Source organism: Lacerta agilis, chromosome 14 (assembly GCF_009819535.1).
Source record: "Lacerta agilis isolate rLacAgi1 chromosome 14, rLacAgi1.pri, whole genome shotgun sequence".
In the NCBI taxonomy this organism is placed as follows: Eukaryota; Metazoa; Chordata; class Lepidosauria; order Squamata; family Lacertidae; genus Lacerta; species Lacerta agilis.
Genome location: NC_046325.1, coordinates 37,295,245 through 37,428,538, shown reverse-complemented (window position 1 = coordinate 37,428,538; position 133,294 = coordinate 37,295,245). Strand labels below are relative to the sequence as shown.

At 46.2% G+C, this 133,294-nt stretch overlaps 3 protein-coding genes across 4 annotated transcripts; 2 read left to right on the top strand and 1 right to left on the bottom strand.

Annotated features, from left to right (window-relative positions):
* The first annotated feature begins 19,050 nt into the window (after positions 1-19,050).
* LOC117059393 (la-related protein 6-like) lies at positions 19,051-26,399 on the top strand. The gene is made up of 4 exons (XM_033171099.1): positions 19,051-19,264; positions 21,518-21,688; positions 22,792-23,005; positions 25,269-26,399. The coding sequence occupies exons 2-4, from the start codon at positions 21,528-21,530 to the stop codon at positions 26,388-26,390; spliced, it is 1,497 nt and encodes a 498-aa protein (XP_033026990.1). The 5' UTR covers positions 19,051-19,264; positions 21,518-21,527; the 3' UTR covers positions 26,391-26,399.
* A 36,560-nt stretch (positions 26,400-62,959) lies between these two features.
* Positions 62,960-63,411, bottom strand: RPRML (reprimo like). Its single transcript, XM_033169914.1, has one exon. It carries the CDS (start codon positions 63,326-63,328, stop codon positions 62,993-62,995), a length of 336 nt encoding a protein of 111 aa, XP_033025805.1. The 5' UTR covers positions 63,329-63,411; the 3' UTR covers positions 62,960-62,992.
* Positions 63,412-68,821: 5,410 nt separating this feature from the next.
* Positions 68,822-131,609, top strand: ITGB3 (integrin subunit beta 3). 2 transcript variants are annotated; one of them, XM_033169717.1, is made up of 15 exons: positions 68,822-68,839; positions 92,563-92,651; positions 102,992-103,181; positions 104,680-104,932; positions 107,054-107,225; positions 107,988-108,149; positions 109,174-109,269; positions 109,823-109,912; positions 111,290-111,424; positions 112,679-113,108; positions 122,666-122,894; positions 125,064-125,164; positions 127,053-127,172; positions 129,636-129,802; positions 130,447-131,609. In XM_033169717.1, the coding sequence occupies exons 3-15, from the start codon at positions 102,995-102,997 to the stop codon at positions 130,513-130,515; spliced, it is 2,211 nt and encodes a 736-aa protein (XP_033025608.1). In that variant the 5' UTR covers positions 68,822-68,839; positions 92,563-92,651; positions 102,992-102,994; the 3' UTR covers positions 130,516-131,609. The 2 variants fall into 2 exon arrangements, with proteins under 2 accessions (XP_033025608.1, XP_033025607.1); XM_033169716.1 differs by lacking the exon at positions 68,822-68,839 and adding an exon at positions 74,297-74,628.
* Positions 131,610-133,294: the final 1,685 nt, after the last annotated feature.

Here is a 133,294-nt window from a genome sequence, read left to right as displayed (position 1 = left end):
GGTCGCTGCACAAATAATAGACTGTAGCAAGCACCCTGCACAACAGCAAAGGATATGAGATTCTCAGTTTTTAATTTTAAAAGTTTCTAGTCTTCATGGGTACTAGTGGAGGCTTACAGTGAGAGATTACAGTGGCAATGCCATAAATTCCGTTGAACACAATTGACTGACTCACAGGTAAAAGCGCATAGCGCTGCATTGTAACCTGCCCCCATAACCAAATATCTCATTTCATTTCAATTTTATTAAATTTACATACCGCCCTATACCCAGGGATCTCGGGGCAGTTCACAGAATAAAATGAAGATATAAAACCACAAAATACATAATAAAAACAACCCAATAGCCCCCCCCCCAAAAAAACACATTTTAAAAGGGCATAGGATGTAAATGAGATCAACCAAAGGCCTGGTTAAAAAGGAATGTTTCTCATGAATCCTTTTGTTTGTTTGTTTGCAACAGGAAAAGGCAAAAACCAGAAGCTGGGCAGTAGTACCCTGTCTGCTTATAGGTAGCTAGAAATAAACACGCAGAGATGTTAACCCTCCTTGTAGCCAGCAAAGCGGGCTCCGTAAACTGCAGGAGACCTGAGGAAGGCTGTGCCACGTGCTCAGGTTTGGGCAAGTCGCCAAACAGTTGGCACGTTCTCTTCTGGTTACAGATCCCCATACTTGCAGGCCGTGCTGCGCAGCCCCACTTTAATCGCTGTGTTATCAGGGGTTGCAGCGTGGAGCGTTTTCCACCCCTGCCCAAACGCATTAGCACAACAGCAGCTTTTTGCCTTGTGCTGAAATACACACCGTAGTGTCACGTAGGAGTCGCTATCTGGGCCCCGTTCCTTTATAATTCCGTATTTGATTCTCGCTCCATTCAAACTGATATCAACGGTGTTTGATTTGGTTCAAGCAGATTAAAAACGGCTCCAAAATAGCCAGGGTAAACATTCAACTTAGCTGCGGTTTCTTCACTCTACTCCCCCCCCCCCCGGCATTCCTTGCCTACCCTTTTCCTCTTCAAACTGAAGGGACATTCCTTCCCTCTTTGGAAAATCAGATGCTGTGTTTAAGAGGAGATCTATAGTTGAGCAGTTTTCTAGGCATCTGTGGATGTGCTGTTGTGTCATATTTTTTCTTTTTAAGGTAGAATTCCAAGAATGTGAGTTTGTGCATGGTATTTTTTTTTGTTTTGTTTTGTTTAAATAAGTATTTAACTCTTAAGGTTTCAGGGAAATGCAGGAGGAACATCATGAGAGCAAATGAGCAATTAGCACTAAATAATCAGAGCCCAGCAATCTGGCCTTCTCAGCTTGGATGCCAAACTTCCTAAACAAGAAAAGCAGAAGTCTGTTTTCTTGTTTAGAGGACGCGGGTGGCGCTGTGGGTTAAACCACAGAGCCTAGGGCTTGCCTATTAGAAGGTTGGCGGTTTGAATCCCCGCAACGGGGTGAGCTCCCGTTGTTTGGTCCCTGCTCCTGCCAACCTAGCAGTTTGAAAGCATGTCAGAGTGCAAGTAGATAAATAGGTACAGCTCCGGCGGAAAGGTAAATGGTGTTTCTGTGCGCTGCTCTGGTTTGCCAGAAGCAGCTTAGTCATGCTGGCCACATGACCCGGAAGCTGTACGCCGGCTCCCTCGGCCAGTAATGCGAGATGAGCGCTGCAACCCCAGAGTCGTCCGCAACTGGACCTAATGGTCAGGGGTCCCTTTACCTTTAATCAAAGTCCAGCAATTTGGCCTTCTCAGCTTGGCTGCCAAACTTCCTAAACAAGAAAAGCAGAACTCTCTTTTCTTTAGAAGCACCCACTTTCATTCATTCCTTCTTCCCCAACCCCTGGTTACATGCAGCTGAGTAAAAGTGGCTGTTACAGTGATGTTATAGAGCCATGGTTTCCAATTGGTGGTCCACAGACACCAGGGGGTTCGCATACCCCCTGCCCGGGGGGGAGGATCCATGGCACCATTCACATAACAAAAACTACCACAGAGACCAGCATTTTCAAAAGTAGGGGGTCCATGGCTTGGCTTTTGAAAAACGGAGGATCTCCAGAACTTGGGATAATTGGGAACCACTCTTATAATGTGTTCATGAACATTCACAGCGATTAGGGCTATAATCCAGAGTGACTTTGTGCAAGTGCATCAAAAGAACATGAGTGGAGCTGAAACCGAGTAATTTTACTTTAAAAAAAAAATCTTTTTAAAGCTTTAGGATGGGAAAGGAAGTGACTGAACTTCTAATCTGCACCCAGTGAAATTAATGTGTGCCTGGAGTGGGAAAGGGGTCCAGTGGCCACAAAGTCCAGCCCCACAACTCCCCCTTACCCACTCTTTGCTCTCCTGATCTGCTTAATACAATCCACGACTACGATGTTCCGTAGGCCCCCAAGGTAGAGGTGCTACAGACAGTATCACTGCAAAGCAAATGGTAACAGGTGGCTCAAGTGAGTGAGCCATTCCTTTCCACACTTCAGACGATGGCAACCATCCACCCAAGTTGGCTCGCTGGCACGTGGCCAATATGACAGTCTTTCTAGCCAGTTATCCCAAGGAACGTGCTGCAGAACATCTTTCTGTGGCAGCAACATGCCAAGGAGGGACGTGCGTGGAGAGTGGAGAGATGCCTCCCTTGAGCTGGCGGGACCAGAGTTCAGACGCCAGGTTTGGAATTCCAGCATATCCTTGGTGAATGTATCCGGTCCCAGCTTGCCGCTAATAATAATTCTATAGGTACTGCAGGGATTTCTGGGAGCAGAGAGAAGCGATCCATAGGGCAAGTGGTTAATTATTTCCCTGTTTGGCTCTGTGCCGTGGGCCTTCCACGCTGTTGACGCCATGGAACCAAAGTTTATCGTGTGTCGTTTTAGGTTCAAGGGATTGAGAGCACAAAAGCTGGGGACACCCTTCTCTTTATGCTGGCTAAACACACTTGTGTTGGAGATAAAACTTCCCCCTGTTATCTTGTTTCCTCTTCAATCAACTTGCTGTCGCCAGCCCTGAAATCTTTTTGTGAGCAAGGCTTGCCCTCTAGTGGCGGTAAATGCATTTTTCACCTTTTAAAAAATGTTCAGGTTTTGTCCTCACCACTTCCAAGGGAATTTTAAGCAAACCATGTAGCCCCTATTCCATGGGGAGGCAAACTAAGGCCCAGGGGCCGGATCCCGCCCAAGCGCCTTCTCAATCCAGCCTGCGGATGGTCTGGGAATCAGCGTGTTTTTACACAAGTAGAATGTATCCTTTTATTTAAAATACATCTCTGGGTTATTTGTGGGGCATAGGGATTCGTTCACCCCCCCCCCCAATATAGTCCCCCCCCCACAAGGTCTGAGGGACAGTGGACTGGTCCCCTGCTGAAAAAGTTCAGCAACCTTTTTCAGCTGTGGGTCTGTTCACTGGCCCTCAGACCATGTGGTGGGCTGGACTATATTTTGAATTTTTTTTTTTTAACGAATTCCTATGTCCCACAAATAACCCAGAGATGCATTTTAATCAAAAGCACACATTCTACTCATGTAAAAACACCTGGCAGGCCCCACAAATAACCCAGAAATGCATTTTAAATAAAAAGATACACTCTACTCATGTAAAAACAAGCTGACCATCTGCAGGCCAGATTTAGAAGGTAATTGGGCCAGATCCGGCCCCCGGGCAACCAAGCACTTTAGCTTTGCATTTTACGAAGCTAACCAGCGGAGGCTGGTCCGTTAGGGCAAATGGGGCACTTCCCCACCAACCTCTGCCAGCCCACAGCCAGCGTTGTCTGCTCCCTCTCCTTATTCTCAGTGTTGCCCTTGCAGAACTCAGCTGGGAAGAGGAAAGGGGCAAAGCTGGAATGAGTCCGCTCTGCCTGCCTGTGGCTCTAGCAACAACCTGCTGTTGGACTTCCTGGCTTCTCTGCACCCGAGACAACCTGCTGAGCACTGGGCAACAACTGTTCACTGCAGAATGCGGTGTGTTTTGAGTCACCAAAGTCTCCAACTGAAGGCAAAGGATTGGGGCAGATCAACCCCTTTTCGCCGTTGTGATTTGAGAGAGTTGCATCAAGGGTGACCTGGCAGGAGATCATTGGGTATAAAATGTATCTGCACCTGTAAGCAGAGTTACCACTCTCTCTTGGTGTTGCCTCATAGCTTGGGGCATCCCTGGGGCTGACAGTGTCAAAGAGCAGCTCTCCCTCCCTCCCCGTCCCCAGATTAAAGGAAATTGGCCCCACGTCTTTCTTCATTGGAAAGGCCTTGGGGTGGGTGGATTAAATCGTTCCAAACCGGGTGCGTTTTTAAAAATAAAATTAAAAAAGTTTATAGTAAAGATTTTCTTGTGCCACAAAACAAACACACGGGAAAGTGCATCTTTCGTCTCTGCTTTCAGTTTATAGAATCATTTTCCCCAGTTTGTTTTCATGGAGAAACACTTGTGTCATACACATCTTGTGATTGGGAGAAAAGAGCACTGGCTAGAAAGGGCGTGAGCAGCCTGCTGGTTTGCTAAACTGAATTACTGTGTCGTGAAATGATGCATGTCTTAAAAAGTGTGTCACCAACACAAAAAGTTTGGAAAGCTGTGCATTAGGGGGTCCAGAGCTTGGTTGGTTGCACTGTGGCTTGTTTGTATATGGAATGTGTATACAGTGGTACCTTGGTACTCAAACAGCTTGGCTCCTGAACAAATCGGATCCCGAACACCGCAAACATGGAAGTAAGTGTTCCAGTTTGCGAACGTTTTTCAGAAGCCAAATGTCTGACGTGGCTTCCTCAGCTTCCAATTGAGTGCAGGAAGTTCATGAAGCCAATCAGAAGCTGCGCCTTGGTTTTCAAACCTTTTTCGGGAGTTGAACGGACTCCTGGAGCAGATTTAAGTTCGAGAACCAAGGTATTAAAAGGACATGAGAGTGGCAATTTGGAAAGGGTCTGTCCCCCTTTTCTCAGATACTTCTGAGAAAAGCAGCCATGTGCCATTCAGGTAAACTCTACATGTGTATTTATATTTGACATCCATCCTGGAGCAAAGGGGCGGGGCAGAAAGGGAGCCTTATCTCTCTCCCGATCGCTTGCTGATCAGCTGTTCAGCAGCTTCCTGCCAACCCCCCCCCTTCTCTCTTTGTTTTTGTTTTTTTAAAGCACAATCTGCTTTTGGCCCCTGGGCGATTTGGCTCCAGGGACCACCATTCGCTCCATAAGACGCACAGGCATTTCCCCTTACTTTTTGGGAGAAAAAAGGGCGTCTTATGGAGTGAAAAATACGGTATTGTTGCCGGAAGCAGCTGTCTGTGGATATGAAGGTTCTGCATGGGTATTGATAAGCCAGGACAGTTGTCAGCATAAGCCTGCTTCCTGTGAATTTTATTTATTCGGTTCTGGCTTCATTTCCTTGACTTTCCTGAAGAGCCCAGGAGAGGGCAGTCATGTGCTAGCTGTGTTGGCCCATGTTTGCTGCAAGAATGTATTTAGCAGAGCTAATGAATCCTGCTGCTGCGTTGGCCTCTTTGAGCAAGATTTTGTCCAGGGGTGACTCGCAATTGTCATTCCTGGGATTAAGAAAAGACAGGTTTCTTTCTCTTTTTTTACAATTATCCCATGAGCCCAGCAGGAACGGCTCCCTTGAGAATGAAATAGAAAAAAGCCAAGTGATCAAACAATTGTCCTGAAATCAATAGTATGTGTGACTCTCCATATTCCCCTGCCTTATACTGATTGGCGGCCCATGTAGCCTTGTAGTGCACAATCTCGGGCACAAATCAATCCCAGCTCTTCACTCTTTAAAGGAAAATGTTTGGGGTTGAACCTGAGACTTTGTACAAGCGAGGGGCATATTTTATCACTGAGCTATGGCTCTTCCATTTCATAGAGTCATAGAGTTGGAAGGGACCCCAACGGTTATCTAGTCCAACCCCCTGCAAGGCAGGAATCTCAGCTAAAGCATCCATGACAGATGTCCACGCAACCTCTGCTTAAAAACCTCCGAGGAAGAAAAGTGCACAACCTCCATAGGGAGTCCGTTCCACTGTCAAACAGCACTTACTGTGACCACCAAGGCTTGTCTGAAACTTACATTTATCTTCAGGCTTGGGAGAAGGCCTCTGAAATTAAATGAGTGGAAAGTGGGGCCCTTTTCAGTGATGGCATCTTGCATCAGAGAAGCTTGCTTGGCACCAAGTTTGATGGTATGTCAGCACTGGGTGAAGACTTTTCTTCTTTTAATTCAGGCTTTCCAGCTTATTTCTTTCTTTCAGCTGAGTGTTCATACTTCCAGAGTTTTTAAGCTACATTTTTTTTTTAAGTATTCTTAGTTTTATTTTGTACTTCAGATGTGAACCATGCTGAGAATGTTAATGGAAGGGAAGGCACACATTCTCTCCCACCCCCCACCCCCCCCCCCAAAATAAGCAAGTTCTTTAGACTGAGTTTGTCTTGACCAGCTAAGGGAGCCTTACCAGTGTGATTCTGCTGTGAGCATCACCTCTCCTCTTCCTCAGTAGTGGCAGCCGACATTCCTCACACAAGACACAGCTTTCACTGCTGTGATACCAGAGTCAGAGCAGAGCCTTCAGAGCTGGCTGTGTCTCCCCCCTAGGAGGCATATTGCTTTTCTTCAGTGCAGTATATCTCTAAGGTTTGCCTACTGTCCTCTAGATCATTCAATGTTTTTTGGGTCTATGTGTAAAGTCCTGGTGTTCAGCTAGATTTGCTGGAGGTTCCCTTTTAGTGGGTATTGTGAGCACTCAGATCAAGGATGCTTGCAAAGATAGGGCCGTAGAGATCTAGAATGACAGGCAATTAATGTTTGAAATAAATATTGCAACTTGCCAGTGGCCTCTTTTCCTGTGCTAAGGTCCTTAAATATATATATATATTATCTTGGGGAGTCACAGCGGTAGAAGCAGCTTTTTAGAGTTGCTCCCAGGCCCTAGTGAAGCATGTTCCCCTGTCATGGAAAATGATGCGATGTGATTCTCGTTGAACAGACCTCAAAGCCATCTCGTCAGGAATCGTGTGCAGCATCACTGTCCTGCCATGGGTGCTGGGACTTTAAGTTCTAGTCCAATCCCTGGTGTGGAAAGATGGTCCATGAGGGCTGGCTAGCAGCACCCCTCCCTTCTCTCCGCCCCACAGAAAGTTTCTGGAAATCTGGGGTGGGTTGGGGCAGCAGGGCCTTTGTGACGATTTGCTAGGAACACAGTCAAAGGCTCAGACTCTTTTGGGGAGAGCAAGAGAGGACAAGTGGGGAGAATACATGCTTTGTTATGGAGAAAGTCAACTTCTCCCTCACATCTGGGGTGGGGGGGGTGTCCCCTGCTTAAGGTTGCTGGAGAATCTGCTGCCAGTCTGAGCAGGGCGGAATTGGGCTTGAAGAATCTGTGCCCTGACTCGCTATAAGGATGCTGGTTGTTTTCTGTCCCCAGCCCCAGTAAGCAAAGGGAAATATGGGGGACATGATTAGGGGGTTTAAAAGCCTCTTTTGGTCGATCAAGGGGTATATGACTAACGGCCAAAAAGGTAATTGGTTGTAGGCGGGATTTAGCTCACGGGCCACCAGTAGCCCTAAGCAAATGATGCAAAGCATTTGGGTGGGTATGAAAAAAAGGCCAATAAAGGGAAGCTTAACTAGCAATGCAAGGGAATGCGTGGATGGTTGATAATGAACCCTTTTGTCTTGCAAAGATGCCAAGGCAGCTGCTAGCTGGCTCCGATGCAAAACCCCAGACTGGAGGAAGAGCCTGCATCTGACTCATCTAGACAAACTGTAATTAGCAAAGTCCACGGTGGGCTTGGAGCAGCCCCTCCCACCCCTCTCTCTCCCAGAGCTGCGTGGGCTGCAATCCCGTTGAGAGCGAGGTGGAAGGTGTCACATTTCAGCACCTGGACAGCTCCCAATTCCCATCTGATGACGAGAGCCTGCCTCAGGGGGGACTGATGGAAATGCGCTTTCGGGATGGAGCTGGAAGCTTTTCCTTTTTAGGGAGAACCGGGGGGGGGGCAGAGCGGCAGCTGCCCCCCCATCAAGTAAAACAATAAAAATACTTAACTAGTTGACCAATCATGTCGGTTCTGCCCAACCCCCCCAACAAAGTCCTGCCCCTCCCCCCCAAAAATGCTGGCTACGCCCCTGGGAGCAGACAATATTTTGTCCTTTTCTTTTTTTAATTGGAGAGGCCTCCAGGATTTGAGAAGAAAACTTTCACCTGCTTCTTTCCTCAGTCCTGCCCCCCCTTTCTTTGTGCTGTCTTCCTGGGAGATGCTGGGTTGCTGCAGACGCCTTATCACAGCTCCCTCAATGAGAAGGGCAAGCATTCCTGAAAGACAAGACTAGCACGCTGCTTAGTTGAGTACACATCTTTCCCTGCGTTGCACAGACACTCTCAGGCAGCTGGCCGAAGGTGTTGCGAAAGGGTGGCAATCGGTTATTTAGGAACATAGGACCCTCCCTTGCTCCCTCTAGCTGCTGTCCAGGGTTTCAGACAGGAGACGTTCCCAGCCCTAACCTGGAGATGCCAGGGACTGAATCATAGAATCATGGAGTTGGAACGGACCCCCAAGGGTCATCTAGTCCAACCCTCTGCAATGCACCTGGGATCTTCTGCAAGCAAAGAAGACGCCCTACCACCGAACCACAGCCCTTCCCTCTGTTGAAAAGGATGTGGGGATTCTTCCACGAGAGGGAATGGCGTGCCTTTTGAAGCACCTGCAGCCCTCATCCATTTATAACTTACAGTGGGGGGCCACACCCATTGGCTCTGACCCCATGTCCTCTCTCAGCTGCTTGTCCATTCTTTGATAGCCCCTTGTCAGGGGCTGGGCAGAGGAGGGGGAGGAATGGTGGATACCGCCTCCTCAGCCTGAACCTGCCAGAGAAGAGAGACAGTATAGATTTAGAACAGGGGTTGGCAGATGGTCATAATTCAGAGGCTGCAGAAGGGAGAAGCTGGGAATTATTGGAAGATGAAGAAGCACCAAGGGAGAGACAGCTGACAGAATCACTGTCCTTAGAAAGCATGCCAGACCCCTCCTCTCACAGAACATGGTGGGCATTGAAAGTAGGAGAACAGAAAACTCAGAGGCAGAAGGCACAGATCAGCCACCGTAGGAATGACGTATAATAGGAGAGGGTGGGGCTTTACTTGGAGCATAACCATTACTGCAAGAGAGGCACTTTTCAAAGCCTCTCTCTGTGAATATTGAATAAAAGACTTGGTAAGAACTCTTCTTGTTTATTTAATTATTGGCTGCCCACTGTGGGAGGCATCAGATTCCCTGAAGCCTGACACCTCTCAACTCTTCCTTTCATATTTCCCATTTCAAGGAACAAAGACAGCTCCCTTAGACGGAGTAAGACCATCGGTCCACCAACCTTAGTATTGTCTACATTGACTGGCAGTAGCTCTCCAGTGTTTCAGACACGCATTTCTCCCAGCCATGCCGGGAGATGCCAGGAGTCGAACCTGGCTCCTTCTGCATGCAAAGGAGATGCTCAGCCACTGAGCTGTGACCCTTCCCTGCACTATTAACGGTTGTATTTATTTATTTATTTTACTCTCAGAAAGAGCCGTTTGTAGAATGGTCTGCCTCAGGTGCCAAAATAACTTGGCCAGGCTTGAGTTCTATGTACCTTGCCTTGTGTTCCAAGGATGTGGGTGGTGCTGTGGTCTAAACCACTGAGCCTCTTGGGCTTGCTGATCAGAAGGTCGGCGGTTCGAATCCCCGCGATGGGGCGAGCTCCCGTTGCTCTGTCCCAGCTCCTGCCAACCTAGCAGTTTGAAAGCATGTCAGAGTGCAAGTAGATAAATAGGTACTGCTGTGATGGGAAGGTAAACGGCGTTTCCATGAGCTCTGGTTTCCGTCATGGTGTCCCGTTGCACCAGAAGCAAGTTTAGTCATGCTGGCCATATGACCCGGAAAGCTGTCAATGGACAAACACTGGCTCTCTTGGCCTGAAAGCGAGATGGGCGCCACAACCCCATAGTTGCCTTTGACTGGACTTAACCATCCAGGGGTCCTTTACCTTTTTTTTTTTTTTTACCAAGCTAAATGTTATGGGCTATCCCTCCGCATTGCTGCTGAAGAGTAGCAGCTGCATCCTTGGTTCACAAAGCATATTCTAGATGCAGTGTGTGTGTGTTTGTTTGTGTGTGTGTGTGTTTGTGTGTTTTCCCGGACAATGTTTCCTAGAATTCTCTGCGGTGGCTTTGGTGGTAAACAAGTCCATACAAAGCCGGAATGTTTGGAAGCCACTTCCTACGGGTAAAAGCTTGTATTAAAGGGCTTTATCCGCCTAATTGCTCTGTGCAAGGGCTAATGGTGCTAGCTGCTTCATAAATAATCAAATGTTGGTTAAAAGTGATATGGATTGATTTATGAGCATATTGTGGTTACGCGTCTGATTCTTCCCTTTGTGGGCATGAGAGGTGCTTTCGTCTTGTGAGAACTTCCTCTGAGGCACCAGAAAGGCAACTATGGGAAAATAGGATGGTGGCATAAAGTTGATTCAAAGTCTCGCTGAGATAGCATCCGTTAAATCTCGGTGCCTATCTGATCATCGTATCTGAGGCGGGAAAGAACACTCTCCCCAATTGCACATGTCGGATTGGTTAGGGACAGTGGCGTGTGGCAAAATTTTTCATAGGTGAACAAGGCCAGAGGCACCAGCTTTCAAGGGGGATTGGGGGCCCGACATTGTGCGCATGATGTCATGCTTCACTCACTAAGCCGGGCAGAAGCCTGGGCTTTGGGAAGGAGGCTCCAGGCCTCTGACAGGATGCTTCCTTCCCGAAGCCTTTGATTCCCAGGCATCTCTTAAAGGCCTTTTACGCTTACAGAGCCAGTGTGGTGTAGTGGTTAAGAGCGGTAGACTCATAATCTGGTGAACCGGGTTCGCGTCTCCGCTCCTCCACATGCAGCTGCTGTGTGACCTTGGGCTAGTCACACTTCTCTGAAGTCTCTCAGCCCCACTCACCTCACAGAGTGTTCGTTGTGGGGGAGGAAGGGAAAGGAGAATGTTAGCCGCTTTGAGACTCCTTCGGGTAGTGAAAAGCGGGATATCAAATCCAAACTCCTCCTCCTCTTCTTCTTCTTCGCAGCTCTTCAAACGACTGACGCTTATTTGAATTATTTTTAATGGCTCTTCACTTTTCCCAGTTGTATGTTGCCCTGGCAGCTTGTAGTATGGAAAGAAGGAAGGGAAGAAAAGATGGCGGCCCGCATCTGTGAGGGAGGCGTAATAGCTTCAGGGTATCGAGGCTTTGTGCCTCCCTGTCTCCCTCGGAGTGGAGGGAGGTATTCTGCACAGTTACCTAGAAAATTAGCTCGACTGACATTATGCTGCGCATTGTCTCACTTAAAAAAACAACAACCCAGTAGCAGTAACAAGAGAAAGGTGGCAAAGTGCCCTTTCTGAAGGCCTGTTGGTGTCAGCAGGGTGCCTCAGAATCAGGGTGCCTCACCCTTGTTGCGGCTGTGCCTGTCTGCAGGTTTCCCTAATGAGGCCAGCCGTGTCTAGCAATCCTTTGAGACCTGCTGCCTTGGGTGGGGAGGCGCAAGATGGGGAGCTGCCTTCAGCACCGAGTTTGCAAACGGGAGAGCAGTCAGTCGCTGCCTACCTTTTGATTAGTGCCTTGCGGCAGCGGAGAACTCTGAAAAAGGAACCTGGGAAGGGATGGATCCTAGGCAGGCACATGCAGCTCCCTTGTTAGTTTCTCCTGGCAGGGGAGGGGGGAGGCTGACAGGCCTCATTTGTTTTATTCGGCTTTGAAACCCACATCCAGGCGCAAACAGCGGGGAGCAGCATGGGCCCACTTAATTTCCAAGTGGTAGGTGCTCATATTCTGTTTTGCTATCAGTTTTGCTTTGGAATGCCAAGAAAACAGCTGCAGCGCCAACAACAACAGACACATTGTTGAAACCAGTGGTTAAAATCAGCGTGGTTTTGCAAGGTTCTGTCTGCCATCTTGATTCAACACAAATTCTACGCAAACACAGGCAGAAACCTACTTCTCAATCTTGCGAGCCATTGTGCCGAATTTGGTTATGGTATCTTAAGAGTAAATAAAACAAGCATGTTTCCCAGCTATGTTGAAGAACACTGCCCAGAGATCTTAGTATTAATGGGCAGTTTATGCTGTAAATTAAAATATGAACCCAGCCCTGATGCTCGGGAGGTGTTGTCTGAGGCTCCCATTGTGCATTCATTGCTCCCCCACTAAAAAAAAACCCCTCAAAATAAAAACAAAATAATTCTGCAAGGCCAGCCCCCAGACCACTGGCACTTAGCCAGGCTCCTAACCATTAAAGGAGTGTGAACGCTGCCATCAAACAGTGGCGGTATGTTTTTGGTTGAAAGCGGAATGCCTCTCAAATGGCAGCAAGCACACTCACAAGTGTGTGTACTCAGCGGACAGCATCAACGACATTTTTTTCATGGGACAAAAACAGACCTAATAAAGTTTGGGAAAGCCACCTCCTTCTATCCCCCTTTGTGGTACAGTAGCGTTAGGCAGAAGAGAGGTGTGTGTGTGTGTGTGTGTGTGTGATGAGTGTCACAGCCTGGTAGCAGCTTGTGCCGTACTTATTTGCCGTTCTTCCTGTGAGCTGTCCAATTACTGCAGCTCTCGGAAGCAGAAGTCACATTTAAAATAACACCTGGTAGCCAAGGTGGAATTATAAGCACGACATGCTTGTTACGCAAAAAAGGTCTGTGTTTAACAGGAGCCCAGTATCACCCCAGCAAGGCGGTCAGATCAGAGCTACGAAAGGTCCGCTTGAACACTTTTTTGTGATCTGAACCTCTTTTCCTCATCTTCCCTGCACTTCCTCCCACCATTTTGGCATTCATTCTCTCTCTCCAAATAGTTTATTAAATTTGTGAGGTCCATGCCTTTACACAAAATACCGTATAACATTATTAAAAAGATAAACAATAAAATTATTAAAATAAGTTAAGATTCATGCCGCGCTGTCCCAGCGAAGGAGACAAAACCCAAACACCCCCCCCCCCCATACAGGAAAGAGGATACAACAACAGGTTAGGAGAGTGATGGAGGGGCCATCCATACATCACCCATGAACCCCACCCTAGTTTTCATAGCCCTCGCCACAAAGACCGCTACCACGTGGGAAATCCGTGGGTCAGCGTCCACCAACAGAAACTTTACTTGGTCCTCAGAGTTGACTATTGATTTGGGAATAGTTTGTAAGATCACATCCCTGAAGGCCGAGTAGATGGGACAGTGCAACAAATAATGTGTGAGATCCTCTTTGGTTCTCATGTGACAAGGACATATACGGTGCTCTACCAGGATTTTTGCGAATCTGCCTGACAGATAGGCCGTAGGGATTCTCTCTCTCTCTCTCTCTCTCTCTCTCTCTCTCTCTCTCTCTCTCACACACACACACACACACACACCCTCCCAGACATTAGGCTGCACTAGAGTTTCTTAGCAAAGTGAAGTATGACTCCTCACCCAGCTCGCCACTCTGCTCTAGGTATTGTGGGGTTGGAGTAGCAGAATGTCACTGTAGGAACGGACTCGTTTTCAGAATTTGGAATTGAAATGTGGGAGGGCCAGTCGCTACCAAGGTTAGGGGTGGGGCAGTGATTGGATTCAGTTTGCCTTTAAAGCTGACTCTTTCAAATCCACCCTTCCTGGAACAATGTGAGAACCAAAACACAGCCATCATTCAATGTTTGCGCTTATCCAAATTTAGAAATGCAGTTCTCCAACACCAAGCGATGTTTACAAAATTGCATATATTAGGTGAAAGTGTGCCCCAAAAATGAATGTAAGTGAAAATAACATGCGGAAATGCATTCAGTTAGGAGAAATTGCAAAAATACGTACAGTGGTGCCTTGGGTTACGAACTTAATTCGTTCCGGAGGTCCGTTCTTAACCTGAAACTGCTCTTAACCTGAAGCACCACTTTAGCTAATGGGACCTCCCGCTGCCGCTGCGCCGCCAGAGCAAAATTTCTATTCTTATCCTGAAGCAAAGTTCTTAACCTGAAGCGTTATTTCTGGGTTAGTGGAGTATGTAACCCGAGGTGTTTGTAACCCGAGGTACCACTGTACATTTAGAAACTGTGTACAAGAATGTGTCAATTAGGAGAAAGTCACGCACACTAAAATGCTAGTTTTTTTAAAAACAAAACAAAACACAAAATGCTAAAATGCTGCAGAAATGTGGAGAACAGAATTTAAGATTGGAAAAATGAGAAATGGGGAAAAAAAACCAAAAGTGGCAGATCTTTCCACCCCTAATCAAGATGGATCTCAGGAAGAATCATAGGGTTTTAGAATATTAGAGTTTCTTAGAGGAATCTCTACTAGATCATCCATGACAGATGGCCATCCAACCTCTGCTTAAAAACCTCCAAACCTCTCGTGGGAGTCTGTTCCACTGTCAAACAGCTGTCAGAACATTTTCCCTGATGTTGAGTCAGAATCTCCTTTCTTGCAACTTGAATCCTTTGGTTCGGTTCCTAGCCTCCAGAGCAGGAGAAATTGTGCTCACCTGTTTGTTTTCTTTCCAGAAACTTGAATGAAGTAAAATGCAGCCCAGCAGGTGCATTGCTTAGGAAACTGAAGCATGACAAAAGATTAATAAAGGATGTGAAAATACAAATTAGATCAATAAGCCCCTCTGCAGCCCTCTGTGTTTGAGCTGGATTTCCTGTACAATTGCCATGGCACAAATAGGTGATAAAAGGTTGCCAAGTTGCAAGGTAGACAGTGGATCGCACGAAGCTGGCAAGATGGTTTTTTTCCTGCTAACGCGACAGTCCACAAAACTCGAGGGCTAATCTGTTGGCAGAGCACTGGCAACTGGCAATCTCACGTTCCCCTTACTGAAGTCCAAATTTCTGTGAGATGGACCACTGTGAGAGCTTCAGGTGGAACTGGTCAGACTACAGGCTTGTAAGATCTCCTAAAACCAGAACCAAGTACAAAGCTCAGGTTTTATCCGACTGATTTAGAAGCAGGAGGGGGAAAGGCCACTGTTGGCCACTGTTGTTAAACCGTGGGAGCCAGAAACCCGTGCCGATCCACTGCAGATCACTTGGAGATCTACCTGTAAGATTCTGATCTGTTTTCTGCCCGCGCCATCGCTCCAAAATTCAAGACCCCAAAGAAGTACATCTAGTTCCCAGTGGCTGGATTAATTACCTCTTTTCTTGTCCAAGAACATTCACTTCTCTTTTTCCCGCTGCCATATTATTCCAACTCAGAGGGCAGGCTAAGGGCACTTTGGGCTGGCAACATGTAGTACTGCATTTGCCAGATGTGGTCTTTCCTTGCCTTTTTTGTTGTTCAGTCATTCAGTTGTGTCCGACTCTTTGTGACCCCATGGACCAGAGCACGCCAGGCATGCCTATCCTTCACTGCCTCTCGCAGTTTGGCCAAACTCATGTTAGTAGCTTCGAGAACACTGTCCAACCATCTCATCCTCTGTCGTCCCCTTCTCCTTGTGCCCTCCATCTTTCCCAACATCAGGGTCTTTTCCAGGGAGTCTTCTCTTCTCATGAGGTGGCCAAAGTACTGGAGCCTCAACTTCAGGATCTGACCTTCTGATGAGCACTCAGGGCTGATTTGTCGGCAAGGTGTCCTTGCCTTGGCGCAGCAATAAAAATGCTAGCACATTTGCAAAGCTAAGCAGGGCGTGGTATGGTTTTAAATTGGATGGGGGACCACGTGTTGTGATACTTGCATTGCCTGTTTCCATCATGAGGATTGTTGCTCATCACAAGGAAATACACCAGGGGTAGTATTTCAGGAACAATGAATGAATTTGCGAGGTATTCAAATCATAGAAGGGGTCATGAGAGTAATCTAATCCAGCCCCCTGCAAATGCAGTTATCTTTTTGCCCAGTGTGGGACTTGAACCCGCGACCCTGAGATTGAGAGTCTCACGCTCTGCCAACTTGAGTTCAAGGTCTGCGGCGCTGAACACATTTGCTCGGGTTATAGCCAGCCCGGTCTTGCTCAGAGCAAACCCACTGAAAGCCATCAACATAAATTGGTCACCATGAACAACTTAAGTCCGTCTGGTGTCAGTAGTCGTACTCTTAAGCAAGGCTTGGCCTACAACCTTTTGTGGTTTAGAATTGGCTTGTTGGAAATCCATGCCTCAAATCTGAATGTTTAGATCTGCAAAACAGATTTTAAAATGTTGCATTTTTGATCGATCTCTCTCTTTTGTTTCGAACTGAAAATCAAGGTACTTGAAAAAACCAGTCTGCGTAGCAGAGTCCAGCTTCCATTCTGGGTGGCATGAAAGTCAAAATTGGAAAGGTGGGGTAGAAATGTTTAAAAATAAATAATGAAACAAAAGACACCCAAGTTCTATTTCATTCCCCTCCAAGAGCTGGGTTTTTTGGGGGGGGCGGGGTTTGCCAAATAGCTGTTTCTTTCCATTTTATTCTGTCCAGCAGTAAGGATGCCCATCGACATCTGTCTCTCCTCTTCCTGTTCAATTTTCTTCTTCTGCTTTTGCATTTTGGCTCCTTCTCCACCACCCCACTCCCACCTTGTCTCTCCTAGACAAGAAAACAAGAACATCATTTCAGGGCCAGGTAGCGGCAGATGGGGCTGACAGAAGGAGAAACATATCTTTGCGCACAAGTGTATATTTATATTACACGAGCCGGCACACAACACCAAATAAGCCCAAACTTGGGACCATAATAACTCCAGCAACTGTATCTATGGTAACGCAAGCTCACATATAACTCTGGCGAGTCACAGTTAATGAAAACCTTTGGGATGTTGGCTGTTTAATTGTCTCCCTTTATGTTATTTCTTTTTGAGGGTGCTTTAAAAAAATCATCGGTATTTAAAGAAATGTAACGAGAGAAGCTATAATTGTACCTGCCAAAGCCCAACGTGAACCTCAAAGTCAAGGCGGGGGGAGTTGTGTGTGTGTGTGTGTGTGTGTGTGTAGGAGGGATGGCTTCATCGAGGGGGGGAATTATTAGAGGGGAGAAAAAGACAATTTTGCAAGTCACTAAACTGGTTGAGCAATGGCACAATTTCACACTTGATCAAACCGGCCCAACATGGACTCCTTTTATCCAGCACAAAACCTTTATCGTCTCATTTGCCATACATAAAGATTGAGGCTCCCGTCCAACACTGATTTGAGCCCATTGTGTGCGAGAGAGAAAGTGGCAGAAATTACGTTTGTCTGCGGTGCTCATTATGTATGGCATAAAAAGGACTGATCTGGGGGTAAATTATATGGGGGTCCCTGTTGATTTTATAGTTTTCCAGTCAACAAACTGGATTTGGAAAAGTCAGATGCATGCCCTGTTATTTCCACCTTTTTTTGGGGGGGGGTTCATTTGACATAGTTTCCCTTTATTTTGGTCCATAAAATATGGGCATTTTTTCTTTTTCTCCAAGAGTAAATGATATAGCCATGTTTTTGTTTAGTGAATAATCAAGTCAGGCATTCCTAAAAAGAAATCGCAACGGTTCCATGAATATGATCAGGCTTCAAATATATGTGCATAAATGGATATTCTTAAAATATGAGAGTTACGCTACATATAGCTATTAAAATGTTGAGGTTTAATTATTCGTAACTTATGTTCACCAAGCTGGTTCCTTCCGGACGTCTTGGATTGCAAGGTACATCTGCCCCAGCTGATTTATAGCATCGCCAGTTACTTTTCTTTCTATGGCAACAGCAATTAAGAATGCAGTCCCCGAAGGATCGTAAGATCAAACAGGCACAGTCTTAGGTTCTGGAAGCATTTGCTTAAAAGAAAAAGACACAATTTCATTTTCCATTAGATCAATTCACCAACTTGTGTTTTTTAATATATATATATATATTTATTAAAGATTTCTTAGTTTACAAGAATATGTGCGTTGTCTCTTTTTCCAAGTTGTGTTTTCTACAGATCAGTTTCATTTGTTGTGAGACATTAGTGTTGTATACATTGTTAGGTTAGGAAGAAAAGAGGGGGGAAGAGGGGGAATGGTGAGTGGGATGGGGTCTGGTGGCAATGTGTCTATTCTTCTGCTTAGTGTATGTGTAGGGATTTATGTCAGCGTCACTTGTGTGGCTTCTCTTACTATTCTCTTGTTATATTTCCTTGGTGGTGAGAGAGGTTGGGGGGTAGCCCAGGGTGTGGTTGGTTGTCTTTGGTTGGATGTAGTGAGATTTGTTTTTGTGTGAGAGTGGGGTATGCATGTGTGTGTTTTTGGATCTTCAAAGATAATAATGCCCACTCACAGCATAAAGAGCTCATAACCCACCTACCGCTACTCTCAGCAGCCAGAAGCATCATAGCCAGACACTGGAGAGACCTGTCAGGAGTAAGCATGGACCAATGGTCTCAAATAATATGGGAAACAGCATTAGAAAAACTAACCAATAAACTGAAACTGACATGGGGACAAATAGATGAAGATGCCTTCACCCCAATACAGTGGTACCTCTGGTTACGTACTTAATTCCACTGCCTCTAGAGACAGACAGATGCCAACAAAGATACCGCTTTAAGAAGCAGTGGCTTCCCCCAAAGAATTCTGGGAGCAGTAGTTTGTTAAGGGTGCTGAGACTTGTTAGGAGATTCCTTTCCTCTTCACAGAGCCACAATTTCCAGAGTTCCCTGTGAAGACGGACAGATTGTGAAACCGCTCTGGGAGAGCGGTAGCTCCGTGAGGGGAAAAGGGGCCGCCAAACAAAGTTCAGCACCCTGTTCTCCCAGAAATTGGGGGGGGGGGAGCCACGACTGTTTAAGCACGGTATCAGAGTGTTTCAAACGTATTGTTGTGAACGTGGCCAGAGTGTGAAAATGTTAGGGAAGCACGGCAGAATAAATTCACGACTTGTGCACTATTATTGAGTGCATCAGTGATATGCTGGCAACAAAAACCCCACATCGGTCTGGAGAAGACCCTGAGTAAACATGCACAGGAGAAAGCTGGTGTTGTGTCCTCTCACACAAAGCTCCCTGTTTCAGCTGTTAACTATTGAACCTAATGATGGAGATTGACTTCACCTGCAGATCTCTGTTTGGGCCATTCCTCCTTCTCCCCTCTGCTGCCTTAATTTTCAAGCACCATCACCTGATGTTTCCCTCTGTCCCTCATGGAGCTCCTTTCTCTCTTAAGAACCTGCTTCCTGGCAGCACAGAGGCTTTGCTCTTTGGTCCTTGTCTCCGTTTCCCCCCTTCCTTCCTTCCTTCCTTTTCCCTGAACCTCCATTTTGGAAAGTCGAAGAAGTCAAAAGGCTCCTGGAGTGACTCTCATCGGCAGGAGTTCTTCGAATCTAGGTAAAGCTTCTTTTGAACCCACCAAGGGTGGGTTAGGGTTGAAATGTATATTCCAGGGGGCCTGCCAGACACCAGAGTATATTGGCTCTGGGATGTTCGTGTTTCTTATTTCACTTTAAAAATAGTCTCCCAATTGGCAGCAGGAGGGTACCCTGGAAAGAGACTTAAGGACAACACTCATTCTTGACCTCCTATCTTGATTCAGTTAGGATAGGGAGACAAGCAGAAGGGTAAAATGGAAACATGGGTGTCTTCAGGCATATGCAGAGTGCCTTTTCTGAGAACTAGCAGCCAGTACTTGAGTATTGGGAAGTGGGGGATGTCATATAGAATAAGAGAACAAGAACATACATTTAAAGAAGATAGGAAAATGTTTATTGAATATATGGGGGGGATTGTGTATACTTGAAAACGTTGGCAGCATTAAGTTAAATTCAACAGTGTAAACATGTTTTGATGGATGTAATAATGGAATACTGAATTCTGTAGTTTCTGTAAAATATGCAGGGATTTATGCTGTGCAAAATGAACCATGGAAAGAGAAGAACGGAAGTCATTGGCATTTTAAGGTTGTTTAAATGAATATTCTAAATTGTAAAACAGAAAATTTAATAAAAATTATACATGAAAAAAGGAAGTGAGGGATGGGAGGCTTGGTGTGCAAGTTGAGGGGCCTGTGGGAAATGAAGGGGGGCAAAATAAGAGGCATAGACGAGAGGCCTTGACCGTTAAGGACTAGGAACTTGAAATTGTTGCAAAGAGTGGCAGAACAGCAATTAAAGGATGACTTTAGATAGAGAAATGAAATGGGTTAACTGTCACTGATTTATCACCTCTGTTGCCCAAGGTCCCTCACAATTGTAGCTTTGCACAGGTGCTGAAAGTACGGGTAGCTGCTGCTGCTGCTTTTTTTTGCAAGTTTTCACAATATGATAAAAGAAACAAACCAATCTACAGGAAGTAAAGAAACGAGATAAAGGAAGAAGGAACAGAAAAAGAAACTACAAGATCCTTCCCTCAAAATTGTAGCTTTGCACAGGTGCTGAAAGTAGCTGCTTATTCTTTTTTGCAATTTTTTTGAAGTTTTTGCAATACAATGAAAGAAAGAAACAAACCAATCTACGGGAAGTAAACAAACGAAATAAAGGAAGAAGGAACAAAAAGAAACTACAAGATCCTTCCTCATCTTAACTTTCATCCCCTATAGAGGAAGGTGTGCCCTCCCAGCTCTCACCTGGGCTATTGCCCCTCTTCTTACAGGCTCTCAAATGGGGGTCCAAACTGTCCTTTCCCTTCCTCTGTGTGCAGTTCTTACCAAAGTACAATGAGAGATAGATAGATAGATAGATAGATAGATAGATAGATAGATAGATGGAGCAATAATATAAGAATAATGATAAACTCCCAAGGGAGATAAAAGTAAAGAGAGAGAAATAAAGACCTCCAGTTATCCACCTGTCAGTTGTGTATACAATTATTTCTTCAAAATAGTCAAATGCTCAATCTACGTTATTCAATTATTCCTCCCTTTGCCGGACGTTATTTTCCCAGCCTTCCAGCCGGTGCTCTCAGTTTGTTTTCATTTCTCAGTGCGGAAAGTCTGAAGATTTTCCAGTTACTGCCTTCACGATTGTAAAACATCCCCTCTTTATTCTTTATCTCCTTCTCAAAAAAAAGAGGTTGGTTTTTTAAAGTTGGTTGTTTTTTTAAAGTCTGTATTTGTATATTAATGCATAGCAGTTTGGTTGCTTTAAAACCTTAATTCGCGTCCCAATCCAGTGCTGAAAGTAGCTTTTCGATGGTGTTGCTCTTTCTTGAAGCCGAGGAGTTGAATTGGCTTGAAACGGATATTGCCAATAGCAGGCATCCCCAAACTCGGCCCTCCAGCTGTTTTGGGACTACAACTCCCATCATCCCTAGCTAACAGGACCAGTGGTCAGGGATGGTGGGAATTGTAGTCCCCAAACAGCTGGAGGGCCTGGCCTCTAGCGTATGGTGGGAGCCTTGCAGGAAGCGTTTGATCATAGGACTGCAGAGCTAGAAGGGACCATGAGGGTCATGAACCAGGAATGTTTTGGCCAATGTGGGACTCGAACCCATGACCCTGAGATTAAGAGTCTCATGCTCTACCTGTTTGGTTGTTTTTCCAGGTGCTCCCCATGATCTTCTGGGCATGGGGAGTCTTGTTGGAGGGGTGTGCTGTTGTGTGAGAGTGACTCCTCACCCCACCCACCCTCTTCTCCATCTCAACAGATGAAGCGCGATGGCCTTGTGCAATCCTGAGATGGCCGTGGCCTCCCACCTGAAGCGCAGCAGTCCGGTTCCGGTCCAGGGCGGCCCGTACTCCACTCTCCACTTCTTCCCTCGCACCAACAGGTCTTTCCCTCTGCTGACCCAAGAGGAGCTGGCAGAGACTCTGGATGGGTAAGTAGAAAGGGAAAGGGAAAGGACCCCTGGATGGTTAAATCCAGTCAAAGGCGACTATGGGGTTGTGGCGCTCATCTCGCTTTCAGGCCGAGGGAGCCGGCGTTTGTCCACAGACAGCTTTCTGGGTCATGTGGCCAGCATGACTGAACTGCTTCTGGCGCAACAGGACAGAAACCAGAGCGCACAGAAATGCCGTTTACCTTCCCGCCACAGTGGTACCTATTTATCTACTTGCCTGGGGGGCTTTTGAACTGCTAGGTTGGCAGGAGCTGGGACCGAGCAACGGGAGCTCACTCCATCGCAGGGATTCAAACTGCCAACCGGGAATTATGTTCACATGTGGTGGGGGTGTAAATATGTACAATTTTTCTGGCAAAGGGTGTTTAAGGAGATAAACAGAAATCGCTGGGTTTAAGCTGACCAGAAGTCCGGTGGCAGCATGATTATCAATTTACGATGGGGTGGAAGGTTCGCAGGCTATGAAGGACTTGCTCGCAAATTTATTGACAGCTGCACAAAATATTATAGCTAGGAAGTGGAAGGGGCAAGCAGAATATAAAGTGGAATAATGGTATGAAGAGGTGTGGGATTATAGATATTAATGATAAATTAACACGTGCCATTAAGGTACGACAGGGAATACGCAGGAGGGACGATTTTTAGGAGATACGGAAGGTGTTTGTAGAATTTAAACTGAATGTACTGTTAAAACGGAAAGGGGTCAAACCATCAAACCACCGCAAGAGGCGTTGAAATTTGGGGGGGCTGGGTAGTTACAATGGAATGGTCTCGGGGGTGGCATGCACATTTTATTCTTATTTATTATTATTACTTTGTCAAAGTGAAATAATAATAATAATAATAATAATAATAATAATAATAATAATAATAATAATAATATAATGAAAAGAAATCAAATACCAACAACACCACACCACCCCGGACAAAGAATGCTGGACATAGGTCTGATCTGCCAGGTATCTTCTACTCTTATGACTGAAGCGATGTGAATCTGTTCACGCTTTTCACCTGCTGGCAGTAATTCTGTGTGTGGTGTCCCCCCGCCCGCCCCACACGCCCTTTCGCTCTCCTCCTGCTAGCAGCCCCTACGACCTGAGCGACCTCCTTGGCCTGGACCTGTTTGAGAGCAGCCACTGCCCCACGCCCGACTTGCAGCTGATCCGGAGGATCGTCTCGCAGGTGGAGTTCTACCTCTCTGACGAGAACCTGTCGAAGGATGCCTTCCTCCTGAAGCACGTGCAGAAGAACCGCCTGGGCTACGTCAGCATTAAGCTCCTGACGTCTTTCAAAAAGGTAGGGCAGCGGCACTTGGAAAGCGTTCGTGGTGGTGCCCGCCTCCCCTTCCCAAAGGAGGGCGGAGCGGCATGCATTTAAATATATATTGTTGTTGTTCAGTCGTTCAGTCGTGTCCGACTCTTCGTGACCCCATGGACCAGAGCACGCCAGGCACGCCTATCCTTCACTGCCTCTCGCAGTTTGGCCAAACTCATGTTAGTAGCTTCGAGAACACTGTCCAACCATCTCATCCTCTGTCGCCCCCTTCTCCTTGTGCCCTCCATCTTTCCCAACATCAGGGTCTTTTCCAGGGAGTCTTCTCTTCTCATGAGGTGGCCAAAGTACTGGAGCCTCAACTTCAGGATCTGTCCTTCTAGTATACACACACACACACACACACACACACACACACACACACAAATAATCTTTTTTATTAATTTCCCATTTTATAATATTTAAACACATCTTCATTATCCACTTTACTTCTTTTGCTCATATGAGCCTGTCGACTTCCCTCCCTCCCTCCCGCCTCATGGTTTTCAAAATTCATTTGTACAGTCATAATTTGGGTTATGGCTCCTTCAGGTTGCATGATTTCGGGTTGCGCACTGCGCCGAACCCGGAATTTCCGGAATGGGTTACTTCCGGGTTTTGGCGCTCGCGCATGTGCAGGAACACCGAATTGTGTCACACGCATGCGCAGACGCAGCGTCGCAGGTTGCGAACGCTGCGGGTTGCGAATGCACCTCCCGTACGGATCGCGTTCACTACCCAAGCGTCCACTGTATATCATTGTATTTATACATTTTCCATTTTATGTTTCACTCATTCAGAATATCACATTTTTTAAAATAACAGGGCAGTGACAATTATCATTGCAAGTCTTCTTACAACCCTGCTAGTTTTGTGAAATGCTTGCAATGGTCCTTCAAGTATTGTATAAATTTACTCCAGTCTTTTTGGAAAGTCTGATCGCCTTGGTTTCAGATTTTTTCCGGTCAGCTTCGCCAGTTCCGCAAAGTCCATCATCTTCACCTGCCACTCTACTTTCTTTAGTATTTCTTGCCGTTTCCATTTTTTGCATGTGTTTGGATCCCAAGGTCAAAACCGTGACCTCTGAAGTTTGGGGGAAGGGGGCTGTAGCTTAGTGGCCGAGCGACCGCTTTGCATGCCAGTGATCCAAGTTTCAATCCCTTGCATTTCCAAGGGGAAAGACTCTTGTTCTGAATCTCTGGAGAGCCATAGCAGCTCAGTACAGACAATGCTAAGCTAGAAGGACTAATGGTCTGACTCTGTGTCCGATGCATAGCTCTGTGGCAGTGATCACATGTTTAGCAAGTTGTGCCTGAGGAAGATGGAGCTGTGCAAATGATAATAATATTTGCACAGCTCCATCCCTCACTGTGAGAAATGAATCTGATATCAGGAAAATCTGATATCGGGAATCACAAGACAGAGAAACCAGTAGGAGAACACTTCAATCTCCCAGGACATTCTATAAAAGATCTCAAAGTAGCTGTCTTAATACAAAGGAATTTCAGAAATAGACTGGAAAGAGAAGTGGCTGAATTGCAACTAATCACCAAACTTAAAACCATGGAGAGACCTGGTCTGAACAAAGACATTGGATTCTTATCTCATTATACATGACAAAGCTATCTTTAGCCATCTCACCCCTTGCCTTTCCCTGTAAGACCAATTGCAGTTGTCAACAGGTTTTCCACACCTATCAGCTGATCACCCATTCCCACCACCCTTCTGAGTAATACCCCTCCCCACTCCCTCTCTATATTTAAGGGTCTGGTGACTTCCGTTTCAGTGTATCTGAAGAAGTGTGCATGCACACGAAAGCTCATACCAAGAACAAACTTAGTTGGTATCTAAGGTGCTACTGGAAGGAATTTTTTAATATTATTTTGTTGTGAGAAATGAAGTTACAGGGAACGTTGTCAGATTTCCTTATTCCACCCGGGGGTTGCCTGGGGTTTGGGGGGTCTCTGCCTGTCCGCGCAAATAAACACAGTAAGACATCAAACATTAAAAACTTTGCTATTTGAGGAAGGGGCATTATTGGGCAGTTCTTATTTTGATGATGCATTTTGTGGTTTTATATTTTGATTTCATTCTGTGAACTGACCCGAGACCTCTGGGTATAAAGCAGTACATAAATTCAAGCAGTCAATCAAATAAATAATAATAATTAATAAATTTATTATTTTAAAGAGAAGCATGCAAAACTGCCTCTCTCTTTCTCTTCTGCTTTCCCCTCTTTTATAACCAGGTGAAGTATTTAACCAGAGATTGGCGGGTGACCCTTTACGCACTGCAGTTTTCAGAGCTGCTGGAGGTCAACGAGGAAGGGACGAAGGTGCGCAGGAAGACCCCCGTCCCCGAACATCTGGTGAACATCCCTTCGAGCAAGATGCTCCTGGCCTGGAACGTCCTTCCGTACGAGCCGGCTACCCACAGCTCTCTCCAGTTCCAGATGAGCTTCCTCAACAACATCACCAAGCTGTTCAGCCCCTTTGGCGAAATCGCCTCCATCCGCATCCTCCGGCCGGGCAAGAAGCTCCCTTCGGATGTGAGCAAGTGCTCGTCGCGGTACCCGGAGCTCTTGACCAAGTGCTGCGCCGTGGTGGAGTACGACAGCTTGGAAAGCACCCGGAAGGCTTTCGAGGAGCTTGTTCGCAGCCAAGTCGCCGCCTCCTCCCCAGGTGGGGACGCCATCAAGGTGGTTAGCCTCTCGGGAAGGGGCTCCAAGAAGAAGAGCGTGACCAGTCAGGAAGACGGTGAGGAGGCCGAGGAGGCCGAGAAGCCTGCAAGGATGTGGACTGGCGCGTTGCCTGAAGGCCCTCAGCTTGCCTTTGAAGACTCCTTCTACAGCTCATCGGCCGAGTCCGACGGCACGCCGGTATCCACCCCCATCCTGCCTCCAAACTTCCTCTCTGCTCCAGCCTGGCCCACCGCTGGCTTCTGCGCCTCCGCTGGCCAGGCCTTCAAGCCGAATTTCTTCAGCATGCCCTGCGCTGGCCCTCGCCCGCTCCTGCACAAGCCGCTGTCGTGGCCGCTCTGCTTTCCTCCTCTCTCTGCGCCCAAGCAGAGCAACGGCCCTTGTGGGTTGCAGAAGCTGCCCAACTCCTGCTGGGAGGCGAGCAGGCTCGGCATGGGGATACTGTGGCCACAAAAGCAGCAAGGACCAGCCTGCAGGCAGCAGCAGCAGCAGCAGCAGCAGCAGCAGCTCCCCTCCCTGAAACCGGAGCCCCTGAGCTCAGCACCCGCTTCCAAAAGGGTGTCTGAATCGCTCCATGCCCGGCTAAAAGTGATCCGGCGTCCTCAAGGCCCTGATGGCACCAGGGGCTTCTACAACACGATTGGGCGGGGGAAATCTGTTTTGAGGCACTAAGCTTTACGAGCCTTTTTTGGGGGGGGTTTCAACTTAATATAGGCTAACTGGAGGGGGGAGCATGAAGCATTTCTGGGCTGGGGGGGGGGGTCAAAGGCGAGGGACCCGAGAATCTGTCTGCACTGTAGGGCTGTGGAGAACTGTCTGGCAGAGAGCGCTGAGAGGCTGCTTGTACAGACACCATGTAGACTTCTTCTTAATCTCCCCCAGCTTGGTTTTCCTCCTCCTTTTTCGGCCTTTTTGGACGCTCTCTCTCTCTCTCTCTCTCTCTCCCCCCCCATCCCCCGATGCCTCGTGTGGTTTTGGCGCTCTGTGGGGCTCTCAACTTGCACCTCTGCTTTCAAAACGTATCTCTCCGACTCGGGTGCCGTTGGTCTTCCATCCAACCCTCCCCTTCCCCGCGACGCCTTTGTTTCTGTGTGTGTTTTTGGAACTTGACCTTCTGGATTGGTTGCATGGTACGATGAATATGGCGTGTGAATGGCTTAAGATTCGATGGATACCGGCAGGTTTGTGCATAAGATGAGATTTTGAATGCTTGCCTTGTGTTGCTGTGAGAAATTGGTGGAGGATCTGCTGTTTAAAACAAAAAAACAACAGTCAATAAAAAAGGGTGTGGACACAAACTTTTCGCTTTCTCTTTGGTTTTCTGTCTTATTGAAATCGTGAGATTTATGTATGGCTCTTGATTGCAAGAAAACTCAAAAGCAGTTTACAAAATGCAAGGAAATGGAGGGAAAACTCACCGCCGTCCTTTAAAAGTTGAAGTAATAAAATTGCCTCCAACTTTCTAAGCTTCCTGGTGGGCTTGCATAAACAAGAATGTTTTTAGCAGGTGCCGAAAAGAGTGCAGTGAAAGTACCCGCTTGATCTCAAGAGGCAGGGAGTTCCAAAGGCTCTGCCACACTAAATGATTGAGTTCTTACAAATGCCGAGGTGGTGCCAATTCCGCCAATCGAAGCAGCCGAGTGGGCACATTGTGCTCAAAGCTCAATGAGTTGCAAGCTCCAGTTACTCTGCTCCAGGGCTGAGGAACCTGTAGAACTCCAGGGGCTGTTGGACTCCAACTCCCATCATCCCCTACCATTGGACATGATGTAGGGGCAGGGTGGGATGCGGGTGGTGTTGTGGTCTCTTTGGCTTGCCAATCAGAAGGTCAGCGGTTCAAATCCCTGCAACAGAGTGAGCCCCTGTCGCTCTGTCCCAGCTCCAGCCAACCTAGCAGTTCGAAAGCACACCAGTGCAAGTAGATAAATAGGTACCGCTGCGGCGGGAAGGTAAACGGCGTTTCCGTGCATTCTGGTTTCCGTCACAGTGTAACCGTTGTGCCAGAAGTGGTTTAGTCCTGCTGGCCACATGACCTGGAAAGCCGTCTGTGGGCAAACGCCGGCTCCCTCGGCCTGAAAGCAAGATGAGCGCCATACCCCATAGTCTCCTTTGACTGGACTTAACCGTCCAGGGGTCCTTTACCTTTCACAATATGGGGGAGAGTTTTTTTTTAATATAGGAAATTTTAATTCAATTTTGAAAACTTAAACACATGAACTTCAAATTCCATATACGTTTCTCTTGCAGGGAGAGACATGTTTTGTTGCATCTGGGGCAAAGGAAGCCTCCGGTTTTGTTATTGCAGATGCACCATGGCGTTTCTTCTCACTGTGCTCCTCCCAGCAGTCATTCCTCCTATTGATTGAGTGACTGCCACCAACCAGACTAGCTTTAGAAGAGGACAAGATCCAACGTCCTTGAGGCTGAGGCTACAAGTGTGGGCTGGCAGTCATGATGGCTGTGCTCTCCCTCCATCCTCGGCGTCAGTACTCCTCTAAACAGTACTCCTGGTGTTCATGAGTGTGTGAACGCGATTGTGTTCATGGGCTTCTCATAGCCATCTGGTTGGCCACTCTGAGAACGCTGGACTAGATGGGTATTTGGTCTGGGCCCAGCAAAGTGTGCTCCCACTTCCTTAGCTTCTCCCTGCCAGCCCTGAGAGCCAGCGTGGTGTAGTGGTTAAGAGCAGTAGTCTCGTAATCTGGGGAACCGGGTTCGCGTCTCTGCTCCTCCACATGCAGCTGCTAGTCACACTTCTTTGAAGTCTCTCAGCCCCACTCACCTCACAGAGTGTTTGTTGTGGGGGAGGAAGGGAAAGGAGAATGTTAGCCACTTTGAGACTCCTTCGGGTAGTGATAAAGTGGGATATCAAATCCAAACTCCTCCTCCTCCTCCTCCTCCTCCTCCTCCTCCTCCTCCTCCTCCTTCTTCTTCTCCTCCTCCTTCTTCTTCTTCTCCTCCTCCTTCTTCATCATCTTCTTCTTCATCATCTTCTTCTTCATCTTCTTCTTCTTCTTCTTCTTCTTCTTCTTCTTCTTCTTCTTCTTCTTCATCTTCTTCTTCTTCTTCATCTTCTTCATCTTCTTCATCATCTTCTTCTTCTTCTTCATCTTCTTCTTCTTCATCTTCTTCTTCTTCATCTTCTTCATCTTCTTCTTCATCTTCTTCATCTTCTTCTTCATCTTCTTTTTCATCTTTTTCATCTATTTCATCTTCTTCATCTTTTTCATCTTCTTCTTCAGGTCTAAGCTGCAGCAACTGAGGTCAGAGACAAGTTTTGGCAAGGAGTTAACTTGCCCTCTGGGTTTTGACAGGACCAGCCTATGGCCCCAGCCCCACAGCCTTTGGGAGAGGCCCACATTTCTCTCTGGGCCAGTGGTTCCCAACCTTTCTTTGGCCATGCCCCACCTAAGCATCTCTAAAATCCTGATGCCCCCCCCCACCTGACATAAAATTCCACAACTGTTGACTGAGCGCTCCTGGAGCGCTACTCCCCCCGAATGTGCCCAGTGTATTTTCTGTTTTAGATATCCTTTTCTGTTTAGATAACTTCTCCATTGTCACCATCTGACCACCGTGCACATTCTGATTCTAATTTTTTTTAATGTGCGTGTCGCAATATGTATTTCTATACGGCATATGAGGCCCCTAGAACCATAAGAAATGCAAAAAAACCACTGTTAATAATAATTGATTCTCGAATTCTCCCCCACCCCACCCCAAAAATCAAATTGCACCCCCTGTGGGGCTTGTGGTTAAGAACCACGGCTCTAGGCCATTGCCATCTCTTTAATTCAGCCAAGCGTATGGTTACCGAACGTTTTGCAGATGAAAATTAAGGACGCTTCGATATTCTTGGAAGACACCCCGATTTTCACACTTGAACTGCTGCCCTCCCACTATATTACATATCGCTGAGGCTTTTCTCCGCCCGCTGTTGATCTGCTCTGAAAGTTGGAGGGAGCAAAGGGGAAGCCATTTCCTGGCATTTTCTTTTTTTTGTCCCTACGCTTGCATTGAGAGGCAAGAGGCGTTCATCTCCAGCACAACTCCAATCCGGAGATAAAACTTCTGGGGCAGTTTTATCGCTGTCACCAACACAAACAGTTCACGCGCTCTCAAAATCTCTGCAAGACACACACCCTCCCTCTCTCTGTGCGTGTGCATACGCATATCACACATTCTTACTGATCTCGATTAACTTTGGTTAACTTTTCCCCCTCTCTGAGGAAAAAAACAACAACCAAAGGGGGGAGGGAACAGGGCCTCTCTGCCAGGAGGAGGGTAAGGAAAGCTGTGGTGAGATGATAAATGCAAGACAAGGCTGTCTATTCTTAGAACTCGGCACACTTGAAATGAAATTATAGCAATTAAAAATAAAGCTCCCCCCCCCACCCCAACTAGCAGTCATGCGTGCTGGCAGGTACGCTGTGCGCAAGAGAGGAGGAAAAGAGATAGCGCGTGGATGCAGAAACACTCTTTTCCTGTTCGTCATATTTAATGGTTATAAAAAAAAAAATCATTTTGGATGACTGACCAGCTTCCAAAATCAGGGATAAAAATATAGAAGTGGGTTGCTATTAGCATTCTTCTCCCTTTTATTTGCATAATTTGGCTACATGGCCAATGAACTTGCTTGTGGAAGCGAGTGGAGCTGGCATGGAATACCGGGGAGCTGTGGATGTGCTAACAAAAGAATGGATTGATGTAAATACTTGGGGAAGAGCGACAGAACTTCATGGAGGGAAAGGCTTTCAATACTGGCCATAATGCTTATGTTCTGCCTCCAGAGTCTGGAACAGTTGCGTGGCCAGGCGAAGTCCCCCCGGACCCCGGGGCAGCCCCTGAGGGAAATAACGACTAATGACAACATTGTATGGGATTAAATTGGCCACAACGTTATTAATATTTCAGATGTAGGAAGACCTTGGCTCAGGCATTGGGCGTTTATCCTTCCCAGCCCCCCAGCTGGGGTTCTGGGTAACTTCAGGGTTATCCAGCATGATTGGGAAGTGGGCTAGTCTGGAGAACATATGTTCAAGCAGATAGCCCACCCCCCTATGTTCGCTGCCGCTGGAAGGGGAGGGCAGTGACGACCCTGGGCGTTTGGTCAATGCCTCCCCCTGAGACCCCTTTAACGGGAACCCTGTTATCGCCACCGCAATGGGGGCGGGGGTCACCGCCCCACGCCCCCCCAATCCTGTAAATGACTAAAGGATTCCGCCCAAGGCCTGCAACCACCAAAGTTGTGACGAATTGCTACGGGAAAGGCAAAACCTGCCAATGCAGGGAAATTCCTTTCCGGCCCTTTAACAGCGACCTTGTCGCTTCCCAGGTATGACCCAATCTCTATTGTGTGTACTGCATAATCCCTCCTTCTACCTGGCCAATCCCCTTTGGCAACACCTCCCCAGCTGGGATTGGGCGGCTGCTAGAGTAGGTGGAGTCCACAGGTATCCCAACCTGGGGGAAGGTAAGCCAGACCAACTACCAGGAGCTGCCACTGTGATCCAATGGGTCTCCTCGCGACCTCGCAACATGCGCACCCCATTTTATGTGGGGAACGCTCATTATGCTTCTGAATACCTGTTGCTGGAAGCCACGTGATGGGAGAGCGCCACTGTGCTTGGGTCTTGCTTGCGGGTTTCCCCACAAGCATCTGTTAAATATAGTAATTTCATTCGCCGAAATTGCAAATGCTTGTATGCATTACTATGTGTTTACATATGATTGGTTGGTAACCGAATTCTAGAGAGTTATCTGGTAGTTCTCATGTGATTGGCTAAGGTTGGTCACATGGGAGGCATCTAGTGAAGGAGAGACTCCATTTTGTGTGAAGCGAGAGGACTGTCCTTTAGAATCCACTGTGAACACTGCTAAGTTGAATAGAGTGTTGGAGCGCTTCTTCTCTGCCCGAGAGGAGGAGAGCAAAGCGGCAGGAGAAGGTAAAAGTGGAAATCTCTCATAGGAGATGCAAGGCATGGCCTGAGATACAGAAGGCTGAGTGCTGAGCTCTGGGAAGAGAGGAAAATACAGTTGTTTGGAAGTTAGAAGACACTGTGTGCCCATGCTTGGATGAGCATGTGACTGAAAATATCATGTTGCAATTCATTTATACCTATAAGTTTGTGCAAGTAAAGTTTTTTTGAATATGGACGTTGGTTTCATATCCAAATATGGGTGACAGTTTCATATGTATATGTATGTGTATATGTATGTATATGTATGATTTGAGCTTCATAGCTGCAATTTTGCTACTGTTACTTCAACACTTCGACCCGATCCAGAAGGCTCTTCTATGGTTTGTGCACATGCTACACTTAAAGCAACTGTGGGGAACCTACAGCCCTTCAGAGATGCTGTTGAACCACAACTCTCATCAGCTCCAGTAAGAATGGCCAGTGGCCGGGGATGATGGGAGTTGTGGCTGAGCAATGTGTGGCAGGCTAAAGGGTTCCCCACAACTGCTTTATCAACAGAAGTTTCCAGATTCGATCCCTGGACAGTGCAGCGCATGCTTGACTGATGCTGGCTTGAGCCAGATGAACCTATTGTCATGGGCCAGGAGTTGGCTTCACCTGCTGAGCAGCAGCCTGAAGGAGCAGAAGGCGAAGTGACTCCACCTGGTGATGATCAGCCTTCTTGCTCCTGATGAGAACCAGCTGGCTCCAGCTTTTTAAAGCAGGGTTTCTAGCCCCAGTCAGTTGCTGGAAACAATATTCCTCGTTCCTGGCCGGACCTCGCTGCTTCTTGCTTCTTGTGACCTTGGACCCTTGGCTTTCTTGACCCCTGGATCATCTGGCTACGTGAACTGAGATATTCTTGACCTTAGGACTGGACTGGACTGGACCTTGTATACAGACTCTGTCTCCAGGCAAGTACCCCCCGAGACTTGGCTGGTTGGCTGTCTTCTCCCTCCACTGAGCTCCGCCGTGGCTGGCAGCACAGGACTGTAGCCTGAAGCTGGCCACAACCACACCATGCATTTAAAGCACCAATATGGCACTTTAAACAGTCCTGGCTTTCCCTCAAAGAATCCAAGGAATGCTAGAGTGTTTTTGGTGACCCCAGTTCCCCTCGTGGAAGTACACTTTGCAGAGTGGTCAACCATTCTTCCTAGGGAACTCTGGGAATTGTAGCTCTGTGAGGGGAACTGGAGTGTCCTCCACACTGTCATTGAAATTCTACTCAGTATGGATCCAGAGCAGATTCCAATGTGTAGTTAGCTGAGTAACAACTTGAACACGTTGCAGGATTTCCAAAACAAACAGACCCAGAGGCATTTCATCCAGCAGAGCTTTACTGCTACTGAAGGCAAATGAGCATAATGGTCACAAATCCAATACATTCAGGACTGGCACTGTCCATAACAAATCCAGTTGCAGCAGACTTAAACTTAAAATAACTTATAATAAGACTAAAACCTTAACACTATATACAGAACACTACACTAGAAGGAAAAGAGATAGAAAGAGATAATGAAATCCAGGCTCCTTCTGGCCTTTTATAGTCCACATGACCGTGACAGAAAGAGCTAAGAGAACCAGTTTACACCAGCTGTATTCAGCTTCTCTGAAGGAATAACCCAAACACCATGAACCTTCTGAACCTTCTGCTTGCTTCTTTCACACACAGAAGCTTCCAGAACCCTCTGGAATAGGAAAGATGAATAATTTCTGTACTAAGAAATGCAAAATGACACACACTTCCCAGCATCCTTAACAAACTACACTTCCCGTGATTCTTTGGCAAAAGTCGTGGCTTTAAAGTGGTATGAGTCTGCTTTAAATGTATAAATGTACACCTGAAGGAGCCTCTCCACCAATGTTGTTCAGACCTGACAATGAGGTCCAGCTCTGGCAGTTCCCTCATTGCAAGAAGTGCCCACCCTGTGGAACGCCCTCCCATCAGATGTCAAGGAGATAAATAACTATACAACTTTTAGAAGACGTCTGAAGGCAGACCTGTTTAGGTATGTTTTTATATGTGATGGATGCTGACCAGAGTGGGCGGGGAATAATAATAATAATAATAATAATAATAATAGTGTGGATGTGACCTTTGCGTAAGGCATTGCCACCTGTACATACGATGCCCCTTCCTGTATCTAAAAGCAACAACTGGACAGTGGGAATCTCCAGTGTTTTTGCCACCGGACTTCCAGTTCAATGTAAGAACATACTGGGCAAATCCATCATGCAATAAAATAGCTTCTATAAAACATTGCTTTATTTTGGAGCCAGTTTTAGGATACGTCGTTGGGGAAGCCTTTGTCTCAGATCTGAAAGCGGGGAGAGGAAATTAGGCTTGTGTGGAAGGCGGATGCAGTTGGGTGCGTAGAATTATTGGAACCTAAAGGTCTTCCAGGCACATGGGTGGCACTGTGGGTTAAACCACAGAGCCAAGTTTCCCTTTTATGCTACAAAGGATGGTATTTTTTTTAACTCTGCTATACTAGACACTGGGACGCAGGTGACGCTGTGGGTTAAACAACAGAGCCTAGGGCTTGCCGATCAGAAGGTCGGTGGTTTGAATCCCCGCGGTGGGGTGAGCTCCTGTTGCTCGGTCCCTGCTCCTGCCCACCTATCAGTTCGAAAGCATGTCAAAAGTGCAAGTAGATAAATAGGTACTGCTCTGGTGGGAAGGTAAACTGCGTTTCCTTGCGCTGCTCTGGTTCGCCAGAAGCGGCTTAGTCATGCTGGCCACATGACCTGGAAGCTATACGCTGGCTCCCTCGGCCAATAAAGCGAGACGAGTGCCGCAACCCCAGAGTCATCCGCGGCTCCCCCTTAAAGTCTTCCAGGCATCCCAGCTGAGCTCAAGGAAGAACCTTCCTTGACTAATGGCAGCTCCCCAGCCCTCCAGCTGGCTTGAGCATTAGTGTGGGCCAGGAATTATGGGAGATGGAGGGTCACCTCTGCCTTAAGCTCTTGACTCCCGTTCCACCATCTTCAGTGGAAGATTGAGCACGGAATGGCTCTCCAGCCACAAAATCCTTAGTGGCTCTAATACACGTGGCAGGGCTTTGGATTCCAACTCCCATCAGACCCAGAGATTACGGGAGCCGTAGTCCATTTGGAGGGCCACGGATTCCCCACCCCGTGAGTAAAATCTCTAGCCCAGAAGGAAGTAATGGGGGGACACATTGTTTCTTCAGATCCCTGTGCTTTTACCGCTTCAGCATTTAGAGGAACTGGATCAGAATTGCATATGGGGTTGCCAGCTGACCAGATGGTGGTTTTGTTTCTGGGCTGGTTTGCTAGTTTTTTTTTTTTTGTTTAAATGTGTGCACAAGGCTGGAAGCCAGGAATTTAGTCTGGTTGCCAGATTTGTAATTTTTTTTTTAGTAGATGTGGCACATCATTTTCACTTAGTATGCACACTTTTAACTGTGTATGCCAGGCTACAAGTATCCTTTTTCTAGCCCCTGATGGGATGCGGGTGGCCCTGTGGTCGAAACCACCGAGCCTCTTGCGCTTGCCGATCAGAAGGTCGGGGGTTCAAATCCCTGCAATGGAGTGAGCTCCTGTTGCTCTGTCCCAGTTCCGGCCAACCTAGCAGTTCGAAAGCACGCCAGTGCAAGTAGATAAACAGGTACCGCTGTGGCGGGATAGTAAACGGCGCTTCTGTGAGCTCTGGCTTCCGTCACGGTGTCCCGTTGCACCAGAAGCGGTTTAGTCCTGCTGGCCACATGACCCGGAAAGCTGTCTGTGGACAAACGCCGGCTCCCTCAGCCTGAAGCGAGATGAGCGCCGCAACCCCATAGTCGCCTTTGACTGGACGTAACCATCCAAGGGTCCTTTACCTTTACCTTTTTCCTCTCATAACCTCAAAGTGACGATGCCCAACACCACAAGATTGTCAGGAAACCATTTCCCCTTGCATTGTTGGGTCAGTGTCATTCAATTTTGGTGTTTTCCCCTTAGCTTAATCCTCCTTTATTCTTCAACCCACCTCTTTACGGATCTGTTACATGGCTCATATTGATCGTAGTTGGCTGGGTTGTTGTTGGTTTTTTTTTGTTTGGTTTATCAAAATGTGTGCTCTATTATTGCCAGAAGTAGGGCTAGAGGAGGAGGAAATTGGTGTATTGTTTTGACTAGTGCAGCTTATTAATTTTCCTCTCCAGATTGGCAAAGTAGGCTGCCTGATTCATGGAGATTAAATCTCCAAATAAGCACGCCCTACCACCCACCGATCCTCCACAAGGCTGCAGCATCTGTGCCATTCCCCTTGTGCGCATTCGGTGAGGATGTGGGAAGGCCGCATTGCTTACCCTCCCCTGCCCAGATGCTGTGTGCGCCACAGGAAGGGGTGCTTATTTATAATACTTGCTAGTTGCTCTTCGTATCGTTAAAGCTATGGTTTTCCCAGTAGTAATGTACGGAAGTGAGAGCTGGACCATCAAGAAGGCTGATCGCCGAAGAATTGATGCTTTTGAATTATGGTGCTGGAGGAGACTCTTGAGAGTCCCATGGACTGCAAGAAGATCAAACCTATCCATTCTTAAAGAAATCAGCCCTGAGTGCTCACTAGAAGGACAGATCCTGAAGTTGAGGCTCCAGTACTTTGGCCACCTCATGAGAAGAGAAGACTCCCTAGAAAAGACCCTGATGTTGGGAAAGATGGAGGGCACAAGGAGAAGGGCACGACAGAGGATGAGATGGTTGGACAGTGTTCTCGAAGCTACTAACATGAGTTTGGCCAAACTGCGAGAGGCAGTGGAGGACAGGAGTGCCTGGCGTGCTCTGGTCCATGGGGTCACGAAGAGTCGGACACGACTAAACGACTAAACAACAACAAAGTTGCTCTTCATTAGCTGCTTTTTCACCCCCCCCCAAAAAAGGAGAGAGGTGCTTGAACCAACACACCCCCCCACCTGAAAACCATTATCTCTGGACCACTGCAAAAAAAATCTGTAATATTGATATACTCACCAGAAACCATCAGGAGCTAGCTATTTAAAAATAAAAAAATCTTTTGGGGAAGATAAACAAGGAAGGAACAAGCCTGATCTCCTGGGAAAAAGCGTTCAATAAAGGTCACATCCCCACAACATACATTTAACGTGCACTTAAAAGCATATCTCTTCCCCCAAAGAATCCTGGGAACTGTAGTATATCCCTCGCAGAGTTACACTTCCTCCTGGCACCTTGAAGAAACTACAGCTCCCAGGATCCTTTGGACCATGGGTAGGCAAACTAAGGCCTGGGGCCCAGATGCGGCCCAATCGCCTTCTAAATCTTGCCCACGGATGGTCCGGGAATCAGCGTGTTTTTACATGAGTAGAATGTGTCCTTTTATTTTAAATGCATCTCTGGGTTATTTGTGGGGCATAGGAATTCGTTCATCCCCCCCCCAAAAAAAATATAGTCTGGCCCCCCACAAGGTGTGAGGGACAGTGGACCCCTGCTGAAAAAGTTTGCTGACCTTTGCTTTGGACGAAACCATGCACATTAAAAGTGCTATAAATTGCATGGTGTGGGTGTGACCAAAGGAGGTGGGCACCTCAACAGAAATGTTCTTGTTCCACATCCTTCCTTGTTTACTCGGCAAGCCTTCCCCAACATGGTGCCCCTCTGGTGTTTTGAACTACAAGAGCTACCCAGCTTTTCCCTCCTGGCTGGTCCACACACTCCCACTTTGCTAGGGAATCTCTCTGCTGCACGGATGGGTCAGAGCAGGGAGACAGAGGGAATGCCTTCCTTTCCCTGGTCTCTAAAGGCAGAGGAGTGGGGGGGGGGACCTCCCTCCATCTCAGACTGCTCCCTGTTGATGGCACCTTCCACACCCTTTTCCTCCAGCAGCATTTGCCACCCCTGCCCAAGCCAGCAGGGTTCTTGGCAATTGGACTTCTTTGGTTTCCCCCGCCTTGGGGTGCAGAGTCTGCTGCCACCTCCCTCTTGTTAGTGGCTGGTCGCCATGTTGCCAGAGCCCAGCAGTGACCAGGACAATGAGTTGGAGCCACAGTGTTAACCGGCAAAGGAGCTAGAGCTCTGAGCTTGGTGCTGGTGAGCAGCGGGGCATGTCTCCGAGGCTGGCAGGCAGAAACTTTAACCAGATGCCATGACACCAGTGTCCGCAGACACTTGCAGATGCTTTTCCCAGTGCTTGAAGAACTGGATACCACCCACAGTACCAGTTAAACAGTGTAGGGAGGAGGAGATAGGCCATGGAATGCAGAGCTTGCCCTTTGCACATCTGGGATTGCTCAGCTGATAGAGCATGAGACTCTATCTTAGGGTCGTGGGCTCAAGTCCTACATTGGGCAAGAGATTCCTGCATTGCAGGGGGTTGGACTAGATGAGTCCCGTAGTCCCTTAAAACTATGATCTTCAGGTGTTTCAACCCTGGTCAGAGCAAGTGGCTTACTTGGAGCTCTCCATGGTGCTGACTTACCCTATGAGCTCTTCCATGGGAGCCAGAACAAGAGAGGGGTGCCCCTTGGGGCTACACAGGGAGGGAATGGCACTTGAAGAATGAGTTTGCCATTCATACATAGGACTTGGACCAAGAGATGCCCTCCAGAACAACTCCCACAGGGGGATAGCAGTCTTCTGCTATCACATTCTGTTTGTCAGTCAGCAAAGGAACAACAGAGTTGCCAAAGAACAATGCGTCCTCCCCCTGCCTCAAAATCTGGGGTGGGATCCTGTGGCCCTCCAAATGTTGCTGGACTCCAATTCCCACCATCCCTGACCATTGGCCATGCTGGCTGGAGATCATCAGAGTTGTAGTCCAGTGACACCTGGTGGTACACAGGCTCCCGATCTGTGCTCACCTCTTTTCACAGTTCATTCTGATAGCTCAGTTGGTTAGAGCGTGGTGCTGTTAATGCCAAGGCTGCAGGTTCGATCCCTGTATGGGACACCTGCATAATCCTGCATTGCAAGGGGTTGGACTAGATGATCCTCGGGGTCCCTTCCAACTCTACAGTTCTGTGATTCTGCCCTCCAGGCCTTGCACCCTGGAGGCAACAGGAATTCCCCAGCTGCATCCAAAGTGTGATAAGGAGGAAATGTCTGGATGGAAAGAGCTTTGTCTGAGCTAGAAGTAACTGGCAACAGAACATACCTCCCTGACAAGACACTGAAAACTGAGAGAGTCAGTTTTAGAGTTCAACTAGACATTTGGTAGCAAACAGGTCCACGGGTTTGGATGGCAAGAAGACCAGCCACACGAAGATGTTGCCTGCTTAGAAAGTCGCCCACGGGAGAGTAGGCTGCCGACGCAAACATGAAGGAAGATGTCAAAAATGTGTTTTTATTTTTTCTCTCTCCTGACCATCTGTTGATCCGACAATGCAGTTTCCACAAATAGACCCAGGTTTGGAGAGCGAAACTTTTAACTCTTTGAGGAATACTTGAGTTATTTCAGGCCGCCTTTTTCAGTACCATTGTGTATGCTACAGAGCTCTTTCAATTTGCCATTTTAACTGCGCTTATTCAATCCCAACAACACAACCCCATTACACAAATTGCAAAAGCGACAACACCGGCTACAAGGCTGTAATATCGGCACAGCAATTCTCTGTGGTTGTTTTTTTATTTATTTATTCATTGAATTTGTATCCTGCCCTGTAGCAGCCAGCAAGTCTCAGGGTGGTTCACAAGATAAAATCACAATATAAAATTGCAAAATACATAAAAACAAAAAACCACCCGATAATCTCCCCCCTTCCCCAACACATTTTAAAAGGGCATTGGATGTCAATTAGCCAGAAGCCTGGTTAAAGAGGAATGTTTTTGCTTGGTACTTAAAGGTGTACAATGAAGGCACCTGTCGAACTTCCCTGGGGAGAGCATTCTACAAATGGGGAGCCACTGCAGAAGAGGCCCGTTCTTGTGTTGCCACCCTCCAGACCTCTTGGGGAAGATCCTCAGAGATGCAGAGACTTGCCCAAGGTAAACCACTTAGGACAACAATGGGGACCCTGCAGCCTTCCAGACCTTGCTGGACTCCAGTTCCCATCACCACTGATTACTGGTTTTGATGGCTGGGGCTGATGGGAGCTAGAGTCCCGCAACACATGGAAGACCACAGGTTACTTATCCCTGACTTAGGGTACCTCCAGACTGTCGCTGATTTGCAGGAGGGATTTCAAGTGCATACCAGAAATTTAGATTTGGGGAATTAAGATTGATTATGCAGTAGTGGTCTGTCACCCTAGTGCAGGGGTCGGCAAGGTTTATCTTGCTTAGGCCGGATCAGTCCCGCGGAGATCCCTCCGTGGGTCGGATCATGTGCGTGCACGAGCATGCGCGCCTCTAATTTTCTGCATCTGCGTGTGCACAAACGCGATTTTCTGCACCTGCGCAGATGTGATTTTCTGTGTCTGCGCGTGCGCAAATGCGATTTCTGGCGCTGCGGAAGTTAGTCCCCATGCTGTGCTGCGCTGGTACCTCGGTTCGGGGGCGGCTTGTGGGCCGGTCAAACGACCCCTGGGGGCCTTAGGTTGTTGAGCCCTGCCCTAGTGTAACAAATGCACTTTAAAAAAAAAAGACTTTTTGCAGTTAGGAAGGTGACAAGGAAAAGTGTGGGGTGAACAAACGATTAATGGGAAGCACCTCGCAAGCAAAGCAGGGTGAATGCTTGCTGTTGTGGAACTCCACCACAGCAAATTGAAATGAAGACTCAATAGAGACCAGGAATAGTCTAACCTTTGTGCAACAAATCAGCACTCACTGTGGGGGTAGCCAGCAGATGGGACGGCCAGTAATCCTGGAGATCCCGCTCCCACTGCGCCGTGAAACGGTCCGCTGGCTACGGTCTGAAGGTAGTTTGTCGTGAGTTCTGAAGGTTGCCTGATGATTCCAAAGGTTTCTGCAGCGGTCTGTAGATTCTGGAGGTTCCGGAGGTCTCCGGGTGAAAAGATAGGCTAAGCTAAGTGATGGCCAAAAATTAGACGGCCAAATAAAGGCTTTAGAAGTAAAAGAAATAAACACAAGGAGACTGCAGTCTGGTGAAGAAGAAGCTCTTGACTGCCCTGAGCGGCGGGTTTCACTTTCAGTTTCTATCTTGGCTTGTCCGCAAGGATGTTCTCTCTAGCTTGTCTCGTGCTTTCTCCACACTCACTGCAAGGAGCTAGGGCTATTTATTGAATACTCAAACAACGTCATAACAAGTTACAATAACCAATCACAACCTTGTTACTGTGCTAACTTTTGGGCGGGAAAACTAACTGCTGACCGTTACCCTGGCTAATTACCGCGCTTTAACCAAATGCGGAGGGATCCATGCAGTGAAAGTCCCTGCAGGATCTTTTACCCTTTCTCCCAAAAGCGGAAGGATACCTAAAATAAACCCAAACAACCAGGTGTAAAAGCACCTTTTAAAACATATTCCCACACAGCACGAATGCTCAATAAACAGGTTGTCCAGAGGAATTCTCGGTGTTTTTCCAGATAGCCAGTTCCTAGTGCTACCGAATCTTTGCTCCTTTTCTGTAAGCTACAAATGGAATGACAGCCAATTATCAAAACTGCTGGGAATGCTACTATGCTTTCTCCATGCTGGGCTGAAACCTGACCTCCAGTTTCTTAAAAGTGCTACAATGGTACCTTGGTTCTCAAACTTAACCCGTTCCGGAAGTCAGTTCCAAAACCAAAGCGTTCCAAAGCGAAAAAGGTTTGAAGTGTCATCCGGCCTAATTGTTTTTATTATTTTAAGTATTTCACAACACACTGCTTATTTACAGTATTCGTGGCCCATTGAATAGTGGAACTGAAACAGAGCTGCTTGTTTCAGAAAGGAAATAGCTCCCTTCTCAAACCCCCAGTTGAGATCCCTCAATTCCCTGGAAGTCTGCAGCAGCTTCTATTGCCTCACATCCTTCAAAGACCCCAAGCAGCACCAACACAGAAATGGACCAGGGGGCTTTTGAAAGCAATTGATGATTGGGGGGTAGGGATTAGCACGGCATTACCTTGGAGGAAGATCTTCCCCTTCTTCCAGGCTCATTTCTGAGATTTCGTCATCGTCGAATGTCAGAATGTGAGGAATGGATCAGACCCATTCATGTTTTTGTGTTGATCAGGAAAGGGCAGACGAGGTAGGTTGGGAAACTGAAAATCTCCGCCCTCCATTTCCTTAGAGACCTTATTCATCCATCCATCCATCCAAACACGGCCCTCCAGCTATTTTGGGACTACAACTCCCATCATCCCTGACCACTGGTCCTGTTAGCTAGGGGTGATGGGAGTTGTAGTCCCAAAACAGCTGGATGGCCGAGTTTGGGGTCGCCTGATTTAGAGCATTTGTACCCCTCTCTTAAGTCATGTAAGAGAGCCTTACATGAAATCAAATGCAAGAAGCTCCCTAATTGCAGACTTAATATTGTAATAAACAATATGACAAACAGAAATGCAACACACAAGAAAAGGGGGCAAGGAGGACAGAGGAAAAGACAACCCACAAGCTCAGGCCCCAGTGTGTAGAATGCTGTTCTCATCTCTCCCACTGAGGCAGCCTGATGAAATGGCTGCCGCCAGATGACAGTTGGGGGAAGAGGAGGCCTGAGGCGCTGCTTCTCATCTGTCCTTCCTCCAGAAGCAGAGCTCCGCCAGGCCTCCTGTCTCCTCCTCACCTGCATCTGGAAGCAGCCCTTCCCTCTGACAGACTCTGTGGACAGGTGGGCAGCAGGGCTCCCTGCATCATCTCTGCAGAAAAACCAGCTCCACCCAGCACCCTCTTCCCCTCCACTGGGCCAGCCACTCATGCTCTCTTTTCTTCTTCTGTTTTTCCTTTTCCCTTCCAAACTATAGTACAAAGATAACACCCAGCATGTAGAAATATAAATGAAGCCTCTCCCAGATTCGCATGTACACAAATCAGAAGGAATCCTCTGTTCAAAATAATATTCAGTCAACTGCGATATAGAACACTAAATTTTCCTTTTTGGCATTCCTTCTGCCCTTCCAAAAACTTGGGCAAAGCTCAAGCCTTTCTTTGACTTTGGATAGCTCTTTGCCCAAACTTGGTGATACCATCAATCTAGGTTCTAGAGTTAAGTCCACAGGCCATGGCAACCTCCACTTACCTCCAGGAGTCTTTTGGACGCCATCTTCTAATGTAGTGACTGAGCGAAAGTCACTGCAGGCCACCTCTGCAAACCTCGAGGTGCTGAGGATGCAGGAACCTCAGTTCAAACGGTCACAGGAACCTCAGTTCAAACGGCCACAAGCTCCGTTGCTAGGCAACGGCCCTTGAGAACATGGAATTCCCAGCCTCAGTGCCAAGGTTCCTTGGAGAGTCCGTGTGGCCTAATGGTTAGAACAATGTTAATGCCATGCAACTCGAGGGTGAGATAAAAGAATATGTATGTGTGTATGTGTACACAGTTTAATACTTTTCCTATTATTTTTATCCTGCCTTGTAGACTCTTATTGTTGTTTCCTAAAGCAGCTGACACCAATTTAAAACAAGGTGAGACAAGTCCTGTTCTCAGGTTTGGAAACTCCAAAGACAAGACGCTCAATGGAAGGGATGTGGAGGAACAAGGCAGAGGAAGAGCCCCTTTCACAAGGCCCAAGTAGAGGCTGAGGTGTCCCCAGGCAAGTCCTGTCCTGCTGGGGCCAAGCTGACCTTCCCCACCCACAGCTCTTATTGGACAGAGATGCAGCAACTGAACCTGTAGGCCCAACTTCAGAGGGGCTGTGGGGTTCAACAAGCCCCGTTTACCTTCCCGCCGGAGTGGTACCTATTTATCTACTTGCACTTGATGTGCTTTTGAACTGCTACAACAACAACAAACTTTATTTATTTGCATAGCCCACAGGCCGTTGCATCAGAAAGACACATATTACAGATACTGATAAAAACCATATATAACCAATAAAATGAGCTGAATCGGGATTCGGCACAATTAAAACAAGAATAAATCATTGCTAGGTGGACAGGAGCTGGGACCGAACAACAGGAGCTCACCCCGTCGCGAGGATTCAAACTGCCGACCTTCCGATTGGCAAGCCCTAGGTTCTGTGGTTTAGACCACAGCGCCACCACAGTGTGGGATACCCAGTCTCATATACCCAACGTGCTTGTCTAATTAATGCATGAGGGATTAAAACTATAGAGTAAGCTGGCCTGCCAGGCTTAGTGAGGTCGCTTCCCCTTACCTTGGGAGGAAATAAGCCTGTTGCTCAACCCCTAGTCTACCTGAGAAGCTCAATGTGCTGAGGTCTGAACTGGTTGTTCCAAACTGCATGGCTCTCTCATAAGTCACCTTGAGTTCCTATACCAAAAATTGAGGAAATTTCCAAAAATTGAGGAAATTTCACCATGCTAAGCCACGTTTTGCTGCCTGTGCAACTTTTTTTGAATGCTGTATAGAAAAGTACATGAACCTGACCTTTGGAGAGTTTGTAAGTAAACTAGTTTATAACTTACCAGACATGTGGGATTTTCCTCTGCTGGGGGAAGAGGGAAGTTTTGGGGCTGACAAGGTCACATTTTAAAGGTCTAACAGCCTGTATTTCCACACTTTGCTTTGCTGCATATTTTTTTATTTTTAAATCTCTGCTGGGGTTCTGTCACCAAAGATTACTTGCTCTGAACTTGGATTGTGGCATTCAGGAATTGCTCTTTTTTTCAATTTAAGGGTTCACATGAAAATCTCCCAGCAATCCAGTGTGAATGTCTCATAATGCCCTTTTGAATGCTATTTTTCCCTAGTGCAGACATTTGAAAGCAATTTCCCCCTAATATAATGCACCTTCGTATGTTTTGTTTTCATAGATATATATGCATTTATAGCCATGCTTTACTCTGTATAGTGTGAATTATTGTACCGCATCACTTGGCTGGGGGGGAGAACATCATTACAGAATTTTAAGAGAAATGCAAATCTCAAAAGGATGGCTGCCTTTCGGCTAGCCTGTTGTTTCAGAAAGTGAGAATGACATAGGCTCTCCTTTTAAATGCAAAATGAACTGAATTCCTTCCCTGTTCCTACGCCTGACCCAACAGGATTCTTGTTATATTCCTCTGTTTGAACAGATTCAGCAGCTTAATTTCTACATGTCAGGCTGTTGTTAAAGGTCCAGAATCAGGGCTGGTGGAAGAGGGTGTGTGTGAGAGTTTGCAATCCTATTATTGGTCCCCCCCCCCGGCACAATTTAGGGAGCAATGAACTTGATCAGTGCATATTTAATCTTTTTTTCCCCCCTCTGTCACCCTTGTCCCCGGAGCCGTGTTTATTCAGCCTGGTGGACTGTCTCAAACCAAGGAGCTTAGGCAGAAGCAGTGCTGGCTGGAGCACAGAATTTAGCGTGGGTGTCTAGTCTGATTTTCCCCTCAATTATCTGGAAGAACGAGCGTGGCTAATTGAGGTCTAATTACATTCCTCCTGCCGTATCAGCTGTCTCATCCCATTAGGCCTGCAATTTGGGGCTGGGGGAGGTGGGAGAGCAAAAGAAAATAACCTGTCTAAAGGGGACATTTGTGGGGGGCCCCCACAAAAACAGGGAGGTGCTGGATTTAACCCTGGAGCTCCTGCAACCCTGTTGGCTGGGGTTTGAGCTGCCACAGTCGGATTCAGAGAGGACTTCTGTGCCTTTAATGTTGCATAGAAGCAGCGGTTGCAGCTTTTTTTCAACTACAGTGGTACCTTGGTTCTCAAACTTAATCCGTTCTGGAAGTCCATTCCAAAACCAAAGCGTTCCAAAACCAAGGCATGCTTTCCCACAGAAAGTAATGCAAAATGGTTTAATCCATTCCGGACTTTTTTTAAAAAAAACCTAACACAGCAATTTAACATGAATTTTACTATCTAATAAGAACATTGATCCATAAAATGAAAGCAATAAACAATGTATTGCAGTCACACAATCAATCAATCAATCAGTAGCTGAACTGGGTTCCACACAATCACACACACACACACAAAGAGCCACAGAAACACAAAATAAATAGCAGAAACAGACAGACCTCAGCGTAACACTCAAAACAGAAGCGTAACATTCAAAACAGAGCGTGTTTGGCTTCTGAAAAAAAGTTTGCAAACCAGAACACTTACTTCCGGGTTTGCAGTTTGAAGTTGTTTGAGTACCAAGGCGTTTGAGAGCCAAGATACCACTGTAGGCCTATTGCAGAAGTGCTGAGAGAAGCCATATCTGGAAGAAATGGCCCCCTTTATATAACTCTTAAGGCATTATTATTATTATTATTATTATTATTATTATTGTTGTTGTTGTTGTTGTTGTTGTTGTTGTTATTGTTATTATTATTATTATTATTTATGGTCGTAGTCATCATCATCATATACTGTATTCTACAAAATTCCAAAACATGGAAAGGTTACAATTTTCTTATAGGCGCTAGGCCCTTAACAGCTCCAGATGGAAAATCAACTGGTGATTCAGACTTGACATGTCTTGGTTTTAGGGTGTAAAAATTGGCTTCAGGGGGGATTTACAGCTTTAAATGCTTTGGGGAGGTTTTCCCAGAAAAGCTCAACAATTTGGGGGCTTCTTAAAAAAAGCTCAACAGTGGGTATCAGGAATTTTACTTTTTGAAATTTTGGAACCCTACCCATCCCGATAAATCCAAGCCTGCCATTAAAGCTTCTCTAGAGCGCTAGTGAAACTAATGCTCTTCCCCCAAAAGATAAGACTCTTTGCAAGAAGGAAAGTGACAGGGGAAATGCAGTGGGAAGTGTGGGCTGGCACTTGTGTAATGAAACATCCTCTAGTCTAAACCAGTGTGAATGAATCGATTTATTACCGTCACAGACTAGAAATATGGACATACACAGCGAGAGAGAACATGTAAATCTACATAGGTTAAAATTAAACTCTATAAGCTACAGCACAGTAAATAAAACGGATATAAAACAATTAAAATGTGTAAATTCTTAACCACTAATTTAAAATATGCATGTTAAGACATTGGCCATTTGATTCATTCAGAGGTTGTCCTTTGGGTTTTCTAGCAGCGGCACAGAATTTGGCCACTTCTAAACCAGTGTGGTACTAGGGACGCGGGTGGTGCTGTGGTCTAAACCACAGAGCCTAGGGCTTGCCGATCAGAAGGTCGGCGGTTCGAATCCCCGCGACGGGGTGAGCTCCTGTTGCTCGGTCCCTGCTCCTGCCAACCTAGCAGTTCAAAAACACGTCAGAGTGCAAGTAGATAAAGAGGTACTGCTCCAGCGGGAAGGTAGACGGCGTTTTCGTGCGCTGCTCTGGTTTGCCAGAAGCGGCTTAGTCATGCTGGCCACATGACCCGGAAGCTGTCTGCGGACAAATGCCGGCTCCCTTGGCCTATAGAGTGAGATGAGCACTGCAACCCCAGAGTCCGCGACTGCACCTAACAGTCAGGGGTACCTTTACCTTTACCTTTAAACCAGTGTGCTACAGTGACAGAGTATTGGACTAAGACCTGGGAGACAAAGGTTCAAATCCCCACTCAATCTGGTGGCTGTCACTACCTCTTCATTTCCCTCAATAGCTGCTTTTGTTGGAGGAAGGTGACATGCGAGGTTATTTAAAATGTTAAGTAACTTACAAAATTGTGGTTCTGAAAAACTAAGCAGCATTGCTAATACCAACCTATTAGCTTAGCCCTGTCTAGGGTTGCATCCTAGAGAACTGATTACGGGTTTTAACGATTTGAAGTATTTCTTGTTCTACCTTAGGTTAAAGTTGCCGCTGGGTTTCTGTGTCTCTACCTTTAAAAAAAGCATCCTATGAATTATTGTAATTGCCATGGTAATGATGAGCCAAGTTTGATTGCTATGGTAACTGGGGTGGTTTTTCATTTTAAAAAATATTTGTACTTGGGTAATTTTTTTCTCCTAAGTTTCCCTGTCTGTCTGTCTGTCTGTACACTCTCTGTGAGGCTGGATAGGATTAAATGACACCACAGGGTAAATTCTACTTCGTGAAATAAAGCTTAGCCATATTACTAACATTGCACCCATTTTGCAGGCGGGCGACTGAGGTGGAGAGAGGATGGAGTGCCTGAGACCGACTAGGGAGTTCCCGGGAAATATTACATGCAAACTGGGAACATCCTGAGCTCAGTTCATTAGGAACTGTCCAGCCACTGCCCAGTTTATTAGGAACTGTCCACTCACCAGGGCAGGAGAACAGCAAGGTTGGGGGCCGTGCAGGAGTGCCAGATTGGCTCTGATGGTTTGCCTGTGCAGCTCAGACCTCACCACCACTTTGCCCCCTCCTCCAGCATTGCCCTGGATGCCGTAGCAATCGTGGTTTGGGGAGGGTGCCTCTGTAATCCTGCACGGGCTGCTCCTAGATCAATTGGCATTCTCATCCCATCAGAGCTCTTTCTCCTCCTAGACCTCAAGGGCAAGTTTGTCTCCTATTAATGAAGATAGCCAGCAGACACAAAGGTCTGCAATCCTCCGTCAAGCTGGCAAGAAGAGACTGCTCTTGGCACAGACACCTGTAGAGCAAAACTAAAGGGGGTCAAGGAGTTAAATGAGATGCTTTGACATCTGGGTAGCAGTACCTGCCCCATGTAAAATCACCGCTCCTGTTTTGTCATTTGTGGGGATATATATATACTGGTTTCTATTTGTCTCATTTAATTCCTCTTCCCAAAGTCTCTAGAACATGGGTAGGCAAACTAAGGTCCCATCGCCTTCTAAATCCAGCCCGTGGACGGTCCGGGAATCAGCATGTTTTTACATGAGTAGAATGTGTGCTTTTATTTAAAATGCATCTCTGGGTTATTTGTGGGACCTGCCTGGTGTTTTTACATGAACAGAATGTGTGCTTTTATTTAAAATGCATCTCTGGGTTATTTGTGGGACATTGGAATTTGTTCATTATTTTTTTCAAAATATAGTCTGGCCCCCCACAGGTTCTGAGGGACAGTGGACCGGCCCCCTGCTGAAAAAGTTTCCTGACCCCTGCTCTAGAACTTAAATCTTGGGACAGAGGGGGCGCTGTAGCAGCAAATATATATTGTGTTTAGTGTCTACATGTGTGTGGAAATGCATTTATTGTCAGGGCTGAGGTCTTCCTCTCTTCACAATAATCACCACCTGATGGTTTTTATAGTCTTTATTTACAGTATTTACAATGGGTCATTAGCACATCATTATCATCCATCAGAATCACTCAGTTCAGATCTCTGCTGAGGCCTGCGCTTGCCCCTCCAGCAACCCAGGAAATGACAAAAGTTTCTTGCTTCTCCTTTCAACCCTCCTCTTGTCTGCACATCTTCCTCTGGGGGACTTGAAAGCACTGGCCCGTCCATGACATTTATGATGTAAAGTACTCTTGCTTGTTTATTTTGCACAGTAAAGAATGTTAAGGCATTTTAAAACATCTTTAGCAGAACATCTTTATGCTTTTTGACTGGTGAAGGAGAGGTTATTGCAGATTAAATCAATAAAGTTTTGTTCGTTTCCAGCAGTGAATGAATACCCTTTTATTCATTTACAGCATGTGGGAAGTTACAATATGCATCTGTGAAATGCTGAAGGATTGTTGTTGTTCAGTCATTCAGTCGTGTCCCACTCTTCGTGACCCCATGGACCAGAGCACGCCAGGCACGCCTATCTTTCACTGCCTCCCGCAGTTTGGCCAAACTCATGTTAGTAGCTTCGAGAACACTGTCCAACCATCTCATCCTATGTCGCCCCCTTCTCCTTGTGCCCTCCATCTTTCCCAACATCAGGGTCTTTTCTAGGGGGTCTTCTCTTCTCATGAGGTGGCCAAAGTACTGGAGCCTCAACTTCAGGATCTCCCCTTCCAGTGAGCACTCAGGGCTGATTTCTTTAAAGATGGATAAGTTTGATCTTTTTGCAATCCATGGGACTCTCAAGAGTCTCCTCCAGCACCATAATTCAAAAGCATCAATTCTTCAGCGATCAGTCTTCTTTATGGTCTAGCTCTCACTTCCATACATTACTACTGGGAAAACCATAGCTTTAACTATATACGGACCTTTGTTGGCAAGGTGATGTGTCTGCTTTTTAAGATGCTGTCTAGGTTTGTCATTGCTTTCCTCCCAAGAAGCAGGTGTCTTCTAATTTCGTGACTGCTGTCACCATCTGTAGTGATCATGGAGCCCAAGAAAGTAAAATCTCTCACTGCCTCCATTTCTTCCCCTTCTATTTGCCAGGAGGTGATGGGACCAGTGGCCATGATCTTAGTTTTTTTGATGTTGCGCTTCAGACCATGTTCTCTCCTCTTTCACCCTCATTAAAAGGTTCTTTAATTCCTCCTCACTTTCTGCCATCAAGGTAGTATCATCAGCATATCTGAGGTTGCTGATATTTCTTCCAGCAATCTTAATTCCGGTTTGGGATTCATCCAGCCCAGCCTTTCGCATGATGAATTCTGCATATAAGTTAAATAAGCAGGGAGACAATATACAGCCTTGTTGTACTCCTTTCCCAATTTTGAACCAATCAGTTATTCCATATCCAGTTCTAACTGTAGCTTCTTGTCCCACATAGAGATTTCTCAGGAGACGCATGAGGTGATCCGGCACTCCCATCTCTTTAAGAACTTGCCATAGTTTGCTGTGGTCGACACAGTCAAATGAGGGTTCAAAGACTCTCTCAAAGCAAATCTAAAAAAATACCGGCCTGCAAGCACTTCAGTTGGAGAACAGCCTTTACCAAAGGTGTCATGGGCTTTGAAGACGCTCCAACTCAGGACGAAAGGGAGGAATGAGCTAAGATGAAGGCATGCCTGGCCGTGATCAACTCCCACCCGGAAACCTATGTCCCCACTGTGGAAGGATGTGTGGATCCATAATTGGCCTCCACAGTCACTTAAGGACTCACTTTTAAAACCGTTTTTATGGAAGACAATCTTACTCGGCTACGAGTGATCGCCAAAGGAGGAGGCAAAGGAGGAGGACCATAGGCATTACGTTGGTAGTTTTTATTTCCAACTCCTTTCCCTTTGATCCTTAGCACGGTCCCTCTGCTCACTTTTAGAGCTGGGGGGTCTCCTTCCCTTTCCCTTACCCCCCACCCCCATACTAATCACCCTTTATTTGCGCGATGCCTGCTGCAGACCTGTTTTATTCAGAGCCAACTCCCATCTGCAGGAGGTAATTAATCTGTCGTTAACTCTCAACCTGGTTTTGGCTGCGTCTGTGCCGTAAATGTGCCAAAAGGCACACAATAGACTCTGCCGTCAATGAGAATGGGGTGGCAGAAGGGAGCGGGGAGGTCGTTTCTGGCGTTTGTGCCAAGAGGGTCCCCTCCCCCCCATCGTGCAATTCAAGTAAGTACATATGGCCAACATTAAAACACATTGAAACACATAGATAGCTCTTGTAATGTACTGTGCTACTAAATTCTATATGCATTAGAACGGGGGTTTTCAACCAGTGTGCTGTGGCACGCTGGGGTGCCTTGAACGATGGTCAGGGGTGCTGTGGGCAACATTGGCCTCTGCCCCTCTTTCCTTCCCTCCCTCCTCTGATGCCCTCTCCCGTCCAGTGCTGTCAAGTATCCCGTTTTCCCCAGGATTTTCCCTTATTTCAAGCAGTTTCCCGCTGCTCTCCCTTATTTTTTTTATTTCCCTTAAATATCCCGTTTTTAATGGAAGCAGCTCCTCCCCTGCTGGCCAGGGACTGGGTGGGAAGACCTCGCCTACTTGGAGAGAAAAGCCTCAGCCCTCAAAGCAAGTGGGAGCCATTTCCCGTGTTTACAGGGAGGTGTATTCCTCCCCCTGCATCAGCCCCTATCCGTTGCTGCCGAGCCCCTCAGCCGGCCAATAGGGTTAGCTGGCGGGCGGAGCCTGGCTGCCTTTGAGCAGCTGCTGCTTCCTGTCCTGTTTTGATGGGATCAGACAAGAAGACGATGGGGCTCCATCGCGCGGAGCACATGGCTGCCCTCCTCTTTGCTCCGCTCCGAGCCCGAGCCCGATTGGAGTTTACATTGCTGCTCCGCCCACTTTTGCTTCTGGCTCCGCCCACCACTGAATGTGACTGTCCCCAGGATAAGTGAGACTGCTGATCCCTTATTTTCAAATCCGAAACTTGACAGCTATGCTCCCGTCTCTGCCTCCCAAAGCAGAGAGGCTGTTTGTTGCAGCAGCCCTGGCTACAAGCTCCCCAGGCAAATGGTGCCTCTGGGGCTGGCCAAGGGGTGCTGGTTGCCAGGAGCCGAGGTGACCTCAGAGTAAGCAAGGAAGCGGGCGAGGGAGCCCAGCCAGCCAGTCCGCCAGCCCTTGCTGTTGGGAAAAGACAGACAAGTGGGAAGCCGGGCCGGCAGGCAGGTGCCACACTGGTCTTTTTGTGCTTGCCGTTTGCAATACCTGCCTGGGAACTGTGTGTCCAGTGCCAGGGGGGAGTTTTTCTACCACACAGGCCTGGTGGCGACCGCTGCTGCCTCTGCTTCCTGGGGGCATCCTCTTCCCAGGCTGCTGGGGGGGGAGCAGGGAGGAGGCACCTCTCTTTTGGGTGAGGAGGGTGGCTCAGGGACCAAGGGCAGTGGTGGCTGCTGCCCGGAGGACGCCCAAGATTTGGGGAGAGGAGGCTGGAGGGAACACTCCATAAGGGAGGTTGTTTGGTAAGTGGTGAGGGGCTGCTAGCTGTGCAGGCAGGGGGTGACGTAACTGGGCTCCTGAGCCCCACAGGGGTGCTGCAGAAAGAATGTGGTTGGCCAAGGGAGCCGTGGACTCCAAAAGGTTTCAAACCTCTGCATTAGATTAAAACGATGCTGTACATTTAATTATTGCCTGCGTAGAAAGAAAAGCCAACTGCACCCATGGTAGCTGGCGTACCACATTATTTGTAACTGGTTCCCATTTTGAATCTTGAGAATATACACCTTTTCTTTCTTTTTTTTTGCAAGCAATTTCCTCTAATGTAATGCAGTTTGTATGTTGTTTTCACCAACACCTGTGCTTTATACACACCATCTCTCAGTGCAAATTATATACCTCGTCAGATAGGGCCATAGCTGATGACTACCACGATCACCTGGGTTTTCCCAGTTAGTCCCAATTCCAAGAGAACATCTAAGCCACACACACGGTCCTTCCAGTTTTAAGTACCTGTGGCAGCATACAGGTATATGATGGTCGGTTTCAGCTCTGCGCTTTTTACTGTGCTGGGTTTGTACTTGTATTTTGTTTTATTCTAGTTTCCCCGTGTACGTTTATTGTTTTCTTATAGCTTGTTTTTTTTTGTTCTCTTTTATATTTTTTGACACCTAGATACACCCTTTTACGAGGCACCTGAGAAATAAAAACTGATAAAAGTCACCTGGAAGCTATACGCTTCGAGTTCTGCCTTGCTGCAGAAGTGTTGTTTGCCTTCAACCCTGTCCTTTAAAAGCAAACCTTGGGGTCTCTTATTGAATGGAACCTGAGGCGGGGGGGGGGGACCTCTCACATACTCAAGTTATCTTCATTAGGCTCTTTTTGTATCCGCTTCGCTGTGCCCCTGCCGACCTCTGTCTTGCCATCATGAAGACTTGGCAGGGGAGAACAGCCAATTATGATAATCTGCCTTTGCTTCCAAGCACGAGCAAGTAATTCTTCTCTCCTGCTTAGGTCTAGTTTTATTTCACTGGTAGTCAGGTGTTTGGCACCAGGTGTCTAAAAGCTGCTGCCTCTTCTCGCTTGCCTACCTTCTTGCTTCAGGGAGTTTTATGGCCCTTCTTTTCTCCCCCACCAGCCATTCTGCTTTGATGGTATCTCATTGCATTGGAAGGCTCCCTGGCAGGGTCACAGTAGATGTGCGCAGGGATGCGTGAACAGTCTCTGGGTGATCTGTAGCCTTTCCCTCCCCAAAAAAAACTGTCCGAAAAGTAAATTATTCTTATCACCATCATTTTAATCTCACACTTCAGCTAGGTGGTGGTGGGGAAACCTACAGCAGCTTACAAAGATCAGGGATATTAAAATGTGCCAATCGGGAAAGACATGTCACAAAAGGATAAGCGGGTGGGGAGGGCAGAGGAGGAAAAAACTGGTATTGAGCAGAAATTATTTGTTACAGAACTCAGCCATTCGTGAAGCAGAACCTAAGCACAGTGGCAGGGCTTCTCCTCCCTCCGTCCTCTGGTGGTCTCAGTGATGGCACTTGGTAAATGTTGAGACGGGAGCTCGGCTGGAGCAGGAGCTGCGCAAGCATGATTGAATTTGCAAGAAGCCATCAATTTCAGAAGAGGTAAACTGGGTACAAGGAGGTGCTTAACCCTTCCACCGAGACCATATAACACCGGTCCTGAAAGGTCTGCATTGGCTCCCAGTACGTTTCCGAGCACAATTCAAAGTGTTGGTGCTGACCTTTAAAGCCCTTAACGGCCTCGGCCCAGTATACCTGAAGGAGCATCTCCACCCCCATTGTTCAACCCAGACACTGAGGTCCAGCTCTGAGGGCCTTCTGGCTGTTCCCTCCCTGCGAGAAGTGAGTTTACAGGGAACCAGGCAGAGGGCCTTCTCGGTAGTGGCGCCTACCCTGTGGAACACCCTCCCATCAGATGTCAAGGAAATAAACAACTCTCTGACTTTTAGAAGACTTCTGAAGGCAGCCCTGTTTAGGGAAGTTTTTAATGTTTGATTCTGTTTTTAATCTGTTGGGAGCTGCCCAGAGTGGTTGGGAAAACCCAGCCAGATAGGCGGGGTATAAATAATAAATTATTGTTTTTATTATATTATCATAAGCCTAAGCCAGAAGACTTTACAAATAGCAGAGTGGCAGGTGGAGAAACAGCTGAGCTGCTAAACGACCTGCAAATCTCCATTTTGAAAGGTCTTTTTAACATTCTGCTGGCAGCTGCCCAGAGTGGCTGGGTATAAATTATTATTATTATTATTATTATTATTATTATTATTATTATCATTATTATCATTATTATCATTATTCCACTTAAAATAATGGATTCAAACTACAAGAAAGAAGATTCCACCTAAACATTAGGAAGAACTTCCTGACAGTGAGAGCTGTTCGGCAGTGGAATTTGCTACCAAGGAGTGTGGCGGAGTCTCCTTCTTTGGAGGTCTTTAAGCAGAGGCTTGACAGCCATCTGTCAGGAATGCTTTGATGGTGTTTCCTGCTTGGCAGGGGGTTGGACTGGGTGGCCCTTGTGGTCTCTTCCAACTCTATGATTCTATGATTCTATAATGCCTTCAACTGAAAAGCCTATTCCTTGGCCATTGCTTTGAAACCAATGGTTCTGTTCTGCATTACCCAGGTGGAGGGAAGTTCAAAACAGCCTTCTGAGGTGCACCAGAGCAAAGGGTCCAGTGTTTGTGCTGTTAAGAATAAATAGCCACTCCTGGAGAAGACCCAGCAACAGAGGAGTTGGCCCGTGTCAGCTTGGAAGCAGATGGATCCCACAGACAGGAGGAAATGGCACAGACAAGGATGGCTGCGATCAACCGGTCTCCTTCCCACCGCATTCTGTTGGGGATTTCCCGCCGCCAGACTGAACACAGTCACAACCGTGGCTCAAGACAGCCTGTGCAGAAAGTGGGTGAATGTGTCAGTTTTGGTTCTTCTCTCGCTTTCTCGTTTTTCTACTCATTTAAGTTCAGCCCTACACATCTCAATACCGGCTTGCAATTTTGTGGGGACGGCAGGCGGGGCAGCGGGAGGGCTTCGTGAAACTTTGCCAGCATTTTAGAGTCCGTTTCTCATAACACGACGCATTTTTGTCTGCGTTTTTCGCTAAATATATGCATTTTAGCGCGCACTTGAGCCTAGTAGACGCACTTCTGCACTCATTGCTTGGCTGGGAAACCCCATCGCAAAATTGGAAGGACGGGCTGCTTTTCAGTGGGTGCATTGTTTTTGGAAAGCGGGGGTTAGGTAGGTTTGTCTTTTAAATTCGAACTCATGCCCCATCCCTGTTGTGTTGCCATGCAAATAGGGGTCAGCACTTTGTGTAGATGCCAGGAGTGGTGACATGTGCTGACCTGATCCTGCCGTTCAGTCATGAAATGCAGCCTTTTTAGTTCGTAGGGAGAGGTGCAGAGCTGTGCTTCATGGGTGTACCCAGGGGGGCGGGGGGGAGCTGCCCCCCCGAAGCAAAAATTAATTAAAAATTAAATGGTTATCGGCAGCCTAAAAGGAAAAAAAAGCTCTCCTAAAAACTACTGGTCTTTCTCCCCCTCCCAAAATCTCAATAACAATTGAGCTCTTGGCCAACACTGTGTGTGTGTGTGTGTTGTGCCAGCTGATCGTTGCAAGGGAGCTTTGGAAACTGAGTTCCCTTGCATGGTGAGTAGTTCCTTTGCGAGGGCTGAGGTTCCTGGGAAACTGAGTTTTTCAGCCATTTGGGGCTTTCTGTTTGGGGGGTAAAGTTTTTCTGTTTTTTTGAAGCTGTTTTTGTTTGCTGTTTACATAATGTGGTCAGTAATCTAAAAACGAAACGAACCCCTAAAAAATGGGGCATTGACGTGCTTTCGAACTGCTAGGTGGGCAGGAGCTGGGACCAAACAAGGGGAGCTCGCCCCGTCGCGGGGATTCGAACCCCCGACCTTCTGATCGGCAAGCCCTAGGCTCTGTGGTTTAGACCACAGTGCCACCCGTGTGCAAATATGTAATATTTATAATAAAGAAGCATATAATATTTATAACAAGGAAGCATGCAAATATGTAATATTTGCATAATTTATGCAGACTGCAGAATCCAGGGTATCTCCAGTACTTTGTGGCTCATTGAGCTCTTCAAGAGCCAGGGCAATGCAAACTGATGTGGAAAACCCATTATTTGCGTTTCTTGCAAAGGCGTCGCTAGTTCGGCTGCTGCCTTACTCCGACGACTCTTCCCTTCTCAAGCTGGAAACTCAACATGACAAGCCTGAATTTGCAATCAGTGCTTTTGACCAGCTAAGAATTACAGATGTCCTTTCCCATTTATTGCCCTGCCATCCAGTATCTCCAGTCTAGTCCAGTGGTGTAGTGTCTTTTTATTTTACTCTTTAATACACATATTTTTAAAGAGCATTAAGTGGAAAGTTTGAGGCACCAACTCCTCTCATTTCAGAAATTTAATTTCTTAATAAAACAGGTTCGGGAGTCATTCTTATCTGTGCCTTCGTTTCCCTGTTTTGCACGTGGTTAATTCTTCTAAATGCGTGTCGGGATAAAAACTGCCCACTTGAAGAGGCAGAATGAAAAACCTGGACCTGAATGGCAGCTCTAATGGGGGGGGGGCAGCAATTAAGTCCCACCCACCCCAAGACAGAATGACATGGGAAGCTTCCTTATCCTCGGTCAGACCATTGTTCTCTATAGCTCAAGCTTGTCTACAATGACTGGTAGTGTCTCTCCAAGGTTTAAGTTCTAGGCTAGGGATCCTACTTATTTTCCTTCACAATCGAAATGGCCACATAAAGCTCGCTTAAAAAGGAAAAAGAAAGCAAGCCTGTTTGGTGTAGGTCACACCTACACCAAGTGCCTGAAGCCAAATGCGGTGCATAAAGGGTAAAGGTAAAGGGACCCCTGACCATTAGGTCCAGTCGTGTCCAACTCTGGGGTTGCGGCGCTCATCTCGCTTTATTGGCCGAGAGAGCCGGCGTACAGCTTCCGGGTCATGTGGCCAGCATGACTAAGCCGCTTCTGGCGAACCAGAGCAGTTCATGAAATTGCCGTTTACCTTCCCGCCGGAGCGGTACCTGTTTATCTACTTGCACTTTTGACGTGCTTTCGAACTGCTAGGTGGGCAGGAGCTGGGACCGAGCAACGGGAGCTCACCCCGTCGAGGGGATTCGAACCGCCGACCTTCTGATCAGCAAGCCCTAGGCTCTGTGGTTTAACCCACAGCGCCACCCGCGTGGGTTAAGGTGCATGGCTTCCCCCAGAAGAATCCTGGGAACTGTAGTTTGTTTGTGGTGCTGGGAATTATAGCTCTGGGAAGGGTAATTTCATAGTTTCCATGGGAAAATCCATGTATTTTTTTTTTAAAAAATGTGCTTTAGGTGCATGGGGGTGGGGTGGGGTGGGGTGAGTGATTTTGCCCAAAGTGCTTTCTTTGTGCCTTTTTTATTTGTGGCTTAAACTCGGTCATTGCTTGGCTAGCTTCCTTGATGATGATTTAAGGCGCTTCAAGATGGGGACCAGATTTTGCAAAATCAGTTCCTATTTTTCTGTGTGTGCGTGCATGCATTTGGCGAGTTCAGTTTCCACATATCCCCATGGAGTTCCTATTAGAGGTTACCGTCCACACGCCTTTCACTGCGCAGATACTGGGGGTGAGGTAAAACCTCTCTTCAATTGTTTTAGCGCAGTTTATCTCCTTTCTCTCGCAGAATTGGTGAACGGTGACAGAAGTTGTTTCAAAGATGACTCAGAAACTCTGTGAAGTCTCGGTCAGGTGATTTTTATTCCCAGAACCGGGTACAAGCATCACTGTAGCAAAGATATTTTCGACTGTTGAAACTAAACAGCAATTAACAGTACACTTCCAAACCAAAGTTTTATCTCCAGCACGTCGTAAATTACAGGAACAGTCCTTCGACAGATTTTACAGGCAATACTCTTCGGACAGACATCTGCCATCAGGCATCTGCAAAAACGAAGCCGAGTGGTCTTCTTCTTATTGGCACTTCTAGCTGATGCTAATTAAGCTCAGAGTGCCACTCCCATATATAAAGGAAAACTCTGGAACCTTTTAGAAACTTTCTACTTGTTTCTGGCAGAATAGATTCCCCCCCCCTCTCTTCTGCTACTCGCCATCCACAATGGTGGGCACAGCCTGATGGACGGCATCTCTGCTGAGATTTATTTTTATTTTCACCCCTCCTCTCAGTCACCAGCAGATGTAGGCAGGTGTTTCTGTACCTGTGCATACCTTAGAAATTACCCAGGGTGTGTACAACAGACTAGTTATCATGTTTCATAATGGGCAAAACAGAAGCTTGAGCTTTTTCTGTAGGTGGTGGTAAAGGAGATGGAAATAACTTGTTTTTAATAAGGAGGCATTGCAGAAAACGTCCATGATTTAATTTATTTTTTTAAAAAAACAAACCCTGATTACGTATTGCCATGTCTCCCTGTTTGCCCTGTGTTGGAGAGAATGAGAGTATACCTTCTCTGGATTGGGCATTCAGCAATTGATGGAAATAAGTTTCTTTCCTTTGGTATTGGGGGATGCGAACAAAATAGGATCTTAGAATCGTGGAGTTGGGAGGGACACCTGGGGGTCATCTAGCTCAACCCCCTGCAATGCAGGAATTATCAGCTAAAGCATCCATTGACAGATGGCCACCCAACCTCTGCTCAACAACCTCCAAGGAACCTCCCAAGGGAGACCTTTCCACTGTCAAAACAACTTTTACTGTCAGAAAGTAATTCCCGATGCTTAGTCAGAATCTTCTTTCTTGTAACCTGAAGCCACTGGTTTGGGTCCTAGCCTCTGGAGCAGGAGAAAACAAGCTTGCTCCATCCTCCATGGGACGGCCCTTGAGATCGTATCTCCTCCTTTGGGACTGTGTTTGAAGTGACCACCCTGCTCATTAAGTTGATAATGTTTGGAGAGACTGGGTGACTTTTTCCATATAGGAGACAGGCCTACAACAAGCAGAGGAAGGTCAGGTGGTACCTGGTGCGAAAAATTTCTTGTCACCCCCCCCCCCCATTGATTATTATTTTTTGCTTGCAAAAATGGTTTTATGTTATTTCATATTTTCTTACAAAGGAAATAATAATAATAATAATAATAATAATAATAATAATAATAATAATAATAAACTTAATAATAATAATAATAATAATAATAATAAACTTTTATTTATATCCCGCCCTCCCCGGCCGAAGTCAGGCTCAGGGCGGCTAACATCAAATACATAACATTGTCATAAAATCAAACAATAATTAAATTACCTCCTAAAAACATGTCAAAATCAAATTAAAGTCTAATTAGGTGGCTTTCCACAGGGTTAGGGTTGGGAACAGTAAGTGGTCCACTGAATTGAAATTTCAGCCTTCATGACAGGAAAACGGCCAAGTAAACAGCTATTTTCGTGGAGGGGGGTCAGGATATTAACTGATATGCATGAAATTTCATATATACGTAGCTATATAATCCCTAGTGTAGTAAGATAAGACGTTTGGAGCAGGCATTTTTAAAAAAAGTTTTTTTATTAACCACCCTAGTAGGGCAGTAATTGTTCCTTGATAATTTGTCACCCGACTCCATGATGGCACCCGGGTGGACAGCCTCCCCCCCCCTTCCTACGCCCCTGACAACAAGTAATGTACTGCACCTTTTCTAGCAACCAATATCAGTTATTTCAACTTTTTCAGATAGTTGAGGATGAGAGGCTTGCCTCACAGCTCAATCTTCTGCGTGTGTCTGCTCAGAAGTAGGTCCCATTGAGTTCAGGGAGACTCTAACTCTCTGGTAAGTGTGTATAGGCTTGAAGGTAAAAGGTAAAGGACCCTTGGATGGTGAAGTCCAGTCAAAGGCGACTATGGGGTTGCAGCGCTCATGTCGCTTTTCAGGCTGAGGGAACTGGCGTTTGTCCACAGACAGCTTTCTGTGTCATGTGGCCAGCATGACTAAACCACTTCTGGTGGCACTGCGGTCTAAACCACTGAACCTCTTGGGCTTGCTGATCGGAAGGTCTGCGGTTTGAATCCCCGCAAAGGGGTGAGCTCCCGTTGCTCTGTCCCAGCTCCTGCCAACCTAGGAATTCGAAAGCACGCCAGTGCAAGTAGAAGGGAAGGTAAATGGCATTTCCATGCGCTCTGGCTTCCATCAGGGTGTTCCGTTGCGCCGGAAGCGGTTTAGTCATGCTGGCGACATGACCCAGAAAGCCCTCTGTGGACAAACGCCGTCTCCCTTGGCCTGAAAGCGAGATGAGCGCCACATCCCATAGTCGCCTTTGACTGGACTTAACTGTCCAGGGGTCCTTTACTTTTTTACCTTTATAGTCTTGAAGCCTCGTTTCTTCGTAACCTATGTGGAGGTTTGAGCCCTGGGTTTCCCACATCCGACTTCCTCAAACAGCAAGTAGTTAGACCATGAGATTCACTCCTCTAAGATGTAGTGACAGCCATCTGCTTGGATGGTTCTAAAGAGGATTAATGCAAATTAACGGAAGATAAAGCTACTTGTGGCTACTAGCCATGATGGTTGTGGTTTCCCTCCACTGCCAGAGACCTCTGAAAACCAGTCGCTGATAATGGAAGGTGGGGTTCTTCTCAGATTCTCCTTGCAGGCTTCCTGTTGTCATCTGGGTGGCCACTGCGAACCCAGGGTGCTGGTCTCAGACGGGAGTTTGGCACAATGCAGCAGACGCTTCTAACCTTCTTAACTCAGACTTACCGGTACATCATTCATGAGGCAGCAAGTTGAATGAAGCCCAGCAGCTACAAAGGCAACCCACCTGTGTGCGCTGCATGCCAGGGGATGAACAAAACAGGTGGAATTGCCAAGCACTTGCCATACTTCAGTATGTGGTTTGTGGGCAGCCTCCATCTTTTCCCCCCTCTTAAGACAACCATCCGATAGCCAGATGGGCTTAAGAAGGGAGCAAAGTACTGAAAAAATATAGAATGGTTTGGGAGTTCTCTCTCACTCTCTTTTTTTTGAAACCAATATGACTAGATTTTTGCATGAAAGGATTGAACTGTTAAGGAGGCTCAAGTTCAAACTGGGTATGACGTTGAGCTTCTTAGACAACAGGCAACGTGCAAATATGAAAAGTAAAATAAAATATTCCACCACCCTCAGAAGGTCTTTCTTCCTTGAAGGCTGTATGCCCAGTGACATATTTATCTCTCTCTCTCCTCACACACAATTCTGTGTCGCCCTATTCCATACAAATCAACATACGACATACAAATCGACATACAAATCCTTTCTTCCTTCCTTTTCGTCCCCTACTTCTTTCAACTTTAGTGGGGTGTGGATTTATTCCTTAATTATAAGCACACAGGTAATATCCCAGTTTGGCAAAGACTTGGGCTGTATGTACACACCATACCATAAAAGCACATCTTCCCAGGAACTGTAGTTTGGTAAGGGTGCTAGGAACAGTAGCTCTGTGAACGGGCAAACTATAGTTCCCAGGATTTTTTTTTTGGGGGGGGGGTTAAAATGCATGGTGCGTACAGTACACAGCCTAAGTTTTGACTTCCGTTCCCTTACCTAGCAGCACATTCATGTCATGGAAAAGAGGTGCAACAGGAACTGAGTTGTTAAGCACCCTAAACACAGCTGCAGGGAGTAATTTTCACTGGAGAAGAGAGGCTTGGCCCCTTCCTTCTCTAACGTGTTTTCTTCAACTCCAGATCACAACCTTATAACCTTAGCAGGGAAAGTGAACTTCACTATGCAGGAGGTAAAGTGGACTAAGAATCTTCTGTGGCCACGAGCAATTTAACAGAGCAATTTCCCACTCGTTTAATGCAGCTTTAATTCCAATCTCTCTCTCTCTCTCTCTCTCTCTCTCTCTCTCTCTCTTTCAATCATAGGAACAATTTCCAAAATCATTGTTCTTAAATGACAAATTAGCCATACTTGCAAAGAGGAAATATATATATGTAAAAAACAATAGCAGCATATGAAAGCACAACCCCCCCCCACCCCAAAAATAACATCTACAAAGAATTAATACCACGTTGGATCTGAAAAGGATCCCAGGGAACATTTTGTTTGTTTGTTTGTTTTAAGACATGCTTGATTCAGTTGAGATTGGGTGTTGTTCTTGTTTTTTTTTAATACATGGGGTAAAAGCAGACCTCCTTATTCACAGCACAAAATCTCATCAGGATGATTACACACACAAAAACACAACAACTCTGCCAGTTTGCAAAACTCCCCGGCACCCACCCCAAAGGCTCCAAGCCAGCAGCACAACAAAGCATCTTGATACTTAGCACTTGGTGAGCACTTTTCTCCCCTTGCACCTGACGGATCAGTGGAGTTTATATGTATCTGGATGTGAACGCTTGTCTCGAGCAAGGAAAGCGTTGTGTCCAGTCACTGGTATCCAAGGGAAACGACAGGAAAGACTTAAACACCTTCACTTTCTTCTTCTTCTTGCACATGGACTGTTCATGCAAAAACATACGACATTTCCACATGCAGCATTAGGCGGAAATTCAACTTTGCACAGAACTTGCTAAATGGATTTTCGTTCTCTGCTTCAGTTTGTCCGTTTTGTTTTGTTTTTTGACAGGCAGCGAACTTTATCGTTTGTAACACACACACACGAGGAATCTCCCCTACTTCTCCCCAGTTCTGTTCCTCTGTCCAGCAGCACGACGCCACAGGACTTCCATCCTTCCAGCCTCTGAAACAGAATTCCATACACCCACACCCCAAGCAGAACTCTGCCCACGTCTGCCCACCCAACAGAGAAGTGATCCAGGCTACGGTCTTAGTACAGCCCCATGATTGCGATGCCAACGTCCTTGGACGGCCGGCGGTCTTTGACCAAAAAGTTGATCATGCTCTCCGATTTGATGAGCAGATTGCAACCCAAAAAGAAGACCCCAAAGACCACAGTCAACGAGAGGACACAAAGGACTGCGATCTGGACCACTCGGGTGATGAAGAGGTTCCTCTCGTCCGGGAGCAGGACCGACGCACCTCCGTCGCTGGCCACCACTGTCCCCGTCCCATTGCAGCAGCCAATCAAAGTGCTCAGGTCTTGGGACCGGTTAGAATACACCCCTTCTTCCACTAGTGTCTGATTAAATAAAGTCCCGTTCATTTTATATCTGAATCCACCAGAATTTCCAGAAAGCAAGAACAACGAAGGCAGACTTGAGCTTCCTTTATGGGTGACCCCACAGTTATGTAGACTTCTCCGTCTGTTTCCTTGATTCCTTTTTCTTCTCTTTTTAAAAATGAAGACAGTGCCAGTCAGCACAAGGGAGCGGAGAGAAAGAAAAGGAATTGCGGTACAAGCAAATTGCTCCTCGGCAACCACTTCACCAGATCTTTAAGGAGAAGCAAGGTTAATTCCAGAAGCTAAGTTTCCAGGGGGAAATGTGCAGGCAGGCAGGCTGGCAGGCTGGCAGAGAACTCAGGAGATGCACATTGCATTGTAAAGTCTCCAAGCAGCATGATAGAAAATAAGTCACATTAAAACTCCACCCCAACTGATCCTAAGCACCACCTTCATCCCTCCCACCATTTCAGTGAGAGAGTGGCTTGCTCATATTCCTCCCCACAGCATAGAGAACCTATCCAGTTCAGTGGGACACAGAGATGGGCAAATTTCGGTCAATTTTGGTTTCTCTCGGCTTTTTGTCTTCCCCGACTTAAGTTCAGTTCATTCATTCATTCATTCACTCACTGAATTTATATACTGCCCTATACCCGGAGGTCTCAGGGCAGTTCACAACAAAAATCACAATATGTAACATCAAAAATAATAATAACCCAATAACCTTTCTCCACCTTTCTGCATCCATTTGCAATTTTGTGGGGGGGGGGACCCAAACTCATGGAAATGTATCAGCGTTTTAGTGTCTATTTCTCCCTAATTTCCCCCTGCTTGTATGCAATTTCCCTAACGTAGGCATTTCATGGCAATCAATTTCCCTTAATATGATGCAGTTTTGCATGTTTGTTTCTTTTGTACGAATGCATGCATTTTTAGGAACACTTTCTCATAACATGCATATTTTGTGTGAGTGACTAGAGAACTGCGGAACAAAAATCCGGACAGCTGTGAATTCTGAAGGGTATCTGTGTTTTGGTTCACTCATTTGTTTTGGGAGGTGTGAATAAGGTTGGTTCGCACTAAAATATAAATGGCCCCCCTGTCCCTAAGTGGGACTTTGCTGATGTTTAAAGAAGTGGCGTTACCAAAATATATAGGAAGGTCTATCCTGTAGAAGACATTATCCCAGACCAGAGCTGCCCACCTTATATTCCTGGAGTGTGTAAATGCAACCATTCTGTCTCTGATCCTAGGGGCCATCCAAGACATTCTGCTGCCCGAGGCAAAATTCAAAATGGAGCTTCCTCCCCTTTCCACAGGCAGAAGCCAACCAGGCTGGCAGCTGAATCTTAAGTCAACGCCTGCAATGAGACAGTCCTCTCATTGGGGGCTGGGTAAGTCTCTCTCTCGCACACAGGCCTGTCCTCCAATATCTCATTGATGCTCTCTGCCCTCCCCAACATCTGGGGCAGCTGGCACACGCTGCCAGTTGGTGGGGTTGGCCCTGAATGAACTAAGTAGCTAATTCCCTACAGTGCAGGATGTCAAATTGTCCTTCCTTCTCAGGTTTGCCAACAGTTTCTCCTCGGCAAAGTTCTGATGGGAAACGACATGCGTGGCCTTTGGTCCTGTGAAGGAGTTCCCTAGAGTTGGGAGGGATTCACTGAGCTCCACATATCAGTGTTCGGAAAATGCTAAGCAGCATGCTTCAGACTCTGCATACCTCGCTGTCATAATCCCTCATAGGCATTTTCATGTCCACGAGTGCATGGATGCTATGAGGGCTCTTGAATCCAGAGATCTTCCTAAATGAGTTACAGTGGTACCTTGGTTCTCAAACTTAATCCGTTCCGGAAGGCCGTTCCAAAACCAAAGTGTTCCAAAACAAAGGCACACTTTCCCATAGAAAGTAATGCAAAATTGATTAATCCGTTCCAGACTTTTAAAAAAACAACCCCTAAAACAGCAATTTAACATGAATTTTACTATCTAACGAGACCATTGATTCATAAAATGGAAGCAATAAACAATGTACTGCAGTCACACAATCAATCAATCAATCAATCAATCAGTAGCTGAACTGGGTTGCACACAGTCACAAAAACAAAAAAGAGCCACAAAAAACACAAAATAAACAGCAAAAGCAGACAGACCACAGCGTAACACTCAAATTGGAAGTGTAACATTCAAAACGGAGCACGTTTAGCTTCTGAAAAAAAGTTCGCAAACTGGAACACTCACTTCCGGGTTTGCAGTGTTTGGGTTCCAAGTTGTTTGAGTACCAAGGCGTTTGAGTACCAAGGTACTGCTGTATTTGTTACACATGTCCAGTCATTTCTTCATTGTCGCAAACCTCCTTTCCCCAGCCAGTGCTTCTGTTCTGAGAAGATACAAATGCGCTGTCTACTACAGCCACTTCCATTGTCTGCGATCCTATCCATCCTTGGTTTTCACAGTAACAGCCTATGGGTTTCTGTGTAAGTGCGCTTGTCTGTTTTTGAATTTTGGCCCCGTTCTGTTCACACTGTGAAACTTTCAATATTGCCAATCGTGTCTGCGTTTCAGTTAAAATCTTTGGATATTTATTTTTTAATGCTTGCATGATGTGGAACTTGATGTCATGCTGCAACATGGGTTTTGCAGTCCCGTGGCTTCTTATAAACGACTATTCTCGTGCACATGTGTTTTGTTTACAGAATAAGAGAGTTCGGTGCAAAAGTTTAAAACAACACAAGAACGCAGGCAGCTTGTGTGGGGAAGATTGAAATAAGAGAATTTGGCTATTGGAAGAATGTTTAGCTCATAAACAGACATGCCAAACTTGTGGTTTCTGAGTAACGAGTAAAATATTCAGATTCGGGTTACGACGCAACGGAAACCACCATGTTCAGCTGAAATTCGCCCAGTTTTGGTGGAATGGTGAGAAAAATTTCTTTTTTCACACCTACCCCAAGAATCCTGGGAACTCTAGTTTACCCCTCACCAGAACTACACTTCCCAGCGTCCTTAACAAAACTGGAGTTCCCAGAATTATTTGGGGGGAAATGAGTTTGCTATGTGCTTTAACTTGTGGTGCATAAACAGGTCTGTATCCCATGGTGTGAAGAATGCATTTGTGGACACAAGAGGGCAGTAAAGGAACAGTATGGAAATATCAAGGCAAGCTCTGGGAGGCCATTAAATAATGCACACACCTCAGTTTGACATTTGTGCGCCTGATTTGCTATTTTAAAAGATGCTACTTACTGGAATGCAAGCAGCAGATGTTTTTAGCACACACCCCCCCCCCAAAAAAAAAAGAAATAGGTAAAAATTTCTGACACATCTTGTTGGTAGTATATTCATATTCAGTGGTAGGTTGGTTCTCGAACTAAATCCGTTCGACTTCTGAAATGTTTGAAAACCAAGGTACAGCTTCCGGTTGGCGCAGACGCCCTGGAAGCAATAGCCGACAGCCACATCAGATGTCCGGCTTCCAAAAAACATTGAAAACCGGAACACTTACTTCCAAGTTTTTGGCGTTTGGGAGCTGAAATGTTCAAGAACCAAGGTTCCTCTGAACCTATTTGGGCTGAATTACATACATTTATTATGTACTAGCTGTACCCAGCCACGCGTTGCTGTGGCTCATTTGGTACTGGAAGGAGACCCCGTTTTTGCCTGCCTCCCCACAGCTTCTCCCATTGAACTCCCACCTGCCTCCTGTCCGTCTTTCCCCGTTTTCGTCTGCCTCCCCACAGCTTCTCCCGTTGAATTTCCGCCTGCCTCCTCTCCCAACGGAGAGGCTCCTTCCCCACCTTTCCCTCCAACACCCCCCCCTCAGACTATCCCTCTCCAAATCCCCCCTTTCTTCCTCCCTCAAAAACGGCTCCTTTCCTTTTCCCGCCAAAACTGCTGTCTCTGCCCCCCGCACACACACACATGGGTGGGGGCAGAATCCTCTCCCCAAGAATGGACGTCCTGGTAAAAGTGCTGGCTCCCCCCCACACGCACACGACCCCGCTTTCGCCTGCCTCCCCACAGCTTCTCCTGTTGAATTCCCGCCTGCCTCCTCTCCCAGCAGAGAGGCTCCATGGTCTTCCTCCTGGCTCCACCCCCCACGCACACGACCAATGAAATTACCGTGTGCTGCTTTTGTGTCCAGTAGATGGTGCTGTTTTTTGCCCAAAATCAAGTTTTTACCTGTAACAGGTGTGACATTTATGCAATATTTTTACATAAAGACACTCCTGGATTGGAACGCAACGTTGTGTCAAAATATCAAAGCAATCGGTCGAGGACTTTCTGAGATTTGAGGTATTGAACAAACGAACATTTACATTTTTATTTATATAGATTCCCATATCAGTTAGGGCTTCTCCGAGGAAAACCACGCAACGAAACTTGCTTTCAAACCGAGGAGCGTTCAGGACACATCCCACAGAACTGGGTGACATATTTATCTTTCTCAACATTGCCCGTGCAAACTTTCCACGCTACCTTACCCCCTGCCTTGGACAGTTCAATTAAATCGGCGATTAACCCATAACCAGCATTCTGAAAGGGGTGCTGAACATGAAGGTGAGTGCAGAATCCCACATCCTGAGGATCCCGGCATCCATTTTTAACAGCAAGCTTCTAGTCCTTATGTATCTGTGAAGATACACTTGGATGGAAAGGAATGGGGAGTTCCTGCTGGCACCTCATAAAACCCAGAGGGATGGCTGGTGGGTGAGGCTTCGGGACTCTGCTAAAGTCTTTGCATTTGTAATCTCCTTTCCCCCGAGACCCCAGTGGCATTGTGTGGAAGTTAAGGATGCTCTCGCTGTGTGTTTGTGCATGCCTGCGTCCCCTTGCCGGTTTAAGTCTTCCCAATTAGAGCATGTTTCATTTGTCCCACGAAACTCCACGGGACTCGTGGCAGAGCCCCCTCCTTCACCTGCACCCTGGCTTCCAATCCGTGACCCCAGTGGCACAGAATCATAGAGTTGGAAGGGACCTAGAGGATCAATCTAGTCCAGCCCCCCTGCAATGCAGGAATATGCAGCTGTCCCGTATGGGGACCAAACCTGCAACCTTGGCGCTATCAGCACCACGCACCATCCAGTGAGCTGAATGTGGCCGCCATGGGCCAGGAGTCGGCTTCACCTGCTGAGCAGCAGCCTGAAGGAGCAGAAGGCAAAATGACCCCACCTGCTGATGATCAGCCTTCTTGCTCCTGATGACCAGCTGGCTCCAGCTTTCTTAAGCAGGGTTTCCAGCCCCAGTCAGTTGCTGGAAACAATATTCCTCGTTCCTGGCCAGACCTCGCTGCTTCTTGCTTCTCGTGACCTTGGACCCTCGGCTTTCTTGAGCCCTGGATCATGTATGTGAACCAAGATATTCCTGACCTTAGGACTGGACTGGACTGGACTGGACCTTGTGTACGGACTCTGTCTCCAGGCAAGTACCCCCCGCCCCCGAGACTCAGCTGGTTGGCTGGCTTCTCCCTCCACTGAGCTCTGCTGTGGCTGGCAGCACAGGACTATGACAGTGGCAAAGAGACGGGAGGACCCAGGAAATGTTTCTATAGATGTGAGTACCTTTTGATGGTCCATGGAAGCTGCTGGGAGCTTTCACTGGTGTTGCCTCTAGCTGCGTGAAGGCTGCTTTGTGGAGTGCCCAGCTGGTACAAGTGGGCATATTTTGGAGGGCTCCATGCATTCTCTTCATCCGTCCGATGCAGTAGGCTTTTCCACATCCGTGGGCCAAAACCAAACCATTTCCATATGCAGACTGTCTGCCAGATTGAGATGACAGTCTGACTATTATCTATCTATCTATCTATCTATCTATCTATCTATCTATCTATCTAATGTCCCAATTTCATTCATCCCAAAACCCCTAGGAGGTTTGCCACTTATTGTGCCCACTTTACAGATGGGAGGACCCCAACTGCGATTAGAGGGGGATTTGCTGAAGGCCACCAAACTGGTATCCGAATCCCGAAATCCTCCTCTGTTAACTGGATCTGTTTTTGCTGTGCATTTCAAGAACTGTACATTTCAAGAACAGTCCTGGGAACTGTAGTTTGTTAAGGGTGCTGGGGATTTTAGCTCTGAGGAAAACTACAGTTCCTAGGATTCTATGCTTGTGATTTACATAGAAATCACATGGGGAGTTTATTACGGTTCCTGCAGAGCATCCTATCATTTAAACCAGAAAGTGGAGCAAACCAACCTATAGGTTTGTGTGTGAGAGAGATCTTTCTTCCTTCCTTCCTCCCTTTGTAGAATCATAGAATTGTAGGGTTTGGAAGGGACCCCTGAAAGTCATCCAGTCCCAGGGCCGAAATTAGACTTTCTGTCACCCAGGGCAAAGACCTAGTTTGTCATACATACACCATGTGTGTTTGCGCGCGCGCGCGCGCACACACACACACACACACACACACACCCCTTATATAAAGGAGCTTCTAAGAGGCCGGAGAAGAGCTAATATCTCCAAATAGTAAAACTGTTTGTGTGTACAGTGCTGGATTTACATAGAAGCTAAACAAGCTATAGCTTAGGGCCCCACTCTCTTTTTTTTTTTTTTTTTTTTTTTTTAAATATCTCTTTATTGTTTAAAATCATAACAAAACAACCATCATCAAACATTAACCAACATAGTTACATACACTCATAACATAATAGCATACATACATTACATTACATTCATACCTTCAACCATCATACTTATACACATTTATTCTTACCTATCTTGCCATACTTCATATCATGCAGTCTCTAAACTTCCAATTATCCTTTTTGTATTTTTTGTGCTTAATTTCTTTAACATATCATAACATACAGTTGTAATTCTCTTTCTTTACTCTTACAGTCTTCTCATGTTCTCCCATTGATTTCTTAAGGTTCAATCTAGATCTGCTTTTAGGATTTCGGTTAAACCACTCTCTATTAGATATTCTTTAAATACCCTCCATTCTCTCCAGACTTCTTGGTTCGTCTGTCCTCTTATTTTGCCCGTTGTTTTGGCTAACTGTAAGTATTCAATCATTAGGTTTTGCCAATCGGCTATAGATGGTATGACCTTACTTTTCCAATTTCTAGCCACTAGCATTCTCGCTGCTGTGGTGCCATACATACATAATATTCTTTTCTCTTTTTTAATCTCATCTGGCAAAATACTTATTAGGAACATTTCTGGTCTTTTTTTGAAATTGATTTTTGTCATTTTTTTAAGTTCTTCATAAATCTGATTCCAGTAATTGTTTATTGCTGTACATGACCACCACATGTGTTTATAAGACCCATTTTCATTTCCACACCTCCAACACAATGGGGATCCATTCCTATACATTTTAACTATTTTTTCTGGGGTGAGGTGCCACCTATACATCATTTTCAGTGTGTGTTCTTTTAGGTTGTAACAGGCGGTAAACTTTAAGTCCACCCGCCACAATCTTTCCCACTGTTCCATTAATATATTATACCCAAAGTCCTGCGCCCACCTCACCATCACAGATTTTACTTCCTCCTCTTTTAAATCCCATTCTAACAGTATGTTGTAAATCAGTGAGATATGTTTCCCCTTGCTTTGGAGTACCTCCTTCTCGAATCTAGATTTTTCTTTAGCCAGACCATTTTTTTTATCTATTATAAACCTTTGATAGATTTGGAAGTACTGCAACCAATCGTTTAAATGTTCCTTAATTTCTTCGTATTTTTTCAAATATAATTCATTCTCTTTTTCCTCTAATAATGTTCGATAGGTGGCTCTTCCTCCCTCCATATTCGTTTTTTTTATTGTTATAACCTCTATAGGTGATGTCCAAAGTGGAATTTTTGGTTCTAGAATTCCTTTGTATTTTGTCCAAATTAAATATAATGATTTCCGAATCAGATGATTCAGGAAGCCTTTGTGGACTTTCACCTTTTCGTATATCAGGTAGGAGTGCCAACCATATCTGTTTTCTACACCCTCCAAATCTAATAGTTCATAATCTTTTAAATTTATCCAATCCTTTATCCAATTTAATGCCGCAGCCGCATGGTATAGTTCTAAATTTGGCATGGCAAATCCTCCCCTTTCTTTCCTGTCGGTCAATAGCTCGAACTTAATCCTTGGTCTTTTTCCGTTCCAAATGAATCTCGCTAAATCCTTCTTCCATTCTTTAAAAACTCTCATACCCCCTAATATCGGTATTGCTTGGAATAGAAATAACATTTTTGGGAGGATGTTCATTTTGACCACCGATATTCTTCCCCATAGTGAAAGGTTTAGTTTGTTCCATACCTCCATGTTCATTTTTATTTCTCTCCATGCTTTTTTGTAATTGTCCTCAAAGAGATTGATACATTTAGGTGTTATATTTATTCCTAAATATTTGGCCTTGTTTTTGATTTCCAATCCCGTTAATTGGTGCAGTTCTTCTTTTTCCTTTTTATCCAAATTTTTAGTCATTAGGGTAGTTTTTTGGTAATTTATTTTTAGTCCCGCCACCTTGCCATATTCTTTAATAATATCTAATGCTATCGGTATATTCTCTTTTGGGTCTTGTGTCGTTATTATCAGATCATCGGCGAATGCCCTTACCTTATAGGTGTTCTTCCCCACTACAATTCCTTTTAGTTTTCTTTCCTTTCTGATATTATTCAGTAGAACCTCCAGAACCAATACGAAAAGCAAGGGTGAAAGAGGACACCCTTGCCTAGTTCCTTTTGTTATTTGGAAGCTATCTGTTACGTTCCCGTTTATTATTAGCCTCGCACTCTGTTGATTGTAAATTGCCTCTATAGCCCTCCTCATATTCTCTTTTAATCCAATTTTTTCTAATTGTCTTTTCATAAATTCCCAGGAGACATTGTCAAATGCCTTTTCGGCATCCAACAGCAGCAGCGCTGCCTTTTTGTCTATTTTGAACTCTAAATATTCCAACAAATCTATTATATTCCTTGTATTGTTTGAAATTTGTCTACCTGGTATGAATCCTGCTTGATTTGGGTGTATTATATCTTTAATCACATTTCTTAATCTATTTGCGATCACCCCTGCAAACAATTTATAATCACTGTTTAGAAGGGAGATCGGTCTATAGTTTTTCATTAAATCGAGGTCCGCATCTTGTTTGGGTAGGAGCGTAACATATGCCTCTTTCCAGGAGCCTGGTAGGCTTCCATTAATTAATATTTGATTCATTAGGTCCTTTAATGGGCTGATCACAATTTCTTCCAATCTTTTATAATATTCTGTTGGTAATCCGTCGGGCCCTGGTGATTTCCCGGGTTTACATTTTTTCATTACATTTCTTATCTCTTGTACTGTGATTGGGGTATCTATTTCTTTTGCTTTTTCCTCTATACTAATCTCTAATTTATGTTTCTCTAAGTAGTTATTTATTTCATTACTGTCTTCCTCCTTTTTCCTATATAGCTCTTCATAATACTTCAAAAAATTTTCTACTATCATCTGTGGTTTATTTATATATTTATCACCAATCCTTATTCTATTTATCATTTTTTCATTTTTTCTTTTTTTCAATTGCCAGGCGAGAAATTTGCTTGGTTTATTTGCAAATTCGAATTTATTTCGTTTCCAAATTTTTAAATTCCAATCCATTTCCTGTTCTATTTTAGTTTTGTATTCCGTTTTTAACATATTAATCTCTTTTATTAATTTTTCATTTTTTGGGCTCCTATATAGTTCTTTTTCTTTTCTATTCAGATCCTCAATTATTCTTTTTTTTTCTTTTTCCTTTTCTCTTTTCTTCCTATTATTCTGTTTTATGAAGTAGCCTCTAATAAATGCTTTCCCTGTGTCCCATATTGTTCCTTGGTCAATTTGCTTGTCATTATTCAATTTGAAAAATTCCGCTAATTCTTTTTTTGCCCCTTCCAAAATTTTTTCATCATATAATAAATCATCATTTAATTTCCATCTTCTTATTCCTGTTGTCCATTCTGGTCTTAATTGGAGTAGAATCGAATTATGGTCTGAGATTATTCTTGGTTCTATTCTTATTTCTCTCTTGGGAGCCCCCCAAAAAAATAAAGGAAAAAAACACTGGATTTACATTTCCAAAATATAAGATAAAAAAACAAATAAAATAAAACCTACATACAGTAACAGTGTTTTGTGTTGTGTGGGCTCCTTTAATATAAGTAATGTAAGCCTGCTAGCCTGCTCTCTAAAATATCACTGGTTTGCTCATTTCTATATACAGTCATACCTCGGGTTACGATAGCTGCGGAATGCGTATTTTTGTGTTGCGAATGCGGCAAACCTGGAAGTGTTTACTTCTGGGTTTCGCCGTGCTAGCATGCGCAGAAGCATTCTGTGCAGTTTGCGCATGCGCAGAAGCGTGATATCGCCGCTCAGGTTATTGACTTTTCGGGGTGCGAATGGCACCCCGGATCAGGTCCATAACCACTGTACAGTGGTACCTTGGCTCTCAAACTTAATCCGTTCCGGAAGTCTGTTCCAAAACCAAAGCGTTCCAGAACCAAGGCGCGCTTTCCCATAGAAAGTTATTGCCAAATGCCAATGTGTTTGCATTATTAAGTTTGTTTATGAATAAAAAATCATTTAAAGTCAAGAGCTTAATAACTATTTCACCATCAATATACTACTTCCTAATTGTATTTCACTATTAATATACTTCTTAATTGTATTGCAGTTCAACAATTACTTTGATAAATTACATATTTTGTTATGTGCAAATGGCTTTAGATGCCATCAGGGCCATAAATTGCCATATAGCATCTATTCAACACACAAAAAAAACAACCAGCGACAATTGGTCGTTGACAAAGGACAGCTGGACATATAAAAGGCCCCATTACCTTCACTAGCTTAGGGCCACATCGAACCTAAATCCGGACCTGGGTGTGTATATAAAATAACGCCCAGGGTGGGGGGTTCGGGGAAAGTGATCCTTGGGGCGAGCGGGGCGAGGGCGCATGGAGAGCCAGTCCCCGAGGGGGCGGGGAAGGCGCACTCCCTCCGCGGCGCTGGGAAGGCCCTTCTTCCTGGGAGGGGAGGACCGGGGAGGAGGAGGAGGAGGGAGCTGCAAGCCAAGGCGGGGGCGCTCCCACCCACCCGCTCGCCCCACTGACTCCCGTCGGACAGCTGCTTCCTCTCGCCTGCTCGTGGGATCCTCCTGCCCCGGCGCAGCCAGAACGCAGCATCGGCGGCGGCAACAGCAGCTCGTCCGATCCTCGGCGGAGGAAGCCTCGGGAGAGCTGCCCGCTCGCTCCTCGCTCTTCCTCCGCAGCAGCCAAAACTTCTCTCCAGCTCGGAAACCTCCCGCTCCGCCGACATGGGCAAAGCGGGCGCCGCTTTCCGTGTCTTCGGGTTGATCCTGTTCGCCTCCGCGGTTTGGGGTAAGCGCGCAAAAAAGGCGCCCCTCTTCTCCTGCGAGCATCTCCCTTCTCTTTTCGCGCATCTCCTTCCCTAGCAAGACCCCCCCCAGTTTTGGTGGGGGATTTAGCGACTCCTTTGCAAGCCGAGAAGGGAAACTTGGAAGGCGACTTTCCTTCAGGGAAACTTTGTGTGTGTGTGTGTGTGATCTTTTAAACTCTCTTCTTTGAATCGCTGTTTGGAGCAAAGCAAGCCTTTGCAACTCCCTGTCCTTAGGGGAAGGGTCAAATCCGGACCGACGTGAGTGATTTGTTGGGAATAGGTTTTCCTCCTAGAGGCGCGCTTATTCACCCCCCCCACCCCCACCCCCGAGTTACTTTGGCGGCATCGGAATGCCAGCGAGGATTTAATTTAATCCGGATTTACCACCCTTTTCGCAGAAAATAAGGTTGCTTCTGTTTGTTGAGCCGTCATTTGGATTCGTTGGCGGGGAGGTTATACGAGGTCGGCGCCAAGCAATTGTTATCCCGCACTTTTCCGTTGAGTTTCCCTGTCACTTTACTTACCGCGGAAAAGTTTGATATTTTTAAAATGCAGGTTTCTTGCAGCTCGGACTCTGCTTTCTAAGCGCGGGGGCAAGCACAACAAGTGTGAACGAGCCCTATAATTTCACAACCTGGAATTTGCTGGCATGCGATTACCGGTAAATCCCACATGCAAAAGAGCAAGACTGGAATCAATTAAAAAAACTCTTGCCAATGGTATTTGCCAATGCCATATCTGATAACTTTTGCCATAACCCCTTTGAGGGTCCTCCCCCCCCAATCAAGCGGTGTATACATTTTAAGACATATTTATTCCATTTATAAACTTATCTTCCAAGAAGTTCAAGGTCGTGTACATGGTTCTCCTCCTCCCCATTTCATCTTCACAACAACCCTGTGAGGTAGGTTCAGCTAAGAAATGGCGACTGGCCCAAGGTCACCCTGTGTGTCTGAATGACTGTTTTGCAGTCTTAAGCTCCCGCCTGGGAGCACCTCTGTTTCCTTTGGCACTATAAAGATTCATGCCATCTGTGGAGCTATTAAGTTCTTCACTCGACTCTCAGGCAACTGCCTTTCCATCCCATAATATCAGAGGAAGGATCCTCATGCAGAACAGTGCCCGCTTCTTTTCTCAAAACAATATAAAAGGTGACTCCAGGCACTTCCAGACTGTCTCTGCTTTTGATATTGCATACCGCCCAATTGAGGTTGCTCAATTACAGGTGATGAATAGGAAAAGTTGCACAACAAACCTGCTTCCCCCCCCAAAGACAAGACTTTTTTGTGATAAAGTTATGGGGCAATGCCCTAGAAAGCGTGATGCATCTTCCCGGCCAACAGGATGCCAGGAAGTGACTAAATTTGCAAATGGGATGGCTAGAATTATCACCAGCTCTTTGAGACATTCAAACAAGACAAAAAAAATAGATTAAGCAACAAGCCCTCAAAATTAGAAAAAGAATTGTTAAATAATAATACTGAAATCATTTCCAGAATGAATTTTACGGCATGTTACACCATTAAAGAAAACATGATGAAAATGCGGTTTAGATGGTACCTTACAACCATCAAAACTCTCCCAAGATGTATAAAAATATTTCAGATAAATGCCAGCGGAGTGGAGAAACAAAAGGAGATATGTACCATATGTGGTGAACATGCCGAAAAATTAAAGAGTTCTAGAACCTCATTTATGATGAGATGAGAAAGATCTTTAAATTAACATTCTCAAAGAAGCCAGAAGCATTTCTGCTTGTAATTCTAGGCAGTGATGTCCCGAAAAATATGAGAGAAATCTTTTTATATGGAACAGCCGCTGCCCGGTTATTCATTGCATCAAACTGGAAAGGGGGAAAAAGTACCAACAGTAAGGGAATGGCAGAACAAGTTACTAGATTACGCAGAAATGGCTCAATTGACGCATAGATTAAGGGGAAATACAAAACAATGATTCACGCAAAAATGGGATATGTTCAAGAAATACCTACAAAAATATAATAACGACATGACATCTACGGCAGCGTTTGAATGACCCTTGTGTAAATTAAACATTGATAAATAAGGAAAAATGGTATGATCTGTTATAAGAAAGTATTATAAAATATATTAAGAGTAAGGTAATAAGCACATTCAGTCTTGTAAATGTAAAGTACATCGGGAAATGACGGGGAGTCTATCTTGACATAGTTTATTGGATTCTACTTTGGTTTATTTTTGTTAGAAAGTATAAGAAAAGTGCACGTATAAGTACAAATTTAAATCAATATTTAACAGTATAATTATTTAAGGTTATTATTATTAGTTTTACCTTTTCTTTGTATGTATATTTAAGATGTGTATTTACACATGTCAATTAATAATAATAATAATAAATTTGCAAATGGGTTGTTGAGATACAGCAAGCCTGCAGCTTACAAGCATTTAACTTGTGTGCGTTCAGCTTTACATGCTTGGCAATAAAAAATAAATAAAAGAGCTGGGAGGTATAGGTCTTGTGAGGAGGTAAACTACAGTTCCCAGGTTTATTTGCTTTAAATGTTGGAGGCGTTTGTTCTGATGGTCCCATCCCCAAATTTGGTCCCTTCCCTGCTGAAACAAGGATATGCTGTGTTCGCACACGGATGTTCCTTACACCCACTCACTTCCTCCACCCCTGGCAAATACTTTAATCTCATTCTATTCCTGTGGTAATTTCTGGAGCTACATTTGTTTTATGGCTCTGTGAGATCTTGGCCTTGGCACTGGCTTACCTCCAGAGATCTAGCCCCTCTCCTGAAATGCTGAGAGCATGCTGAAATTCTCCTTTCCCTAATACAATATGGCTGGGTATTGATTCTAGGTTTGCAGAGGGATGGAGTCACCGCCTTCACCCATAGGATACTCGCAGTTCATTTCCCCACCCCTATTGTGTCCTGGGCAGAGTACGTGCGTGTTAACCGGTTTGGCAAATTCTGATAATTATTCCAAAGGAAGTCTTGAATCATTCCCTTTGACCTGAGCAAATAGTTAACAGAAGTGTTTTCTAGACAGGCAGGAAAGTGGATTAGGACAGTCTGTGGGTGGGAATCAAGCATGGGAACACCCTTAGAATTGCATTTCATAATGACTTGTTTATTATTTATTGAATTTATTTATTGAAGGTCTCAGGGTAGTTCACAGAAAAGATCACAATATTTTCAATCAAAATAAGAACAATAACTCAATACCCCCCCCAAAAGAGCCACATTTTAAAAGGTTTATAGGATGGCCATCAGGTCAACCAAAGGCCTGGTTAAAAAGGACCGTTTTCGCCTGGCGCCTAAAGGTGTATAATGAAGGCGCCAGGCAAACCTTCCTGGGCAGAGCATTCCACAGATGGGGAGCCACTGCAGAGAAGGCCCCGTTCTTGTGTTGCCACCCTCTGAACCTCTCAAGGAGGAGGCACACGAAGGAGGGCCTCAGAAAATGATCTCAGGGTCCGGGTAGGTTCATATGGGAAAAGGCAGTCCTTGAGGTATTGCGGTCCTGACCCGTTTAAGGCTTTGTAGGCCAAAACCTGCACTTTGAATTGGGCCCGGAAACTAATTGGTAGCCAGTGCAGTCAGACCAGGATCAGTGTAATATGCTCAAACCGACTTGCTCCGGTGAACAACTTGGCCACTGAATTCTGCACCGGCTGAAATTTCCAAACCGTCTTCAGCGGCAGCCCCACGTATAACGCATTGCAGTAATCTAACCTTGGAAGTTACCAGAGCATAGTAGTTAGGCTATCCCTTTCCAGGTAGGGGTGTATCTGGGCCACCAGCCGAAGCTGATGGAAGGCACTCTGGGCCACGGAGGCCACCTGGGCATCGAGTGACATCCTTCTATTATTTATTTAAGAAGAAGAAGAAGAGTTTGGATTTGATATCCCGCTTTTCACTACCCGAAGGAGTCTCAAAGCGGCTAACAATCTCCTTTCCCTTCCTCCCCCACAACAAACACTCTGTGAGGTGAGTGGGGCTGAGAGACTTCAAAGAAGTGTGACTAGCCCAAGGTCACCCAGCAGCTGCATGTGGAGGAGCGGAGACGCGAACCCGGTTCCCCAGATTACGAGTCTACCGCTCTTAACCACTACACCACACTGGCTCTTAACCACTACACCACAAGGCAATTACAAAAGAAAATACTCTTGATATGTGCTGCACCAGGACAGTGGCCCATCTGTTCATATAATCATAGAGTTGGAAGGGACGCCAAGGGTTATCAGGTCCAACCCCCTGCAATGCAGGAATTATCACCTAAAAAAGCATCCACGACAGATGGCCATCAACCTCTGCTTGAAATCCTTCAAGGAAGGAGTCCACGATCTCCCGAGGGAGACCATTCCGCTGTCGAATGGGCTTTTACCGTCAGAAAGTTCTTCCTGATGTTTAGTCCAGCAATCCTGTGTTCACAGTGGCCAATCGGATCCCTTTGGGGAAACCCCGCAAGGACCTTCCCCTCCTGTGTTGTCCATCAGCTTCTTATTCAGAAGCATTCCTGCCTCCCAACTGTGGAGGCAGGGGACAGCCATGATGGCTAGCAAGCCATCGGTAACCCACTCCTCCATGAATTTGTCTCGTCCTCTTCTAAAACCATCTAGGGTGGTGGACCTCGCTGCCTCCTGGGGAAAGTAAGCAAGTAAATTTTTAATTATACCCCGCCCTCTCTGGCCAAGACTGGGCTCAGGGCGGCTAACGTCAAATATAAAATACATTAAAACACAATCAAACAATTGCTTAAGTTACAGCTTAAAAATTAGAATCAGGATAAAATTAAATGATTGCCCACAAATTACAACCATAGGGGTCAGGCACCTCAAGTATTCATCAGGGCCATGTTGGTCCCACATGAGCTGATAAAAGGGCCAAAGAGGTAACTTACAGGGTCCCATGGGGGGGGGAGCAAACTGGACCTGGACCAAAGGCCAGGCAGAACAACTCTGTCTTGCAGGCCCTGTGGAAGGATGTCAAGTCCTGCAGGGCCCTGGTCTCCTGTGATAGTGTTCCACTAGGCTGGGGCCAAAGCCGAAAAGGCCTTGGCCCTGCTTGAGGCCATTTTAACCTCCTTGAGCCCCTTGAGATATTATTATTTGCGGACCATAAGGTCCTCCGCAGGGCATACCAGGAGAGGCAGTCCCATAAGTACGAGGGTCCTAGGCCCTATAGGGCTTTAAAGGTCAAAACCAGCACCTTAAACTTGACCCTGTACTCCACCGGGAGCCAGTGCAGCTGGTAAAGCACTGGATGAATGTGGTCCTTCGGCAAGGACCCCGTAAGGATCCTCGTAGTGGCATTCTGCACCCGCTGGAGTTTCTGGGTCAGCTTCAAGGGCAGCCCCACGTAGAGCGAGTTACAATAACCGTGAGTTCCATAGTTTTTAAATCCTTGATGCTATGAGCAACATGAAAGGCTGCAGTGAGGGAGGAAGATGTCTTTTTAAAATCATTCTCCAATGGCCCTGATAAAACATATTCAGGGACGTGGGGTGACCAGTTAAAATGGGGACATGCTCCCTCGCTGCATGTCTGCTGCTTGCTCCGACTGTTGCATGAAATTATGCTTAATCAGATTCATTCCCTGGATGGGAATTTCCAATGTCCCCCAAGAACGGGAAGCAGATATATATAGGAGTCTTGACAGATTTATTCAGCTGGAAATGGTCAGTCTCTTTGGCTCATTAGACACTGCTGCCCATATAGGCATTGGGAGCTTGCCTAAGGCCCCCTCAGACCCAGAGCCAACCCTGTTTTAGTGGACAAACATGAGGAACAAACATGGAGAACACTGAATACAGGGCCAACCCAAGACATTTTGCTACCTGAGGCAAAGGACAAGATGGCACTCCCTGCAATTCAGCCGACTGGTCAGGCAGTTGGCTCTTACTGAACCATGGTTGCCTCCACTGAACCCGAGAGTGGCAGACTCATTTATTTGTTTATTATTATTATTATTATTTGTGAAATTTGTTGTCTTTGTCCATGGAGTTTTCTTGGCAGGGATACTGGAGTGGCTTGCCTTTTAATGAGGGTGAAAGAGGAGAGCGCAAAATATGGTCTGAAGCTCAACATCAAAAAAACTAAGATCATGGTCACTAGTCCCATCGCCTCCTGGCAAATAGAAGGGGAAGAAATGGAGGCAGTGAGAGATTTTAACTTCTTGGGCTCTATGATTACTGCATATGGTGACAGCAGTCACGAAATTAGAAGACGCCTGCTTCTTGGGAGGAAAGCAATGGCAAACCTAGACAGCATCTTAAAAAGCAAAGACATCACCATGCCAACAAAGGTCCGTATAGTTAAAGCTATGGTTTTCCCAGTAGTTATGTATGGAAGTGAGAGCTGGACCATAAAGAAGGCTGATCGCCGAAGAATGGATGCTTTTGAATTATGGTGCTGGATGAGACTCTTGAGAGTCCCATGGACTGCAAGAAGATCAAACCTATCCATTCTGAAGGAAATCAGCCCTCAGTGTTCACTGGAAGGACAGATCCTGAAGCTGAAGCTCCAGTACTTTGGCCACCTCATGAGAAGAGAAGACTCCCTGGAAAAGACCCTGATGTTGGGAAAGACTGAGGGCACAAGGAGAAGGGGGCGACAGAGGATGAGATGGTTGGACACTGTTCTCGAAGCTACCAACATGAGTGACCAAACTGTGGGAGGCAGTGGAAGACAGGAGTGCCTGGCGTGCTCTGGTCCATGGGGTCATGAAGAGTTGGACATGACTTAACGACTAAACAACAACAACAACAACATGAAATTTGTATACTGCCCTTCATCCAAAGATCCCAGGACGGTTCATGAGAGAGGGAGCTGGATAGGCTGTCTTGCACACTCGGTTGCTCCTTGCTGCTTCTCCCTTTCCCCATCTCTGCCACCTTGAAGTGGTTTCCACACTGTGCCCAACGGTAGGGCCTGCCCTAATAGGAAACTGCCTCGTACTAGGTCATGCTGTCCATCTAGTCCAGTATTATCTACTCTGACTGACAGCAGCATTTCCTTGGGGCCTCAACCTTGATCCTTTTATCCAGAGGTGCTGGGGAACGAACCTGAGACCTTATGCAGCCAAATCTTGTGCTCCTAACTCTTAAGCTTCCGAATGGTGCACAGGAAAAGATTTAAGCCATCCTGCCACTTGCTTCCATCTGATGAAGTAAAGTAAAAGAACAGCTACAGAAACATCAACAGGCCACGCGTCTTATGCCTCGTCCCTGTGTTTCTGTACAAACAGCTGCGTACAGAAACATACGGTGCCATGCATTGGAGATCAGCTAATAAGAACATTCCATTCCTTTTTATTGGTGCTTGAGTGCAAGTGGGATCTACAACAATGTGTTGTAATGCAGTATATCCTTGCTTCCTAGTAAGAGAACTCATGTTGAGAATATCAGCCAGTTAGCCATGCTCCTGTTCAGGATACCCTAAGCTGTAAGAAGCTCAAGCCGGTCAATTATCTTCCCCCCTCCTGCCGCCTCCTCACTTTAGTATATTTGTGAGGTTCCCCTCAATTGACTCTCAACATTTCGGGACTCGTAAGAAGCCATCAAGCATGCCTTTGTGTTCTGTATTTGTGGGTGTTGGGGCCTTTTGAATTATACAAAAAAGTATTGTGCCTCTGCATGCCTTGGTGTTGAGTGACTTCTTGGCTCCCATTCTGTTGGCATGCACTACCTGAGCTTGCTGTTTGTGGGACAGATTATCATTTCTTCTTCTTCTTCTTCTTCTTCTTCTTCTTCTTCTTCTTCGATCACTCGTAGCCGAGTAAGATTGTCTTCCATAAACACGTTTTTAACAATGAGTCCGTAAGTGACCGTGGAGGCCAATTCTGGATCCACACGTCCTTCCACAGTGGGGACATTAGTTTCCGGGTGGGAGTTGATTGTGGTCAGGGTTTCCCAAGTGTGCCTTCCTCTTAGCACATTTCTCCCTTGCGTCCTGAGTTCGAGTGTCTTCAAAGCCCACGACACCTTTGGTAAAGGCTGTTCTCCAATTGGAGCGCTCGCAGGCAAGTGTTTCCCAATTGTTGGTGTTTATACTACATTTTTTTAAAAATTGCCTTGACCTCTTTTGTTGACCACCAGCATTACGGTTTCTATTTTTAAGTTCGGAATAGAGTAGTTGCTTTGGGAGACAATAATCAGGCATCCCAACAACATGACCAGTCGAATGAAGTTAATGTTGAAGAATCATTGCTTCGACACTGGTGATCTTTGCTTCTTCCAGTACACTGGTATTAGTTTGCTTGTCTTCCCAAGTGATGTGTAAAAATTTTTGGAGACACCGTTGATGGAATCTCTACAGATTCCTTACCTTTACAGATTATCATATGATTCTTGAGGCCACATTAGCTGCGACAGACACATGTCTCTCTTCATGCGCCTTCCCTGCTCATGTATCTAGCAACAAGTAGGATATATCAGAACTGGGGACGGAGAGAAGTGGCTGGAGGAAGTGACAGCAAAGTGTGTGGTGGTGGGAATGGACTTAGAACTCATCTCTGGTATTTTGCCTGTGTAAGTACAATCCTTCCCTTTTACTTTATTGGACTCTCCAAGTGTCCCTATTTTCTAGGAACAGTATGGGATTTACAGAAGCTGCCCAGGTTTCTGATTTGATCTCAGATTGTCCCCCTTTTTCTTAGGGCACCTCTATTTTCATCGGAGAAATGTTGTAGGGTATATGGAGTGATGTGACCCCCCCCCCCAGCCAAGGAGGTAACTATACAACCTTTAAAAGACATCTGAAGGCAGCCCTGTATAGGGAAGTTTTTTTAAATGTTTAATGTTTTATTATGTTATATATATATATATATATATATATATATATATATATATATATATGTGTGTGTGTGTTGGAAGCTGCCCAGAGTGGCTGGGGCAACCCAGTCAGATGGGTGGGGTATAAATAATATAATTATTACTGTATTAGCCTGAATAAAAGCCGTACTCGAATATGTCACAGCTTTAAAATTCAAGGGGGGGGGGGAGAAAAAAGACAATACCTGAAAATAAACTGCTCCCTTAAAATTCCGCAGGCACTCACACCCGTTCTGTTTTACCATATGTCTGTTTCAGCAGCGATATTGTAAAAGCCAATTTTTGTAAGGTCATGAATTTAAGCCGCACTTTAACTTTTCACGGTTGGAATTTGGGAAAAAAAGTGAGGCTTATATTCAGGCCAATACGGTATTAGTATTATTATGGAATAGGACGTCCCTCATCGGAGAAATGTTGGAGGGTGTGCTTTTATGTGTCAGCGAGCTGGACGCTTGAATCAGGATGGGCCTTTCCACATCTATTTTGGACCAGTCACATGTTTATTTAGCTGGACCTCTTCCTCTGAATACTTATTGTTTCCTCCATGCATTTGTTCAGTCATTTGTTCATATGGCACAATCTCTTCGAGTTTTCCCTTGTCTTATTGTTCCGGTGCTGTGCTTTGTATTATGCACAACGTGGGCACAAAGGGCAGCAAAGGGAGAATGGAGCGTCATGGCAAACCAGATCCAAGACAAATTGCGCAGAGGAAATGCGTGGCAGGCGTGATGCTTCCATATGGGCACTCCTGGGCTCTTGTCTGTTTTTTGGGTGGGATTCAGTCACATGCTTGGAAATCCAGTCTGTGCAATTAGAGTTGATTTGGAGGTACTGCATGATAAACGCTCACCCCAGCCAACTGGACTTTTTGCAAGCAGGAAATGGTTGAGATAATGCACTGGGAAGTCTGGAATAGCACTTGCTCGATGCAACATTTCTAATGAATGCTGAATAAGCAGGTCATTTGCAAGTGGCCTTAGTCTTTTTAGAGTTTGTTGCCTTGCGAATTATCTTGGAATATGAATTAGCCGAGTTTGTATGAATTCCCTACCCAGCACTGTTTTCTCTAGCCCTCTGTATCAGGGATGGGGAACAGTTGGCTCCGCATATGTTGTTGGACTACAACTCCCATATGCCTCAACAAACATGGCCAATGGTCAGGGATGCTGGAAACTGAAGTTCAGCTGAGGTTTGAATGGCTAGATGTTCCCCGCTGCTGTTCTGTGTGATTATTTGCAAGGCTGTACTCTAAACGTTTGTGTTGCATGCAGGATCCACCTCCGCTTTCAGTTTACAAAAGAAGTAAATTTCTAACCCTGAAGACGGCTAATATACTTGAATGTATGACCGCTATCAGGCCACAGTTCAAAAGAGGTGTGTGTATGACTCAGAGATTGTGTATGCATGTGTGAGAGAGAAACAGAGGGAGGCTGGAATTGCACAGCGTTGACCCCCAAATTCTTTTCCTACTCAGGTTTAAATCCAAACCACAGAAGAATTCCCCTCCTACTCCCTTTCTTTCCTTTCTATTCCATTTACCAGGATGGAATTGCACTAACAGCAAGATCAGGCTGCAATACATTGAAGCAAGGCAAGTTAAGAGCCTTGGGGTGGGGGCGCATTTCCCCAGCTAGAGAGGAGAGGCCTCCATGCTTTCCCTCTCCTCGCTTGCCGTGTATTGCTGCCTCACTAGAGTTGTCACTGCTGCAACAGTTTGATAAGGGAGGGGGACTGGGAATCAGCAGATGGGTGGGATACAAGGGAAAGCTCTGTCTAAATTTGGATCGAACTAGGAACAAACGGAACTATTTCATAGGACTGAATGCTCCTTGATGACGTATGATAGTGATGATGATGATGATGATGATAATCTGGTGAAAGGCTAGTTTTCTTTGTGGAAGGATTTAATGTTCTGTACAAAGCATGTGAGCCCCTGTCAATAAAACACAGCTTTACTTACCTAACATACCTCACAGGGTTATTGAGAGGATAAAATGAAGCGGGGGGAATGTATACCCACCTTGAATTCCTTTAAAGAAGAGTGGGTATCTGAACGTGATAAATATATTCAATTGTTAGCCGAATCCTTATCGTACTATCGTGATAACAAGGAGTCTCCTAAAGAAGTGGATTACTTTTTATTTTTAAAATCTGTTTAGCACCAGGATGATAACAAAACATAGAAAAGTGTTCCGTCTCAGCCCTCAGAGGGCTTGCAGTCTATTTTGGATGGGCAGGACTGGAAGAGAGGGTTGTTGTTTTTTTGGCAAGCTCCTAGCAGTGTTGTCAGAGTTGAGGGTTGTCGTGTGACACCGGAGGAACATCAAGGAAAGCAGGGCAGGGAAGGTTCCTCTTGCTGTTGAGGAGAGGTGACTCAGTGGAGGGAAGACAAGATCTAATTCCAGGACTTGGTATGGCCAAAGGTGCAAAGGGGGGAAACATGAAACATGTGAGCTTTTGGAAAGCCAGAAAGCATGGAATAAGAAGGGCGGAGAATGTGCTTCACATCACTCGGTGCCAGTCACACCTCATGACCCAGACATATGAATGATCAGCGCATCACAGACTGTTACTCAGAAACCTTGATTTGCTGATGGCTCTTCACGTGGGCTGCTCAGTGGGTGCGGTATGATTCAGAAAACCATGATTCCTCTGGGTTTCCACTATCACCAGGTGACTGGAAATGTCCTTTCACGGTGGAAAAGGGGGCAAGAGGATCTATCTGGGTTTAGCCTGATCTCTGACCGCAGTAAGGACCTTAAATGCAATGGCTAGGGGAATATGAAGTTCCCCTTATTTGTCAAATATTTCTGTCACGCCGCTCCTCAAACTCTAGCAATAATTATAGCCGCTTGCAGGGCCGGCTCAACCATGAGGCCAGGTGAGGAGACTGCCTCAGGCGGCAGGGTCCCCAAACAGATCCTGGTATCCAACTTTCTCCCCCCCCCCCTTGTTCCTGGTGTCAGTCTTCATTCACTCCTCCTTCCCAGGTGGATCTGGTGGGTGCCCCATTTTGGGGTTTGCCTCAGGTGCCGAAATGTCCCAGCCTGGCCCTGGCTGCTTGCATTCGAAATCTCCAGACCCTGAGAACACACAGAACTCCCTGTTGTAGAAGCTGAATCTGTGGAGGCTCCCAGCTTTCCTTTTCTTTCTAAACTTTGTGAAGGTCGGTGGTGGTTTTGAAACTGCAGCTTGGCGTTTCATGGGGAGAACGACACTCCTGTGACTCGTATGCAGCCAGAGTAGCGTCAGTCTAGCTTCATTACAATAAATAGGCAAGGTTTTCGCCCTTGACGTCAGTGGGATGTGAATTATGCCCACAAGTTTAGAATCCTTGTGGTTTTGCCTCCTGTTTTTGCTTCTGTATCTATATGGCCCATATTACACCCACATTTTATTTGTCATTTTAAAACAACAACAACCAGTTCTTTGTCTCCTGATAAGGCAAAAGAGAACTTATTCATACATTTGGATTTGTCACCTCCTAAGCTATGGACAAGGAGGTGTGTGTGTGTGTGTGTGTGTGTGTGTGGAAACTTAGCAGAAACTGGTGAGAAATCTTTATGCAAGCCCACAGACGCAGTAAGAAAGAAACATAGCGGGGTGGCAGTCTTCCATAGACAAGCCAATGTGGAGTTAATAATAACTCTGGGCTGTTAATCAACAGTTTCTGAGGGAGCTGCGTAATCTTCAGCCTGTAGGAGCTGCAGAAGCCACAGCCTGTGAGTCAGCAGACCAAGGTGGTTATTAGAGGAGGGGGTGTTTGGGCATGAACAAAGGAAGAAAAGCAATTACAGAGATAAACAAGGGGCTAGTGGAGACTCCGGGAGTGCTGTCTGCCCCACCTCTCCCTTAAAAGAGGCCAGGAAACGATGCCTTATGAGGAACGGCTTAGGGAGCTGGGTATGTTTAGCCTGGAGAAGAGAAGGTTAAGGGGTGATATGATAGCCATGTTCAAATATATCAAAGGATGTCATGTAGAGGAGGGAGAAAGGTTGTTTGCTGCTGCTCCAGAGAAGCGGACACGGGGCAATGGATTCAAACTACAAGAAAGAAGATTCCACCTAAACATTAGGAAGAACTTCCTGACAGTAAGAGCTGTCCGACAGTGGAATTTGCTGCCAAGGAGTGTGGTGGAGTCTCCTTCTTTGGAGGTCTTTAAGCGGAGGCTTGACAGCCATCTGTCAGGAATGCTTTAATGGTGTTTCCTGCTTGGCAGGGGGGTTGGACTGGATGGCCCTTGTGGTCTCTTCCAACTCTATGATTCTATGAGGCCTGTGGGTCCTAATCATTGTAGGTAGCAGGCCCACTCGCCTACGGCGGGTCTGTGGTGAAGTGGGAGCCCTGGGTTCAAATCCCTGCCGATGGACTCGCAGTCCACCCCACAACTGTACAATGGGAGCAAGGCCGGATTTACGTATAAGCTAAACAAGCTATAGCTTAGGGCCCCACTCTCTTGGGGGCCCCAAAAAAATTAAAGAAAAAAACCCTGGATGTACATTTCCAAAATATAAGATACAAAACAAATAAACCCTACATACGGCAACAGTTTTGTGTTGTGTAGGCTCCTCTGATGTAAGTAATGGGCCTGCTCACTAAAATATCACTGGTTTGCTCATTTCTATATATAGGGTGCCTACATTCTGCATGGGCTGGTTGCATGACAACATGTGCCAATGGCTTTAGATACCTATTGGGTCCATAAATTGTTGTTGTTGTTGTTTAGTCATTTAGTCATGTCCGACTCTTTGTGACCCCATGGACCAGAGCACGCCAGGCACTCCTGTCTTCCACTGCCTCCCGCAGTTTGGTCAGACTCATGTTGGTAGCTTTGAGAACACTGTCCAACCATCTCGCCCTCTGTCGTCCCCTTCTCCTTGTGCCCTCAGTCTTTCCCAACATCAGGGTCTTTTCCAGGGAGTCTTCCTTCATGGATCATTGCCTTGTTGTGGCAAAGGGGCTTGAATAACTCAGATAAGCTACGAGCTATGCTATGCAGGTCCGTAAATTACCATATAGTATATATTCAACACAATAAAACAGCGACAATTTGTTGTTGACAAAGGACAGCTGGACATATAAACGACCCCATTACCTCCAGTAGCTTAGGGCCTCATCAAACCTAAATACAACCCTGAATGGGAGTATACCAGTTTCTCCTTTGTGCCTGCTGTTTTGGCAGAGCATCTGTGCTAGAGAAATTGCTGGGTGCACGCTCAGATGCATATTATTTTTATTTATTTTATTTATAACCTGCCCTATACCCAGGGGGGTCTCAGGGCAGTTCACAGAATAAGGGCTGTTCACGTGCATACATGTGGGGAAAAACTCAGAAAGTTCTAGGATTTTGTTTGTCTCCTTTGTAAATCTCTTCATACAAGTCACTTTTATTAAAACTGGAAACAATGGGTTGTAGTCAAGTCCTATTCATAGTAGACTCACTGAAATGAATGAAACTTAGTTAATGATGTTCATTAACATCTACTGATCTACTTTAAGCTAGCTCCATCTGTCTGTGGATATTGCAGGGGTGATCAGGGTCCAGCATAATCATAGAAAAACTTTGTATGTCAAGGGGGAATGTATGTGCACGGCCAAAGAGGTAGAGAACAAAGATTATTTCTTTTTGTGTGTTGACTTTCCTATTGTAAGCTCTTTGGGGCAGGGACTTGTTTGCATCCAGCTTTGTCAATCGCCCAGTACACTCATAAGGTGCTATAGGAAAAACGTGTGAGAGAAGCGTTGTGAGCTCCATTTCACATAATGCTATTTTGTGCAAACAGTTTGAAAGGTGAATGGGTGAAAAAAATTCCCCACATTGGTCCCTTAGAGCATTTCTGTAAAGAAATGGCCAGCATTCTTGGTGCATTCCTCTAGTGCAAAATGGGTAGCGGTGCCCTCTGTGCTTGGCAAGATGTTGTGTTTTCTATCTACCTTTGTTATTATATCAGCTATTGTTGACTAACCTCATTATTCTTTTGGTTTCAGTACAAGGAAACCAGTCACTTGATGCTTCCTCATATCTATTTTATTTGTTTGAAAAACAACAACAACTGTACTTTCAGCATTAAGAAAAAATACCATGGGGTTGGAACAGCACAAAATAAACACGCATGGGGCTGAGAGGCTTTTTTTTTTTTTGCCCACTGCTTTCCCCTGGAAAACAAGATGTTTATTGCTGAATCGGAACAAGCGCCAGTGTGCAGAAAATCCGATTGACATTTGTTCCAATTCATCATATAATAATAATAATTTATTTATTTATACCCTGCCCATCCGGCTGGGTTTCCCCAGCCACTCTGGGCGGCTCCCAACCGAATATTAAAAACAGAATAAAACATCAGACATTGAAAACTTCCCTAAACAGGGCTGCCTTCAGGTGTCTTCAAAAAGTCAGATAGCTGTTTATTTCCTTGACCTCTGATGGGAGGGCTTTCCATGGGGTGGGTGCCACCACCGAGAAGGCCCCCTGCCTGGTTCCCTGTAGCTTCATTTCTCACAGTGAAGGAACTGCCAGAAGTCCCTCGGAGCAGGACCTCAGTGTCTGGGCTGAACAATGGGGGTAGAGACGCTTCTTCAGGTATACTGGGCCGAAGCTGTTTAGGGCTTTAAAGGTCAGCACCCAGGGCCGGTGCGTCCATTAAGGCGAACTAGGCAATTTGCCTAGGGCGCCAAAATGGAGGGGGCGTTGGCCAGGCTTGGGTGGGCGGGTGGGACGGGCTAGCAGCAGCTTCTCCGCTGTAGCAGAGAGGTGCTGCTTGCCCCCTACACCACCCCCCGGCTCCCAAGAAAGCCTAGCACTGGTCCTGTCAGCACCAACTCTTTGAATTGTGCTTGGAAATGTACTGGGAGCCAATGTGGGTCTTTCAGGAGCGGTGTTATATCGTCTTGGCGGCAATTCAGCAGTTGTGTTTGCTGTCTCGAGATACAAAGGCATGTACATCTGGGGGTGAAATCAAACCACTGCATCAGCAACAGTGAAGTGGCCTACCAAGGACGCAAGCCTGGACAGCGTGTAAGGAGATCCTGGGCTGCCCAGATGACATGATGCCCCTCTCAGCCTCGTTGATGTGGGCGAAAGCAAAGCAGAGTCCTGGGGAAAGCGGCAGGGCGAAAGAAAAACCTCTCAGACCTGTGCCTAGGAATCTAAGGACAAGTGTGGATGAGCCCTTGAGTATCTATATTAAAGTTTCCCCAACTTCTGATTGCTGAGACGTGTGGATCCCATAAGCACAGTCCCACATTTTGGAGTAACACTTAATAACTGTACAACACAGGTTTCCTGCCATGTAATGCGTGGAGCAGTTCAGAATTGCTGTCGTCTTTCCAAGCGAAGGGCATCGCTAAGATAAGGGAAGTTTGGCCATGTTAATACACTGGTTTTCTTTCTGTGCTGCTGTTCTGATATTGCTGATAATTCCCCGAGGAATGCACAGCTCCAGTTACGCTGGAATCCTCCTGTGAAAACCTCCAGCAAGCAGTATTTAGTGCATTCCCTGGGAGATAAAATCTTCTAGGTATGTTTCCAGATTAGTCTTGTAAAATTACAAGGAGCACAGGGAGGGGTGTAGTGACTTGGGGGGGGGTGAGAAATGGTGGGACCTTAAACTTCTGCCTGGATTCAAAATCTGGACTTTAAAAATAAAATCAGAAATTAACACATGGGGACTGGAGTGTGAAAAGTGAGGTCCTTTAAAGGACAGAGAAATGTCATAGGGACCGCCTCTCCTGGTATGTCCCGTGTAGGACCTTAAGGTCCTCAAATAATAATCTTTTGGAGGTCCCGAGCAACAAAGATGCTAGGTTGGCCTCAACTAGGGCCAGGGCCTTCTCAGTATTGGCCCCGACTTGGTGGAACAGTCTATTACAAGAGACCAGGGCCCTGCGGGATTTGGCATCTTTCCGCAGGGCCTGCAAGACGGAGCTGTTCCACCTGGCCTTTGGGTTGGTTTCTGTTTGATATTTATGCTTCATTCTTTTATTGGTGGGTTATTTGAAAATGAGACTGCAGTTTTAATATTGAATTTTTAAATTTGTATTTTAATCTGTTATTTTAAATTGATTGTGATTTTAATTAGTGTTAGCCGTCCTGAGCCCGGTTTTTGGCTGCGAAGGGCGGGGTATAAATAAAAAATTATTATTATTATTATTATTATTATTATTATATATTTGGTACTCTTTTTGGCTGAAGTTCAAGATTTATCATTATTGTTTGAACTCTTACACACACACACACACACACACACACACATATACACTGAGGTTGAAATTGAAAGGGGAAATTTGTTCAGGTATCAGATTTTTGAAAACCTGTGGTGCAGATTAGCATATCCAGTTTAGGAATCTTATCTGAAGGTTAACAGTCTTCCCTCCCCATTAAAATATCCATGGTATTTGCTGTAGATATTAGAGAGAAGTTAGCCTTTTTGTCAGCTTCTTGCATTCAACTTCCTGTATTCATTTATTCGTCAGATTACTAGATCACCCTTCAACCGAAGTTTCTGCGGTGTGTGTGCGTTTGCAGTTTCTGATAAAATACCAACCATAGAAGTAGAACTGGGTATATAAGTAACCACCGATGGCATAAGGTGTGATGACGCAGCAATAAATGGATTGTATTATGAGCCCACAAAGGCCAGGCCAAAGAGGGAAGTCTTTAGTAGTACGGCTGGGCGATACCAGCTTTTCAACATTGCGATGTATCACTGGCTAAACATCAGTTACAGGCAGGCTAAACATCGTGATATAGTGATACACTTCGATGTTGAAAAGGAAGGAGCATCATTTGGTCCTGGAAGATGTATCGATACATTCCCCAGGCCTATTCAGTAGATACTGAAAAAAAGACATCAACAAGACAGGTCTACATACCTCCTCTGGGAGGGAATTCCACAGTTGGGGAGCCATGACAAAGAAGGCCCTGCTATAAGTCACTGTGCTGCAAGTGGTGGATACAATGGAACTATTAGCAGGGGCCCCCTTGCAGATCCATAAGCATGGGCTGGTCATAAAGCCATTTTCTCACCACCCATGGCCCTTGAAAATGCTGTTTGAAACTGCGGTCCAATTCTTGTCTGCCCTTTCTCCTTTCTCCTTCAGGTGATGACGACATCTGTGCTACGCGAGGAGTAAACTCATGTCAGCAGTGCTTGGCTGTGAACCCACAATGTGCTTGGTGTTCCCAGGAGGTGAGGCGCAAAAACTAAGATTACGTTATACCATGTACCTTCCCCCAATTGAATTTGCGGTTCTTGGGTGTCGGCTAGATCTTGACTAACTCCCTATCTATTCATTCATTTATTTCAAGCGTTTATAACCACTGTGCCATTTCAAATTCCAATGCCCAAGATAGCTTAACATCAATAAATATGTTGTTGTTGTTTAGTCATGTCCGACTCTTCGTGACCCCATTCACCAGAGCACGCAAGGCACTCCTGTCTTCACTATATTAAACAAAACATATTATTAATACAATTAAGAAACAAAAAGATGAGCAGCGGATAAACAACAAGAGAGAGAGGGAACCCAAAGTACAGTGGGACCTTGGTTCTCAAACTTAATCCGTTCCGGAAGTCCGTTCCAAAACAAAGGCACACTTTCCCATAGAAAGTAATGCAAAATGAATTAATCCATTCCAGACTTTTAAAAACGACCTCTAAAACAGCAATTTAACATGAGTTTTACTATCTAACGAGACCATTGATCCATAAAATGAAAGCAATAAACAATGTACCGCAGTCACACAACCAATCAATAGCTGAACTGGCTTCCACACAATCACAAAAACAAAACAAAAAGAGCCGCAAAATAGCAAAATCAGACAGACCTCATTCAAAACGGAAGTGTGGCGCTCAAAATGGAAGTGTAACACTCAAAACGGAGCACGTTCAGCTTCCGGAAAAGTTCCCAAACCGGAACACTTACTTCCGGTTTTTCAGTGTGTGGGTTCCAAGTTGTTTGAGTACCAAGGCGTTTGAGAACCGAGGCACCACTGTACATCAAAATACCAGTCGAGCCAAAGCTGTGCTGGAACAAAAAATATTTTAAGTGGCATTAGAATGCCATCAGGAAGGGGCCCACACAGATCTGCTTGGGCCAGGAATTGTTGCTATCATAAAATGAACCAAGTACAAAATAAGATTAAAATGCTACCTAAAAGAAACAAAACAAAGCAGCGGATCATGAAGTAATGGTCTGGGAGTTCTGGAACTATGTGCTTAATTGCTGAGATAAGCTGGATAAGTTTCTGTGACGACATGGAATGTTCACATTTCAAATGTCACACCCATTGCAGCGAATGGAGCATATAGCAGTGCGATTGAACTCACAGGATAAAAGCAGTGGGTCAGCTGCAGTTCCTCTTCTCGAAGCACCAAGGAAAGACATGGTAGAGGGAAGGGTGCGGAGACCGTCGGACAGAGATGTCAAAAGAAATCTGAAGAATGTCTTGTTTTAAAATAATGAAAGCCCAATTAACAGTGGAATCCTCTTGGAGTATCTGAAGAATGTTTTTTTTTTGCGGCCGTTAACTCCCAAACAGCAAAGCTTGCTGGCTCTTTGGGAAAGAAGCAAAAGCTTTTTTTTGAATATGCTCCTAGGACATTTTTAATCAACTGGTGATGCATCGGAGTAGCTCACTGTAGGCAAGGAGGGAACCACCAGATGTCTTCTCCCCCCCAAAAAAAGTTGCAAGAGTAATCACAAGCTGCTGCATTAACGAGCTCCATCTGTGTCTTGCCCCCGGAGCAAATAAGTGGCGTTGATCCATTCCATGCCATTTACCAGTAAACGTATTTCCACAAACGCACAGTTTGAAGGTCACTTAGCAAGCGGTTCTCACTAACGGAGACATTTCTTTTTTTTTAATGACACCAAATGTCCATGAGAACGCATTAATTCATTTTGAATTGCCGGAGCGATATACTTAGTTTTGGAAGGAGCTTGTGCATTCCAAAGGCCATTCAGTGTCTTTCACTGGCAGGAACTGTTTTTCTACGCAATTTTTCCGGTCATTGAGAAGATCAGTAATGGCAGGCAAACTTGCTTTTTTCCCACTACCAATCTTCCCCTCCACCGCACATCTGCAGGAGAGCGTTGTTGGGTGTGTTCTGCGATGCATTCTTCTGTCCTGGAAGTGAGCCCCAATAAGCCTGGACAAAGCCCCCAGTTGAACTGAGATTGGAGCACTAGAACACATCCCAGAATCCTCTGCAACAGGGCCGTTACGCCAAATGACGCAGCTGGTTTGGGGTGTCACGAAAGGGCAGCAAATTTTGAGTCGTTGAATTTAACCTTCATAAATATAAACACAAATATTACAAAATGACAATAAGCCTCCAGTGAAAACTCACCAGTATGCCCCCTGGAGAAGAGCTAGGCTGGGCATAGCCTAGTTCCTCAGAGTGGCTGAGGAAACCCAGCCAGATGTGCGGGGTATAAAGAAAATGAAAATAAATTTTATTTTATTTTTAATTCCTTCCTACTGAAAGTTGCATGTCAGAGAAAGGGCTAGACATTTTTCTCCCTGGCATTTAGTATTCTGTATATAGGGATTATGATAATTTGCGTAGATGATGATCAAATCATGCAACCGCCCACCTGTAGTCTAATGTGGTGCTGCCCAGACACAGGTACAGTCATACCTTGGAAGTCGAACAGCTTAGTCCCCGAATGTTTTGGCTCCCGAGCATCGCAAACCCAGATGTGACTGTTCCGGTTTGCAATCTATTTTTGGAAGCCGAACGTCCAATGGGGTTTCCGTGGCTTCCAATTGGCTGCAGGAGCTTCCTGCAGCCAATCGGAAGCCGTGCTTCGGTTTTTGAACGATATGGAAGTCGAACGCGCTTCCGGAATGGATTCTGTTCGACCTCCAAGCTACAACTGTATAGAATCATCGAATCGTAGAGTTGGAAGGCATCCTGAGGGTCATCTAGTCCAACCCCCTGCAATACAGGAATCTCAACTAGGTCACACGATGCAGGTGGTTGGAATCTCCTTTCTTGTAACTTGAACCTTCGCTGTGAAGTCTGCATATAATGAGCAAACGCCTTTTCCACAGAAGATGAGCCGCCTTTGCGTAGCTGAGAGGTTGACTAACCTGTCACCCTTCCCAGATGTCCTTGGACCCCAAAGCTCACTTTCTTTGCTCACGCAGCGCAGGGGTGACAAGAAGTTGCAGTCCTACAACATAGGGGTGTGTGGTTCTCAAAAGCTACCCATCTCTGTTGTGTAGCTAGGGGTGGGGGTGGTTGGCATGAAAATAAGTAGAAAGGGTTAACCGGGAAACCCAGGATCCCTCAAAATTCCTGTCGCAGCGATCTGAGGTGTTTGCCTCGGTTTTGTGCCTTAACAGCTCACCAGACATCCTGGCTGTTGATTACGTGATGAGATATTTGTGGGCGTGTGACGGCTGGACCACAAGGCCCCGTGCCAGGAATACTTGCCAGTTTTGTGTGTAATATGATGGGGAAACTTTTTTTTTAAAAAAAGTAAAGTATTGGCTGGCTCAAGCCAATACGTCACCACTTCTTCCTGCTCCCACAGCTGCCTCAGCGTTTATCCCGTGTTCCTAGACAGCAGCTATGGCTACGGAGCTGTTTTGCTTACCTCTGACAAGCGTTTCCAAAAATGGCAATATTTTCCCCGCTGGGCCTTGGGGCTCTGTTTATTGAAGAGATGTAGCAATTAGCAAAGGAGCTGTCTCCCGCCTCTCGCCAAAAGTCGGGTCCCCTGGGGTGCAATACTTGTTAGTTCCTCACATGTTGTCTTAATTTAGCAAATGAAAGTTTCCTCCCTGACTCCCTACGGCCCTCTGTCTTCTTGTCTGCTTTATTTGAAAGAAAAAAAACCACCCTCCTTTTGCATCTCTCTCTCTTCTGCACAGAAATACATCTGCACATATTCTTATTACCTCAGGCTGCAAAGACACTATATACATTTCAAGTATACCCCTTCCCAGGAACCATGGGAACTGTAGTTTAACCTCTCACAGGGACATAATTCCCACCACCTTTTAACAAACTACAGTTCCCATGATTCTTTTTGGGGTGTGGGTCGGCATGTGCTTTAAGTGAGCCTCTCTCTCCCGGCTGCTCACACACGCACCTCGATTATCCTCATCTGCAAAATGGGTGCAATATTGCCCTGTCTTAAAGATGACTAGGTCACATGTGTGAAATGCTTCAAAGGCTACATAAGTGGTCAGTATTTCTTATCATTGCAAAGAAAAAGGTTTCACACATTGTTGGGTTCCTGCCCTTCACTTTAAAATTAAAGGCAGGGGGACAGTCTGGAGGAGAAAGGGCAGTACCGTTCCTCATTGCCAGCAGGCAGTAGCAGGCAAATCCAGGAAGGAATTGTTGTGGGTAGCCAATTTTGTTCTTATCTGCCCAGCCACTGGGCAAGGAAACTGTACAGAATAACTGGCAGTTTCAGAGAACAAGGGAACAGAACAATGGCTAGGAAGTTGGAACACATTTGGTTTTACTTGTGTCTTCCTCACTGGGCTCTGTGTTTAAAGATCCCCCAAGACCAACCTTCCTGGGGTCAGCGGCAATCCCATGTGTGTGGCTGAGTTTCATTCATGGAGTTTCATGGCTGAATAAGGCTTTTGAAACTGGATCTCCACTGTCCTAATCAGGTCCTCCCTTTAGCATATGCTCTGCCAGGGTGCAAAGATCCGCCCAGCACCCCCAAATTTAGTTTAGCCCCCAAATTAACTTTTATTATGCTTATGTCAGACATTTTTTTTTAACGAATTTGAACTGTAAGTGGTGAAATTAAAACGCAATTTGCAATGTTTCACTCGGGGTCAGCAGCAGCACCTTTGACACGACTGCAGGCAGCGCGAGATCAGCCGTGTCAAAGGTGCTGCCGCATAGCAGCTCAATACAATACGTAGTAACACAATATTTTGATGTAAGAGTTAATTTCATGTGCACGGCGCCGTTGAGAATGACAAGCGCCACCGTTGAGCCTGATAAGCACTGCCACTGGCGCGGCGCATCTTTGGTAAATGAGCACACAAAGTCGAAAGGGTAGGTATACATTTCGGTAATACCTAGGTATGTACCGTATTTTCTGGCGTATAAGACGACTGGGCGTATAAGACGACCCCCAACTTTTCTAGTTAAAAGTATAGAGTTTGAGATATACTCGACCGCAGATTCTCCACCCGGCGTATAAGATGACCCCCGACTTTTGAGAAGATTTTCCTGGATTAAAAAGTAGTCTTCTACGCCAGAATATACAGTATGTATTTTGTTTTTCTAGCTTGATCAAAAAAGTTTATTATTTCATAACACGTAAATAGTTAAGAGCTTTAGGCGGCTTCAGTGGCGGGTGCCTGCCGCCCCCCAGAATTCGGCACCCGGGTGCCCTGCACCCCTTGCACCCCCGGGTAAAGACGGCCCTGGTTCTAATTTAGCACCGCGCTATAATTCATGTCATTTCCCTCCCCTATAATTCCCTGGGTGCGTACTCAAAAGTGACGCAACACAGATTAGTCGCGGTGGACCATTTTGCACATATGAAGCCACAGTTTCAAACAAACAAGCCGTGGTTCAATGTGCACTAGCAGTGTGTTGTTTGTACCACTGCTCAAAAGTTCCCACAGTGCTCTTCCCACACTCCGGTTTGCTAAAGTGTCATGGGCAAAACAAGCCAGAGTCTGGCTTGTTGACACCGCTTGAACCCCGTGGTTATTGCTCATGGCTTCTTTTGGATGAAACAAACCACAAGCCTGGTTCGGACAGTGTGAGCAAGCCAAGCTCTGGATTGCTTTGTTTGTTAGTCAGTTGTAGCAGGATTGGGGAAAGAACGCCATAGCAGCTTTTTGTGCAGAGTGCACTAAGCACACTACTCAGGCACCCTAAACCGTAGTTTGTTTTACAGTATGGTTAACACGGTGTGGGAACTGGGCTTTCACACCCAAAATAAGGCTGTGTAAACTATACCTTTAAAGCACATTTGGGGGGGAAAAACATCCATTCCTTAAAGAAAATCTGGGCAAAGTGGTTTGTTAAATGTTGCTGGGACTTGTAATTCTCTGCACCCTTAAGGAACTACAGTGCCCAGAATTATTTAAGGGAAATAAGGTGTTTCGAATTAGCTTTCCCGCCTCATCAGTGTTTGCTGATAAAGATATCAGGCTGTATCGGTTCGACTTCCTGTGACCATTGGAAAGGACTCCTGGAATCTGCTTCTCAACGCTCTTCTCAGAAGGTCAAAGTTTCTGTCTTATCCTGGGGATTCTCCTAGGGACTGCCAATTGGGAAGAGTTTTAGCGACCCAGCAAACGTGTCACCTTTCTAGCTGTCGAAATGGGTGGATAAAAATCTTGGGAGGGAAATGCGGTCAGTCCTTCAGTGAAATTCACACTTCCTATAAAATGTGTGGTTTTAACTGTTTTTGAAACAGTGTCATTCAGAGGAGGCATGCTCCTGCATTTCTTCTGTATCTATATTTATTATATTATTATTATTATAAATATAATAATAAATTATTATATTTATTATAATAAAAACACTAGGATTTTTTTTATAATAATAATAATTTAAAAGCATACAAGAAAACTGCTTCCTTTCAGAAGATGCAGACATGCCATGTATAACCCCTTTGCCTTTATAGGCTTAAGGAACGAAACGAAAACCCAAACCCATATTTTTGTTTAGCTGGGGTGAAAGGTAAGCTTCAAATATACCAAGGTGCGCTAACCAATTGTGGCAATCAAAGTCTCAGTTTAGCCCCAATCTATAACGGGGGGAAAAATAGACCTGGGAGGTTTTTTTCTCCATGAGGAACCACAAAAATATCTCGAGGAGTCATGTTGATCCTTTGTTTGCATTCCATTTCCTTGCCCTTCCTCCCATGGCGTCTCTGCTGCTGCTGCAGAATAACCCTTATTCCTTTTTTGGTTCTCTTTCTTCCCCCCCTCTTGCAGTGCTCCTGCCCCCAGCATGCCTGGAGGAAACGATAAGTTAGAGGGATGCTTGTTTCGTTTTCCGGGCAGCTTGTGCAATTGGTGTGACACCAGATTGCCCTGTATCGGCTTGAGGGGTTTTTGAGTTCCACGAAAACCGGATTTCCTGGCAGGGTCAATGGGGCCAGTTTTTAAAATGTTCGCCAGAAAACAAGGCTACCACATGTTCATGAATCATATGAATTGCTCCTATTTTGAGAGTCCCGTTCCATAATAACTGGAACCACTTACTAAGTATTAAATAGTGGGTGGACATAGCAGACGACACAGTGATTCTCCAAGCAGCTCTCTTTATTCTCAGGCTGGAACAGAACTGAACTGAAGGGCTGAGCCAGCCTGCTTATATAGTACTCAGTAACATGCAACAGTAACAACTCTCTCTAGCTACCCAATCCGTGACCGGCACTCTCAATCCCTCATTTGCATGGGCAGACCTGAGTGAGAACTGCAGCCACGGTAGGCAGAGTGAAACTACCGGTATATACACAACACCCCTAGTGGCCTAGGGTGAGAACTTCAATACATAACACTAAGGACACAGGTTGTCCATGTTTTTTCGTGAAGGCTGAATCGCACATCTAAATAACTTTCAGCCAATGCTGCTTGCTGTCTTTCGCTTTAGGGAGATAAGTTTTGAGAATCAAAAGGCACCCGAAGCAGCAAAGTTTTTACTTTCCCCAAGGTTGGTTTAAAAGTTTTATAAGTTTTTTGTTTTTTTTTAAGAATACAGTGCACATAATTATTTTACTAGCTGTATGTGCTCACAGTGTAACAGAAATGGGTTTTATGCTAGTTTAACTGACAGTTTCTCCCATAGAAAGTGGCACGTGTCGTTTAGTGTGGGTGTTGAGAATTATCTCCTAGAGTCGCATTTCCTTCACCCCAGCTAGAGTTCTCAAAGCCCTCTTAGCTGTTAAACCAGTTTTAAAGCTGCAATCTTATTTAAGTCACTTTGGTAGAACTTAAACTTCCCAATAAGCATGGCTAGGATACGGGTGCAAATCTGGAATGCAGAAAACTGAAGTGCTGTGTGGTTTCAGGCATAATTAGTCTTTAGAGACCCATTTTTCAAGCCTGTATTTAATAAGTAAAATCATTTTTTTAAAAGGCAACTAAGACAGCCACAAGAAAAACTTAACAGAAATAAGCTCCTAGTATTTCCTTGATGTTCCCCGTGTGGGGAATGAGACTTAGGCCCCACTAGTTCTGTGCATTTAAAGCCATATCACGCCACGTTTTTTTGCCCTATCATTTTTATTGGGTTTATAACAATACAATAATAAAATCCATCACTTGTATCTTTTCAAAATCTGAACGTTTTGGCTTTTTAGGGCCACGACTTCCTTCAAAGCCTCCTTGTGGTATCCTAACATTCATCACTAATAACTAATAACTAATAACAAATCAATCACTGCTTATAATTATCACACATAAACTTTTCACTAAAACACCATGCTACAATGATCTTATTTATAAACTTACAAAGCTTCTCGGAGCCCTACCAACGTATTCAATTGAGTGCAATTGTCTTTCAAATAATCTGGAAATTTAGTCCAATCTTCTGGTCCCTCTGTTCTCGGATTCTTCCTGTCATTTTATCCACATATCACGCTACTTTAAACTAGGGTTGCCATATTTCAAAAAGGGGAAGTCCAAACACAAAAGTTGTTGAGCTGATGACATGGAGGAGGAGGAGGAGGATGATAAATATTTCATTTATACCCCATCTTTCTGGCTGGGTTGCCCAAGCCGCTCTGGGCAACTTCCAAGACATTAAAGCATAATAGAACATCAAACATTAATAGTAACAATCAGATCCAATATAAGTCACAATAACTTTAAGATAAACAACTTATATCAAATGAAGCAACATTCAACAATCCATCAGAATATAATACTAAAAAGTACAATTAAACACCAGCAAATAACAATTAAAACAGTTCAACCACAATAAAGAATTGCCAATCTATAATCAATAAAAGTAACAGTAAATCGCAATGCATAAAATACCACAAAACATACAAAACCATGTAAGAGGATCAAATTGGGGGGGGGGAGTACAACTTATAAAACTATTTAAAAAACAAAAACATCCCTGAACTCCTCTCTTCCCAGCTGCTGCTGCTGCTGCTGCTGCTACTGCTGCTGTTCTTAAAGTCATAGTCTGGGAAGAGCTAGTTTGGGCAAGACAGGTGGAAATACCATTACCTGATGAGGAACAGAAAGTCTCTCTCTGCCATAAGTCCAGATTTTCCCAGACATTTTAGCATACATCCAGATTTCCCCAGACACTACAGTAGGCCTATTTCCAGCTATATCCAGAAAATTCTGGATGTATGGCAATCCTACTTTAAACCGTTTTGGCTTCCCCCCAAGACTCCTGGGAACTGTAGTTTAAGAGTGCCGAGTTAAGAGACTCCAATTCCGCCCACAGAACTACAATTCCCAGAGTTCCCTGGGGTTGACTGTTAAACCACTCTGGAAGCTGACTTTGTGAGGGCAATGGGGGGGGGGGTCTCCTAACAACTCTCAGCACCCTTGACAAACTTGGGCCTGTAACTCTTTTTCAGCCTAAACTTACCTCACATGTAGGAGCACGTACCCCCTGCCCCCTATCATTTTTGCTTTTCTTACTGAAATTCTTTTTCCTTCCCTCTAAATTCCTTGGATGTTTTCTTTGAACAGGGACCTCTGAATTTGGTGGCAGCTCCGTTTACAAAGTTGGGAGGCTAAATTTGTACAGTCCTGTATGCGCAGCCCTTAGCTCCTTGGAAAGAAGGGCAGGATCCAAGGGTGGCGTAATTTGAATAAATAAATTGAAAAAAAACGAAATCAGAAGCCTTCCCTTTCTTTGCAGCATCAGTTCTTGCCGATTCCCCCTTTTAAAGCCATTCTTCGTTTTATTTATTTAATTTACAGTTTTATAACCTGCCCACACGCTTTCATGCCGATCAGAAGGTCAGCGGTTCAAGTCCCCGCAACGGGGTGAGCTCCCATTGCTCAGTCCCAGCTCCTGCCAACCTAGCAGTTTGAAAGCGCACCAGTGCAAGTAGATAAATAGGTACAGCTGCGGTGGGAAGGTTAACAGCGTTTCTGTGCGCTCTGGTTTCCATCACAGTGTTCTGTTGCGCCAGAAGCGGTTTAGTCATGCTGGCCACATGACTTGGAAAGGTGTCTGTGGACAAACGTCGGTTCCCTTGGCCTCAAGTGAGATGAGCGCTGCAACCCCATAGTCGCCTTTGACTGGACTTAACTGTCCAGGGGTCCTATACATTTTTACCTTTTTTACCATATACATTCCCAACCAGATTTTTTTACCTTATACATTCACAACCAGGATGCCAGGAGCTGGGACAGGGGACGGGAGCTCACTCCGCCGCGGGGATTCGAACCGCTGACCTTCTGATCAGTAAACCCAAGAGGCTCAGTGGTTTAGACAACAGCTCCACCCGCATCAGCACCACACAAAGCCCATTTTGACTGGATTACTGTTTCTCTGTGAGAGCTCTCTCCTCTTTATCTTACGGCTGGCCTTTCTCCCTCCAACAGGGCATGCCGCCAGGATTCTCCCGCTGCAACTCGAAGGACAACCTCATTAAAAATGGCTGTATGAAAAACTTGATCGAGTATCCAGTCAGCAGCACTGAAATCCTGGAGGACAGGCAGCTCAGTGACAAAGGATCAGGAAGTGACATCACTCAGATGACCCCACAGAAGATCGTGCTCCACCTGAGGCCAGGTAAACTGAGATACACTATTTGATTATTGCAGTTTTAGCACATCGGTACACTCCCCCCCTTCCTCCCCCCCCCACAAGGACTTCAGGGTGCTGTGAGTGGTTATCCATTAAAACTTCATCCCATACATAGATAACAGAGATCAGCCACAGCTCGATGGATGCCCAAAACGTATCCAGAGTTTCAACTCTTTTTTAAGTTCATTATAAATTTTCTCCCAGAAGTCCTTTACCTTTGGACACGTCCACCACATGTGATAGAAGGTACCTTCTACTTGTTTACATTTCCAACATTCATTACTCAAACCGTGATACATTTTAGCTAACTTAACTGGCGTTAAGTACCATCTGTAAATCATTTTCATAACATTTTCCCTTAACACATGACATGCAGTAAACTTAGTACCTTCCCTCCACAGTCTCTCCGAATCCTCCAACATTATATTATGTCCCACATCTTTAGCGCAATCAATCATCACTGATTTAACCAATTCATCTTTTGTATGCCACTCTAGCAACAAATTGTACATTCCGGAAAGATTCTTAGTGCTCGGTTCAATTAACTCCATTTCCAACTTGGATTTCTCTGACTGAAAGCCTTGTTTCTTATCTAACTTTAAAACTTCATTTATCTGATAGTACTGCAACCAGTCAGATACTTTCTCTTTCAGTTGATCGTAGCTTTTCAATTTAAGACGTATCCAGAGTTTCAAGCCATGGGAAAGAAGACGGTTTGGGTCAGCTTATGTCTTTTTTGGGGTCTGTTTTTATTTATTTTTTTGGTATATGATTTGTACTGAATTTTTTGTTTTACAATTTAAAGTCCTCATTTTTACATCCTTAAGATATCAATGACCTCCCTTCTTCTCTTTCCATGGTTCATTTTACATGTCATAAATCCCTGCATATTTTACAAAAGCTATACCATTCAGTATTTCAGTTATTACACCCATCAAAACTTATTTACACTGTTGAATTTATCTTAATGCTGCCAGCGTTTTCAGCTGTGCATAGTAATTTTCCCTATATTCAGTGAACGTTTTCCAGTCTTCTCTAAACGTGTGTTCTTCTTGTTCTCTTATTCTATATGTTAAGTCTGAAAGCTGCACGTATTCTGTCAACTCAAGTCACCATTCTTCAATGTTTGGGACCTCGCTCGTTTTCCAGTTTGGGGCCAACAAAACATGGGCTGCAGTAGTGGCACACATAAATAACCTTTTTTGATACCTGGGGATTTCAGTCTGAATTATGCCCAACAGGAAGGACTCTGGGTTTTTTTTGGGTGGGGGGAGTACTTTTAAACATTTTTTTCAATTCGTTACGGGTCATTTCCCAGTCCTCTTTCACAAGTCCACCACATATGGGTCAACATATGTCAGTATGGGCCTATGTTAGAGTAAGGGGGTTAATTACTCAAATATGTGGAAGGAAGAATGGTGAGCTGGAGTCTCCCAGGGAAAATGACCCCTCCTCACACTTCCTCCACATTTTGACATTTCAGATGACTCCCAAACATTCACGGTGCAAGTGCGACAGGTTGAGGACTACCCTGTGGACATCTACTACCTGATGGACTTGTCGAATTCCATGAAGGACGACCTCCTCAACATCCAGAACTTGGGTACCAGGCTAGCCATAGAAATGCGCAAAGTGACCAGCAACCTGAGGATTGGCTTTGGAGCCTTTGTAGACAAACCCATGACTCCTTACATGTACATTTCCCCTCCGGAAGCCATCAGAAACCCGTGCTTTGAGTAAGTTCTCTAAGCGACCCTCTGATAAATGTTCACAATCGCTTTGAGGCATGGTATACCCAATGAAGGGCCTCTCTTAACCTCATTTTGAAAATCAGGTGAGCTGTGGGAAAGCCATTTCCCCTTCCCAGGGAGATCACGTTGTGGGCTGGGAGCAAGCCCTCCCCACGCGCATGGGGCGGGATAGCCCCAGCGCCATTGGATGGTTCTCCTTAGGCCGTCCAATCCGGACGGTCCAGGGGCTTGCCGCAGTCTATTTACACTGCCCACGGCTGAGGACTCGCCCCTGTTTTCTCCCTGTTCGGTCAGTTCTCCCGCCCTTAGCTTAGGCTCTTTACTTCTTGACCTTGCTATGGACCTCGGCTGGTCTCCTTGGTTGTCCAAGGGGCCTGGTAGGAATTTTTCCCCACTTGGCAAATTGGCACCGGCCATTTGGTTTTCCGCCTACCTCGCAGCAAATCGTCACAACTTCGTAAGGTTTGGCGGTTAGGCATTGGAGTATTAGGTTGAAGGGGATGGGAGGTAGTGGCCATCACCTACCCCATCTAATTCAAGGGTATTCCGTTAAAGGAATCTGTGGGGCGGGCGTGGTCTATGTCTGAAGCCCCAGACGGGGGGCTAGGGCCATGGCACAACCCCTAGCGGTGACCCTGGGGGAGTTCCTGGTTGATGTGCATCAGCAGGGCTCCCCCTACTGGTGGTTAACCCTTCCAAGACTCCTGCAGACAGGCAGGAGTCAGATATAGTCGTGTGGTTTGCAATGCCGCCCTAAGCCAATACCACTCACATTCTGTAACCAATAAGGTTGTGGCCTTTTTTCACCCATTAACCTAAAATACTGTTTCATTTGTCTTTATTCCACTTCTCGGGAGGGCTTGGGACCTTGCCACACGATGTGTGCTCCCATCCATAGCTCAGTCAGTAGAGGACGAGGCTCTTAATCTCAGGGTTGCGGTTTCGAGCACCACCTTGGGCAAAAGATTCCTGCATTGCAGGAATGGGCTAGATGTCCCTTCCAGCTCTACAGTTCTTTGATTTCTGTGATCCCGCAGCAAATCAGTCCCTCCCTTGCCTTCACTGCAGTTAAGAGATACGCCAGCCCCAACAAAATAAATAAAAAAATTCCTTCCAGTAGCACCTTAGAGACCAACTATGTTTGTTCTTGGTATGAGCTTTCGTGTGCATGCACACGAAAGCTCATACCAAGAACAAACTTGGTTGGTCTCTAAGGTGCTACTGGAAGGAATTTTTTAAATTTATTTTATTTTGACTATGGCAGACCAACACGGCTACCTACCTGTAGCAAGCCCCAACGTTAACTGTTGTTAAGGCTAAATACCTGAAGGAGCGTCTCCACCGTTCAGCCTGGACACTGAGGTCCAGCACTGAGGGCTTTCTGGTGGTTCCCTCACTGCGAGAAGTGAGGTTACAGAGAACCAGGCAGAGGGCCTTCTTGGTAGTGGCGCCCGCCCTGTGAAACGCGCCCCCCCATCAGATGTCAAGGAAAGAAACAATTATCTGACTTTTAGAAGACATCTGAAGGCAGCCCTGCTAGAGAAGTTTTTAATGTGTGGTGTTTTATCGTGTTTTTAATATTCTGTTAGGAGCCGCCCAGAGTGGCTGGGGAGACCCAGCCAGATGGGCGGGGTATAAGTTGTTGTTGTTGTTGGGCGGGGTATAAGTTGTTGTTTTTATATTATTTATTTATTATTATTTATTACACGAACACTGCTGGGAGTTTGGTTAGGAAGCCTTTTGTATGTGTCTCAACTCAGGAAAAAGTGACTGAAATGCATAATGGCTATGGTACAGTGGTGCCCCGCTAGACGAATGCCTCGCTAGACGAAAAACTCGCTAGACGAAAGGCATTCGCTAGCGGAAGGCTGCCCCGCAAGACGAAAAAGTCAATGGGACTGCCTTGCAAGACGGAAAAAAAAAAAAATTCCGTCGCGAAAACCGCTATTCTGCCTTGGTGCTTCGCTAGACGAAAAATTCGCTATACGAAGACACTCGCAGAACGAATTATTTTCGTCTAGCGAGGCACCACTGTAGTTTCAGTCAGGCCTCTGGGGGCCCTGGTTGCCTGCCCAATGCGACTTCTTTTCCGCTGCTTCCCTCCAGCTTGAAACCCCCCGATCACCACTGCCTGCCAATGTTCGGATACAAACACGTCCTGGCACTCACAGATGAGGTGGAGCGTTTCAACGAGGAGGTAAAGAAGCAGAGTGTGTCGAGGAACCGGGATGCACCAGAAGGCGGGTTCGATGCCATCATCCAAGCAGTCGTCTGTGACGTAAGAGCCCTCCCCTTGCCGTGGGTCAAAAGGATTACTTGTGATGATAGAGAACAACTTCTCAGTGGGTTGTGTTTGCCTGGTTTTCGTTAGAGTGCGGAGGGGAAGCTAGCTGGATCTCCCAACTCAGTCAGGAACCCAATATGTATTGAGCTTGCCCTGTACTGACCCTAAAGCAGGGGTAGGAACCCTTGCCACATTCCTTCAGAGGTAATCTGCCTGTGCTAGGCAGGGCCAGGATGAAAGGACGACCTCCTTCTCTTTTTTCTCTGACCCCTTTCCTTCCTCTTCCTGCTTTTGAAATTAGGATGTGGGTTGGATGGAAGTTGGGCCGAGGGCTGCAGGTTTGCCATTTGGGCTTTAAAGAGATTGCCTAGGCTAATTGTCTGGTGACTTCTGTTTCAGTGTATCTGAAGAAGTGTGCATGCACACGAAAGCTCATACCAAGAACAAACCTAGTTGGTCTCTAAGGTGCTACTGGAAGGATTTATATATATATATATAGAGCAGTGGTCTGTGGACCCCAGGGGGTCCATGTAACCCACCCAGGGGGTCTGTGTCACCATTTACATAACAAAAACTACCATCAAAATGTTCAAAAGCAAGGGGTCTGTGGCTTGACTTTTGAAAAACATGGGGTCCGCAGTGCTTAAGTAATTGGGAACCGCTGATGTAGAGTGTATCCCTTTGTAGGGCTTCTTTGTAGGCCTTGCTTGTGTCTGTCACGATGGATACTGTAGCGCCATTTTTATTTTGCTGCAGGACAAGATTGGCTGGAGACCGGATGCCTCCCATTTGCTGGTCTTTACTACAGACGCCAAGACGCACATTGCTTTAGATGGGAGACTGGCAGGGATCGTGACGCCCAACGACGGACAGTGCCACATGGGCAGCAACAATTTATATGACGCTTCCACCACATTGGTAAGGCTGGGTGGCTGCAGCCACAAGGCCAGGATTGTAACCGCTACAGGTCATTCCGCTGTAGCTGATGTGATAGATGGCTTCAAAAGGGGATACAGTATGTAGTAGGCAAATCCTAGGATATTAGACTATATATTACCTCACACCCCGGACCAGAGACAACGTGCCTTGGAATTCCAGTTGCCAGAGAAGTACATCTGGTTGGCCACCGCAGGAAATAGGATGTTAGACTAATTAGGCCTTTGGTCTGATCCAGCAGGACTGCTCTTCAGGTTCAGAACATGTTTTGCATTCCATTTTTATATTTTCAGTTTTTTTGGTGAGGTTAAACCCCAGAAGCCAAAAGAGCACCTGTATAAGAACTTCGATACCTGTGTGGTTTCACCCCATCATCTGGGTTCTGTTTCTTGGTTACACTAAATGTAACAGCATGTGAGGAAGAGAGGGAGGGGTGCTGAGGTGCTGGCAATACACAGGTAGAAAGCAAATAGATAAGATTTGTGATAGCACTAATTTTATTACCATGGTCACATCTTTTAATTTAACTGACCGTTGTTAGGCACTTTCTAGTCCAGGGTGGTTCAAAATGCCTTTTTTGATGGCCGTCAGAAATAATCAAGAAAAAAACAGTCATAAAGCCTTAAAATTTCATTTTTTTGTGTCGTGTTGTGAATGAAAGCACATGCATCTTTGTGTATAAAATTGTTTAATCATTAAATATATTGTGTATTTATTTACTTAATATTTAATTACATATAATAATTATTGTGTATCTTAAATAACATTAAATATTTTGAAAACTCTTTAATTTACGATACGGAAATTTAGTTCAGCGTGTGGCCCGTCGGTTCTGTGCTGAAGTACTCTTGCTTGCAGCCCACTTGGTATGAAAAGTTGGACTGTCCTTCCTATTCTAGTCCTTTGAGGGGGAAAATAGGATGGAAATGTGTTTATCTTGTTCCCCTCACATCAGACATAAGTGGATTTTCTGTTCTCTAACTTTCTCTCCCCCTCCCCCGCCAAGGATTATCCATCCCTCGGCTTGATGACAGACAAACTCTCCCAGAAAAACATCAACTTGATTTTTGCCGTGACACAGGCCATTGTGGATCTCTACCGAGTAAGTAGGCCCTTTTGAGCTACAGTTTCCTCAAGAACAGGGGTCAGCAAACTTTTTCAGCTGTGGGCCGGTTCACCGTCCCTCAGACCATGTGGTGGGCTGGACTATATATATTTTTTGGAGGAGGGGGGGTGAAATGAACAAATTCCTATGCCCCACAAATAACCCAGAGATGCATTTTAAATAAAAGCACACATTCTACTCATGTAAAAACACCAGCCAGGCCCCACAAATAACCCAGAGATGCATTTTAAATAAAAGGACATGTTCTACTTGTGTAAAAACACGCTGATTCCTGGACCGTCTGTGGGCCGGATTAAGAAGGCGATTGGGCCGCATCCGGCCCACGGGCCTTAGGTTGCCTACCCCTGCTGAAGAACATTGGAGTGGCGGGTGGGGCTTGAACGAGGCTGTCCAAATGCTAAAATATCAGCTTGGGTGTTACCCTTTTAGATTGTTGAAAATAGAGCAAACCAAAGCCCTTATTGGCCCAGATATTAGCAAAATCTCACCCAAATTTACTGGAAACCCCCCCCCCCTTCTTTATTTTCAGAACTACAGTGAGCTGATCCCTGGCACTACTGTAGGGACCCTGTCAACTGACTCCAGCAATGTTTTGCAGCTCATTGTGGATTCCTATGAGGTGAGTCCGTAGACCTGTGATATGCAGAAGCAAGGCGAAATGGGCAACAGCCAGATTTCCAGGGGCGCCTCCCACAGCTAAGCAAACTATGTTGTGTGATACAGGCAACACCTGTGTGTTTGGATGAGGTGCGCAGGGTTAGCTTAGCAGCTCATTGGCTGAGCGAGGCTCCCTAAATTCCAGGAGACATGATCCAGAGGCTTCTGATCTTCATTGCCTGCTGCGCATAGTTGTAAAGAAGCAGAGGAAATGCAGGCATTAAAACTGAAATACTAACCCAGCTGTGACTCTATTGTTACTCTGTTCAGGAGGGCAGGTTCATCTCCCAGTTGCAAATTGCTTGAAGGGTATTGCATCTAGTTTGGGCTTTCTGAGCTTTTCTCTATGGCATCTTAGCTTTCCACACTCGGAGAGATATTATCATGGGGTGGCGGAAGAGGGATGGGGACTTTCAAGCACACCCCACACCCCATTATTATTATTATTATTATTATTAAAAAATATTTATTATATTTCGTATACCAACCTTCAATCGTAGATGCCAGGGCAGTCTGAAGTGCTGCAAACTGGTGTCTCCTAGTGTAAGTGATGGTGCATTAATATTGCTTCCACTCCAGCAGTTTGGTCTGGAAATGCTATCCTTTGTTTACTCTGTTTTTATGGAGCCATCCGGATAACCTACTTAAAATATAGCTCCAGTTACAGGTAGGTAGCCATGTTGGTCTGCCATAGTCAAAACAAAATAATAATTAAAAAAATTCCTTCCAGTGGCACCTTAGAGACCAACTAAGTTTGTTCTTAGTATGAGCTTTCGTGTGCATGCACACTTCTTCAGATACACTGAAACAGAAGTCACCAGACCCTTATATATAGTGAGAGAGTGGGGAGGGGTATTACTCAGAAGGGTGGTGGAAATGGGTGATTGGCTGATAGGTGTGGAAAACCTGTTGATGACTGTTAATGACTGCAATTGTTCTTACAGGAAAAAGCAAGGGGTGAGATGGCTAAAGATAGCTTTGTCACCCTTCTGAGTAATACCCCTTCCCCTAATTGTGTTTTAGCATTGTTGTAAGCCACTCAGAGACCTTTGATTTTGGATGTTAACAAGAATAAATATAAATAAATAAATAGGGAAATGTGCTTGCTTTTTTGTTGAGGGTTCACCTTGAGCTTGAGACTGTGGCTGCATCTACACAAATATAAAAAGCACTCTGAAAATGCTGGGGGGGACCGTTTTAAAGCTCACAATGGAAAATTTAATAGTTCCGGTTTCAGCTCTGCAGCGCCATCTGGCGTCAGTGTTATAATGCGTTTATAACTGTTTATTTTTTACTAATGTAGCCGAGTCCTCAGACATTCCCCCTGTTCCCCTTTCAGAAAATTCGTTCCAAGATTGAACTAGAAGTTCGCAATCTGCCGGATGAATTGTCCCTCTCATTCAATGCCACCTGCCTGAACAACGAAGTCATTCAAGGAGTGAAGTCCTGCGTTGGCCTTAAGATTGGAGACACGGTGAGTTGCAGGTGCAGTAAGAACTGCAAGCGGTTGGGTTAGGAGGATGAATTGTCTCTCTCATTCAATGCCACCTGCCTTCATCATAAACCTTTTGTGTAGAGGGTGTTTTGTTTTTTTAAAAAGGGCAGAGGGCCCCAAAAGTTTTTAAAAAATAAGGGACCATGCGCCTGCAGATTTGTATTCAGTAGCATCAAGCACCCCTTTCCCTTGGGATGTGGGTGGCACTATGGTCTAAACCACTGAGCCTCTTGGGCTTGCTGATCAGAAGGTCGGCGGTTCGAATCCTCGCGACGGAGTGAGTTCCCGTCACTGTGTCCCAGCTCCTGCCACCCTAGCAGTTTGAAAGCATGCCAGTGCAAGTAGATAAATGGGTACCGCTGCGGTGGGAAGGTAAACGGCGTTTCTGTGCGCTTTGGTTTCCGTCACGGTGTTCCTTTGCGCCAGAAGCAGTTTAGTCTTGCTGGCCACATGACCCGGAAAGCTGTCTGTGGACAAACGCTGGCTCCCTCAACCTGAAGGCGAGATGAGCACTGCAACCCCATAGTTGCCTTTGATTGGACTTCCAGGGGTCTTTTACTTTTTTTTAACCCCTTCCCCCTGCTAAAATGATCTGATTTACTACACTCCCTTCCCTAAGACTAAAAGCAGACCTGTCCTCAGCCACTCTCTATCCACTGTGGTGGATCACCATGTTTGCCACTGCTGCAAAAAGAACAAGAGGTTATATATGGAATTGTCTATTGGATGCAAAAACAACAACAACAACAACAAAACAACCCACAAAAAACCAGCTCACCCTGTATAATGATACTCTTTATTCAGTAAGCGGAGAGAATTTAAATCAGTTTCAGGGAACGGCACTTAACGGAACTATTAGAAATGGAAACAGTTGAACAGAAATTCCTGTGAATTTCCTGAAAAGGTGACCACATCTCCCCATGTCTCGCAGTCCTTGGAAACTGCTCCAAGAGCAAGGGTGTTTGTCCTATACTGCGATTTCTAAGAAATGCGTTAAGTGGAGAGACGTGGTCTCCCCCACCCCCAAAGAAATGGACTGAGATTCTGCCCAGTTATTGAGCAAGAGAATGTCATCGCAACTCGTTGCTTTGATACGAATTGGGCAATTCCACTTCAAGGCTGTGAGAGATGGGTTATTAAAAGTGCAGAATCCGAACGTTGTTGTTGTTGTTTTTAAAGGTGTTTCCTTGAGGAAGGATGTGAGGGCAGTTCCGTATGTCTTGCTCTTTCCAGGTGAGCTTCAGCATTGAAGCAAAGGTGCGTGGCTGCCCCGCGGAACGGCAGAAGACTTTCACCATCAAGCCGGTGGGTTTTGAGGACAGCCTGACAGTGCAGGTGAACTTCGACTGTGACTGCCGTTGCCAAGAGTTTGCCAAGCCGAACAGCGATATCTGCAGCGACGGCAACGGCACCTTTGAATGCGGCATGTGCCGCTGCCACCCGGGCCGCCTGGGCACCCAGTGCGAGTGCTCCGAGGAGGAATACAGCCCCTCGCAGCAGGATAACTGCAGCCCCCGCCAGGGGCAGCCTGCTTGCAACCAAAGGGGAGAATGCATCTGTGGCCAGTGTGTCTGCTACAGCAGCGACTTCGGCAAGATCTCCGGCAAGTACTGTGAATGCGATGACTTCTCCTGCGTCCGGTTCAAGGGCGAGCTGTGCTCTGGTAAGTGGGGGAATGTCTAGGGGGCTTGGAATGGGGATTTCGAGAACTTGGTGCAATTTGAAACGGAAGGACTGCTGCTCGTGCTGCGTTCCGTTTGCCCCCTTCTCACACCTCTGATCAAGCAGACTCATGGAAGTATGTAGCCCAAATCATCTGGTTGCTTGGGTGGGGGCTTGTTGGCGCACCACAGGAATGGATGGCTCTCTCAAAACGCTGCCAGCTCTCTTTCAGACTTTTTGCGTCTAGCCGGAAAGGTTTGGTTTCCTCCTCTGATTTCACAGCTCTGTGCCCAATTGCAATGTCCCACCTTTGAATCGATCCCAGATTATGTTGCAGAAAGGGTAGTACATTTTTAAAGGCATGTGCAGAGGCGTAGCATCGGGGGGCGGGGCAGGGAGGCCATGGCCCCAGGCGCACATTTTTGAGGGGGCCCAATCAGACGCCTCCACAACAGGCAGAGGCTGGTTGGTCTAGTGGTCAGGTGGATGGAGGCAGCAGGTGAGGGGCCTGTTAGAGGTGGGCTGCATTCACCCTCCATGTGGGCTCCACACAGCCGCCCCCCGGCGTGTGCCCCCCCAGCTCTCCAGTCCATCGGGGGGGGCACCACACTTGCTTCACCTCGGGTACCTGCAACCCATGCTATGCCACTGGGCCATAGCTGTCAACTTTCCCTTTTTTGTGGGAAATTCCCTTATTCCAGTGCCATTTCCCATTGCAAAAAAAGGAAGGTTGACAGCTCTGCACTGGGCATGTGACCTGGTTCCTTTTCTATACAGAGAATAATTAATATCGATTTTTATCAACATGCCTTCAACAGTCACTGGTTTTTTTTTAAGGCAAAGAGGTTTGTAGCTTTGGGCATGCATCTCAAACACAGTGCCAACTGAAGTCTTTCTAACAATAATCAATGCATAGAACCAGCCAGTGCTGAACAGAAATAAAGGTGCTCAATCACATGTGGACTGAAACATGAAGTGGGCACACCCTCCTTCCCTTCCTAAGCAGTGAATCTGTTAGTCCTTGGCTCCACTCCTTTAGAACGAGGCCCCAAATGGCAAAGATTTAATTGTAGCTGAACTTTGATGTGGGAAAAGTACTCACTTACTTACTCTGTTGGGTCTGCCAGAAATCAGTTTTTTTTTTGCTGATCTGTGCTAAGCAGATTACCCTGTCCAAGTGAGTTATTTGGGATACGGGAGAAAAAAAAGGGAAGAACATGGGGTTTGGATCTTAGAAGGGATTAAGAAATAAGTGCACTTTTGGCCTCACTTCTGAAAGGGGACCTGGAGGCTCCTGGCTGAAAGACAGATCATACTTTGTTTTAGCTATACATAGTAGTTTAAATTCTGTTAACGTTTAATTGGTTTCTATTCTTATTTTCCCTATGTTGTTAGCTGTTTCCATTATTATCTGTAAGCCACTTTGAGTGTTCCCATCAGGGAAAAAGGCAGGATATAAGTAATTACTATAAGAATAATATATACATAGGCAACAGAAACACACACACACACAGAGATAACTTTCTGTATTTTGCCATAGGAGGTAGGATTCAAAAAGTAATAACATTTTTATTCGAGCATTTGGTGTTCACACGATAGATAGCAAGCTTGTGGGCTACACAAAACTCTTATTCAGGCAGGAACTGAATTTGTTTAACCTCCTCAAAGAAGATTTCTGTGCAAGTGGAAAGCTTGATGTTGAAAGGGAGGGTGACAGTTCAGCAGGGCTTCCTGGTCTGCGCTTGCAATTTATGACTTCTTGATCCAGGCTCTGATTATGTCTTGCTTTCCTGAAGGATGAAAGGGCTGCTCGGGTGTGCCTTTCTTTTCAGTTACAGAATTCAGGCTGGCTCCGTGGGTGACTCAATGCGATAAGGACTGGTGGGGAAAGGGGGCAACTGTTGTGAGCTGGAAGAATCATCCTTGCCCCTTGTACAGAGCAGCAGCAGCGCATTCCGTTCCATATGAGTTTCTGTGTGTGTGTTGTAAAATACAGCAAATATTGTGCAATGTGGCCGTTAGAGATGTTTACAGCCCATTGATAAAGCAGGCATGCTGTTCGTTGCGTAAGCAGCTGTGATTCTTTTTCACTGACCTTTGATACTCCATTCAGAGGATATCGTAGTAGAAACAAGACGCTCACATAAAGCATGGTTTGGCCCTGAATCCACCACTGAATTGGGAGATAAGGTAACCAAGCCTTCTCCTGCCCATTCCCAAACAAGACGTGGGAAGCCACAGCAGCCTTTGAATCTCATTTGGAGATGAGTGAAACTGTCAGTGTTGGTTTTCCCTCAGTTTCTCATTTTCCCAATCTTAAGTTCAGTTCTCTACGTTTCTAGGTTAGGTCTGCGATTGAAATAAAAAGTACCCATGAAAATTCATTAGCATTTTAGTGTGAATTTCTCCTCTGAAATACAGTGGTGCCTCGCAAGACGAAATTAATTCGTTCTGCGAGTGCTGTCGTATAGCGAAAATTTCGTCTTGCGAAGCACCAACGGGGGAAGAGCAGTTTGACGGGGGGGGGGAATCGGCAATTTTTTCATCTTGCGAGGCAAGCCCATTGACAAATTCGTCTTGCGAGACAGCCTTCCGCTAGCGAATGCCTTTCGTCTAGCGAGTTTTTCGTCTAGCGAGGCATTCGGCTAGCGGGGCACCACTTTGAGAGCCAGTGTGGTGTAGTGGTTAAGAGTGGTGGACTCATAATCTGGGGAACCGGGTTCGTGTCTCCGCTCCTCCACATGCAGCTGCTGGCTGACCTTGGGCTAGTCACACTTCTCTGAAGTCTCTCAGCCCCACTCACCTCACAGAGTGTTTGTTGTGGGGGAGGAAGGGAAAGGAGAATGTTAGCCGCTTTGAGACTCCTTTGGGTAGTGAAAAGCAGGATATCAAATCAAAACTCTTCTTCTTCTTCATCCGCACGCTTCGGCAAAGCCGTTTCCCCTAAGGCAACACATTTTCGTAGGTTGCTTTTGATAACTTATGCATTGCCATGCACACGTCGTTGCAGTACGTGCATGTTCTCGGTTGTGAAACAGAGAATTTTGAAGACTGGCTGTGTTTCAGTTCATGTACAGTTTTCAAAAAGCATGACTTAGCCCAAGATCATTTCTAAATGTGAACTGAATTGAATTCCCCCAATCCCTACTCTCCATCCGAAAGCCCATTGCCATAGAGCAGGGATCTCCAACCGGTCGATCGCAATGTACTGGTTGATTGTGGGGCATCCCTGGTCGATTGCATGATCCTGATTGATCGCCCCCCCCCCCCCGAAAAAACTCAACAACTTTGGTGAAGGGTCCCCCCAAAAAAGCTCAACAACTTTGGTCAATCCAGTGGATAAATCACTGCCAGGTTTTTTTTTTTATAGTAGGAGTACAGCAGTACCTCGGGTTACAGATGCTTCCGCTAACCAGGAAGTGGTTGCTCCAGGTTAAGAACTTTGCCCTAAGTTAAGAACGGAAATCATAGAACCATAGAGTTGGAAGAGACCACAAGGGCCATCCAGTCCAACCCCCTGCCAAGCAGGAAACACCATCAAAGCATTCCTGACAGATGGCTGTCAAGCCTCTGCTTAAAGACCTCCAAAGAAGGAGACTCCACCACACTCCTTGGCAGCAAATTCCACTGTCCAACAGCTCTTACTGTCAGGAAGTTCTTCCTAATGTTTAGGTGGAATCTTCTTTCTTGTAGTTTGAATCCATTGCCCCGTGTCCGCTTCTCTGGAGCAGCAGAAAACAACCTTTCACCCTCTATGTGACATCCTTTTATATATTTGAACATGGCTATCTTATCACGTGGCAGCAGGAAGCCCCATTAGCAAAAGCATGCCTCAGGTTAAGAACGGAGCTCCGGAATAAATTAAGTTCTTCACCCGAGGTACCACTGTAGATCGCAGTCTCTTGGGAGTTGGACATGCCAGCCATGGAGCATCCTCAGGTTTCAACATGGCAGCACTCTCAAAGTGAGAGGAAAGTACCAATTTTCCCCAGAGGTCTTTCCTGACGGCGTGCTGCAGTGCCACACAACAGGCAAAGGAAGCTGCCATATCATGTCGGGTAGGTCAGGTCACAAATTTCAACATTTCCAGAATGGGAAATGAGGGTGCTGAGTGTGGTTGCTCCCGCTTCTTAGTGGACCTTGTTCCTGTACTGCTAACCACAGTGGCACACCTCGGGGGTCTCAAATTTCAGCGGACACCTAAAAGTGGCACCCCCTGCCTCTCGTCTACATCATAGTTGTGGCACCCTACCTGTCACGCCCCTGAGGCTCTGCACCCGGTGCGACCAAACCGCCCGCGCTCCCCTGAATTTGCCTCTGCATTCACATTAGCCTGGCGCTCAGAAATGAAGCAGGTGGAGATTTTCCTAGCATGGGAATAGGGTTTTATGAAACACACCGTCATCGCATGCATTTATTTGTGCCTCGAGGCTGCAGTTAAGGCGTTGGAGCGAGACTGGTTTTTGTTAATTATTTAAAAAAAGGTGCACAGACCTAACCCAGGGAAGTGGATTTCGGCATGTAAACGTGAAAACTAGATAGATTTGATACGGCTCCCAGTTCCTTTTCTGTTCTTGTTGTTGTTTCCTCCACAAGCCTCGTCCTCCTCAGCAACTTTTGACTAGGTCATTGTCTCCCGGCTCATTCCATCGGAGTAATTAATTCTAAAGCGAGTGACAAACATGCACGGCCTGTTCTCTCGGTTGGCGTGTGTTTTCCCCAGTGTCACTGGAGACTCCCCCCCTCCCAAACTAGCTGCTCCTTCTCTTCCCACCCCCACAATCCAGCCATGATTCACTTGAGTTTCTCATTAACCAGTCTTCTTCATAGTTAGCAGAGGGGGCTGCGGGTTGCCACCCACCCACGAGTGCGTGGGCAGAGTTTTCCTCCGAATATTTCCACAGCAGCCTTTCTTGGGGCCTCCTAAATGGTCTAATGGTCTCCCAAACAACTAGTGGTCTAACTGCACCAGTGATTTAGCAAGGTCAGCACCTACTTGGGTGGGAATTAATAATAATAATAATAATAATAATAATAATAATAATAATAATAATAATAATAATTTATTATTTGTACCCCGCCCATCTGGCTGGGTCTCCCCAGCCACTCTGGGCGGCTTCCATCAAACATTAAAATACATTTAAAATATCACAGTTTAAAAACTTCCCTAAACAGGGCTGCCTTTAGGAATTTTCTGAATGTCAGGTAGTTGTTTATTCCCTTGACTTCTGATGGGAGGGCGTTCCACAGGGCGGGCGCCACTACTGAGAAGGCCCTCTGCCTGGTTCCCTGTAGTTTTGCTTCTCGCAGTGAGGGAACCGACAGAAGGCCCTCGGCGCTGGATCTCAGTGTCCGGGCTGAATGATGGGGGTGGAGACGCTCCTTCAGGTATACAGGACCGAGGCCGTTTAGGGCTTTAAAGGTCAGCACCAACACTTTGAATTGTGCTCGGAAACGTACTGGGAGCCAATGTAGATCTCTCAGGACCGGTGTTATGTGGTCCCGGCGGCCCCTCCCAGTCACCAGTCTAGCTGCCGCATTCTGGATTAATTGCAGTTTCCGGGTCACCTTCAAAGGAAGCCCCACATAGAGCGCATTGCAGTAGTCCAAGCGGGAGATAACTAGAGCATGTACCACTCTGGCGAGACAGTCCGCGGGCAGGTAGGGTCTCAGCCTGCGTACCAGATGGAGCTGGTAGACAGCCGCCCTGGACACAGAATGAACCTGTGCCTCCATGGACAGCTGTGAGTCCAAAATGACTCCCAGGCTGCGCACCTGGTCCTTCAGGGGCACAGTTACCCCATTCAGGACCAGGGAGTCCCCCACACCCACTCGCCCCCTATCCCCCAAAAACAGTACTTCTGTCTTGTCAGGATTCAACCTCAATCTGTTAGCCGCCATCCATCCTCCAACCGCCTCCAGGCACTCACACAGGACCTTCACCGCCTTCACTGGTTCTGATTTAAAAGAGAGGTAGAGCTGGGTATCATCCGCATACTGATGAACACCCAGCCCAAACCCCCTGATGATCTCTCCCAGCGGCTTCATATAGATATTAAAAAGCATGGGGGAGAGGACGGAACCCTGAGGCACCCCACAGGTGAGAGCCCAGGGGTCTGAACACTCATCCCCCATCACCACTTTCTGAACACGGCCCAGAAGGAAGGAGCGGAACCACTGTATAACAGTGCCCCCAGCTCCCAACCCCTCTAGCCGGTCCAGAAGGATGTTATGGTCGATGGTGTCAAAGGCCGCTGAGAGATCCAGCAGAACTAGGAAACAGCTCTCACCTTTGTCCCTAGCCCGCCGGAGATCATCGACCAGCGCGACCAAGGCAGTTTCAGTCCCATGATGAGGCCTGAATCCCGATTGGAAGGGATCCAAATGGTCCGCATCCTCCAGGCGTGCCTGGAGTTGTTCCGCAACCACCCGCTCAATCACCTTGCCCAAGAATGGTAAATTTGAGACTGGGCGATAGTTGGCCATATTGGCCGGGTCTAAAGATGTTTTTTTAAGAAGCGGTTTAATGACCGCCTCCTTCAGCGGGTATGGGAAGACTCCCTCACAGAGGGAAGCGTTCACCACCCCGCGGAGCCCATCGCCCAGTCCTTCCCGGCTCGCTTTTATTAGCCAGGATGGGCAAGGATCAAGGACACAGGTGGTTGGTTTCACTCGTCCAAGCAGCCTGTCCACATCCTCGGAGGTAACAGATTGAAATTGATCCCATGAAACATGACTAGACAGAGCTCTAGCACTCTCCCGCCCCAGCCCTGCTCCCACGGTGGGATCTACCTCCTTCCGAATCTGAGCGACTTTATCTGCAAAAAACTTTGCAAAAGCATTGCAGGAGATCTTGGGGTCCCTACCAGGCCCCGATGACGATGGTGGTTCTGCTAAACTGCGAACCACCTGGAAGAGTCTCCTGCTGCTGTTTTCTGCAGATGCAATAGAAACGGTGAAGAAGGCCCTCTTCGCCGTTGCCATTGCCACTTGGTAGGCTCGAAGTTGAGCTCTAGCCAGTGTCCGGTCAGATTCAGAATGAGTTTTCCGCCACCGGCGCTCTAGCCGTCTCAGCGACTGTTTCATCGCCCTCAGCTCCGGGGAAAACCACGGGGCTGTCCGGGCTCCATGCAATCGGAGAGGGCGCTTCGGAGCCAGACAGTCAATAGCCCTGGTTAACTCCACGTTCCAGCGGGTCACCAGGGAATCAACTGAAAGGCCATCAACATGGGATAAAACATCCCCCACCACTCTCTGGAAGCCCATTGGATCCATTAAGTAGTGGGGGCGGACCATCCTAATTGGTCCTACCTCCCGGCAGAGGGGAAAGGTCGCGGAGAAGTCCAGTTGGACCAGGAAGTGATCTGACCATGGCACTTCTTTTGTTTCACTTTTACTTAATGTCAGATCACTAACATCCATAGAGGTGAATACCAGGTCTAAGGCATGTCCGCGGCTATGAGTTGGGCCAAACTTATTCAGGGACAGCCCCATGGAGGCCATGCTTTCCACGAAGTCCCGAGCGGCCCCTTGTAAGGTCGTGTCGGCATGGATATTAAAGTCCCCCAAGACAACCAAGCTAGGTGTCTCCAGGAGCACATCCGCCACGACCTGAAGCAGCTCGGACAGGGAATCCTTGGTGCAGCGGGGAGGTCGGTACACCAAAAGGAATCCTGTACTGCCCCTATTGCCCAACTTCCAGAACATGCACTCAGAAAACTCGGTCTTCCCAATAGGACGCCTGGTGCAAACTAATGACTTCCTAAAAATCACTGCAACCCCCCCTCCCCGCCCAGATGGCCTGGGTTGCTGTGCGTAAGAGAAACCTGGTGGGCAAGCAGCGGCAAGGACAGGCCCATCTGCTTCATCCAACCAAGTCTCTGTTACACATGCCAGGTCAAATCCTCCATCCACAATCAAGTCGTGGATGGCAGTAGTTTTGTTCATCATTGACCTGGCATTACACAGCAACACTTTCAGGTCATGTGGGTATCCCTTGTTGATTCCAGTATCCGTCCGGTCAGGACCAGACCCGGAGGCAGGGATAGTCCTCAAACAACGACTAAGCCTGCCTCCTCGGTAATGACATGGTCTGGTTTTAGCGTGACTCCTCCTCCTGCCCATGATCACTGAATTAAATGCAAGAACAGGCCTTGGTGTCTGGCAACGCTGAGGTAAATTATTAAGAGTATGCCCTCTGTTGCCTTGGCCCTTCCCCAACCTAGGGAGAATGTCTGCGCCAGCTGATAACTATTTTATGTAATTTATCACATTCGTTTCTCACCCTTCCTCTGAGGACAGCAAAAGGGGTTGTCCTGCTTTATCTTCATAGGAACCTGAGGTGACAGGTGGGGTGGAGCAGGTAAAAGCTAAGTTTAAGGGAGTTATTAAGAGGGTTGCCAACCAGTTGGTTACCCTCTGGCTTGGCTGTTTTGGTCAATTCCCCACCACCACCCATTGCCAGGTAAGGGAGGCAAAAGTTTTCCCTCCCGGCTCTGCTCTGACCTTTTCAGCTCTCTTTATCTATTGTACACGTGCCTGAGAATTACAGTCATAGGGTCACAGATTTGTAGAGTTGGAAGGGGTTCCAAGGGTCATCTAGCCCAACCCCCTGCAATGCAGGAATCTTTTGCCCAACGTGGGGCTCGAACTCACATTCCTGAGGTTTAAGAGTCTCGCACTCTACCAACTGAGACCTGCAAGGCAGTGTGTGTGTGTGCGTGTGTGTGTGTGTGGTGTGTCAGCACTGGAGTTGTACCTTGTTTGCCACCCACCCACCCTCATCCTTCCTCGGTGGCAGCCTGGGTGGCTGCCTTGTCCTCTTGCTTGCTTGGTGGCGGCAGCAGAGGGATAAGGACAATGCAGCATTTGAGCCAGTCAGAGCCACCGCTTCCCACCCCACCCCACCGCCCCTGGGCCCACGACGCTGCTGGCCATGTTGGTTAGCCTGGCCCCCAGCCCTGCCAAAAAGCCCTCTGACCTTGGGATATCGCCAGCCAGTTAAGCCAAGCAGACCATAGCAGCAGTAGTTAGGGATGTTGGGTAATTCATTAATATACTTTCAAGCATATATTTGCAGTAACTTTTGGAGAAAAGGCAATAATAATAATAATAATAATAATAATAATAATAATAATAATAATAAATATTTCTATACTGCCTTTCATCTGAGGATCACTGGGTGGTTTACAATATAAGTGGAAGCTAAATTCTGAGTCTATGGCCACGTCCTGCACTTTTTATGTTCTCCGTCAGAATTGTGGCACACCAACACCTCCGAATCTTACCTCTGTATTGCAGGCGAGAGTGTCAAAATAAAAGAAATTTTGCAGGCAGTCCTCATAGACCATTTTTGCTCTGTCCCAATGTGCACTCTGCTTCGATTTGTTTGTTTGTTTGTTTTGTTTTGGTTGGGGAGAAAGGGGGGTGAAAGTCAGTAACTTGAATGCTAAAACTGTTCCCTTGCAGCACACATACTATGCTCTCTGATAAAGGCCTCCTGTGCCCCCACTCCTCCTGTTTAATTTGGAACATAGTCGCATTGTGATTTGCCCGCAGGTCATGGGGAATGCGTCTGCGGCGATTGCTCCTGCGACCCCGACTGGACGGGAGCCTACTGCAACTGCACCACCCGGACTGACACCTGCATGTCTAGCAACGGGCTGGTATGCAGCGGACAAGGCCGCGGCTACTGTAACTGCGGGAAATGCGTCTGCACCCAGCCTGGCTCTTACGGAGATACCTGTGAGAAGTGCCCAACCTGCCCTGATGCCTGCACAATCAAGAAGTGAGCAGTGATTGTCTGTGTGTGCGCACGTGCATGCGTGTGCCCCAGTTGTCTGTCGTTTCTCAAAAAAAACCCCACAAAATCATTAAAGTAAACACCATAGGAGGAGGAAACCTGCTGCAGACATGTAGAATATTAGGGTGCAAGGTTGCATTCTTAACTCTGATGATGGTGATGATAATTAATTTGTACCCGCCCATCTGGATGGGTTTCCCCAGCCACTCTGGGTGGCTCCCAACCAAATATTGAAAACACAATACAGCATTAAACATTAAAAACTTCCCTATTTGCTATGCTGCTCAATCTGAATGGGCCTTAGCTGGAACAGCAAAGTACAAGTTTCAGGAAGACAAAAATATTTTAATAAGGAATGGGGGGAATTTATAACTTAAAGACCATTGTAAACAGTTAAATTTGTTAGTAGGGTTGGAATAGCACTTGTAGTTTAAGGTTGATGCTGGACATAATGGGAAGAGGGTAAAGGGTTTGGATTATCATAAAAGATGCGGGGGGAACTGATTAATAATAGGACCCACATAGGGGAGGGCAAAAGTCCAGGAGATTCCTTGGAATCATGTTTTTGTGATTTATGTTTGATATATCTCTGTAAAATTTTAAGTTGAAAAATCAAATAAATTTTAAAAAACAGCAACAAAGTACAGTCGTACCTTGGAAGTCGAACAGCTTAGTTCTCAAACGTTTTGGCTCCCGGATGCTGCAAATCTGGAAGTGAATGTCCCAGTTTGCGAACGTTCTTTGGAACCTGAAGGTCCGACGGGGCTTCTGTTGCTTCTGATTGGCTGGAGGAGCTTCCTGCGGCCAATCAGAAGCTGGGATTTGGTTTCCAAACTTTTTGGAACAGATTCCGTTCGACTTCAAGGTATGACTGTACAAGTTTGAGAAGTTGACAAAAAAAGAAGGGAGCAAGGGGCATGTAAAAGGTTTAATCAACCCTTCGTTCTTACCCACTCATCCTGAGATTTCATTCCTTCTCATAAATATCTTGAGAAGCGGCCTAAAACCCTGAAATATTATTCATCATTACTATTTATAAATTCTTACATTTTTCTAGGCACTGTGCAAATACTCCAATTCAAAATCAAGTCTGTGGCTGCAGGCCTAACAGTCTAGCCAATATGACACAGGAGGGATGGGGAGGGAGCAAGAAATGAGCTAACTTGGGCGCTGGTTGTTAAAGTTGCATCGTAGTTCTTCTAATGACCAGCTGAAAAGGGGAGACAGTTCAGGGAGGAGCCCAACAAATGGAGCTTGTTCCACTTCATCACCTCTCCCTCTGCTACAGTCGGGTAGGACCGATGGTTCAGGAAGAGCTAAGGGGCAGCTGGGCGAGGCTGATGAAATGGGCTGTACCGTTTTGCTCCTCTGTCACAAGCAGCCACCGGGTCAAACCCTGAGACATGGTGGACCCCTAAAGGTGTGGCGTACTCTGGGAGGAAGGACACATGCCTTGGTTAGGGGGGAGACTGGGGGAGTGGGATGCCAGAGATGCTGCCGAAATCCTAATACAAGCATAAAACACAAACACACGTAACCCGCTGAATATCATGCCCACAAACTGGGGTTCAAATATCATGCCCACAAACTGGGGTTCAAAGTAAAGCTGCTGAAGAAGCCGTAAGGCGAAACAAGTGGTCTTAATTCCGGAAAGCCTTGTTCTGCTTACATCGATTTATGGACTTTTGACTTTACTTTGCAATTTGAACCCCAGTTTGTGGGCATGATATAAAACAAAAGACTGTTTTCAAGATATTCAGCGGGTTACTTGTGTTTGTGTTTTACGCCAGTATTGTATGTAACCCAGGTTTGTTGTTGGATTGAAATCCTAATACAGTCATACCTTGGAAATCGAACGGAAGTCCGTTTAACTTCCAAAACCTCCGGAAACCAAAGCGCAGCTTCTGATTGGCTGCAGGAAGCTCCTGCAGCCGATCGGAAGCCACGGAACCTGCGTCGGATGTTTGGCTTCCAGAAGAACGTTCGACAACCGGAACACTCACTTCAGGGTTTCGGTCATTCGGGAGCCCAAGGCGTTTGAGATCCAAGGTACAACTGTATAGCCTCTGTGTTTGCAGGCATGGGACCTGGAGCCAGCATCCCTCTGCCTGCTTCATTATTTTCACTGTACCTGCTTCTTCCTCTCTTACACAGGGAGTGCGTGGAATGCAAGAAGTTTGAGAGGGGGATCCTGATGGAGCAGGAGACCTGCAACCACAACTGCCGGGACGAGATTGAATTGGTGCAGGAGCTTGGTGCGTACGAAACATGGGGCTCTCGGCATGACCTGCCTCAGGAAGGGATGGCAACTGTGCCAGTTATTTCTTGCGTGATTAACGCACACACGCCCAACACCATTCTTCCTCTCATATTTTAGCTGCCGGCCATCCTTCCTTTTAGCAGACGCTTTGGGATAACAGAAAGAATAACTTCTGCCTGCAGTGCATATGTAACAAGAGGCGGAAATGAATGGCCTCTAACCTCAAGTGACATTTAAAAGAAAACGGGCAAATGCTACATATTTCATGCACAAAAAAAACTAGGGAGCACCAAATGATACCAAACAGGTACCCGCCGCCTTGCAGGACATCTTCGGGAGAAGAAAGGGCTAAGAGTAAACGCTACACAAATCCAGAGTGGAGTCCCTAAAACTGTTGGGCGGCACCTTGTACGTCTCCTTCCGGCAACTCCTGCAGCCAAGCTGGTGCCAAATGTATTTCTCTGCTTTCCTTTGGACCACATCAGTGAGGCTGAGAGGGGGGGGGGGGTCTTTGCTAGAGATGGGAAGGCCTGGGGGAAAATGGGGGGGGGGGAGGCAGGTTTTTCCCCCAAAGCCGTTTTCTCCTGGAATTTTTTTTTTTTTAATCAAAAACAGTTTGATATAGTTTGAATATTCCACACACTCCCCTCCCTCAATTTTTCCGGACAAAAACAGCTTTGGGGGGAAAACGAGGGAAAATCTGGGGGTCCCCCCCCAAGGCCTTCCCATCTCTAGTCTTGGCCCAGGACCTCCATAGGCACCACCAGGCTTGTGCCATGGAAAGGAGGTGCACTCCATTGTCTCTCAAGAGAGATAGATGCCAACAACCTTAAGAGGACTCCACCCAGAACTCCTCAGACTCCATTGGTTTATGACAGCTTCCCCCAAACATGGGTCCCCAGGTGGTGTTGGACTACAATTCCCATCATTCTCAACCAGTATGGCCAATAGGGATGATGGGGCTTGTAGTCCAACAACATCCGTTTAGGTGCAATGGTCGGGGGAGACTATGGTTTATGGGGTGCAACATCTCAATAGGTCCACCACCTCCGTGGAGTTGAATGATGGTTACAAACCTACATTTCATCAGGAAGTGGCCTAACTGCGAGAAGAGTTAGGATGAATTGCCTGCTTAACTCAGTTGGTTAGAGCGTGGTGCTGATAATGCCAAGGTTTGCAGGTTCGATCCTCATATGGGATGGCTGCATATTCCTGCATTGCAATTCTATGATTCAGCCACCTCCCATGAGCCCTGAGACGATGTTGGCAATGAATCGAGGACCCAGGCTTACTGATTCAAATCTGCTTATGAGTATTTGAGTAGGAGCACTTGCTTTTTGTGTGCTCCCAATCTGAATGCTTGTGACACCCCTAGTCCTACCTCTGAACTTCCCAAGGGCACCTGTTGGGCCAACTCCTTAAAGCAAGGGATGCGGGTGGCGCTGTGGTCTAAACCACTGAGCCTCTTGGGCTTGCTGATCAAAAGGTCAGCGGTTCGAATCCCCGTAATGGAGTGAGCTCCCGTTGCTCTGTCCAAGCTCCTGCCAACCTAGCAGTTCGAAAGCACGCCAGTGCGAGTAGATAAATAGGTACCGCTGCGGCGGGAAGGTAAACGGCGTTTCCCGTGCGCTCTGGCTTCCGTCACGGTGTCCCGTTGCACCAGAAGCGGTTCAGTCATGTTGGCCACATGACCTGGAAAGCTGTCTGTGGACAAACGCCGGCTCCCTCGGCCTGAAAGCGAGATGAGCGCCGCAACCCCATAGTCTCCTTTGACTGGACCTAACCATCAAGGGGTCCTTTACTTTTTACTTACTCCTGAAAGTGCTATGTGTAGGACTAAATGTTTCCATGTTCTTCTCACCTGCCCCCCTCCCCTTATGTAGGAGACAAGGGAAAGGATGCTGTGAATTGCACTTACAAGGACGAGAATGACTGCGTGGTACGTTTCCAGTACTATGAAGACTCCAGTGGCAAGTCCATCCTCTATGTCATTGAGGAGCCAGGTGAGGATGAAAAGCCATGGAAATGAGGCTTGATCTTTGGAGATTACCCCCCCCCCTTGCTTAATCTGCAACCTGAGAAATGCAGCTGAAGCGATGCACACAAAACTTCAGATAGCTTCATTAGTGGGGGGGACGGGGAGCTTTTTTAAGAAGGTTCCTGCTGCAAGGAACTTACAAACTTAATTTATGTGTTGGGGAAGACAAGAGAAGTAGTAAGGGTGTTGTCCATTTGTGGAAGAGCAAATATCGGCCAACACGGCAGAACGTACCCAAGGCTGCTTCTGTAGTAGATGAGGGTCGAGCCGAAGGCTTCATGGGAAAATGGGGATTTGAAGGAAGAGAGAAACTGGGAACCACATACATGGCCAAGGGAGGTATGGGGAATCAGGAACTTAATAGGCAGATCTCTATTAAGCTAGAAGTATCAAGTTGGAGAGTGAATATCCTAGATGGGAACATTTTGAGCAGTGGTAAATTAAGCAAAACAAAACCGAAGCAAACATTATTTACAACAATGCTGCACCTTAAAAGGGCCCCCAGAGTGACTTACAGTAGTAAAAGCATAAATATAATGAAACAGATGACTTCTTCTTTTTTTGCTTAGGTTAGCAAATTCTGCCCCTGTCTGTGCCTGCTGATAGGATCAGCAAAGGGGAGCGAGAGCTATGGTCTCCCTCCCTCCTGCCTGATGGGGCTTGTGAACAAAAGTTCCAGAGATAGACAGCTACCAGACATTTAGAGGACATCTGAAGGCAGCCCTGTTTAGGGAAGCTTTTAATGTGTGATATTTTAATGTATTTGATTTTTGTTGGAAGCTGCCCAGAGTGGCTGGGGAAATCCAGCCAGATGGGCGGGGTACAAATAATAATAAATATTATTATTAATATTATTATATAACCCCAAAAGAGAATGACGGAGATCGGGCGTGTTCAGGGTAGCATGGCCGTAGACCCCCAAAAGAGAATGAATAAACGGCACAAACGAATGCACCCCTGGCCACAAGGGGCATGAACCTGGCCATTGACTCAGATGCAACTGTATTGCACAGAGGAGATTGACACCCAACAGGGGTAGATTTCATGGGCCTGGCCAGACTTAAGTGGGGAGCAGTTTTGAGGCCAGCTAATGCCTGGTGGGAAACCACAGAGCTGCCAGTTCCCTTGCGACTCCATGGGACTTAACGCACACAGTAATGCGGAAGTAAGATAGAGTTGGAAATCTTTGGCTATCCAGTATGCTTTCTGGGGAGGATCTTGCAACAGTTGCTGCGTCATCAAAACATCATCAAAGACTGTTGAGACCTGCAGCTCCCTCCAGGGCAGGATTCCCACTGCTTGAGTCATTGTACGCAGTGGCCTAAATATGCCTTGGACTTCTAGGGAGGAGGTTCTTAACTGTGTTGATCTGGCTGTTAGGAAAGCTTTGGTTGTGCCCACATTGGATCTGATTCTCTGTTGGTTATGTCCTTGTCTTGGGCTGCATATAGATGAGACTTTAAGTGTAAATGTCTCCGAAAATGCCCATCTTTCACCTAGCTGGGCCTCTAGCAAATGAGCCCGGCTTGCAGAAAACCTATTAGAACTGATTCACACATGACATGTGCAGCTGTTGATGGCTAGCGGCTGAATGTGTGGTCATAACTTGATGTGGCCGTCGTGAAGAGATGTTGAACATGCATGTGCAAAACAGAACCATTGGCTGGGCACAAAAGGCCCCCAAGCTCTCTGTCCCCACAATAAGACTCCCACAGCTCAGAAGCAGAGACCAAGTATCTTGAGGTGGTGCTTGCAGAGCAACTGCTTCTGGTGATTCAAGCAGGGGAGACACTCTCAAAAAAAAAAAAAAGGTTATTTATGTATGCCACAACTGTGGCTTGTGTTTTGTTAGCCCCAAAATGGAAAACAAGCAAAGTCCAAAATGAAGAAGAATGGCAACATAAACAGATGGAATATGCACAGCTTGCGAATCTAACGTATAGTACAGGCATCCCCAAACTCTGCCCTCCAGGTGTTTTGGGACTACAACTCCCATCATCCCTAGCTAACAGGACCCAGTGGTCAGGGATGATGGGAATTGTAGCCCCAAAACATCTGGAGGGCCGTTTGGGGGTGCCTGATATAGAGTAAGAGAACAAGAGGAACATGCATTTAAAGGAGATTGGAAAATGTTTATTGAACATGTGGAGGGAAATTGTGCATATTTGAAAATGTGGACAGCATTAAGATAAATTTGACAATGTATATAGGTTTGGATGGATGTAGTGCAAAATGAACCATGGAAATAGAGGAAGGGAAGTCATTGAGGGGAGCCACTCTCATATGGGATGGGAATTATTGCCGTGCATTCTCAGTGGAGATCTCTACTGGTGTGCAGATGTGGGTTGTGGAGAGAGGGTGGGAATACCAAAGTAGGAAACTCAGGAAGTTTCACAGCCCTGCGTGATAAGACGTGCTTCTCTTGCAGACTGTCCCAAGGGGCCGGACATCCTGGTCGTTCTCCTTTCTGTGACGGGAGCCATTTTGCTTATTGGCTTGGCTACTCTGCTCATCTGGAAACTGCTCATCACCATCCACGACCGGCGGGAGTTTGCCAAGTTTGAAGAAGAGCGGGCCCGGGCTAGATGGGACACGGTGAGAAACACGAGAGGCGGTCGATGGGGGAGTAGAGAGCAGCCCTGCAACATTTCTGCTGCAGTTGGGGGGGGCGGGAAGAGTTTATTGCAGTGGTCCCTAGTTCAGCTTCCATACTCTGGCAATCCTCATGCTGTGGATCATACCAGCCACGGATATCAGGCTCATACCAGTTTTCAAACTAGACATTGAGGCGGAAGCAGTGTGGGTGTCACCCAACTCACATCCATTCCTATTTCTCCAGCACTGCGCTGCTGAAAAAAAACATATGACTAGACTCATTGTGCTTGCATTTCCTGCCCTTTGCTCTGCTTCATTAACTAATGCCTGCAGGGAAGGAGAGGGAAAACGCTAAAATAACGATGACATGTCATGTTCTCAAATGCATGCTGTCAGGGAGATATGCTAGAACCCGTGTGCTTTGGGTCTATTACAGAATCCTGGGGTTGTCGTTTTGGTGAGAATAATTATAGAGATTCCAAGCCCTGCCTGGCAGAATTATGTTTGCCCGGGATCACTGGGGCAAGAGAACTGTTAAACTGGTTTAAGCCTATATGCAGACACCTTTTGACAATGACCGTGAATTAGCAGGTACAGGTTATGGCTTGTGCTAACTCCTTTACCCTGCTATTCCTCCGTTTCAGGCCAACAACCCATTGTACAAAGGAGCTACCTCGACCTTCACCAACATCACGTACCGTGGAAATTCGTGAAGAGAGACAAGGCCTTGCAGGGCCTTCCTTACCGATGTTTACAGAACAGTCTGTGTTGCGCTGGCATGTGTGTTTTCTGTGTGCGTATGTGTATGTGAGATGTTTTAACAGCTGTTGCTCAAATGGTTCAGGAGCTTTTGCTGTGCGTTGTTCTGCTGCCGTGTGTGTGAACTATGCACTATGCTTCCGAGATTCTCTGTTTACCTCAGCTCACCTAGTACTGTGGGCCCAGACCCCTACGCTGAAGGAGAAAGCAGGCCTCTCTCATCAGTGTAAACAGCATGGCGCAAATCCCTCGGAGGTGACCGGACACTCTAGTTGAATGAAATTAAGGGGCAGGAATGTTGAGATGCAGTATAACTCCGAAGGGTTTTACTAATCAGGTTTGGAATTGGGGAGTTTTCCCTCCAGAAACAAACTTCCCCAGTTCAGATTATTGGTAACTCACTCCTAGCTGAGCCCGAACTCCTCCTGAAGTTTCGCACCTGCTTTGAAATGGCTCAGCTGGTGAAATGTGTCCTCTGCTGTCGCCGCCGCCCCTTTCCCTTCTCAACCGAAGTTACCTGTCAGTGGCTCAGGTGGGCATGGGGAAACTTGATTGCAAAGCCTCTGTTTTGTCTTAGGTGCTGCTTGCCAGCATTTCTGGTACACGGATGCATGGGAGATATAGTTCCCGTGGATCCTAACTCCTAATGGGAGTAGGAAAGCTCTGAGAAAAGGGAACAGAGGAGTCGTCATTGGGCTGACAAGTTCCCAAGGCTCTGTAGTGCTGCAGACACAACTGCAAGCATGGCAAGACTGAACTTCTAAATAGGTTCAGAAATAGAAAGCATTTTCTGGAATTTTGAGGGGCGTGCGAAATTATTTTCAGAACCTATTTCAAACTGATCTAGCTTTTTACTGTACCAAGAACAAAGCACTGCATACTGTTGTTGTTGTTGTTTTTAAATATATATAATATACCTCTTGCTATTCTCATCCCCAGAGTAAGTAGTAATAAGTGTTTTGTATTTAACTTCTAGAAAAACAAGAGATGCCGATGTATTTACAAAACTTGCCCCTGACCATTTTGTGACCCTCCCTGATCATTCACCAGTCTCAGTTTGTTAAGGGACAAAAGGCACTCTGCACGTGCTCGAAGGCACTTCTTTTTGCACAACGGCTTCGCGTGTTCCAACAAGGCTGAGCCCCTGGGTTCAAATCAAGCCCTTCGCACAACATCTCTCACCTTTGTGCTGCATAGCCAACTTGATAATGCTGACGTGGGTTTGGGGAAGGGTCATTGCTCACTGAAAGAGCATGTATTATGTTATGTAGCAAGGCTGGGGAAGTCCTCGGAGAGCTGCTTCCAGTCAGAGTAGACAGTAGCAGGCTAGATGTGATACGTGTCTCTGAGCTGTCATTGTCTCACATTTTCCTGAATCCTCAGAGCCTCCCCATGGGGGCAAGTTCTTAGCTCCTGCTTTCTTACTCAGGGAACCAAAGATTTGCCTTAAGGAGATGAGACACCAGTGTCCTGGGTGACCTAAAAATTTCCTCAGGTTTGTTGAAGGGGGTGGGGAATATGCTGAACAACCTGCCCAGTGAAACCCTCTTTTTCTGGGCTTGCGTCACCCAGTACAGCTAGATGGGTTGTGTGTCCCCCCCCCCAATCTTCATTGGGCTGTGAACTATTCTGGTAGACTTGGGTATTCTGGTAGACTTGGGTATTTTCGCCATTCTGTCCGTGGAACGTGGCTTCCCAAAAGCCACTGTGGCTGCTTGACCTGAGACCCATAGTCATTAAAAGAGGTGAGGAATCGCAGAAAGGTTGGTGCCCTCTTTCCTCTCCTTCCCGATTCTCACTCCACCGCTCACGCCGGCGCTTCCATTGCCCCAAGCTTCCCACATGCAGGCTGGATCCGTCAGCCAAAGTATCTCACATTGCCGCCACAAACTTCTGACCCGGGAATTAAGAAAAGGAGGCTCGGTGCTGCAGTTAGTCTGTTGAGAGTGACAGAATATAGGTTGGAAGAAGTTGAGTTCACACGGCGCCAGCTTCCAAGTTACTCCTTTTCCCGTTCTCACAATGGATCTGTTCTTCTGGATTTCTCAGCTCCTTGCCCCATCTGACCCCAGCCCCACCTGTCCTCTTCCGGTTCTGCTGCCAACTGGTGTGGATTCTGGGAAAGAGAGGGAGGTGCCAAGAAGTGGGCCTGGGAACATATTTATTTAGAAGGGGACAGGCAGGGCTGTGTTGATTTGGTGAAAAGCAGGTCTTGTTGAGGGCAATGATGTGATGAAATGAAGACTCTTGTCACACGCAAATAAAATCAAATTGTCTAAACCCACAAATTTGCCTGGCTTCTCTTAGTCATTCATTTTTCTCTCTCTCTCTTTGCTCTTAGCCCAATGACAACTTTAACACAACGCCGCAAATTGCTATTGTGGTGAAATAAGAATGTGGAATCAAATCTACATATTTCCAGAACTGTGATAGGTACAGAAAGGAGCAACTAAAATAATATGTTGGGTGGATTACTTTTTCCAGTGAGAAAACACACTAAAGGGTGGGTGGGTGGGTGGGGAGAATGGTTTGGAAGGAGGCACCGTAGAAGTTTATAAAATCATTCTCATATAGCCGGTCCAGTCCCCAGAAAGTAACAAGAGGTAGTCCAGTGGTCAGGGATGATGGGAATTGTAGTCCCAAAGCAGCTGGAGGGCCGAGTTTGGCCATGCCTGTTTAAATGCTCAATTCTAGTGGTTGCTAGACTGCTTTATGCTCATGATTGTAAATCTA

Excerpts from the sequence above, each read along its gene's own strand:
- LOC117059393 (XM_033171099.1), top strand. The coding sequence starts at position 21,528 with ATGGCCTTGTGCAATCCTGAGATGGCCGTGGCCTCCCACCTGAAGCGC. Across the intron at positions 21,689-22,791 it reads CTGGCAGAGACTCTGGATGG|CAGCCCCTACGACCTGAGCG; the intron begins GTAAGTAGAAAG and ends TCCTCCTGCTAG. Across the intron at positions 23,006-25,268 it reads TCCTGACGTCTTTCAAAAAG|GTGAAGTATTTAACCAGAGA; the intron begins GTAGGGCAGCGG and ends TTTTATAACCAG.
- RPRML (XM_033169914.1), bottom strand. The coding sequence starts at position 63,328 with ATGAACGGGACTTTATTTAATCAGACACTAGTGGAAGAAGGGGTGTAT.
- ITGB3 (XM_033169716.1), top strand. The coding sequence starts at position 74,565 with ATGGGCAAAGCGGGCGCCGCTTTCCGTGTCTTCGGGTTGATCCTGTTC. Across the intron at positions 104,933-107,053 it reads ATCAGAAACCCGTGCTTTGA|CTTGAAACCCCCCGATCACC; the intron begins GTAAGTTCTCTA and ends GCTTCCCTCCAG. Across the intron at positions 109,913-111,289 it reads TCATTGTGGATTCCTATGAG|AAAATTCGTTCCAAGATTGA; the intron begins GTGAGTCCGTAG and ends TTCCCCTTTCAG.